This window comes from Trichomycterus rosablanca, chromosome 9, assembly GCF_030014385.1.
Source record: "Trichomycterus rosablanca isolate fTriRos1 chromosome 9, fTriRos1.hap1, whole genome shotgun sequence".
Classification (NCBI taxonomy): domain Eukaryota; kingdom Metazoa; phylum Chordata; class Actinopteri; order Siluriformes; family Trichomycteridae; genus Trichomycterus; species Trichomycterus rosablanca.
In genome coordinates this window covers 6859167-7002133 of record NC_085996.1, presented here as the reverse complement: position 1 = coordinate 7002133, position 142967 = coordinate 6859167, and the positions used below count along the sequence as shown (strand labels likewise).

Genomic DNA, 142967 nt, shown 5'->3' with positions numbered 1-142967 from the left:
CACAAGATCACAAGCCTCAAATCGTGCACAAGTGATGAATGCATTTCCCCCACAGGAAAGAGCAAATGACATCAAAGACCTTAACCTCTCTGTAAATGACCTACCTGTCCAAGGGAGCCTTGGGATAAACTGGAACATTATGTCGGACACCTTCACTTTCCATGTTCCTGAGATTCAAAAGCCATTCACACGTCAAGGCGTCCTGTCAACAGTGAACAGTGTGTTTGATCCATTAGGTTTCCTAGCCCCTGTCACTATTAAAGGCAGACTACTCCTTAGAGAGCTTTCAACTCAAGATACAGAGTGGGATACAGCTCTTCCTGAAGCCAAATTTGAAGAATGGAGAACATGGCATGAATCATTAACCGGGTTTCCATCCAAACGTTTCGCAAGTGTAATGCACATTTACGAAATATCGGCAGAAAAAAAAGTGGAAAATGTCGCGTTTCCATCAAGTTATGCGAAAAAACCTTTACATGGCGTGTCAACGCACTGCAGAGAAACGAGCAAGCTGGAGAGATTTAATTCGGTTTTTGCTGTAAGTAGAATTATATTTATTTTGTTTGCAGCTAAGAGACGTCGGGCAAAACGAGCAGTGGCCCATCTAATGTGGGCTCAAATCTCCGTGCCACGGCGACGTTCACCTCGCATCTGGGAATGTAAATGCACTAAACAATTTTGGGAGCACATTGTGCAGAACCATTTTTCAGACGAGCTTTGAATCAAGAATTTCAGAATGTCAAAATCAGCCTTTGATAAGCTATGCACCATGATCGGGTCATCTGTAGAGCCAAAAGTTTACAGTCACCGGCCACCCGTGCCAACTGAAAAGAGGATTGCTATTGCCATGTACAGGCTGGCCACTTGTGCGGAGTACAGGGTAGTGGGCGAGACGTTCGGCGTAAGCGTAACAACAGTTCACCGTAGTGTATACACTGTATGCCAAGCAATAACATCAAAACTAATGATCACGTGAAGCAAAATCATGTGACTTAGAGCTTGAAACGTCATCGTTTATTCGCAAAACTTGTTTCCATCCCCTTTTTTTGCATTTCGGCAATGCGATATTCTAACTTTTCCACCTTGTTCAAGCATGAAAACTTTTTTTGTGATATTTGGGTCTTTTTTCGAATTTTGAGCTTCTCCATCCAGGTTTTTTAATGCGCATTTTCAAAATTCGCAAAAAGTTGGTGGATGGAAAACCCTCTATTGTCAGCTTTGAAGGAGGTGCATATCCCACGCACGTATACGTCTATCTCTACGTCCAAAGCAAAACACATAGAACTGTGTGTTTTTTCTGATGCCTCTGTCAAAGCAATATCTGCAGTGGCCTACCTAAAGGTTACAAATGGGCATGGTCACGGTGAGGTAGGCTTTGTTTTTGGTAAGTCCAAGCTCACACCCCAGCTCGAGCTGACAATCCCCAGGTTAGAGTTGTGTGCAGCTGTATTGGCCGTTGAGATTATGGAGCTTGTCATCCGAGAGATTGATCTTAAAGTAAATGCAGTACTACTCTACACCGATAGCAGAGTCGTATTAGGATACATTCACAATAAGACGAGAAGATTTTACGTCTACGTGAGTAATCGTGTACAACGTATCCGACAGTCAACACAGCCAGAACAGTGGAGTTATGTTCCCTCTGAGCTAAACCCTGCAGATCATGGGTCCCGGTCTGTTCCAGCTGCTGAGCTTGCAAGCACTTCATGGCTGACTGGACCAACTTTCTTGACCAAGCCAACCAGATTCTCACACTGAGAATGAGATGACATATGACCTCATAGATCCAGATTCTGATGCTGACATTCGTCCTAAGGTAACCTGTTTCAACACGCAAATTAGGAAGGATAAGCTGGGAGATTTGAGCGTTTTTCCAATTGGAACTCACTTACTAAAGCTGTAGCCCGTCTCAGTCACATCGGTCAATGCTTCAGAATTCCATTAAGCAATCTTGGCTGTGTCGGATGGCACATGTGTAAGGATGGGTTGTCGGTCGCTGACATCACCAAAGCGGAGCAAGTCATCATAAAGTGTGTGCAATATGAAAGCTATTCAGAAGAGCTGAAATGCATCAAGTCAAACTGTGACCTTCCTAAAACAAGCCCTCTTCGACCAGTGGTTGACAACGAAGGCATGCTGAGAATAGGTGGACGCATCGACCAGGTACAACTTAAAATGTGTGAAGCCCATCCTCTCATTATACCAAGCCGTCACCAAGTAGCAACTGTGCTCGTCCACCACCATGAGTGTGTGAAACATCAGGGCAGACATTTCACTGAAGGAAATTTGCTCAAGAACCAATGGAAGAGAGTTCAGGCCTTGGCAGAGACCTGGGCTAGATGGCAACGAGAATATTTGATCACACTTCAGAGTCGGCAGAAGTGGCAATCACAAAAACCCAATCTCAAGGAAGGAGACATAGTTCTAATGAAAGACAGACAAGCAAAAAGAAATCAGTGGCCAATGGGAGTTATCGTGAAAGCCATTCCCAGCTGAGATGGACTGGTTCGGAAAGTGTAAGTCAAAGTGACAAGAAATCAGACCGTCAAGATTTCTGAGGTTGTCCTTCTTCTTTGTCAGGAGGACGAGCAAACCCAAGAGACCTCTCCTTTAACTCAACAGTCTCTCGCACATGAGTCAATAACAGAATAGCTGTGTTACGTGACTTGCTAGTAATGTAATTGTCATAGGCCTCGGCTTACAACTCAACTATTCTTCTGTAAAGACTCTATGGACTGTAGGTCATTATGTGTAGTGGCATATTTCCTAATATGCCAGGCAGGGAGTGCATTGGATTCAGTGTAGCGATTTTCATTGTTTGGTCTTTATTACCACCTAGTGGCGGTTGCCAGTAGCTGCTCTGAATAGAAAGTCTGTTGATAGAAATGATGTAGAAAGGAAACGGAGAGCAGCACAGAAACTCCTTTTCTCTTCAGGAGTTTGTAGAGTGAGCAGCTCCGTTAATCATCTTCTTTGCCTTAAAGTTCGCAGAACCCGGCTTTATCTGTGAGTTTTCTTTGTTTATAGTAATTGTACTATGGTTTGTTAATATTTCTAAGATTTCATTACTCACATTGATTTGTAATACTTACATGAGTATTTACTTAGACTTATTTATTTAGACTTCATTATTTTTATGTGGGGAAAAAAGCTTTTACACAAGTAGGTTGATCTTAAAAAAATGCTGGCAGATGTGGCACAGTTTGATGTTAGGGTATTTTACCTCAGCCAGCAAGTTCCAAAATTGTCCAGCAGAGGCCTCTACTTCATATAAATGTCAGGTTGTAGGTTAAAAATTTCTCTCTCAGCTTCTTCCACGTAGGAACGTTGCAGTGTGTTTGCAGTGTTCTTGTCCGAATTGAACCGTTTTTGGTTTATTTGTGCTTGGTTGTGCACTCATCTTCACAAACAGTGTAGGTAACAAAAGGAAAAATGCAACTGGCTACTGATGAATGAACTTGATTCACAGTGCTTTAGGCGGGCTGAAGCAGAGCCACTAATTAGAAAAACACAAACGAATTATTCATGGTTGTGAAAGACCGACTGATCATAATCTCGGCACCTTCATGCAAACAAAAAATGTGTAAAATAATATGATTTTTATGGTACAGTTCAAAGATCTGCATATAGTAACTTTTGCAAACCCCTATTTTAGAAAGGTTGGGACATTCTGTAAAAGTTTAAAGATTTACAGTGTTTTAATAATAAACAAGTAAACTGGTCACAGGTGAGGGAATCTTAAATGGTTGTGAGGATCCACCAGAGGATCAGTCTTTACCAGCACAGATGAGTTGTGGCTCAACAGTTTATACCAAACCTTGTGACAGAATTGTCAATCAGTTTAAATAAAACATTTCTTAATGCAAGATGATAAATAATTTAGGTCTTTCACCATCTACTGTACATAATATTGTGAAAAGATTCAGGGATCTAAAGAAATCTTAGTCAAGGCAGGAAGCCACTGTTCAATTAACCTCAGACAGCACTGAACAAGAAACAGCCACGTTACTGTGATGAATAGTGCTACAAGAGCTTGAAAGTACTTTGGAAACCCATTGTCACTTAACACAATCCACCACTGCATCAAGAAGTGCAATCTGAAACAAATCCATACATCATATATGTACAGAAATGCCACCAACTTCTCTTGGTCTGAGCTTACCTCAGATGGACCAACAGACAGAGGAAAGGTTGTTGTGGTCAGATGAGTCCACATTTCAGCTTATTTGTTGGAAATTTGGCATTGTTGGAAAAGCAGGACCATCCAGACTGTTATCAGTGAAAGGTCCAAAATCTAACATTTGTCATTGCATAGAGGGGCATCAGTGCATCTTGTATATGTCTGAAGGTACCATTAACACGGAGATGTATTTTTTGGATTTTAAAGCGACACATGCTGCTCCATCTTTTTCTAGGAGGTCCATGATTATTTCAGCAAGACGATGCCAGGCCTCATTCTGTTTGTGCTACAACAGCATGACTTCATAGAAGTATAGTGTAGAAACACACAGCATTCATACAGAAACAAGGGAATTTTATGACCAATCATCAATTTAGGTTTTTTGTTCCACCAGGGCATTACATCATATGTATTTGTCAGCAAATCAAACTTGGGGGCGTGATTCATTTCTAAAGTATAAAAATATCAGCAGCTCAGATCATACTTCATTTCATCATGAATTTTGTACTTACAGAACTTTATTTTGGTAAAAGCAGATATATAACTTATTTTTTTAAACTGTGTACACTGTTCTTAAATACTATCTTGATGAATCTTACAGAGCTGAATCAGTTGGATTACTGTCTCAACATCTCCTGTACAGAGAGACCTGGATCTCCTGCAGTTTATATTTTACTGTATGTTTCTGCTGCTATTGTGGTTCTACTAACACTGGGTGGAAATCTGCTGGTCATCATCTCTGTTTTTCACTTCAAAAAGCTTCATACACCGACCAACATGCTCGTGCTCTCTCTGGCCATATCAGATTTCCTCATCGGAGCTTTAGTGATGCCTCCATTATTAATCTGGACAATCGAGTCCTGCTGGATTTTAGGTCAAGGGTTTTGCATAATCTTTTCAATTAATTTAACCTTCCTGACATCCATATCCATATACAATGTTGTTCTGATTGCTGTTGATCGATATTTTGCCCTCTCAAACCCGTTTCTCTACATGAACAAAGTCTCAGTGATGAGGATTAATGTTGTGATTGTTATTAACTGGTGTGTGTGGATGGTATACAGCTTTGCACTGCTTTATTTTAATGGAAATGTAAGCAGTTGGACAAAATGTCCAGAAGTCTGTTCACTTTTTATAAATGAGGTTTGGTCTGTAATTGATCTTGTATTGACGTTTATTTTTCCAACTTCTGTAATAATCATTTTGTATTCTGGAGTTTTTGTGATTGCTAAGAAACATGCCACTGCTATCAGAGAGCTTAGTAAACAAACAAGATCTCAAACACACACCGAGTCCATGAAATCTGAGAGAAAAGCAGCTAAAGTTCTTGGTATTTTAGTTTCTTTGTTTATGGCCTGTTTATTACCATATTACATACAAAGATTTGTAGGTGAACTACAGTATGTACAGAAATCATTAATTATAATTTGTCTTAATTCCACCATTAATCCGGTGATTTATGCTCTATTTTACCCCTGGTTTCGAAAATGCATTAAAATAATAATAACACTACAAATATTTCAAACTGATTCTGGATTAATAAACGTTATTTCATGAATTAAACTATTTTAGACTTTAAAGCTCAGATTTTATCATTTTGTATTAAAAAAAAGCATGTTAAAAGATTGTACCAAAATGTCATGTACACCTTTAATAATGAGATAACATTTTATTGATGTGGTGCTCATCATTTGTTTGTTTCAATATAATTGTTTTAATTGCTGTATACTAGTTTTTATTTCCACTGTTAAGCACACACTGTTGAGCATATTGTGTCACACGCAGTATGGGTCCTGAGTTCAATATTTAACTCTTTTTATTGCTTTTGAGGAGTTTGAATGTTCTACCTGTGTCTTTTGGGGTTGTATTTTTATTTGAGTAATGAAAATAAGCTAATTACTTGCCCATTTGTATTGTTTAGCCCTATGAGACATGATGGCACCTGCTAAAGTTGTAGCTCTGTAACACTCAACACTCAAACTGTTATTAGCTTGAAGAGTTAAAAAATATTTGTTAATTTAAATGGGATTTACAAATAACACCCTTAAATTAGTCACCCAATATTAAAAGTGTTTCTTTTTTTAATTGTTTAATAACATCTTAATGCTTTATAATTAAGCTATTTCATCAGGGCCTAAAACTATTCTGTGTCCTCACACACTCATGAAAAATTATGAACAAACAAAAAACCTCATCTGACAACAAAAAAAAAAACAATTAATTTTAATATGTACTATCATTAAGAGTTTGGTAGATGAAGTAAAGTGCATTTAATAATTTTAACTCTACACATATTCCTAATTTTAATAAATAAAACACTATTTTAGAACTTAAATTTTATATTGTATTAAATCAACAAGTCAAACCACATTGAGATGAGGTCAGGGCCGTATTCAGTGACATAACATTTGTATCGTAAACATTAAAGTGTCCTAATTCCTCTGCTCACCATTGTTACCAGCTTTTGATCATTACTGAATTTGTTAAAGCGATCAAGCCACTAATTAGAAAAACACAAACTAATTAATAATGGTTGTGATAGACCAACTGAAGATAATTAAGGCTCCTTAATGCAAACAAAAAATGTGTAAAATTATATGATTTTTATGGTACAATTCAAATATTTGTAAATAGTAACTTTTTTTCAGAAAGGTTGGGACATTCTGTAAAATGCTATAATCTGTAAAACTCACAAAAGCAAAAAAAAATAAAGATTTCCAATGTTTTCACTGATCAATGTTGTACTTTGTAAATAAAAACACATTTAGAATTTAAGACCTACAACATACTCAAAAAGTTTGGATAACGCAAAAGATAAAAGTTTAAATATTTACAGTGTTTTAAAACATTCCACAGGTGAGGGAATCTTAAATGGTTGTGAGGATCCACCAGAGGATCAGTCTTTACCAGCACAGATGAGTTGTGGCTCAACACTTTATACCAAACCTTGTGACAGAATTGTCAATCAGTTTATATAAAACATTTCTCAATGCAAGATGATAAATAACTCATGTCTTTCACCATCTACTGTACATAATATTGTAAAAAGATTCAGGGATCTAAAGAAATCTCAGTCAAGGCAGGAAGCCACTGTAAAATTAACCTCAGACAGCACTGAACAAGAAACAGCCACGTTACTGTGATAAATAGTGCTACAAGAGCTTAAAATTACTTTGGAAACCCATTGTCACTTAACACAGTCCACCACTACATCAAGAAGTGCAATCTGAAACAAAGACAGATCCATACATCATTTATGTACAGAAATGCCACCAAATTCTCTCGGTCTGAGCTCACCTCAGATGGACAACAGACAGAGGAAAGGTTGTTGTGGTCAGATGAGTCACATTTCAGCTTATTTGTTGGAAATTTGGCATTGTTGGAAAAGCAGGACCATCCAGACTGTTATCAGTGAAAGGTATCAGTTTAAAGGTACCATTAACACAGAGGCGTATATTTGGATTTTAAAGTGACACATGCTGCTACATCTTTTCTAGAAGGTCCATGATTATTTCAGCAAGACGATGTCAGGCCTCATTCTGTATGTGCTACAACAGCATGACTTCATAGACACAGAATGCGTGTGCTTGATTGGCCTGCTCTGGAGCTCAGATCTTTCTCCTAATGGAAATGTTTGGTGCAGCATCAAGAGGAGAATCGGACGCTGGCGAGCACAGATTGTTGAGCAGCTAAAATGTAATATCAAACAAGAATTGATGAAAATTTCACCTGCAAAACTGCATCAATCAGTGTCCTTATGCCCCAAACCATTAAAAAGTCTCTTTAAAATGAATGGTGATGGAGTGTGTTCCAGGCCTCAGATTCTGAATGTGTTTACGTTTACAAAATACAATAAAGCTGATCAAGGAAAACATTGAAAATCTTTTCTTTCTTATTTTATCAGTTAAATAAAGACTTACGAGAATTAACAAATCACAGATTTGTTTCTATTGCATTTTACTAACCATCCCAACTTTTTTGCAAATGAGGTTTGTAAATAAGTAGATCAAAAGACTTTCCTGAATAAATAATAAATAGCCACCCAATACACACAAACAGTGCTGGAAACATGTGTCACCATTGTAGTGTAGAAACACACTCATACAGAAACAAGGGAATTTTATGACCATTCATTTATTTAGGCTTTTGTTGCACTGAGGCATTACGTATGTTTCATGTAGCAAATCAAACTTGGGGGCGTGATTCATTTCTAAAGTATAAAAATATCAGCAGCTCAGATCATACTTCATTTCATCATGAATTTTGTACTTACAGAACTTTATTGTAGTAAAAGCATAAATATAAGTTATTTTTTTAAACTGTGTACACTGTTTTTAAATACTATCTTGATGAATCTTACAGAGCTGAATCAGTTGGATTACTGTCTCAACATCTCCTGTACAGAGAGACCTGGATCTCCTGCAGTTTATATTTTACTGTATGTTTCTGCTGCTATTGTGGTTCTACTAACACTGGGTGGAAATCTGCTGGTCATCATCTCTGTTTTTCACTTCAAAAAGCTTCATACACCGACCAACATGCTCGTGCTCTCTCTGGCCATATCAGATTTCCTCATCGGAGCTTTAGTGATGCCGCCAATAATAATCTGGATAATCGAGTCCTGCTGGATTTTAGGTCAAAGGTTTTGCATAAGCTTTTCAATTAATTTAACCTTCCTGACATCCATATCCATATACAATGTTGTTCTGATTGCTGTTGATCGATATTTTGCCCTCTCAAACCCGTTTCTCTACATGAACAAAGTCTCAGTGATGAGGATTAATGTTGTAATTGTTATTAACTGGTGTGTGTGGGTGGTATACAGCTTTGCACTGCTTCATTTTAATGGAAATGTAAGCAGTTGGACAAAATGTCCAGAAACATGTTTGTTCTTTTTGAATGAGGTTTGGTTTGTTATTGATCTTGTATTTACGTTTATTTTTCCAACTTCTGTAATAATCATTTTGTATTCTGGAGTTTTTGTGATTGCTAAGAAACATGCCACTGCTATCAGAGAGCTTAGTAAACAAACAAGATCTCAAACACACACCGAGTCCATGAAATCTGAGAGAAAAGCAGCTAAAGTTCTTGGCATTTTAGTTTCCGTGTTTATGGCCTGTTTATTACCATATTACATACTAAGTTTTGTAGGTGAAGCACAGTATGTTCAGAAATCTGTTATAATATTTTATCTTAATTCCACCATTAATCCGGTGATTTATGCTCTGTTTTACCCCTGGTTTCGAAGGTGCCTTAAAATAATAATAACACTACAAATATTTCAAACTGATTCAGGATTAATAAACGTTATTTCATAAATGAAACTATTTTAGACCTTAAAGCTCAGATTCTATCATTTTGTATAAAAAATGCATGTCAAAATATTGAACCAAAATGCCATGTACACCTGTAATAATGAGATAACATTTAATTGATGTGGTGCTCGTCGAGAACACTGATCATTTTTATAAATTGCTGAATACTAGTTTATTTTTCCACTGTTAAGCACCATTAAGGATGTTTTACCTGTGTTTTTTAGGGGTTTTTTTGTTTTCATTTTTGAGTAATGAAAATAAGCTAGTTGCTTTCCTATTTGTATTCTTCCCTATGGAACATGATGGCACTCACTAAATTTGTAGCTCATAAGACTCAATTATCATTTATTTTAACTTTTAAGCTTATTGTTACCTTTTAAATGGAGAGTTAAGAAAAATGTGTTAAATCAAATGGGGTTTACAAATAACACCTTTAAATTAGTCACCCAATATTAAAAGTGTTTATTCCTTAAATCATTTAATAACATTTTAATGCTTTAAAATTAAGCTCTTTTATCAGGACTTGAAGCTATTCTGGGGTCCTCACTCACTTTTATAAACAAACAAAAAACCTCATCTGACAGCAAAATAACACAACAGATTTTAATATCTAATCATTTTCTTCTAACCCTTCTCACAATCATAACCATTATATACAGATTATTATCCTGATTGCTGCTGATAAATTTTTTGCTCTATCAAATCTGTTTCTCTATATGAACAAAGTCTCACTGAGGAAGATTAATGTTGTGATTGTTACTAACTGCTGTGTTTGGCTGTGTAACTTTGGAGTGGTTTATTTCAGTGGAAATGTTAGGTATTTACTGTCTAGAAATGTGTTTCTTTGTTCCGAATAAGGAGTTCCTAAACCTTGACCTTATATTTATTTTTCTATGTTCTATGAATAATCAGAGTTTTTGTTATTGCTAAGAAACATGCCACTGCTATCAGAGAGCTGAAAGAAAAAGAAAAGTGGAAAGAGTCTTCTGTATTTTATTTTCTGTTTTTTTGGTATGTACAGTGTATCACAAAAGTGAGTACACCCCTCACATTTCTGCAAATATTTCATTATATCTTTTCATGGGACAACACTATAGACATGAAACTTGGATATAACTTAGAGTAGTCAGTGTACAACTTGTATAGCAGTGTAGATTTACTGTCTTCTGAAAATAACTCAACACACAGCCATTAATGTCTAAATAGCTGGCAACATAAGTGAGTACACCCCACAGTGAACATGTCCAAATTGTGCCCAAATGTGTCGCTGTCCCTCCCTGGTGTCATGTGTCAAGGTCCCAGGTGTAAATGGGGAGCAGGGCTGTTAAATTTGGTGTTTTGGGTACAATTCTCTCATACTGGCCACTGGATATTCAACATGGCACCTCATGGCAAAGAACTCTCTGAGGATGTGAGAAATAGAATTGTTGCTCTCCACAAAGATGGCCTGGGCTATAAGAAGATTGCTAACACCCTGAAACTGAGCTACAGCATGGTGGCCAAGGTCATACAGCGGTTTTCCAGGACAGGTTCCACTCGGAACAGGCTTCGCCAGGGTCGACCAAAGAAGTTGAGTCCACGTGTTCGGCGTCATATCCAGAGGTTGGCTTTAAAAAATAGACACATGAGTGCTGCCAGCATTGCTGCAGAGGTTGAAGACGTGGGAGGTCAGCCTGTCAGTGCTCAGACCATACGCCGCACACTGCATCAACTCGGTCTGCATGGTCGTCATCCCAGAAGGAAGCTGACGCACAAGAAAGCCCGCAAACAGTTTGCTGAAGACAAGCAGTCCAAGAACATGGATTACTGGAATGCCCTGTGGTCTGACGAGACCAAGATAAACTTGTTTGGCTCAGATGGTGTCCAGCATGTGTGGCGGCGCCCTGGTGAGAAGTACCAAGACAACTGTATCTTGCCTACAGTCAAGCATGGTGGTGGTAGCATCATGGACTTGGGCTGCATGAGTGTTGCTGGCACTGGGGAGCTGCAGTTCATTGAGGGAAACATGAATTCCAACATGTACTGTGACATTCTGAAACAGAGCATGATCCCCTCCCTTCGAAAACTGGGCCTCATGGCAGTTTTCCAACAGGATAACGACCCCAAACACAACCTCCAAGATGACAACTGCCTTGCTGAGGAAGCTGAAGGTAAAGGTGATGGACTAAACCCAATTGAGCACCTGTGGCGCATCCTCAAGTGGAAGGTGGAGGAGTTCAAGGTGTCTAACATCCACCAGCTCCGTGATGTCATCATGGAGGAGTGGAAGAGGATTCCAGTAGCAACCTGTGCAGCTCTGGTGAATTCCATGCCCAGGAGGGTTAAGGCAGTGCTGGATAATAATGGTGGTCACACAAAATATTGACACTTTGGGCACAATTTGGACATGTTCACTGTGGGGTGTACTCACTTATGTTGCCAGCTATTTAGACATTAATGGCTGTGTGTTGAGTTATTTTCAGAAGACAGTAAATCTACACTGCTATACAAGCTGTACACTGACTACTCTAAGTTATATCCAAGTTTTATTTCTATAGTGTTGTCCCATGAAAAGATATAATAAAATATCTGCAGAAATGTGAGGGGTGTACTCACTTTTGTGATACACTGTATATTCTATATTTCATTCGTAGTTTTGTAGGTGAAAGGCAGTATAAAATTATTCTGAAATTAATTTGAATCCTATTTTTTCTTAACTCCAATATTAATCCAGTTATTTATGCTTTGTTTTACTTTTGGTTTACAAGGTGCATTTAACAACAGTTAGTTAAACAACAATTAGTGTCCTCAGCTCCCAAACCACGAAAAAGTCTCATTAAAAGGAATAGTGATGGAACACCTTGATGGAGTGTGTTGCGGGCATATAATTCTAAATGTGCTCATATTTACAAAATAACAAAAAGTTAATCAGTGAAAACATTGGAAATCTTTTCTTTCTAATTTAATCAGTTAAATAAAAATTTAGGAGAATTAACAAATCACAGATTGTTTTTATTGCGTTTTACAAACTGTCCCAACTTTTCTGAAAATGGGGTTTGTAAATAAGTACACCAAGAGTACAAAGACTTCCCTAAATAAACTATGCCACCCAAATGGCTAATTTAAGCAGTGCTGAGAACATGTGTCACCATTGTAGTGTAGAAACACACAACATTCATACAGAAACAAGGGAATTTTATGACCAATCAATAATTTAGGCTTTTGTTGCACTGAGGCATTACGTATGTTTCATGTAGCAAATCAAACTTGGGGGCGTGATTCATTTCTAAAGTATAAAAATATCAGCAGCTCAGATCATACTTCATTTCATCATGAATTTTGTACTTACAGAACTTTATTCTGGTAAAAGCAGATATATAAGTAATATTTTTTAAACGATGTACACTGTTTTTAAATACTATCTTGATGAATCTTACAGAGTTGAATCAGTTGGATTACTGTCTCAACATCTCCTGTACAGAGAGACCTGGATCTCCTGCAGTTTATATTTTACTGTATGTTTCTGCTGCTATTGTGGTTCTGCTAACACTGGGTGGAAATCTGCTGGTCATCATCTCTGTTTTTCACTTCAAAAAGCTTCATACACCGACCAACATGCTCATGCTCTCTCTGGCCATATCAGATTTCCTCATCGGAGCTTTAGTGATGCCTCCATTATTAATCTGGACAATCGAGTCCTGCTGGATTTTTGGTCAAAGGATTTTGCACCAGCTTTTTGATCATTTCAACCTTCCTGACATCCATATCCATATACAATGTTGTTCTGATTGCTGTTGATCGATATTTTGCCCTCTCAACAGGGCTCTCAACTCTGAACAGAGTCTCAATGAGAAACATTATTGTAGTGATCATTATTAACTGGTGTGTGTGGCTGGTATACAGCTCTGGAGTTTTTGTGATTGCTAAGAAACATGCCACTGCTATCAGAGAGCTTAGTAAACAAACAAGGTCTCAAACACACACCGAGTCCATGAAATCTGAGAGAAAAGCAGCTAAAGTTCTTGGCATTTTAGTTTCCTTGTTTATGGCCTGTTTATTACCATATTATATTTATAGCTTTGTAGGTGAAGTGGAGTTTATTCAGAAACTTGTAATTATATTCTATCTTAATTCCATGATTAATCCAGTTATTTACACTCTGTTTTACCCCTGGTTTAGAAAGTGTGTTAAAATAATTATCATTCTACAAATATTCCAAACTGATTCTGCATTTACAAATGTTTTTTATTAACTGAAACAATATTTTAGACCTTAAATCTCAGATTTAGGCATTTTGATAGAGACTACAGTTGCAGTCACAAATATTCAACCCTCTAACCTTAAAAGTTAATATTGGAATAAACTGAATACAAATATACACGGTCTCAGTAAACAGAGAAAGAACTTCAGTTGATAAATACACGCCATTTTAAGAACATTATTTGACATAATTTTGTAGTAAGTAAATCTAGTTTTCCTGACAAATGTCCATGTGAACTATTATTTAACCCTCCATCACTAATAAGCGATTTCAGGAAGTGACAGTAAGTGTGAAATCTTCACCCATTTGTCTCATGCCAAAGGATCCAGCTTGTTAAGGTTTAATAGCTTTTTGTGCTGCAACTGCTTTCTTTAAAAAACAGCAAATATTTTCTATAAGGATTTAAATATGGACTGAAAAGATCCACTTCAGGCTATTCCAGGACTGATTCCCTAACCAAGCTTTGGTTGACTTGGAAGTTGACTTATGCTTAGAGTCTTTGTCTTGCTGGAAAGTCCAAAAAACCTGCTCCGGAAAATTCAGTTCCCCCTGTTACCCCTTTAAGTGGTCAAAATCACTGCCCGTTGAGCAGTTTATGTGTGCTTTATGTGGAATAAGTTTATAGTGGTATGTTCTTTTTATCAGCCTACGGTAAATTTCACATTTAAACATTAATATTATAGTTTAAAGTACTAAGTGTACTTCTGTCAGAGGTTTTATTGCTCAACTGCAAGTCAGATCTGCTTTTACCCAGCTGTTGTCAGCCTCAATGTTAAACATATAGAATTGACGCATCAGATTTATGTGACTAATATATTTTAATATAGGACATGCTCATGTTTAAATGTTAATTTAGAATTAGATTTTATTTGATTGTTGTTTGATTTTCTGTCCCCTCATTCTTGTCACACAAGCTGAAGTGTGACAAGTGTGTCTTGCATGACAAGACACAAAGTAGTCTGTGTTGTTATTTTAGGTTACATCAGCATTAGCAGTGTGATGTGTATTTTCCTGGCTGTTAGATTTGGTCAAAATTATTAGTATTATTATTATTATATTAAATCTGCTGCTGATTTATAAAAGAGTAGCTCCACGCTTAGCTCTCATGGCACGGGGGAGAGGATGCTAGGCCAGGGAGCGAGAGCTGTAAGAAAAACAGATAACAAAGTAGTGTCTAGATGGGATTAATGCACTGTGTCAATAAAGAACTTTGAGTTGACCAGCAATAATGTGTGTGTGTGTGATAATGATAATAGGAGTTCTGTTGTTGTAGTTATATTACAACCCCAATTCCAATGAAGTTGGGAAGTTGTGTAAAACATGAATAAAAACAGAATACGATGATTTGCAAATACTTTTCAACCCATATTCAATTGAATACACTACAAAGACAAGATATTTAATGTTCAAACGGATAAACTTTATTGTTTTTTTGCAAATATTCACTGAATTTGATGCCTGCAACACGTTCCAAAGAAGTTGGGACAGGGGCAACAAGCCGCCAGCTTCTCTGGGCCCGAGCTCATCTGAGATGGACTCATGGAAATCATGGACGTCGTGTCCTCCGGGCCAAAGAGGAAAAGGACTGTCTGGACTGTTATCAGCGCTAAGTTCAAAAGCCAGCATCTCTGATGGTATGGGGGTGTGTTAGTGCCCATGGCATGGGTAACTTGCACATCTGTGAAGGCACCATTAATGCTGAAAGGTACATACAGGTTTTGGAGCAACATATGCTGCCATTCAAGCAACGTCTTTTTCAGGGAAGTCCCTGCTTATTTCAGCAAGACAATGCCAAGCCACATTCTGCACGTGTTACAACAGCGTGGCTTCGTAGTAAAAGAGTGCGGGTACTAGACTGGCCTGCCTGCAGTCCAGACCTGTCTCCCATTGAAAATGTGTGGCGTATTATGAAGCGCAAAATACGACAACGGAGACCCCAGACTGTTGAGCAACTGAAGTTGTACATCAAGCAAGAATGGGAAAGAATTCCACCTACAAAGCTTCAACAATTAGTGTCCTCAGTTCCCAAACGATTATTGAGTGTTGTTAAAAGGAAAGGTGATGTAACACAGTGGTAAACATGCCCCTGTCCCAACTTCTTTGGAACGTGTTGCAGGCATCAAATTCAAAATGAGTGAATATTTGCAAAAAACAATAAAGTTTTTTTGTTTAAACATTAAATATCTTGTCTTTGTAGTGTATTCAATTGAATATGGGTTGAAAAGGATTTGCAAATCATCGTATTCTGTTTTTATTCATGTTTTACACAACGTCCCAACTTCATTGGAATTGGGGTTGTATTATTACTATTGCTATTATTGGTAGCAGTAGTAGTGTACTTGTCCCCACCACTACCCTATGTAGGATAAAGCGGTGGTAAAGGAGACAATAAATGAATGAATATTAATTATTATTATTATTTATAATATAAAATAACAATAAAATAATAACAGTAATAAGTCAATCTCTCATTCATAGCACCACACAATGAAATGTAGTACAGCTGCGAGTTGAATTCATTTCAAGCTGAATTGTATTCAATTCTGACACAAATTCAGCATTTCATTCATTTAAATGCAAACTTAAATGTATTGTTTTTCTGTTAAGAGGTTGAGCAAAGTTAAATCAATGCAACAGATCTTTTACTTTTTATTTGACACGTATTATTTAGTATTCTGCATGTCACTATGGAAAAGCAAGGACGTGTGTATTGCATTTCACATTCCCCCATGTAGTGACTGCATTTCAGTTTGGCACTAAATTCCTCTCCATGCTTTATAAACAAAAAGAATAAATCCAATGAATTCAAATCGACTTCATGAACTTCTGAGATCGTGTTTTGCGACCCATTTAATTTAAACCGTTGCACATGTATTGAAACACGTATGTATTCAATGTATTAATGTATTAAAGCATTACCCTAAATACCCAATAAGGGGCAGCAGTACACTGCTGGTGACTGACAGTACAGGAGAAAGGGCCTCGGTTTAGTTAATTGCAGTAGAAAGAGTGCTGTGTGTAACATAGTAAAAGTTGTGTAACCTAGCTCATGTGTTTTTTGTTAAGCGTGTTCATTAAAGGTTAAAGGTGCAACTAAAGGTTCGTTCAGATGGTCAGCGACTGACTGTAAGTCATCAACAGTCAGAGCTGGTGATTTCTGGCAACCTGAAAAAGTTGAGCATATAGTATATGGATTATAAATAAAACTGAACTGTTTCTGTTCACATATTCGCCATCTTGACATATTTTCCCTCAATAAAGCAGAAAATGACGTGTGCACTTAAATGGAATCTACATTTATTACCTCTAAAGTTTAAAAGAACCTGAGGTCTCTTCGAAGGGGGAAGGCTTCATCTTCTACGAAGACATGGGGCTAGAGTCCCAGGTAATCTGCTCCTGGCAGTAGTTTGATTTCGGGGAGGTTGACAGTGCCATCACGAAGAGCCTGGCCAAAGGGGCCAGGATCCCACCATCACTGGTCCTTCCATAACCTCTAACATCTATGACACGGAAGCAATGCTTTGCATTGACAACTGCCAAGAAGACAATAAAGAATGTCTGTAGTTGTGAAAAAGTGATGCAGAATTATTAGGGGCCTTCATCACCACATGCTTCCCATCAATAGAACCAACACAGTTTGGCATGTTCCAGAGATGGTGGAAACTGGCATGTAGTCCTCTACCAGGGAATCCCAAATGGCCCCTGTGACTCCTACCACTAATACATTTAAAAACAACTACTGTAAATGGATTACTAGACGTTCATTTGGCTTGTCTGTAATTGGTATCAAGCTTTGCTTTTCAGGGTCCCATCTTAAGCAGACCTTCCCTTGTCCAGCCTGAAATACTGCTGGAACCTGACCTCATAAAGGGCCAAGATACTACAAACATGTCATCCAAATAATGTATTTAGTTACAGTTAGGTTTTATCAATCTTTAAATGGATAAATCCATTGAATTGACTACTTCATCTGTCATCCTAAATAATGATCAAAATCGAGTCGACTCCTTGTTTCGAAGCCTAGCAGTTTATGTGACTCTGAGGGTAATAACATTTCGTTTAAAAAGGTAAACTGTTTTCATGTAAAAAGAATATTCTCACACTAGCGTGATAGTTCATAATTCGATTTTTATTCCTTTCATAAATATAACATTACTTCGATGTCGATTGATTCACTAGCCACAGATTACTTTTTGGAGACCGGAATAAGAGTCGACTCCTTGTTTTGGAGAGTCACATAACATTAGTACCTGATTTGTTAAGTACTGAATTCACTTTAACTAAAAATTGTTTCGCCGTGATGTTCCAGTAAGCCTCGGCTTTCATGAACCTAAATTCGTACGACTGTTATACAGTCAGATCGAATCCGATTAAGCGTTTGATTTCGAGTCGACTCCTTGGGGTGACGTATCGAACAGCTATGGCGACACGTTGGTTCTGTCTTTGTGGACTTTAACTTTGAAAACAGAGGAACAACGTAGTTCTTGATCCGTCCAATCAGCGGCCTGCTCGTGAGAAGGGGCGGTATATATCAGCCAATGACAGCGCAAGGGCGGGGATATATTGCGCGAGGAGCTTTTTCTTTTTTCAACGGCTGTCAAACCTGAGGAGAAACTTTCGAAGTCTGACAGAAAGTTGATTTTTTTTTATGTAAAAAGACTTTTAAAAAGGTTGTTTTACGTGTTTTAGGTAGTTTTTAGAATTTTAAGTTATATATTTAAGTGTTTGACTACGTTGTTTTTGTATATTTTGTGTAAATACAGTATGTAAACGAATGAACTAAGTTACTGGCTAAACTCAAATGAATTAAGAAGCTACACAGTGAAACATCTGTGTGAAACATAATAGCGGCTGATTTGTGCAGCATATTTTTACCATTTAACAAAAAGAAAGTGAATAATTATGCATATTGGCAGTATTTAATGTCTAGCTTTATTTCTAAAAGATTATAAACAATTACTTTATCACACACATCAGACTGTATGTTGAATTTGACATTGTATTGGACATTATGGAAGAACAAAGAAGCTCAGGCGGAGAGGTAAACAATAAAAACTTTTCAAATAATCAAACACAAGTTCATGTAGACCATAATGCACCAGATGAGACTGAAGCAACTACTCATTTGTACAAAAGAAGATGGCTCATTGTGTGTCTGTTCAGCTCATATTCACTATGTAACTCCTATCAATGGATCCAGTACGGTATCATCAACAACATCTTCATGAAGTTCTACAACGTCGACTCATTCACCATCGACTGGATGTCCATGATTTACATGCTTACTTACATCCCACTCATCTTCCCCGTCACGTGGCTTCTGGACCTCAAGGGACTCCGAGTGGTGGCGCTGGCAGCCACGGCCCTCAACTGCGCTGGCACCTGGATTAAAGTGGCCAGCGCCAGACCTGACCTCTTTTTCGTCACCTTTCTGGGTCAGATCACATGTTCCATGGCTCAGGTGTTCATCCTGGGAATGCCGTCCCGTATCGCCTCTGTGTGGTTTGGATCCAACGAGGTGTCCACTGCCTGCTCCATTGGGGTCTTTGGAAATCAGGTGCGTAAAATGAGAATTAGCAAATACGATAAACAAGGTGTAGGCCTTAACTGAAAAGAGGCCGCCAATCAGAAGTGCTGAGTAGTGCTCATTGATTGATTAGAAGGATCTTGACCACTGCATTCAGTTTATGTACAGATGATGCTACAGTGTAGGCCCTACAATGGCCTTCTGGCATTTGCAAATTGTGTACTCTACAGTGAATAAGTTGTGCGTTTTGGGACACGTACTATTCTTTTTTTTTTTTTTTTTGGACCCACCTGTATGAATAAACCACCAAGTTAAGATGGACTGGTCTAGTGATCAGAAGGTTGCTGGTTGAAGTCCCACCACTGGCAAGTTCATATCGTTGAATTCCTCTTAACCTTTAATTGCTTGTTTTTGTTTACAACTGGACGTCAGTAAAACAATAAACGTGTTTTGTCAAACGCCAAAAGGGAAAATGTTTGTGCCGTACAGGCTGTTTAGAGTACATCATAAGCAGCTTTTTAACCACAACAGTTTTTTAGAGCTTGCATTTAAAAACATCAAGTGAGGGGCAGTTCAGCAGATGGAAACCCCTTGTAGATTAAATGAGTCAAAAGGAAATAGACCAAATGTGAAACACAGTGGACCTTGAGGCGGATGAAGTGGGGTTTGAATCCTGTCAGCCTGGAACAACAATCTAAGGCCACAATCAGTACTTAGAAGGAACTTATGTTCTGTAACCGCTGCAACTGTTTTATTGCTTTGACTTAATGACATCATGGTATTGTGAATTGTCTTATCTGTTTCTGGTCCTTCCTGTGATGGACTGGTGATTTGCCAGGGTGTTTTCTGCCTTTTGCCCAGTGAATCAGACCCATTGGGCAACCATCACCAGGATAAATTGATGGTTAAACAGATAATGAATGAATAAATGATTAGTATTTCTGTGTGAACTGTGGTGCTGTAGTCAGCATTATAGAAGTGGTACTGTTTATTTCAAGTTTCTAATGTTTTATTAATTCCATGAAATGGTGGAGTTATGTTATACAAACTGTAGTATCTGTGCTCTCAGGATGCCAGTGTATACTGCAGTACTAGCAGTCCTCTAACTGTGATTACTGTTCTGATCTGGGTGGAATGCCAGTGGGTTAATTGTTAACCATAACTGTACTGTTTGTGAATTTGGTATGTCTTGGCAAAGCTACTTAAAATGTTAAGTTTCACAAGAATGGGTTCTAATCAGTAATTGCAGTGCATGGCATGAGCTTTAAACCTCATTAGTGGGTCATTTGGAAAGCGAGGCACTTTGGGCCAAGTGTTGTGTTGAAACTCAGATTCCTTTAAGCAGGAGATTTGTGCAACAAGATCTTGAGTAATTCTTCTTATTCACAGTGGTCCAAATTGATATTGATAAAAGTATAGAATTATATAACTAAAATACACATACAAAGCTATATGATTTTCAAATAAACAATGTTTACTATTATATTTCACAACTCTGTTAGAATGCTGTGTTTTGAATGTCATATATTTAATAAGATGTACAGTGGGGGGTGTGCTGTTCTGGGTGTACATCATAATTTCAATACATTTTGTAAGACAAATACTGAAACGCATTTGTAAAAACTTTGAAACAGTAGGAAAAATATAGATAAAACAGACTGCAACGATTTTTTAAAATACTTTTTTGACTCTTTGATTTAATATATGAAGACCACAGTGTTGTAACCTGCAGAAGGTGGCTTGACAATGTCTTGCTGATAGAAGCAGGTTTGTACTCCTCAACATTAACAGTGCTTTTACAGAAGTGCAATTTACCCCCATCATTGGCTCTAACAACCCCCCCATCCCAATGCCATACCATGACAAATGCTGGTTTTTGAACTTTGCGTTGCTAAAAGTCTGAATAGTCCTTGTGTAGGGGTAGCCTAGTGGTTAAGGTATTAAACAAGTCAACAGAAGGTTTCTGGTTTAAGCCCCACAACCACCAAGTTACCAATTTTGGTTCGCTAAGAAAGGCTTGCGCTGTACCAGTCACAACTGTAAGCTGCTTTACATAAAGGCGTAAACATGATTTTGTTCAGTCGAAACTTATGAAAGAACTCGAATGTATCGGGGTTTTCTTGAACAAAGAAGTTTGTGTTCCAATCATTCCAATCTCTTCGGACAATATATGATTTATTTTTCTTATGTTTGTTTCCAGCTTGGAATTGCCATCGGGTTTTTGGTCCCTCCCCTCCTGGTTCCAAATGTTGAGAGCATGGATGAGCTGGCTAGTCATATTCGAGTTATGTTTTACATCACAGCAGGCATTGCAACATTCCTATTTATTATGGTGGTCATGGGTAAGGAACCCTGTTTAACTTTTGTGCATTTCATTTTAATATATTTTAATTTTTAATCTTGCTCACAGTTCACTTGTGTATGGTTAACATATGAGCCGTGACATTGGTGCATTGAATCAGTTGCACTGTATGTTTTAATGTATTCACTTAGAAGTTAATGTTTGGCTGCAGAAACCTTGTCATACCTTGTCTTTTTTTCTTTACTATAATATCACTTAAGCTGAACGGAAAAGATCTAGCTGGGCACGAGTTTAATAGATCATAGTACACATTCACCTAATCAAAATTAAGTAAATCAGCTTTCTTATGTACGGTTCATATACTGAATGCTTACATACACACTTACTAGCTACTGCTCCTAGAAACAGCAAGCTGGATAAGATTGTGTGTAATATGTCACTATTAAAACAGTCAGACGTGCTTATCCAGTGCGACTTGTGTCTCTCAGTTAACATTTCTCTACATGGTACAAAACACGTTTTTGTAAAACGGAACCAAATCTGCTACTACACATGCTCATGAAATCCAATGTGGCTAATCCTGATTTGTCATGTCAAACGCTAAACCAGTCATACCAATCACGGAACGCTTACCAAGCATCCTGGTCTGAACATTGTGTTCAGATTTCACTCGTGAGATATGATGGCACACGTTCCTTTTAGATGTAAACTACCATCTTATCAAGGTCCATGTTTGGATGCCTATTTACATGTGGACTCTCCTCTGGCATCAGACTTGAAGGAGCCAGATGAGACACAGACCAGCCCTGGAAAAGATAAGAAAGAAAAAACATGTTTTTCGGCCTTGCCCGTGACCTGATTAGGTTTTTACCCAGAAACAATGGACACATACAGTGTATCACAAAACTGAGTACACCCCTCACATTTCTGCAAATATTTCATTATATCTTTTCATGGGACAACACTATAGACATGAAACTTGGATATAACTTAGAGTAGTCAGTGTACAGCTTGTATAGCAGTGTAGATTTACTGTCTTCTGAAAATAACTCAACATACAGCCATTAATGTCTAAATAGCTGCAACATAAGTGAGTACACCCCACAGTGAACATGTCCAAATTGTGCCCAAATGTGTCGTTGTCCCTCCCTGGTGTCATGTGTCAAGGTCCCAGGTGTAAATGGGGAGCAGGGCTGTTAAATTTGGTGTTTTGGGTACAATTCTCTCATACTGGCCACTGGATATTCAACATGGCACCTCATGGCAAAGAACTCTCTGAGGATGTGAGAAATAGAATTGTTGCTCTCCACAAAGATGGCCTGGGCTATAAGAAGATTGCTAACACCCTGAAACTGAGCTACAGCATGGTGGCCAAGGTCATACAGCGGTTTTCCAGGACAGGTTCCACTCGGAACAGGCTTCGCCAGGGTCGACCAAAGAAGTTGAGTCCACGTGTTCGGCGTCATATCCAGAGGTTGGCTTTAAAAAATAGACACATGAGTGCTGCCAGCATCGCTGCAGAGGTTGAAGACGTGGGAGGTCAGCCTGTCAGTGCTCAGACCATACGCCGCACACTGCATCAACTCGGTCTGCATGGTCGTCATCCCAGAAGGAAGCTGACGCACAAGAAAGCCCGCAAACAGTTTGCTGAAGACAAGCAGTCCAAGAACATGGATTACTGGAATGCCCTGTGGTCTGACGAGACCAAGATAAACTTGTTTGGCTCAGATGGTGTCCAGCATGTGTGGCGGCGCCCTGGTGAGAAGTACCAAGACAACTGTATCTTGCCTACAGTCAAGCATGGTGGTGGTAGCATCATGGTCTTGGGCTGCATGAGTGTTGCTGGCACTGGGGAGCTGCAGTTCATTGAGGGAAACATGAATTCCAACATGTACTGTGACATTCTGAAACAGAGCATGATCCCCTCCCTTCGAAAACTGGGCCTCATGGCAGTTTTCCAACAGGATAACGACCCCAAACACAACCTCCAAGATGACAACTGCCTTGCTGAGGAAGCTGAAGGTAAAGGTGATGGACTAAACCCAATTGAGCACCTGTGGTGCATCCTCAAGTGGAAGGTGGAGGAGTTCAAGGTGTCTAACATCCACCAGCTCTGTGATGTCATCATGGAGGAGTGGAAGAGGATTCCAGTAGCAACCTGTGCAGCTCTGGTGAATTCCATGCCCAGGAGGGTTAAGGCAGTGCTGGATAATAATGGTGGTCACACAAAATATTGACACTTTGGGCACAATTTGGACATATTCACTGTGGGGTGTACTCACTTATGTTGCCAGCCATTTAGACATTAATGGCTGTGTGTTGAGTTATTTTCAGAAGACAGTAAATCTACACTGCTATACAAGCTGTACACTGACTACTCTAAGTTATATCCAAGTTTCATGTCTATAGTGTTGTCCCATGAAAAGATATAATGAAATATTTGCAGAAATGTGAGGGGTGTACTCATTTTTGTGATACACTGTATACTGATCATTCTAAAGATTTAATATACTCAGATTATTTAGGAATGGTGATCTATATAAATTGAATCATAATTAATCATCAAAAACTTCAGCTTGATCAATTACTGCTCCAGTACTTGTTTATATTTATACTAGTTAACAGGAGCATGAACTAGCTTTGTTTTTATTCCGTTTTTGCCTTTTGCCCCCATTTTTCCTTCTTAATCTAGTCATACTCAATCCCTCAGTTGGAACTTCCTCCTCTGCTGTACATCTGACATACGGGACATACGGGAGCTGCAGACTATCATACGTGCCCAACTGCTCCTTTTCACAACCTGGGCAGCTGCCCACCACTCCCGTCAGATGTGTTAGTTAGGTGTTGTGCCTACGTGGCCAGTCATGCCTGTGTGGCCACCTGACCGGTTTATAACACAGCTGAGATATCATTGTTGGTGGGCTAGTGCATTAGACCCTTGCACAACCTGAGCACCCCACATATACTTTTTTTAAGCACCTGTAAGCAGTGGGTGTGGCTGAAACACCTGAGCTCAATAATTAGAAGGGACATCCAAATACCTTTGGACACTTTCCGTTTTTGAGAGAAAATCGTATTTATTCTTGTTTTTCCAGGAATGGTTCTAAATCTGTTGTAAAGTTTATGGTTAATACGATCAGGTAGGATCAGCAGTTTGTATTTACCACACTGTGATTAAATGCTGCTGGCCTTAAATTGTGATTGTTCCTTGCTGTTTATCAAACAGATGATACTGTGCTCTAAGTCTGTTGTTGTTAAACCAGTTCTGGTGTTTTTTGTAAACCAGCTCTGGTGGTTGTCCAGTCCAACCCAATTGAAAATGGCCAATGAAATCAGTATAAACCTTTAAAACAATGATATCTCTTCTTTTTACCATCTTGGTATTGAGCTTGTGTGCAGCTGCTTGGCAGTGGGAACTGAATCCATAAAACTTCTGCTGAACAGTTCTTCTGCTGCTGTTGCTTTTTTAGCACACGTTTAGGAGATTGTGTAGAGATTATGAAACTGGTACATAAAACAAGCCAATCTGGATGATCTCTGGAAGAAACACTCATACACTAAGTACAATATATTACTATAGTATATACACTATAGTACAATATATTCACAGTAACTGTGTTTGTGTGGGTCAGTGTTTCAGGAGAGACCCGCTCTACCTCCGTCTCAGTCTCAGGCTGCAGCTCGTCTTATTCCTCAAGAGAGTTACTCATACTTCTCCTCCATCCTGCGTCTGATCCGTAACAAACCCTTCATCCTTCTCATCATCAGCTACGGTAAATCACACATTCAATACAGTCAGCCATAGAAATATTGACACTTTTGGTAAAGATTGAAAATAATGGTTGGAATTTGATCTTTAACTATTCCTAAATGAAAGTTAATTAATTTTAAGTAAATAATGTATATATTCGGCACTCGGGTAGAGAAGCAGTCTATTACGCTAGCCCACAACCTTTGAGTTTTGGGTTTGAATCTCTGTAGCTACACAGTTCTGGGTGTCCACACGTTGGCATTATTGGCTATGTGGCTGAAGGGTTGGGGGATTGCTGGTGCCCTGCCCTGGGTATTTCTGCTTTGCTCCCAGTGATCCCAGATAGAACAGGACCAACTGCAACCCTGACCAGAAAAAGCAGGCGGTGAAAATGATCTTTCTGCATTTAAACACACTGGGACACTCGGGTGGAACAGCAATAAACTACACTAGTCTGGTAGGCCAAACGGACTACCATTAAGAGGTGCACTTGTCAGTGTGCTCTCAGTGCCAGTCCCAAGCCTGTGGCACAAAACTATGTGGAGCGGAAAGATCTGCTCTGGTGACCCTGCATTCTGCTTTTAAACACACTCGGACATTTACGTTCTCTGATCGGCTTGTGGATTTGTGTTGTTTCTCTAGGACTGAATGTGGGATGTTTCTATGCTGTGGGTACACTGCTCAACCAAATGATCATCCAACACCATCCGGTAAGTATTCAACTGTTTTCAGTCAACTACTGTCCTGTTTAATACAACTCACTCACATTCATTCCTTTATGTTCAGGAACTGCTTTTAGGTTTTTTTATTTTTTTTTACTGGATTGTTTTAGGGTTGAGCTTCAGTTGAATTTCAATTCACCATCGGTCTTGTGGCTCTGGGTTTGGTCCTTACCTCCATTCACTGTCTGTGAAAACATTTTCCCAGTGTGTGCAGTTAATCTAGTTTATCACACCTTCAAAATACAGAGCAATCTCTAGGAATATCACTTTTTTTATCACAAAATTAAATCACCCAGTCCACCTTCTGCAGGATTCTACTTACAGTATGTATTTAAACATTGAGGCCATTGTTTCTGGCTGGCATTGGCTTCATTGTGATTAGATTTCAGCAGTAAGTGAAAATAAATAAATAAATAGTCGTAATTTTTTATTGGTTTGTTATTGGGGGGAGTAAATACTTTTTACAGCTGTGTAAACGTGTACATGTCTAGTGAGTTAAGATGTTCTTTCACTATCTGAAGTTAGAATTAGATCATGATTGGATTGGAGTTTGTTGTTCTACACTAACGTTCAAACTATTGTAAATGAGATCTGAAGTGAAATCAGCATGGTTACTCCACAGCTTTCCAAATTCGATTGCTGATGATACAGAACAGTCTTTAAGATCGCTGAGGGAACTGAGCCAAAGGGTTTTAGGAAGGGAAGCATTAAACATGATGACTAGGTTTGATTTGTGTGCTGTCAGTGCAGAAGTTCCTCATTTCATTTCACACAAAAACAGCTAATCAGCAGAAGTTAATAGCTAATAATACTAAAAAGTTGTAATGAAGTACTAATAATATGAAAACAAAGAAAATACTGAACAACAGTAGTGATGTTTGAAATGAATGTTGCGTATATAAATGTAAAGTCAGTTACAGTGGTACCTTGAAACTTAACGCCAATTGGTTCTGGGAGTCCAAATAATGTTTGGGAAACCTGTTAATGCGTTCCATGGTCCGGTGGAACTGCATATATTTTAGGCTAATATAAAATTATGTGGTTGTTTTTGAAACTTATACACTGAAAATAACACAAGTATATATTTACCTTTACTTCTTTATTCTTTCCTTTCGCTTCTTAATCGTGAAGATGCTGGATCTTGGAATACCGGATTTCTTTCAGTAAGGACGCATTCACATGAGAAGCAGCAAAATAGCTTTTTCGCTGGCTGTACTGCTATTTTTTATGGAGTGTGGCGGTGCACAAACATGAGAAATAAGTGAGACATTTTATTAGTTGCGAGAATTTATGAGCAGTAATAATTAAGAGAGAAAAAAAACTAAACACGTTGAGTTTAAGGGTACAATTTTCTCGACGAAGGGCGTTGAGTTTCAAAGATTTTCAGTTTAGGGGACGCGGAGTTACAAGGTACTACTGTATATATTTATTTTAGGTTAGGTGCGTGATTAGGCTGTAGAAGTGTTGAACCTGTGATAACCTGTGATAATGCTCTGGTGTTTCAGGGTGAAGAGGTGAATGCTGGAAGAATCGGCCTGACCATTGTCCTCGCCGGGATGGTTGGATCTCTAATCTGTGGACTCTGGCTCGACAAAACCAAAACCTACAAGTAAGAAAACACGTTCCATGTTTGTTCGATTTTCCTTCAATGCAAAATATGGAACAGGTAAACACCAACATGTTTAATTATACAAGTAACCAGACTCTCTCCACTGTGCACACACACTCTACACTGCACTACAATCCCAATTACTTATATTTAATTTACTGATTAAATATTACTATATCTAAACTACTAATATTTTTTTGAAAAGAGCAGTTACTTCTTAACACCATTGAATGCCATCCACTCACCTGAGTACTGTACTAGAAATGCAGTGGTTTTATTAGAGTTTTTGATCTGATAAGTGTATGTGTGTGTCGTCAGATAATCAACCTCAATGTCACTATGTTTGAATTGTTTATGTGGCAGCACGGTGACCTTTGACCTATTGGTATTTCTAATAGACTTGGTTTACTCCACCCTTAAAAATGTTTTACTTCCAGTCCAGAAAACATGTAAAATGTTAAAATCCTAAATCTATATATACACACCTACATCAATCAGCCATAACATTAAAACCACCTCCTTGCTTCTACACACACTGTCCATTTTATCAGCTCCACTTACCATATAGAAGCACTTTGTAGTTCTACAATTACTGACTGTAGTTCATCTGTTTCTCTGCATGCTTTGTTAGCCCACTTTCATGCTGTTCTTCAATGGTCAGGACCCCCACAGAGCAGGTATTATTTAGGTGGTGGATCATTCTCAGCACTGCAGTGACAATGACATGGTGGTGGTGTGTTAGTGTGTGTCGTGCTGGTATGAGTGGATCAGACACAGCAGCGCTGCTGGAGTTTTTAAACACCTCACTGTCACTGCTGGACTGAGAATAGTCCACCAACCAAATATATCCAGCCAACAGCCCCCCGTGTGCAGCGTCCTGTGACCACTGATGAAGGTCTTGAAGATGACCAACTCAAACAGCAGCAACAGATGAGCGATCGTCTCTGACTTTACATCTACAAGGTGGACCAACCAGGTAGGAGTGTCTAATAGAGTGGACAGTGAGTGGACACGGTATTTTTAAAACTCCAGCAGCGCTGCTGTGTCTGATCCACTCATACCATCACAACACACACTAACACACCACCACCATGTCAGTGTCACTGCAGTGCTGAGAATCATCCACCATCTAAATAATACCTACACTGTGGGGGTCCTGTGGGGGTCCTGACCATTGAAGAACAGGGTAAAAGGGGGTTAAAACAGTATGTAGAGAAACAGATGGACTACAGTCAGTAATTGTAGAACTAGAAAGTGCCCCTATGTGGTAAGTGGAGCTGGTAAAATGTACAGTGAGTGTAGAAACAAGGAGGTGGTTTTAATATTATGGTTGATCAGTGTATATGGTGTGTATAGGTATATGTGTATTTAATATTAGCGATTCTTAGCTAGCTGGTATGCTAAACTAATCACTACATTGTGTGCATTTAAAACTCAGACTGTGTACTACATTGGGTTGGAGTAATTGTGCACTTATTGTACATACTGTTGATTCAGTTGGATGTGGTTTGGAATGTAGTTGGTATACAATAAGCTGTTCTAGGATAGATATGAGTATGTTTGCAACTGTTTTGAATATTTTAATATTCTGGTATTTCTAATTTTCACTGATTTAGATTGTAATTTGTTCTGTTTGGGTTATTGTTTGTTGCAGACAGACAACGCTGGCCGTGTACTTGATGTCTCTGGTTGGTATGGTTGTTTATGCGTTCACTCTCGATTATCTCGATGATCTGTGGGTTGTCTTCATCACTGCCGGAGCTCTTGGGTAAAAAATACATTGTTCTTTCTGTTGTTTTTTTTCTTTTGTAATGTTGAGTTTGTATATTTAAATGTAATTATTTACTCTGTAAAACATTTAGTAACCAACTGATCATCTACGCCTACGAGCACACATGGGCCACGTGCACCTTGTGAGGCATGAAGTTGGGATCTACACTTTTGTACATTAGCCCTTTTATTGGAAGACAGTAGTGCATGTTTGTGGTCTCCAGAATCAGCCTTTGTCCTCTCTGCTGTCCTGTTGCCATCCAGTACTTGATACTAGCAGCTCTTGTTCCTGTGTAGGTTCTTCATGACCGGGTATCTTCCTCTGGGATTTGAGTTTGCGGTAGAGCTTACCTACCCTGAATCTGAGGGAACCTCCTCTGGTCTGCTCAACTGTTCTGCTCAGGTTTACTCATCCTTCTTTTCATTTAGAACCTAAACAAATGTATCTGCATTTTTATTTTAATGTTATCAGACAATGGGTGTGTTCGAAAAGCTAGTGTTCTCTCTACATAGACGGCATTTTACATCATCCTACGCGCGCTCCCGAGAATGAGGCTGTTCGAAATCCTAGATGCCTGAATATCCTCACTAGTAAGGTATCTTAACATTTCAATGTTATTTTGACTCAAGTTCTTAGTGATCAAGACAATCCCAGCATTCAGTGCGGCAGCTCTTCTCTCACAGAAATTGCTAAATGCGACTTATAAGTCATTGACTTATTAGAATCCTCTCTACTGAGGCAGCTGCCTATGTAGACAGTAAGACAGCAAGGCAGCTCCCTAGGTTTTCGAACACACCCAATGAAAGGTGCAAATAGTGCTGCAGATTTTTAACTTAATTTAATAATGTGCTAGCCCATTAGCGCTGAGATCCGAATCTCAGCTGAGCTATCATCTAACCGAGTATCCACACAGGCCTGTCTCTGGCAGGTGACTGACTGTGTCGGAAGGGGTGTGTGATATTTGTGGCTTTCTTAAATTTGTAATGAATAAGTTTTAGTGAAATAGTTTTAAACTTGTCTGTGTGTGTGTGTTTTAGGTGTTTGGGATCATTTTTACTATCTGTCAGGGGAAAATTATTAATAGATTTGGGACACTGGCTGGAAATCTCTTCCTGTGTGTGTTCCTGTTCACAGGAATGATTATAACAGGTAAAACCTATAAAAACAAACAAAGAAAACATGCCCTGAGAAGTAAGAGCTATTCTGTTCTTTTTTCATCCATTCTCTCCTCTTTTTCTTTGTGTTTTTACATTTCTCATTGTCATATTTTTCTTTTCACCTTTCTTCTCTTCGTATTCATTTGGTATCACCATCATAGTTTTAGCTTCTCTTTCACCTCCTCTTCTGGTGTGTGTGTGTGTGTGTGTGTGTGTGTGTGTGTGTGTGTGTGTGTTTTCAGCATTTATTAAGTCTGATCTTCGCAGGCAGGAGGCTAATCAATTAGCCAGAACATCCGTAAGTATTCAGCATGTAAACACCGGGTCGAATATTAACCTGATTAAGAAGATTTTATCGTCATTTCTAACAATTTATACAATAAACTGACATGTTTTGACTGGGGATAAGTAATTATTATGATAACTAATACTGCTCATACTACTGTGTGTGTGTGTGTCTGTGTGTGTGTGTGTGTGTGTGAGAGAGAGAGAGAGAGAGAGAGAGAGAGAGAGAGAGAGAGAGAAAATGAGAGAAAACTGTGATGCACCAATTTCTCAGCCAGTAAAAGTAAATAAATTGAATTGTTTGATGAAACATCTGCAATAAATCAGTGCTGATTGGCTCATTTCAATTGAAAGACCTGCTTAAGAATAATAAAATGGCCGCTCAGGTGGCGCAGTGGTGAAGTACGCTAGCTCACCAGAATTGGGTATCGTATCGAATCTCAGCTCTGCCTTTCCGGCTGTATGAACAACGATTGTTCAACTAGTGTGACTGCGGCCCCTGCTGGCTGACTGATGGCGCCTGCACAGGGCTGAGGAATAATGCTGATGGGGGTGTGGCCCTCCATGCACAGTGCCTGTCAGTGTATGAACTCGACTCGGTGAAAAATGCAGTCTGTACTGACTATGTACCGGAGGGGGCGCAAGTCAGTAGAGAGGCGTCCTCAGTCAGCGGTGAAGGGTCGAATCAGTATAGAGGACGCAATCAGGGTAATTGGATACGACTAGACTGGGGGATAAAAATGGGGGGGGGGGGGGGGGTCACTTATGTTGTAGGTCACTTATGTACATTACTTCTGCAGGTGGATGAGTGGGTAATGCTTTGAAATGGACAGGTGCCTTGTGCTGATTTTGGTGTGTGTTTGTGTGTGTGTGTGTGTGTGCGCGTGCGTGTGTGTGTGTACTGCATGCCAGTCTATGCATTCAGTCCCTATAGTCACCCCCTTGTTTTAAAATGTCTAATCCATCCTGTTAAAGCTTTTTCTGGCTTTCTCACATAGCAGTGATAAGTTGTGTTAACTTGATTTAAACACTGATAATCATGCTGATTGGTGACATTTTTGTTGATGTATGGATCATATCACCACCTGATTCCTTCACCAGGCTGCAGTTGCTCAGGATTACGGTGCCACGTGTCCTATTAACCCTGCACAGCTCTGATCAATCAAACAGAGCTCATTCTGCTTTCAGCAGCACATACAGGCTCAGGTAAATCACGCTAAGGCTTCCTCACGCATCACTCATGCTATCACGCTGTTGCTACATGCTGTAGGGCCTCATGCATCATTTTTTCACTTCCTCACGCTGCCACTCACTCATGCCAGAACACGCCGTTTTCATAAGCTTTTGCTTCTCTATGATCTCTGTAACTAGACCATCGTGCTACACAGCTGAACAGCCAGTACAGTTATGAAAAAACTGTGAAAGTGAAGCGAAGGCAAATCAATTTATTAATATTAGTCTGTGATCAATGGTATACTATAGTTACACATTATGCAGTACATATGATCGTGGGACACTGCAGGAAGCACTTATGTGTGCTGTATAAACAATTCCTGCCTATTATCAGAAAATACTCTGCATATCCAGTCAGTTTTGGTGTATCTGCATTTACAGGAAACAACGAATGGATCGGCTGTGAGTTCTGCTGTTGGACCTGCAACCAGGCTGTAAACGATGCATTTTCATTGTAGTCTGTATATATAATTGAGATTTTAGTTTTTTAGTTTAATTGATCAGATCTGAGTCCATTACCAAAAACAACTTTTTAATTAGAAGTCCAGTGTGTGTGTCCCAAACCACATGCTTGGTTTCCTTTATACTGCTTATATATACCACTATCAGTCCATTGTGTCTGTGTCCCAAGCCACACACCTTATTTACAATATAATGTAATATACACCTCTATAAATCCATTGGGGCTGTGTCACAAAATACACATCCCATTAGCAAATGCACATACAGTATATACCACTATAAATGCATTGTGTCTGTGTCCCGAAAAAAAATCCTATTATACAGTAAGTAATAGGTAAAGTTTGAATATGAGACTTGTTCTTGGTAGTGAACTCAGTTTGGACTGAAATTTTATATCATTTCATATCATGTGTACTTGTATTTAATCGATTTGCTTCTCATTTCTGTCTGATGAGAACGGAGCAGAAACGGGTTTAATTTCATTTTTCTATCCAAGTTGCACTTTAGCCCTTGTGGTAAATTCCAGAATCTGAGCCGAAGTATTAAGCAAATAATAAATCAAATTCAGTACATCTGTTCAGAAAATCTCAGGTTTAATGCTTGCATAAAATATGATCTTGGTTGGAACAACCATGTGAAGAATTTATCACTTTAACATACATTTTTTAAAGATTGTTATACATTTTCCCAGATTGTATTTGAGATTCTCTCATACAGAAGGCCTCTTAAAACCTAAATGACTTTGTGTGCATCAGCAAATTTACCTTCATTTAAATCGGACGTTAATTAAATGAATATTTCTCACTAATCAAAACTATTAATAAGCGATGATTAAATAAAAGGTGCCTTCAAATATAAAAAAGAACATGCACTTATATTACATTTACAGACTCAGGGTCGCTGTACATCACACACGTGGGATATTAAGATCGTGAACAGGAGGAAACAATGAGTAAGCAGATTAACTGAGACTGAGAATATGGGGGAGACAGGGGGTCACTGCAGCTGTTAAAGTATTAGGGAGACGTGTGAAGATTTTTAGTTTGTGTAAGTTGTCTAAGCACAGTTTTGAATACGCTACAGTTTTCTAAGGGATTTAAAAGGAAGCACTAAAGAAAGTGAGTTGCAATAATCAGGATGTGATAAAGGCATGAATCAGTATTTCTACATCATGAAAACAAAGAGAATCGAAGGTATGCAATATTGCGAGGGTGGAAAAAAAGCAGATTTGATAACAGAATTAATGTGTGACTGAAAGGAAAGTCAAGGGTGACTTCTAAATTCTGAACAGTAACAGGAGGGAGTTATTCTGCCATGTAAACTTATACCATCTAAGACTTTTATGATTCACTTTGACTTGACAAAAATAAAAACAAAATTAAATCAAGCTGGACTTAGATTAGTCCACTTTTTGATTTTTTTTAAGGCAGTTTACTGTGGTGGGAACGATAGCCGATCTAAAAGGCGTAAACAGATTATCAGTGCTCGTGTGCTCATAGTTGTCTTGCGACTACATTTTTCAGAAGCTTGGTAAGAAAGGGAAAGGTAAACATTGGGTTATAGTGGCCAACTAGAGTGGCATCTAGAGTAGGTTTCTTTTAACTATAGGGGTAATACTGGCTGTTTTCAGCAAGGTAGGAACCTGACCAGAGTGGTGAACAATTCACTCCAACAGAAGTACGGGTTGCAAACGCTGATAAACAGACTTTAAGTAATGATATTGGTGCAGGGTCAAAAGCACTGGTGGAAGTGCTGCATTCCATGATCAGTTTTCGAATGTCGGTGTAAACAAAGTTAGGAGATAAAATGCATTAGTCTATAGTGCAGTTAAATGGAGTTATTCATAAATGGTCAGAATTTGGTTTTGGAAGAATTGAAACTTTTTGCACAAGGTAGTAAAGCCTGTCCGTGTAAAAGAATAATGATGGAGGAGCTTACTGATGGTTTTAAGTGGATTATTGGACCTACTACTGCCATCATGTTTTATTCCAGATAGATTCGATTATCTGGCAGTATTAAGAGCTTAATGACAAAGCTTAATGTCTGGAACAGGCCAGTTGCTGAATAGAAGAGAGTCAGTAGGGCAGTTTCGGAATGACTGTTCCAGCATGGATGATACCACCCAGTAAAAGCACAATCCTAACATCCCCACTTCAGATGCTCAGCCAAATTAGACACATTGTCCTGCCAACTGGAGTTCAGCTGAGACCAGTGTTTAGCACTTTCACGTCACTAAAAGCCTTTGAACTTCTGTCTGTTCTCTAGCAGGGTGCTAATAATTCTGGACATGACTGGAAATCATTATTTTTTGTGTTTTGTATCAAACTGTTTTGTGTATGATGATTTTAGTAGGACAACAGAAAAAAGATAGACTGAAGATTTACTGATCAAATGTTTTGCTGTGAAGTGATTTTTTTATTATTAATTCATGAAATTAATGTTTTTGTAACAAATTAAAACTTTACATTTTTCTGTTTAGAAATAACAGATTTTTTTGCACAAAATTGTAAAGATCTAGCTTTAATGTTATTAAAATAACTAATTTAAAACATTTACTCTTGTTGCCTTTTTAATTAATGAAAAGACCTGCGTGTTTCATGGTGCATTAGACTGTAGTTAAATGCATAAATAATCTGAATAAATGCATAAATAATCTGAATAAAGATTTTTACAGGTTTTAACAAGTCAAACATTTATTATATGTATTCTGAATGTTTAATTCAGTAAATAAACAAATCTCGCATCAAAATGTGGAGTTTGTTCCTTGTAGAGAACATGCTCCCTTAATACAGACTACCATGTCGTTGCCATGTTAGTATGAGTGCAGTGCCAACAATGATCTGTCACCCCAGGAATATCTGGGTTTAAATGGTTTTAAAGAAATTGTAAGTGTACAGTGTAATAGATAGGTTACAGGCAGTAAATGTATACCCACAGCGTTTAACTATCTTATTCTTGCCAACTTATTCTTACGTATGAAATTAACAAAACATGGAACTGGACTAGATGTATATGTATAAATTCTTTATTCTCCATCACATCCACAACATGAATCCCAACAAAACGTGTGTAAATGAAATATTTATATTCATGTAAAAAAAGACTTATTATTCCTTTTATTTTACAACTCATGTAAGGAAAATAAATAAATACTATTCATCTATCATTCCTTCCTTTTATATCCAACACATTTCTTCTTTCTTTATTAAATGAACAAAAATCAGGTCCAAATCATGAGCCGGTCATGTGACATTATTAGGCCTTCTCATTGGACACTGAGTAAATCTTCAAAAATATAAATAGCTTCATATTTGGTCATAACAAAGGAAAAGCCATGTTGGCCCCTATTCATCAGACTTATAGAAACAAGTGCTCATTCATTCAATCATTTTCATATTTTACTTCTGCTTTACCCAGAATCACTGGGCAAATGCAGTAACAGGACAGGACGACCCCCCAACCAGCCAATAACATCGCTGAGGATTCTAGCAACCTTGGATCCTAGTGGTAGTGGGCTAGTGCAATACTACTGCTGTCCCACCTGAACACCCAACAAGTGCTAATAATATTATTAATCATACAGCTTCACCAAAGATGAAGGTGTTGCTTGCTGTCCTAAAGCTTGTTTTACAATCGACTGATGAATAAGGGCCTACTTTAATAATGGGAAGATCAATAATACATTAAAACAGGAGCAGAAATGCACCATAGATCACTATATCATGGCTTTAGATACTGCAAAGCTGCTTTTACATGTAATAAGTGCATTTTACCTTCTTTAAATTCATATTTCATCTGATTTTTAAAAAACCTCTAGACTTTTTTACAACCCGTTTAGAAAAGCAATGCTGTTTATATTTACAGAGAATGTTCCTCAGTTCCTTCAACTTAAACCAGGCTATCATCAGAACTGCAGGAATGTGGATCCAAATAAATATTTCATCTGAATTATAATATTAGAATTTGCTTTTACAGTGATTTCCTATCTATGATTGATTCCTCGCGCTGATTGGTTATTGATTCTCAAGTGATAAAAGCTCTCTGTGTGACAGTAGTAATCTACTGGCAATAAACTAGCACAAATATGATCGTTATATATACAGTCAGGTCTGAAAGTGCTTTTGATTCATTAGTGAAAATGTGTCGATATTAAATATTCACAGTACTGTAACCACTGGCACTCAAAAATACTAACACTGATAGTTCTCAAACTAGTTCCAAAAATGGCATTTGTTTGCCGAGAGGAGTGTGAATTATCATGCAAAGCAAACTGAGTGCAGAGGGACGTTTGGCCGCTGTAGAGACGGACGTTGTGATAAAATAAATCAGCGTTCATAATGTAGCTGTGAAATACAAACAAAAAAGTCAAAGAAAGATTTGTACATGTTAAGATAAACTGGTATCAAAAATTAGCTGTAACCCAAAAACAACCATAACAAGTCTGCCATAAGAAGCGACTGAAAAACAGGTGAAACTGCTCACAGTAAAGCAAGCTTCACATGGTCATAGACTTAAGATTCTGCCATGCAAGAAAGAAGCCCGTGCTCCTGCTTGGTCTTCGTTTGTGGGGTCGATGACAAACTGCAGTCGAGTTTTAAGGTGCTGAATTTGAAGCAGGAGTTTCTTTCTTGTGTGGAAGTCTTTAGACCCGTCATGATGGAGCAGATGTTAACTTTTGGCTTTAACTGCATATAGAGCTTTTTAGGAGAAGGATACACACAGGGTAGAAAATACAAATGTAATATATTACCAAAAATAATAAAATCATGTGGTTAAGAGTTGCTCAGCTTTACACAACATGTTGATTATTGTCCATGTAAATTTACACTCTGCTTAAACTACCTAATGACTTTGTAGTTTGCTAACAGATGAAGTAAAGAGGTTTCGGTGGCACAATCCACTTTCTGGACCCAACTGTACATAAAACATCCACTAATTATCATTACTGTTAATATAATCTGTTTCCTTACTAATTTGTTTCAGAATGAATCCAGTTTCACACCTTAGCACCGTCTGAGTCACAGCTTCAAGTTAATCCTAAAAAAATCTATTATTTTCTAAATAGAAATTTTGATAAATAAGAAAAGCTGCTTTAAAAAATCAGCTTCGCCTGAAAAAGGTTTGTAGACAAAAACGTTTCAGTAAAGCGTGTATAAAGGTTTGTTGTGAATATTAAAGATGGAGAAATTCTCTCAGCTGAACGATCTAAAAGGCTCAGGTATTAAAATGGATTTTAAGGCGACATCAATAATTTTCATTTTAGACTGAGTTGAAAAATGATTGTTCAGCAGAATCTCCTGCACAAAAGTCTCATATTTACAGTAAAGAAATCAAACCGGTCAAAAACTAAAAAAAAGAAAGAAAGAAAGACAGGCATCCATCTCATGTTCTCCGATTTGTGGAACCTTCTTTAAGTCTTTTAATCTCTGAATCAGCTCTTCATTTCAAACATGGTTCCACTCTTAATAGTAAGGCATTCATAGATCATGAAACAATGTCTGTTCTTGTATCAATAAAAAAATCAGCATCAAAAAATTCTGGCTCCACGTTAAAGATGGCTTCTTCTTCACCGATAGGACAAAAAGTCTCCGTCCAGCGGCGACTCCAAAAATGTTCCACACAGGCTCATCAAGGTGCTCTCGAAAGGGCGCATATGCAGAAGAGGTCGAGGATAACTGGGTAACAAACTGACTTTTCATCAGTGACCTCCACCAGGTCGGAACGCTTCCCTCACAAAGAGGAAGTTGTAAAGCCTCGTTGTTAAACGCCACCACATGGGCAGCTGGTCTCTCTGATACTGCACAAACTGTAAAATAAATACATAAATAAATGTTATTCCTCTGTAATAACAGAACTTTACAATTATTTGTAATCTTTCAGACTACATCAAAAAAATATACATTCATTTTACACACAAAAAATTAAAAAGTACAAATATTTAAACTATTAGTAATTTTTTCCATTTGTATAAATACACTTAATTTCTACAAAACAAATCAAAACAGTGGAAACAGTCAAATACTTTTAGGTTTTACTTTGGTAGTTTTAGTTTTAGATAAATACAACTAATCGTCTCAGCATTAGATGGCAATTTGGAATTCCTTCATGAACTTGTCGAAAAGACAAAGTTCAAACTACCTCTATTTGAAACATTCTATTATTATTATTATTAGTATTAGTATTAGTATTAGTATTAGTATTAGTAGTAGTAGTAGTAGTAGTAGTAGTAGTAGTAGTAGTAGTAGTAGTAGTAGTAGTAGTAGTAGTAGTAGTAGTAGTAGTAGTGGTGGGCGGCACAATGGCTCAGTGGGTAGCACTGTCGCCTTACAGCAAGAAGGTCCTGGGTTCGATTCCCAGATGGAGCGGTCCAGGTCCTTTCTGTTTGGAGTTTGCATGTTCTCCCCATGTCTGTGTGGGTTTACTCCAGGAGCTTTGGTTTCCTCACACAGTCCAAAGACGTGCAAGTGAGGTGAATTGGAGATACAAAAATGTTTCATGACTGTGTTTGACATTAAAATATTTGAACTAATGAATCTTGTGTAATGAGCAACTACCGTTTCTGTCATGAATGTAACCAAAGTGTAAAACATGACGTTAAAATCCTAATAAATAAATAAATAGCAGTAGTAAAAGTAGAGGTGTTGTAGTTTTAATGAACGTCCACTAGGTTGTGCTGCTGCTCTATTTCATACACGTTCTGCTGCAGCTACAGCTCAACCAGATTGGCCAAGCTGAGCTCGGTAATAGTCAGAACTGACCAATCATATGCAGGGTCACTGAGGTTTCCAAGGCAGTGAGTGGTTGGGTGATGAAGGAGGGGGCGGAGCAATAGAGTGTTGCAGGGTGTTGCGTAAGCCACACACACACACACACAACAAACTACCCCTAAAATACCCTTAAAACACAGAACAAGCACACACACACACATGTAGTGTAAATGCAATAACTCAATAACACATTAACTCATCTTTTTATAACCTAATCTGAATCTCTCACATCACTGTGGGGAGTTTTAGCTTCAATCTTCTGTATCAGAACTGTTTTAAATCATTTACATTTACATTTTCAGCATTTAGCAGACGCTCTTATCCAGAGCGACTTACAGAAGTGCTTCTATAGTGAACATTTCATTTCTCAAGTTTAGGTAAACAACAGTCGAAGAACACAAATCTGCTAGAACCTGTTAGAACCCAAGTTTTTTTTTTTTTTTTTTGGAAAAGGAAAAGAATGGAACAAAATGTTAGTAAATAAGTACAAGTCAGCCTAAGTGTTTAGTAAAAAGGTGGGTTTTTAATCGTTTTTTAAAGACCGCAAGAGACTCAGATGTTCGAACAGACAGAGGAAGTTCATTCCACCACTTCGGTGCTAGAACAGAGACACACTGCTGCGTATCAGACAGAGACTTCTGCTCCCAGGTCTCACCAGGTTACAGCGTCTCTACTGGGTTTCCACTGTCGCCTCACAGCAAGAAGGTCCTGGGTTCGATCCCCAGGTGGGGCGGTCCGGGTCCTTTCTTTGTGGAGTTTGCATGTTCTCCCCGTGTCCGCGTGGGTTTCTTCCGGGTGCTCCGGTTTCCTCCCACAGTCCAAAGACGTGCAAGTGAGGTGAATTGGCGATACAAAATTGTCCAAGACTGTGTTTGATATAACCTTGTGAACTGATGAATCGTGTGTAATGAGTAACTACCGTTCCTGTCATGAATGTAACCAAAGTGTAAAACATGACGTTAAAATCCTAATAAACAAACAAACAAACTCTACTGGGTTTCCTCTATTTGACGATAGTAGCTCTTGCTGTGGTTTATTGGGGTTCAAGAGACTTAGCTGTTGTTTTGTAACTTTTTGTTTATTTAGAAGAAGAAGAAGAAGATATACTTTATTTGTCATATATACATATACAGATGTACAGTACAATGAAATTCTCTCTTCGCATATCCCAGCTTGTTCGGAAGCTGGGGTCAGAGCTGGGGTCAGCCATCGTACGGCGCCCCTGGAGCAGAGAGGGTTAAGGGCCTTGCTCAAGGACCCAACAGTGGCTAGCAGAGCCTAAATTTGAACCACCAATCTTCCGTTTGGTAGCCCAAAGCTCTACCCACTAGGCTACCACTGGCCCAATTTCCCAGCCCTTCTGGAACTGGCTTAGATTGTGGTATGGTGTTCCTGTAGAAACTTTAAGATCATTGCTTAACTACAATGGTAAGGTTTGAAAGGAGTAAGATGTATCCACAAAGTTGAATCAGTTCATCTGGACACAAAGTTCTTTAGTCTGAGCTGGTGGTGACTTTGTGTCCGGATTCAACTGATTCGACTTTGTGGATTTGTGTACCTGGATGATTGAGCATGCATCAGGAAAGTAAGATTCATATTCTACAGGGCTGCTAAAATCAACCCTGGTTCAACTCTGTTTAATTAGCTCAATTACTATAATATATAATGTAATAGTCAGATATAATGTAATGTAATATAATATATAATATAATGTGATATATAATATATAATAAAATTAGATTAAATCAGTAATCAGGAAGACAATAACTTATTCATTAGGGTATGTTTATATGTGTTGGGTTACTTTGACATGAGTTTTTACAGTTACACCACATCCTTACTAGGGCGGTTAGGCTATAGAAGTCACGTTACTGCTGAGGTCATGGGTGACTCATTGTTCTAAATTTAGGCTGCAGTAGAATCATATTCGGTTCTCGTCATTAGTGTGTTTACAACAGTCTGCCACGCTGTCAGCAAACCAGTCAGCACCAACCTGAAAACCATCTCCGCCATCACACCCATGATGTAATCTTTTATTATTATTCTTTTATTACTAATGGTCCTAGTACTGACATAGTTTTATTTAAAGTACAAATAAATCCAACACCTTTATCACCCTTGTGATAATCTTACTGCCTCTTTGATTACTCATTGAACCAGATTAATTTCATGGTTTCAATATGTCTGGCAAAAAGATTGCGTAATGAGGTGGGGGTGCTTTGGTGTTTCAGGGTCTGGAGAACGTTGTTAAGGGTAGAGTGAATTCTACTTTCTGTCAGAAGATTCTTGAGGAGAATGGAAGGTCATTGGTCTGTGAGCCGAATCTGAGGTGTAACTAGGTTACACAGCAGAACAAAATATTTATCATCAACAAATCACGGCAAGGTATTTTTATACTAATGTGATCAAACTCTACTTTCATTAAAAAAAAATAAAAAAAATAAAAAAACTACAATTGTCTGTGTTTTATTTATGCACAGAAATGTATTTAAACGTGATGGGGTTACACCTTAATGATTTCCTACACTTTAGTTTGTAGATTATTTTATATATATATGACACTGTGTCTGTCAGAAAATGTTCAAAAGATGTCTACAATCATAGCCAGCACAGTTTCTTTCCTTTTCTTACCAGCTGCATGTGCTCCTCTTGAAACTGATCTCCAATCTGACGTAGTTTCCGTCCAATTTGCACTTCCACATTCATCCTTTCCTGATCTTCCTCTTCCTCCTCTTCCATTTTTCCTTCATCCTGCTGCTCTTCATCTCCCAAGTCCTCAGCTACAGCCGGACAGTGAGGAACGAACTCAGCATCACCGCCTGGGAGGAAATTTAAACCTGCATACACACACATACACACTGTCCAATCAGATCATTGTTATAATTAATAATATTTTATTACATTTATATCCTGAATGTGATGCTGTTTTAATATATAATGGATCACGTCAGAGTTTCCAGGCAAGATTATGTGGGTCGTCAATTACAGTGCCAATTAAATTGACCATTAATTGTGGTCATGACTTTGACAATAGCACAACCGCTCTGCTGTGCTGACCTCTGAAAGGTCGGTGCTTTCTAATAACACACAGCTGATGCAAAATCAGAGGCAGAGGTGTTGATATTAGTCAGGTCTGACTTAGATAGTATTTTCTCATTTATGGGGCTATGCAGTTCTATGTCATGTAAAATATCACCTAATATAGTGACACACTGTCGCTGTACCAGCTTACTAGCTCAGGATCAGTCTGGTGAAACAACAAACCCCGTCTCTATTTGGGTTTGTCACAGTCAACATCTGGCAACATATTCATTAAGCCAACTAAGCACTTTTGAACTCGGAAATTTTAAAAAACAACAGCATGATGTGAGGCAAAAATCAGTGCCAATGTGAACGTGTAGGATGACTTAGCAGTAATAATTTACAGTTTATCTTCAGCATGGAAGATCTTTGGTGTGTCCTAAATCACAAATTGCAGTCATAAATAATAGCCTAGTTAATACTTAAGTGGTGTTGGTGCCATGTAGATTGGAACGTATTTTTCCTAACCATAAGTTATCCATAACATGACAATGCAACACAGATCATGTTCCAAATTTCTACTAGAGGGTCTCGACTTCTGAAAATCAAGATATGAGCTTTTAAATAAAATTTTAAAATAGTGAATCTTAAGAATACCTTAATTTTTTCTCTCATACCATTTAATACATCACATAGATTAGCATTAGTGTCAGTATTGGCATGCTCACCATGCAGAATAGTTTGTGAATACTCTGCTGAATCAGATGGTATTGAGACAAATCCTAAACCCATAGCTCCGTGAAGTGAACCAACTGTGTTTGGGACGGAACCCGAGATCCGACAGCGCTGCCTTGTGTGAATTAGCGGTTTGTTCTCTCTACTGGCTGTGTCCTCAATCTCAAGCTGCTTACTCGATAAGGGTGAGTCCTCCTCGTCATCCTCCATCAGCGGAAATCACCCTAAAAATAACAAAGAAGATGTTATTCCTTAAACAGCTAGCTATTGTAGAGAGGTAATTAAGCTGGCTGGATACACTTGCAAAAAAAGGTTATGCCTCTTTAAACAGACCTGTATGTCCTCATACCTGCCTCAGGGAACAATGAATTTAAAAATTGTAAGTAAATAATTGTAAGTAGAACATTGGGTAATGATTTTTCACATAAAACTTAATAGACAATGGGACAAGACAACAAGCCAGAATACAAAAGATACACCAGAATAGTTTTAAGGGTCATGTTCCATTAGATTTTTAGATTAAGCTGGTTTGTGCTTCAACATGCCATTATCCATCCCTTATCCACATGAATGAGTGAATGCACCAAGAGTTTAGAGGATTAAATCTAATCTAAACAAGCCAATGACCTCAGTGAAACTGTGGACACAGAGTTTCACACTGCTCATATTCAAACGAGGTAAAGTTTCGGCGTTTCTCAGAAAGCTAAGCAACGCTGAGTCAATTCAAATCTGCTCTATTCATAAATCTGAACCAGGTGCTATAAGTGTAAACAGGAAGTGGTGTAAATGATCAGTACATCAGTACATCTCAGAGCACATTGCCAACACATAATTTAATAATACTAACTACTGTTAAACCTGCTAGCAAGCTAACACCACTTCTTAACTTTTACTTAAAAGGCATGTACATTACAGGACATGTCTGTTACATGTACATGTGCATTACAGGTGATACTGTTTTAACATACATGGTTTGGGACGCAGGACATGAATGTCTGTTTAACTTTATCAACAGAAGTTATTACAAGTTAAAGTTGAAGCGCTATCGCTGTAACAGTAATAACGTGAAACCTTCAGTTATGAATAACACTACCACACTTTTAAGCTAATCGTGATTATTTCAGATGACAGAAATGAGTCATTAGGTCTGACTCCAGTACCCCATGTGCACAACCAAACACATCTGCAGTACAACAAATAATACTCGATACTACAGCAAGGGTGTCTGAGTGGCACAGCGGTCTGTCATGCTCATCCACCACAGCTGAGATCCAGGTTCAGCTGGCTGGGTGTCTAAACTTACACGATTGTGTGTGGGTATTGAGATTGCTTACACATACATGTCCGTGTGGGAGTATTGGCCGAAGCCCTTCAATGGACCGGCACTCCTGACCAGGAATAAGCGGTCGAAGAAAAAATAAAATAGAAAAAAACAAAATACTACTACAGTAAATGTGAAACCAGTTCACCAAACGAAACAGGAAATATGAATATGTAAGAGAAAGAAGATGAATGATGCAATAATAGTGGATGTACGTGTAAATAAATGAATACAAGTGAAAGAAATTACTGTCACACACCAACACCTCAATCTCAGAATATATCAACTCAATATTTGGAATTCTATAAAACCTTTGTTGCTGATTACAAAATTATTGATTATGGCCTAAATAATTTACTGTTTGGCTGATGATGTAGAACGATATTTGTGTTCATCAGGCATATCTTCCATTTCACCAAATAACACCACGGGCAGGACGCCAATCTATCGAGGCGCCCGGTCAAGTCTGTATGTAGACGCCCAACTGGCCAATAGCACTGCTGGGGATTTGAACCCTGGATCCCAGTGGTAGTGGGCTACCATAATTCACCTATAGATCCCCACTCTTAAAACTGCAATATGTATCTTTCTGGCATTTGGTGACCTATCTGGTAAATATTGCAAGAAACATGCAAAATATAAAGTCTAAAAAACTCAGGCAAACTTAAACCAGACAGCGAATGCCTTCACAATATAATGTTTGGCTTTTCAGAGCAACACACCACAGCACAAAGACAACATGTTTTAATATATTTTGTTTAAGCAATGCTGTTTTTACAGCAGAAAGTTGCTAGCTGCAGCTTTAATAATAAATATAAGTGATGTGTTGATAAAGTAGTCAAGAAGTTACTCTGAGGGATCGAAATTTAGAATCAGATTTTGACAAAGAAAAATTTTATAATCCTCGTATTTCAATCATTTTGCTGCAGTTTTTTTTTTTTCTGTGACCGAATGACTGAAACACACATCTCTATCCGAAATGAAAACTTTCACTTTCATCATTAAGAATTTTGACAATCTGACAATCTTCTTGGTCAAAAGTATACACACAGCAACTTAGATGCTTAATGTTCAAGTGTTGAAAGTTCTACAATGTCATTCAACATTAATCTCAAACTTTGTGACACGGCCTCCTAATTTCTCATTGCTGATTATGATTGACTACAACTGGTCCCCCATTTTAAACAGGGGTAGGCTGACTACCGTCCTGAAAAAGTACATAAAACGTTGGCCTATTTGCCATAAATTACAAGCTGCAACAAATGGGTGACAATGTCTACAGTCAAGCAAATTTTTGAATAACAACAGCAATGACACAGAACAGTGCAAAAGCAAGTGACTACAATAAAAAAAACCTAAAGACACATCCAAGTGCACAGAATTGTACAATGAAATACGATAGACACATATCAAATCACAGATTGAAAAAAGTAGTGCAGAACATGCTATAACAGGTCCTGCTTTTACTTGATCATTTGAGATATACCTGTATAATCACGCCTTCACACATGAAATGGTTCACATGCATTGCTATGGTCTGCACACAAAGTTGTGTAGTTTTAGTTTAAAATCACCTGGGTGCCCATACTCTCTAACTCTTCTATGTTTGTATTTAGTTATGCCTTTACTGTTATTATTATTTGTTATTATTATTATTATTATTATTCCAATTTTGTTGTCCATTCATTTGTCCCATTCAAGTCCGTTTTATTCTGTCCATGACTGGCAACAAACTTTAGTTCAACTTCAAGATGACAATTTTGATCAAGACACCAGTCTTGTTTGGCATCACCTAAGCCCATGGTGATGATGACCTTACTTGACTGTTCACAGTGTCATCCTTGTTCCAGCAGCTCCTAAACCTTTCAGATGGTTCTGGAATGTTATTAATTAAATGAGTTACCTCTCAGGATGAAGTTAAAATGTAGGTGTTTTTTTTTCTCACCTTGGCAAAGAGACCACTGTTTCGTGTACTTTTTAATTGGTGGAGTCAAACTTACATTATTTATACAGACATAATCAAGACTTAAATGACACATTTGAACTTTTTAAACCACCAATGCTGTAATGCATTACACTGTAATGTAGTTCTAATTCTGCAGCATGTTGTTTTGTAAGTACTTTAACACATTTTCACTACAAATGTCATTTCATTTCTAAGTAAATCAACATGTGGCTTGGAACATCACCATGTTCATTATATGATGCACATGCATATAACTATTTTAAATGACAATTGCAGTACGTCATCAGGATAATAAAGCATCTATAATAAACAACATGCAGCATGTTGACTTACCGCCAGTTTCTCTTTTTTTATTATTATATTCGTTTATATACGTCTGGTGTGTAAATGGTGGTAGATATGAGTTGATAAATCCACAGTTTGCAGTGTAAATCCGGATAAATGAAACACTTTGGCTCTAACAGTGGATCTTCATGGATCTCAGTAGATCTCAGCGGTTCTGTAGCTGTTCAGATGAAAAGCCGCTTGTGTGTTTTGCCCGGACACGAGTTCAGAGCTAACCACGCCCATCGACGTGACGTCATGACTTATGCTAATATACTTAAAGGAGCAGTTTTGTTTTTGTCAGACACTTGATCACGCCTCTGCATTACGTCACTGAAGTTGGTGGTGGTGAGCTAGCGAAATGGACCACTGTGCCACCCAGGCGCCTCTTACACTGAACTCTTTGTAAAAAAGCTTGACCAAGGAGGACTAAAGGAGGTTCACAACTTAGCAGTGCTGTGTGTTTGTGTGTGTGTGTGTGTGTGTGCGTGTGTGTGTGTGTGTGTGCGTGTGTGTGTCTTCAAGTTAAGAAATTAATTCTGAGCAGAACTTAGGGTTTGGGTTATTAGTTTTTTAACTACCTAAATACGGGCGGCACGGTGGCTCAGTGGGCCTCACAGCAAAAAGGTCCTGAGTTCGATTCCCAGGTGGAGCGGTCCGGGTCCTTACCCCTCCACTATAAAAACACTAAACTATCAAACTTTACATCCTAGAAAGTAATGTGCAATTTATAGGGACTGTGCAAAAACCACACATTTTTTATATGTTTATTTGTAAATACATGTGTATATACATTATATACAGTATATACAGTATGTCTGTGTGTACATACATGTACCATCAAGGAGATGCTCAAAAATTTCGTTGTGCACTGTGCAATGACAATATAGGCATTCTATTCCATTCTATTCTATTTCTGTGTGGAGTTTGCATGTTCTCCCCATGTCTGCGTGGTTTTCCTCCGGGAGCTCCGGTTTCCTCCGAAAAACATGCAAGTGAGGCGAACTGGAGATACAAAAACGTTTCATGACTGTTTGACATTAAAACTTGTGAACTGATGAATCTTGTGTAATGAGTAACTACCAATCCTGTCATGAATGTAACCAAAGTGTAAAACATGACGTTCAAATCCTAATAAATAAATAAATAAATAAATAAATAAACTACCCAAATAAGCTTAAAAATAAATACCTGCTTGTATACATCATATTGGCAAGTTTGCTTGCTATCTTTGTGTGTTCTGCTTGCTATCTTTTCAGAGTTGGTTGCTAGTTTATTTGTTTTTTATTTGGTTTTAAACATCATGTTTTAAACCTGACACTTCATGACAGAACAGGTAGTTCATGATTATTCAGGTCAAGTTTAATGTCAACACAGTCACAGGCAATTTTTAAATCGTCAATTTGCCTAACTTGCACATCTTTGGACTGTGAGAGGAAACCGGAGCTGCCAGAGGAAACCCACATGGACACTGGGAGAATATGCAAACTCCACACAGAAAGGACCTGGACCGCTCCATCTGAAACTGGTTTCTAGAAAGATTACCAGTAACAACACAACAGTGCATGATAGGATGTAATTTATCTAGATCATTTAACAAGTGACTGTGTCTGAAATTCTTCTTTTATAATCAGTCAGGACATTTTATTTTAAATTTCAATTCTGCAAGTTAGAGTATGTGTCTGGGAAGTGGAAGGAAACTGGAGCGTCTTCTCACAGCTCCTCTGCCAATAGATGCCATCTATTGTACGTTTTTAAATAATTAAATTAGTTCTCATCCCTGTTAACTTCATCAGTTTCAATTTACTTTTGTTTATGTTTGTGTGAATTTGTAATTTTCTATCAGTTATATCTTTGGTTGTGTTTAATAAGTTTAAGGTGCAATGTATTTACTATCTCATGTAGAAATGTACATACCTAAGGCACAAAAGACATATAACTGAGTGTGCCATCCCAGTAACAAGTGAAGGGTTATTTTAGTGCTTACAATTTTAAGACTAGACTCTGTGTTCATCCTTCCAACACTTTTTAGATGACATCATCTTTTTGTTAGCCAGCATTCCTGAACACTGCCCCATTTTTTTCTTTCTCAGCTCAAGTGCAATGTTTCTCATCTTACCACCACTGTTAAAGGGGAACAGTCTATTTTGTTATTTTCTAAGCAGCTGGAACAAAAGACTGGAAAAGCCAGAAAATTTGTAAAATGTTTTCCTTAAAAATTATCATAAGAAAAAAGGCCAGAGAAAACTGGAACAGTTATGTCTAACAAGAGAAAATACAATTATATTTTCCACACTGTACTTTTGCTAATAAAACATGTATATGCTAGATTATTTAGCCAAATTGATCCTTGGAAGTGAAGTTGGGTTCTTCCCCAAGTTAATGTCACTGGCTCAGTTTTCTGGGTTGGACCTGATATCTTGAAATAATGTGACCCTAACTCTGGCATTACACAGCATTTTCTGCATATACATAATAAAACATATAAGTGTGACTGTTCACTTTTAACCTTCCATCACTTTCTTGTCTACCAGCAATGCATCATATGGGACATACATTGGATAAAGGAAATAGGATATATGAAAGGACCACATTAGTAATCAGAAAAATGTGAGAAAATAAAAAAAAAACAATTCTGACCCTGGACAGTGAGATCCACATTTGTAACTGATACTTTGTGCAGTTCTTTATAAGCCAGTGACGTTAGTTTTTATTTAGTTAAAGGAATGCAAGATTTTTTGCATAGTCACAAGCCACTTGTAATAGAACAACAAGAAACTGGCCAAATAAACAAAGTCAAATAGCAGGTAGTATATTAGTTTATACTATTTGCTTCATTCTTTTGTATAGCAATAGAGGTCTTGAGGTTGTGTGTTATCATGAATAACATCACTGCAATACAGGTGTTACAGCTGGAACAGGTGCCATCAGAACCACCTCAAAGACAGATAAAAGATAGTTAGATGTGTTATGAAAACAATTATACATTATAAGAAGACAGTTGTGCACAACATGAGACTGACTTATTTGGGGCAATTTTGCTAAAGGGAATATTTAGCAGTCTGATTGTGCATGCTTGTTAAAGATTGCTAAACTAAGGTATGCTAAGAACTTAGATTACAGAGTGGCTAGCATCTGACAGCATTTAAGACGATAGATATTGTTGATGTCCATGTAATTATCTCAAATCCGGTGCAAGTTAAGTAGGCATAATGAGGCGAATGCAGGTCAGAAGTGTCAGTCTGAATCAAAGTGCAGTTGTGTGATGATTTCAGTACAAAGAGGGAGAGAGGGATGGACCACCAAAGCTAGAGGAACGATTGAAATAGACTTGGTTGTGACTCTGTTTCTACGGTAACTGAGGATGAGTAGAAACAAGGGGCGAGAGAGTAGGCAAAAGCAAACTTTGGCACTGGGTACGTGGCAACAGCCTCATCATTGGCTCCTGAAAGGAGGTGAAAAAAGAAGAAAAGAAAACAAGCAGCCTGAGACTTGAGATGCCACCCAAACAACACCACCTCCCCACCCCCACCTAAACACGAGACATGTTGCATCAGATAGACTGAAAAAATTTAAGAGTATAAACAAGCAAGTGTAACGCACGGTTACATAGACAAGCAGTGTTTAAAATGGCATAGTATGCCAGACCTCACCTGAAAGCAATATGTAGCACTGGTTTTGTTCAAACAAAAATCTGTCTGGGTGTCAGATAAAACTAGATGACTATTGCTTTTTTAATGCTCAGGAGTCCAGCTTTTTTGTTTCTTAGACCAAGTTTTGCATCTTTGTGAATTATCCTAAGTACAAAAGGTTTCTGAATTGTGGCCCTGCCATGAGGTCCAGTTTTGTAAAGCTTACCACCTTAAATTCTATATATTTTTTTGTTGGTTTATTTATGTGAAACGTTGCAAATTTGCCATTCATCCATGTGCTAAGAAACTAAGAGTCTCCAGTTTATGTAATGTATACACCTGCAGTTCAGGCAGTCATTGTTCTGCATCATCTAATCTAAAAGGCGTTGATTTCTAATTTAAATGTAATTTTTTTGGGGGGGTTTTTTTACTTCTTTTTTGGTCCTAATGTTTTGTTTATGTAGTATATCTATAGCATTTAGTATAGAGTTAATGCTAGCAATGTGTTGGAAGATGTAAACTGATGTAGTATACATTAAATGCTAGGGCAATATATAATATGTATTATACACTAGTGCAGAATTTACACAATATGCAATAAACAGTAATACAACGCATAAAAAATCTTTAATTGTATAATTTGCAGTAAACTGTATATATTTATGTAATATATAGTTAATACTTGTGCAAGACAGTATGTACTGGAATAGTTTGTATACCAGTATACGTATACCAGTAAGACAGCAGTAACAGACTCCAGTCATTTGTGTTTTAACAGGTTTTCTCTCTGTTATTATTTACATTTTAAGATTAAATTATGTTATTAAATTATTAATATAATCACTAATTCATTGGTAATGTTGTATTATAAAGCTTTATTGACAAGAGACGATAAGCTGAAACTTTCCACCATCATGCATATAAATCCTGCCTAGATACCACTTCAAGCTTTGATTGGTCCACAACCCCAGCAACGGCTTTTGCTTACTCAGCCAATCACATGAGAGGCGCTCGTCACGATTCACCAATCACGGCCAGCTGAGGCAGAAAACTCTGACCCGGTAACGAAGAAACGCGATCTGATTTGTCAGGCTCCGTGCTCTCTTTTGATTGGTTGCCCATTACTATCTCCTGGTCATTCATATATTTTGCCGCTTTCATCTCCCTGAGGAAATACAGCTCAGCTAGAGAAAATATATAAATACAAATTCAATCCGTTTAGAAATGAACCATAACAGTTCATATCATGTAGGTAGTTTGGAACAGATTTAAAACTATCAAGAGCAGAGCTGAAACTTCCACCACCAACAACAACCAAATGAACAGATAAATACATGTCAATACAATGTCTGTACCTGATAAACCTCATATATATATATATATATATATATATATATATATATATATATATATATATATATATATATATATATATATATATACAGGGGTTGGACAAAATAACTGAAACACCTGGTTTTAGACCACAATAATTTATTAGTATGGTGTAGGGCCTCCTTTTGCAGCCAATACAGCGTCAATTCGTCTTGGAAATGACATATACAAGTCCTGCACAGTGGTCAGAGGGATTTTAAGCCATTCTTCTTGCAGGATAGTGGCCAGGTCACTACGTGATGCTGGTGGAGGAAAACGTTTCCTGACTCGCTTCTCCAAAACACCCCAAAGTGGCTCAATAATATTTAGATCTGGTGACTGTGCAGGCCATGGGAGATGTTCAACTTCACTTTCATGTTCATCAAACCAATCTTTCACCAGTCTTGCTGTGTGTATTGGTGCATTGTCATCCTGATACACGGCACCGCCATTGGATGCACATGGTCCTCCAGAATGGTTCGGTAGTCCTTGGCAGTGACGCGCCCATCTAGCACAAGTATTGGGCCAAGGGAATGCCATGATATGGCAGCCCAAACCATCACTGATCCACCCCCATGCTTCACTCTGGGCATGCAACAGTCTGGGTGGTACGCTTCTTTGGGGCTTCTCCACACCGTAACTCTCCCGGATGTGGGGAAAACAGTAAAGGTGGACTCATCAGAGAACAATACATGTTAAACATTGTCCACAGCCCAAGATTTGCCCTCCTTGCACCATTGAAACCGACGTTTGGCATTGGCACGAGTGACCAAATGTTTGGCTATAGCAGCCCGGCCGTGTATATTGACCCTGTGGAGCTCCCGACGGACAGTTCTGGTGGAAACAGGAGAGTCGAGGTGCACATTTAATTCTGCCGTGATTTGGGCAGCCGTGGTTTTATGTTTTTTGGATACAATCCGGGTTAGCACCCGAACATCCCTTTCAGACAGCTTCCTCTTGCGTCCACAGTTAATCCTGTTGGATGTGGTTTGTCCTTCTTGGTGGTATGCTGACATTACCCTAGATACCGTGGCTCTTGATACATCACAAAGCTTGCTGTCTTGGTCACAGATGCGCCAGCAAGACGTGCACCAACAATTTGTCCTCTTTTGAACTCTGGTATGTCACCCATAATGTTGTGTGCATTGCAATATTTTGAGCAAAACTGTGCTCTTACCCTGCTAATTGAACCTTCACACTCTGCTCTTACTGGTGCAATGTGCAATTAATGAAGATTGGCCACCAGACTGGTCCAATTTAGCCATGAAACCTACCACACTAAAATGACAGGTGTTTCAGTTATTTTGTCCAACCCCTGTATATATATATATATATATACACAGTATATATACAGTGTATCACAAAAGTGAGTACACCCCTCACATTTCTGCAAATATTTCATTATATCTTTTCATGGGACAACACTATAGACATGAAACTTGGATATAACTTAGAGTAGTCAGTGTACAGCTTGTATAGCAGTGTAGATTTACTGTCTTCTGAAAATAACTCAACACACAGCCATTAATGTCTAAATAGCTGGCAACATAAGTGAGTACACCCCACAGTGAACATGTCCAAATTGTGCCCAAATGTGTCGTTGTCCCTCCCTGGTGTCATGTGTCAAGGTCCCAGGTGTAAATGGGGAGCAGGGCTGTTAAATTTGGTGTTTTGGGTACAATTCTCTCATACTGGCCACTGGATATTCAACATGGCACCTCATGGCAAAGAACTCTCTGAGGATGTGAGAAATAGAATTGTTGCTCTCCACAAAGATGGCCTGGGCTATAAGAAGATTGCTAACACCCTGAAACTGAGCTACAGCATGGTGGCCAAGGTCATACAGCGGTTTTCCAGGACAGGTTCCACTCGGAACAGGCTTCGCCAGGGTCGACCAAAGAAGTCGAGTCTACGTGTTCGGCGTCATATCCAGAGGTTGGCTTTAAAAAATAGACACATGAGTGCTGCCAGCATCGCTGCAGAGGTTGAAGACGTGGGAGGTCAGCCTGTCAGTGCTCAGACCATACGCCGCACACTGCATCAACTCGGTCTGCATGGTCGTCATCCCAGAAGGAAGCTGACGCACAAGAAAGCCCGCAAACAGTTTGCTGAAGACAAGCAGTCCAAGAACATGGATTACTGGAATGCCCTGTGGTCTGACGAGACCAAGATAAACTTGTTTGGCTCAGATGGGGTCCAGCATGTGTGGCAGCGCCCTGGTGAGAAGTACCAAGACAACTGTATCTTGCCTACAGTCAAGCATGGTGGTGGTAGCATCATGGTCTTGGGCTGCATGAGTGTTGCTGGCACTGGGGAGCTGCAGTTCATTGAGGGAAACATGAATTCCAACATGTACTGTGACATTCTGAAACAGAGCATGATCCCCTCCCTTCGAAAACTGGGCCTCATGGCAGTTTTCCAACAGGATAACGACCCCAAACACAACCTCCAAGATGACAACTGCCTTGCTGAGGAAGCTGAAGGTAAAGGTGATGGACTAAACCCAATTGAGCACCTGTGGCGCATCCTCAAGTGGAAGGTGGAGGAGTTCAAGGTGTCTAACATCCACCAGCTCCGTGATGTCATCATGGAGGAGTGGAAGAGGATTCCAGTAGCAACCTGTGCAGCTCTGGTGAATTCCATGCCCAGGAGGGTTAAGGCAGTGCTGGATAATAATGGTGGTCACACAAAATATTGACACTTTGGGCACAATTTGGACATGTTCACTGTGGGGTGTACTCACTTATGTTGCCTGCCATTTAGACATTAATGGCTGTGTGTTGAGTTATTTTCAGAAGACAGTAAATCTACACTGCTATACAAGTTGTACACTGACTACTCTAACTTATATCCAAGTTTTATTTCTATAGTGTTGTCCCATGAAAAGATATAATAAAATATTTGCAGAAATGTGAGGGGTGTACTCACTTTTGTGATACACTATATATATATATATATATATATATATATATATATATATATATATATATATATATATATATATATATATATATACTGTATATACTGTATATATATTCTGCCATTTACATCTCACATTTCAAAACTGCAAGAAGGTCCTGGGTTCGATCCCCAGGTGGGGCGGTCCGGGTCCGTTCTGTGTGGAGTTTGCATGTTCTCCCCGTGTCTGTGTGGGTTTCCTTCGGGAGCTCCGGCTTCCTCCCACAGTCCAAAGACGTGCAAGTGAGGTAAACTGGAGATACTAAATTGTCCACGACTGTGTTCGATATAACCCTGTGAACTGATGAACCTTGTGTAATGAGTAACTACCGATCCTGTCATGAATGTTGTAAAACATGACGTTAAAATCCTAATAAACAAACCAAAACTGCATTTACATTTTGACATTAAACACTGAAATCTTTTTTTTGTCAAAAAATCAGCAGCATCTAAGCCCACAGCCATCTATGTAAAGCTTGCTTGGTTCTTAACAGTCTTGACTTGTTTGATTTTTTTACCTCAAAAGAACACACTTCAAAAAGGTGGGACAGAGAAATGTTTACCACTGTGTTATATCATCTTTCCTTTTAATTATACTTTTTATTGGTTAGGAAATGATTATACTAATTGTTGCAGTTTTACAAATGGAACAGTCCAGCTCAACATTGAACCAGTGGCCTTCTGATTACCAGTCCAGGGCCTGAACCACTGTGCTACCATTGCCCTATTTATCAGTAGTTTTTAGCCATATCAAAATTGGGATATCTCTGAATGTTTTAAATCTCTTTACAATATTGTTTAGGCGGCACGGTGGCTAAGTGGGTAGCACTGTCGCCTCACAGCAAGAAGGTTCTGGGTTCGATCCCCAGGTGGGGCGGTCCTGGTCCTTTCTGTGCAGAGTTTGCATGTTCTCCCCGTGTCTGTGTGGGTTTACTCCGGGTGCCCCGGTTTACTCCCACAGTCCAAAGACATGCAAGTGAGGTGAATTGGAGACACTAAATTGTCCAAGACTGTGTTTGATATAACCTTGTGTGACCTGATAAACCTTGTGTAATGAGTAACTACCGTTCCTGTCATGAATGTAACCAATGTGTAAAAATGTTAAAATCCTGATAAACAAACAATATTGTTTATGGTAGATGGCAAAAGACCTAAATTATTTGTAATTTTTTACTAAAATCAATATCAGTGCATAATACTATCACCACTATGTTTGACAACCTCAAAGTTAGATTTTACAAAACTCTTAAAGTCCATTTCTTTCTTGGACAGCTCATACTTTTAGTAAACCTACAACAAAGTTACAAAATAACTTCTTTGTTTTTTTAACATTTTTACATCATGTTTTAAGCTTTGGTACCATTCATTACAGGACAGGTAGTTACAGGTTCCGCACAATTCATCAGTTTATGTTCAATGTCAAACACCATTATTGCAATTTTGTATCATAAATTCACCCTGCATGTCTTTGGACTGTGGGAGGAAACCGGAGCTTCCGGAGGAAACCACACAGCCACAGGGAGAACATGCAAACTCAGGGCCCATACCCAAAGCCTTTTTGCTGTGAGGCGACAGTGATACCCACCGAGCCACTATGTCAATGGCAATAAAACATACATAAAACTGTGTGCAATAACATGGGTGAGTCATTTTAACTTTCCAGAAAGATTTACCGTTAACACCCCCCTCCACACACACACACACTTTTTCATCACACACACAAACACACACAATTACTCTCAAATATCAGTATATGGAAATTACATCATGATTTGAGACTGCATTGCATAATCTTTTGTCAATTTGCATGTCATTCAGAAAGCCAGTGTTTCATCTCACTGCTGCATAACACACTGCTGAGTCTGGGTGGACCCAGAGTTCAGTTCAACTTCACAGCACACCATAAAAATAATAATGTTTTACAGTGGTGAATGATATAATATGGTGAGTGGATAAAAATATGTATTTTTGATACATATGGAGCAAAGATTTTTAAGCACAAATTCCTACATTATATAAAATTAGCTAGCATATGCAATTTGTTTAGGCAAGATTTATTGCTATTAAGTGCAAAAAGATTTTTAAAATATTTTCCAATAATGTGTTACAAGGTGCTTAAAGTACAAACAACAACAAAAACACATAAAATGAATATATGAGCAAATAAAAATAATTTTATGAATTACATTTTAAAAATTAAAATAATATTTAAATGATTTAAATAAAATCTTCAAATTTTTGTTGTTAGATTGTATGATATTAGACTGTGTATTGGAAAAGGAATTTTCAAGAATTACAAACACTTTAATACAGTTGAGCTTGTAAACAGACTTGATCCTTTTACTGCTGTTAATGTGAAAATCAAACTACAACTAGTTTTTGTGGTGACCTTTAACAAGTCTTTGTCGCCTCATATTTTTTCCAGTCTTGCCACAAAATCCCATGCTGACTGTAACGGGTCCATCTGTCACAGAGATCGATAGTGGAGACAGGTTGCACCTATTATGCCATTATGACCAACAGGGGACATGTAGGTACAAAGGACTGTTAGCTGTGTTTCCTCTCTGTTTCACCACCTTTAATTCGCTGCAGCTGGAAGAGCCTTTTATATGCCGGCTTTGTTGGCCTTTTCACTGACAATATCAAACACAGTTCCAATGAGCCAGCCACGGGGAGGTCAACAAAGCCAGGATAGTCACAGAAAACGCTGACAGTCCTCTGCACCTCCATGTTCCCTGCTGGCCATAATGGTATAGCCACTTGGGCATGATTTTGTAACCCATGGCCCCGGTCACAGCATGTGTACCTGTTACAGGTAACAATGTACATTGGACCTAGTCTATATATATATAATATATACCTAGTCTATATATATAAATAATATATATATTATTTTTTTTCATTTATTCATTGAATAAAGGTTGGACAGGTTGCCAGGTCACAGGACATACATACATACATATAGGTGCAAGATTTATAATAGAAAACAAGTTTTTGTTTATATTACCATGATCTGCTTGGAGTTATGGGATTTTTTGTGCATGTACATATACTTATTAGAATTAGCACCTAATGGTGTCTTTTAACCTGCTGTAATTTGTCTTACCAAACCTGGTTAAGACTTTAATGAACTAAATCAAGTGTATTAGAAAATAAAAACTAAATACTCTCTAAACACACCCTCTTATTAGAATGTATGTACTGCATTTAGCTTTATGACGGCTTTAAAGGTCATGCTGGATATTTGCGGGCTTTCCAAAAGTTTGTGCTACACAATAGTGTAGTTTGTGCTACACTGTTGTTCTTGTTTTCCAGCATATACATATATTGTTCATTGCTTTCTTTATGCTATTTATTAAAATGCAATCTAATACACATTGAAAAAGAAAACACTGATCTCATCTGTGTGTTGTGGAAAAAGAGGGTGAGTAAGAGGAAGTCAGAGGCTTCAAAGAGTTTACAGAGTGAGTGGTGGTGGTTTTTCGTTCCTGTCACGAGAATGATGAGTTAATTTCCTGTTCAGAGGAAAATCTGACATCATTGTATAACATTCAGTACACAGTATAAACATCGAGATTTTTTCAACAAAAATGATCAGAAATATTAAACAGGGAATTACGAGTAATTGAACAGTAAACATACAGTAGCAAATATTGATATCTGGGACAAAATAATAATTTGATGATTGTTGATGTTAACTCCAGGCACAGCTAGTAGAGTAGGTGGTGCAGAGCAACATACACTATAAAGCCAAAAGTATTTGGACACCTGACCATGAGCTCGTGGACATCCCATTTTAAAAACAAATAGTATCAAATTAGAGTGACATCTATGTCATATGTGGGGAATTTGTGCCCATTTAACCAAAAGCGCATTGTATGAATGTGCACTGATGTTGGTTAGGAAAGTCTTAATTGATGTTACAGTTCATCCCAAAGCTGTTCAGTAAAGCTGAAGTCAGGGCTCTGTGTCGGCCAGTAGAGTTTCTTTATGTCTTTATATGTCTTTTATCTTGTTTTGTTGGCAATTCATTTCATAACAAATCAAACATTTTAACTGGAGTTAAGTTTAGGGCTCTGTGCAGGCCACTCTAGTTCCTCCACACAAAAAGTTGGGAGCATCTTATTTCCTTTATATCATTTATTTATAACACCTGTTAGCAACTGTTGTGGCTGAGACACAGGAATTCAAAAATTAGAAGGGATGTCCCAGTACTTTTGTCCGTATTCTGTTGGTACTGAAGACTTGGATTCACTTCTCATGCAACATGCAGAACAGGACTGGCTGCTTTAACTTGCTTTTAGTTAGTGCATTATGACCTACAGTGGATTGGTGTTGCCAGTCTTAGCAGCACTGTGCCCACCGGGACCATGACGAATAATATTATATTATATAAGTATATAAAAAAGCCCTGTAAAAATTTAAAGTAAAATGTAAATATATTCTAAATATATGTTTGATATTACTCGCCAATACCGTTTCTAGTGCACACAGATATTTAGACCCCAATTCAAAAATGCACCCAGTCACCACTGAGGTAGCTAAAAATAAGAGGGTTTGGTTGATTTTGGGTGTGTGTGAACCTCAGATCTTTTTATATGAGGTGAAACTTGCTGGTTCAGGAGAAAGTGGAAGATTTATCTGTGGTAGTAAATCCCAAAAATAGCAACATTGAGGTAAGAGGAGTGGAAAGAACTCAGGAACACACCTTAGATTTGTTTGGGGAGGTGAAGATTGAAGGAAACTCTTCTCGCTTCATTACCATTAACCACTTGGGAGCAACGGAGACTGGTGATGTCATCACTCTGGCATTCAATAGTGAGACTATGGGTTTTCCATTCTGAGTCCCATGCTTGCTTTGTGTGTGTGTGTGTTTGTGTGTTTATGTGTTTAAGCGCAGATGCTCCCACCAGACTTTGAAATCTTCTCAAGTCTATGATGCCATACATTCCAAAGGTGGGTAGTAAGCTTTCTATATTAGAACCCTATTTACAAACCATCAAAACACCCACACTATTACACAGTAACTCCTTTACCATACTTTATCATATGGCATTATGTATTAAGGCAGGAAGTGTTATCCTGGCATCACACCAGATGGTGCTATGTAAATGATCACTCCAGAGAATGTGTCTGCACTGCTTCAGAGTCCAGTAATGGTAGGCTTTACACCAGGGTTTCGCAACATCAGTCCAAGAGGCTAAATGCCCTGCAGTCCTCCATGAACAAGAAAAGCTTCAAATGCTGAAAGCCAGTGAGTCTTTAGTACTGGAGTTATGAAACCCTAAACTACAGGCCTTTAGTCCACACTTGGTACTGCAAAAATTCAATCATCAAGTTTGCAGATGACACCACTGTAATTGGACTAATACAAAATGGAGATGTACACTTTGTCACCCCCTGTCCCCCGTTTATCATCCGAAAGTGACCAGATTATGTTTGGACCATTCTCAGTGCAATGACATTAACATGGTTATAAGATGGTAGTGTGTGTTGTTCTGGTGTAAGTGTATCAGGTTAAGCAGTTTTGTTGGGATTTTTAAACCCCTCACTGTCAATGCTGAGAGGACAATAGTGCTCCAATCAAAAAATATAAAGCCACCAGCATTGTGTAATCAAAAAGTGTCAACAGATGAAAGTCTGGAGGAAGATAATTACACATTGTGTCTCTAAATGTCCACCTACAACCAGCACTAACAGGATATGTGTTACTAATAAGGAGGCCAGTACATTTAAACAGGATTTAAAATCCCAAGAACATTGCTGCAAAAGACCCGGAGGATTTGTAGTTTACACCAGGATGAAGTTAAGCTAGTTCCCAGTCTGCAGACTGAAACATTATTGAAGAGTTATACTATGTTTCAGCATGCAGACTGTTAAGTAGATCAGCCCCCTCATTCATATGTTAGCCGATTTTCTATTAATATGATGTTATATGTTACCATTATATGTGCTTTAGAAATAAACATCTACTGAGCTTCTCCAGTTAGATCATATAGTCTAGGGCACTGGTAGTGCTTTCTGTAGGAGACTGTTCAGCTTTTTTTCATGAACTGTAGCGTTATACCATGTGTTAGCGCCCTCCACTGGCCACAACTCACAACTTGTGTCCCACGTTTCTACACTACTGGGACCAGGGGTGTGCAAACCTATCCAAAAAGGTCATGTAGTTGCAGGCTTTAATACCAATCAGTCAGAAGCTACTGTATGCAACTAACCAGTCATTTGAGGTCAGATTAACTGTTTATATAGTCATACCAGCCTCTTCCAGTGGGTTGGACACCCACTACATACCCCCTTCACTTCTCTTTTATGCTGAACAATTTCTCCCTGAAGTTGCATTACATTTTAATTATTTTACTACTATTTGTCATGAAATGTTATACAGAAGCTCCAAAATGAGAAGAAAAATCATTTATAGATCAGAAATATAATCATCATGTTTGAAACAGTTTTATTGGTCACAACCATCTGAACATATTCATAAGGACGAAAAGCTCTTGTACAAAAGCATCCAATATCTGATCTCTGTCTGATTTCCTCTGTATAGCAAAATCAGATAACTATCCAGTAGAATCAGAATTCAATGAATGTATTACAGTGGTAATATGTGTGGGAAATATAGTCACACCATTTTTATTTACAATTGTTTTTGCATACCTGTCACACTAAAAGATTTCAGATAATGAAATTGATATGAAATGATATTATACAACACAAACCTGAGTAAGTCTATTTAACAACCCCATTATCCTAATAAATGCAGCACCTTTTGGCATGACTGCAACTAAACTTTTTCTATAACTGATCTAATTTGATCATTTTCTATAATCTGAATCTTTCTCTTCACATTGGAGGAATTTGAGCTATTACTCTTCTTTATCAAAACTGTTTAAATTCAGACACACTCGTGTTTCTCTCAGGTCTCATCAGGTCACAGCATTTCTACTGAAATCAAGTGAGAACAATCACCAGGTTGCCTCAAACTTTCCTTCTTTTTCTTGAAGCCACACAGATTCATCCATTCAGTAAATAATCCTACATTTTCTTTAAGAATTCAGTGTTTCCATACTGACAAATCTCCCAGGTCCCTGATGCAGCATGTTATGCAGTACATTGAACTGCTGTCACATGACAAAGAGTGTGCCACAGAATGGAAAAATGAAGGTCTATTTCTGTGTCTGGTAATTACCACCACGTTACGGATTATCCAAATAAAACTTGTCATATTTCAGAAACACTGCTGCTGATTTGCAAGCCAAACATGTTTACGCACAATGAGTTTCCACTACGATGCATCTACGCCAAAACACGGATATTTCTAGAATTACATGAACTGTATAATGCCTGATTCATACATATGCAGTCAAATGTTAATGTACTCTTGCCATTTTTTATTTTTTATTTAATTTAGTGGAAGGTTGGTGTACTGGGCTTTTTTGGTTATTTGCAAATACATGGCAACCTGATCAATATAAAAAACAAAAACTGAAGTACTGATATAATTTTATCTAGTCTGTATATCTTATTAACATGCCACCTTGGACCCTGTATTTATTAAAAATCAAACATGACCACGACTTGTGATAAATGTCCAACATTTACCGATGTTGTGTGGTCATGTACTAAACAATTTTTCCAGAGTTTTATATTCATTCAAAGTACCTTTATTTTTCATGCATTTGAAATTAGATATTCAAACCTGTGCCCATATAGTAAATTCTCAGTGAGGAACAAATGTGCCCATAATGATTTACAATTACAATTTCTGAAATTTGACAATAGGTCTATAATTCAATAGCTAAATAATTCACTAGCAGGATTGTGGTGTAACTGGTGGATGAAATCAAATTATCCACTAATATGTTCCAGCATTTTTGCTTTATTCATGCTTCACTAGATTACACTTTCTTTCATCAACATTTTTGATGACATTTAATGCTCCAGTACTTCAATGTGGATTTGGTGTTGTTAGAATCATGCGCAACCTTTCTTCAGACATGACATTTTTATATTTGTTTCTTCTGAACATTGTTCAGATTTGTCACATGTCTTTGAGCAAATCTGAGACGTCTTAGCATCTTTGTGCATCTTATTTTAACAGAGAAGCTTTGTGTGTCTGTAGAAACAAAGATGACTGCAGATGCTGGGGTTCTTTGCTTATTATTCTCTCTGTAATTGTTGTTTTTGCTGCTTTCTGGTTGTCCTGCAACACTTTTCAAATGGCCGCTGTTTTCTCTCTTTTCTTTAGCATTATTAGTCTGAGAGCATGTTATGAAACCTTGTTTCATGCTCCTGTCCAGGGACAGTTTGTGGCTCCATGGAACATTGTACTGACAGGGATGTTGAAGGTGTTGAGGGTGAAGCTTTTCATATTTAAGTCTTGCTTAAAACTTGAGGATGTTTTTTTTTCCCATGATTTTAAAATTAAAACATGTTTTATTTCATGTGTCCATAATAGCAGGAGCAATGTCATAATTATAATGACTATATAATGTTCTGTTGGTCTTTGTAACAAGTTTGAACTGCGTTAGTTTGTTTTGCATTCAGGGACATTTAAAAAAACAAATGGAGGACATTAATTTGTATAACTGATAATAATCAACTAAACTCAACAAAGAGACAGTGTGTGTGGGGGGGGGGGGGGGGTTTGTGTGTGTTGGGTTTATAAGATGTAAATGAGGCAGTGAAAGATGCTTTTAGAGTGAAGGAGGAGTTATTTGTTCAGTTTTCTGTGAGAGAATCAGAAGCTCTGCAGTACAGGTAAGTTTATCTTTTATTTTCTAAGATTTATTTGTCATATTTAATAAATAAATAATTTATGAAATAATTATTTTATTTATTTGTTTTACAATCTGATTATTTTACATTCTTTTGGAATCAGTGGTGTAACAAAGATTAAATTGAGAACCACAACAAATTGTGGCAAACTGCCGCTTAAGGATGATTTTGTCATTTTTTGTGAGACTGTTGTGGTGAAAATCCCAGCACATCAGCAGTTTCTAACCAATTCAAACCAGCCCGTCTGATACCAACAACCATGCCAAAGTTAAAATCCCTCAGATTAGATTTTTCTCTCCATTCCAATAAAAATAATTACATTAATAATAAGAACAACAATCGTGTTATTATAATAATAATAATAATAATAATAATTATTATTATTATTATTATTATTATTATTAACAATAATGACAACAGCAAAAATAACAATAAAAACAAGAATAATAAAAATCATAATAATATTAGTAATAAAAATAATAATACACTGACATTTGGAAAGAACAAAAACCTACAGTAGTAAAGCATTATTTAATTCACTTAGGGACGTTTAATGAACCAGTAGTTTGTGTCTGATAAGCAGCGCTGTGTCTGATAAGAAATACTAAAAAAAGGTCATAGGTCGAATTTATCCTCATGTGATATTAATGTAAAAGATTAATATCACATATTAATGTAGTGTTTAGTCCCAGTCTTTGTTAATAAAGATGCTAAAAGTAAAGGGGACATTTATTTGTTCCCAAGAATGATATCGGTGTTAAATAATTTTATTTCTTAAATGTATAAAATATATATATATTCTATTAAATATTCTATTTAAAATATAAAAAGTGAAGATTTGGGTGCTTGGGTGGCACAGTGGTCTAATGCTCTAACCCATCACTGCTGAGATCTCAAGCTCTCATGTCCGAGTACCTGTCTCCAAGGCAAGGAAAAGGTCAAATACAATTGCTGTCTGGTCTAATTGGGCAGTAACAGCAATTGCAGAGGCAATAATAACAGGGACAATCACAACTCTGTATAACACTGTTTCTACATAATGTTTATAATAAATCCAACAAGAATAAAAAACTGTGAACATTTATTTCAGTGTTCTGTACTTTGAATGTATGAAGATGGATTGGATGTTGAGAAGATCCAGTTCTGTACTGATCATCATGACAATCTTCTGGATGTCTACACATGGTAAAAAATCTGCACTACGTAGCCAAAAGGATGTGGACACTCCTCCTTAATATTGAGCTCAGATATTTCAGCCACACCAAAATCAGTTTTATGCTTTCCCCTTTGAGGCAACAGTGTGGGGAAGTGCCTTTCCTGTTTAAGCATGATGTGCCACTGTGCACAAAAGCAAGGTCTATAAAGACAATGTTTGATGAGCACAGAGCTCTGTCCTCAGCCTTATTGAAAAGATTTGGTATAAAATGGAAGATAAACTGTCAACCCGGCCTTCATCTCAGGAGTATTTCCAACAAAAATTAGGTTAACACAAAAATATGAATAATAATTTTTTGATGATGCCAATTTATTATGATTTTTTTACTACATATTTTATCAGAGTAATATAAGCATGGAATGCTGTTAATATTGTTGTGATATTGTATAACTAGGAACCGTTTTATATTTTTATTGTAATGATGCCCGCCAGAAGCTTAACTTACATCTTATGAGAAAAAAGATATACAAATATTATCTTAACAGCCACTAACAGCTTTTAGAAGGTTGGTGGCTAAAACATAATTCAATTTATATAGAAATGTAGCAGTGACACAACACTTAACCAATATTTCACAGAAACAGTTTTTGTCAGTATTTACATCTCATGTTTGGTTTGACAGCTTCTAAAAAAGGTGTGTAATGTTAACTGTGCATCTATTACAGAGTACTGATAACAAGGCCTAGCTCGTAATCGCTGTTCCAAATAGCTCTGTACATGCTGCGGGAGTTTGTTCACACCAAACTTGTCAAACCATGTCCTTATAGACCTCGCATTTTAAACAGAGGCACATTTATACTGATTGAATATCATGCCTTCCCCAAACTGTTGCCACACAGTTAGCAGCATATCATTTAATGCATAGAATAATTAGCACCTGTTAGGCATGGGAGTGGCTGAAACACCTGAACTCAATAATTAAGAGGGGTGACCACATACTTTCATATATCATATAGTATATTAGCACACTTAATACACTCATTTTTTTTAAAGAATGTTATTTAAAATAAAACTGCATAATTGAGACCAATGATAAACTGTTGTGTCTGAATGTTTCTGTACCCGCATCACAAACAGCAAACTGCACGTCAAGCAAAAATGGTGAGTTTAGGATTTATCTCTTTATTCAGTCTTATGCAAACATTTGGACACTCCTGGTTAAACACCATGTTTTGTTAATGTTCAAAGTAAAAATTAATCTACTTTTTTGCAAATTTGTATGCAGCATTATTTATTAATTAAACTTAACATTATTAACAGTCCCTATACTTTTGGTCATAGAAGTAATTACAGAAAGCTATAATAATTATCAATTACTACTATTAATGACAGAAACACCTATATCATGCTTGTCAAAACTAAGCGCTCCCTTAGCATAATCCCACCAGTGTGGGATTTCGAGCTTGCAAGTTTAAATCTCAGCTCTGCTATTGGCTATCGGCTGGGCTCCTACACAGATGACTGCCAGGTGGGATGGCTGAAGGGATTCCTCATCACTGCTGCAATTGTGGCCTCTTCTGGTTGGTTGATGGCACCTCCACAGAGACAGAGAATGATGGAAAGCAGTGCATTACTCTCCATACGCAATACTGATTATGTGTATATTATGTGAATACTGTGTAAACCCAGCTCCTGCAGGTGAAAAGAAGCGCACATCAGATAGGGTGGGTGTCAGGTACGGCCCCCTTGGTCAGGGTTGGTGGCTGAAGCGATGAAGGAAAGATTTAACTGGGTAATTGGATACAACAAGATTAGGAAAAAGAGTAAAATGCATAAATAGAATTTAAAAAAGGAACCTATCTATCCTTTTATCAGTGGACACTTTCTCAGCATAGGACACTGGAGGCTTTATATATTTGGTTAAAGCACTGTTCTTCTCCCAGCATTGACATTATAGGATTGACATTATGGGACCACTGCTGGACTTGCTACACTCATACCAGAACCGCAAACACTACCACATTTTTACCCTCTTAGTGTTATTAAAATTATTTATATGTATGTGTTGTGTAAAAGATAGAATATCCTTTACAGGTCACTGTAATGTAAGTGACGATTGCTGGTTGATCTTTATTGATGGTGGTTTTAATGGACAAATCCAAATACCCAACACTACTAATGGTATGTATTTTAAAATGATATCCTAAGTTCTGTAAAAACCTGACTACAAACCATGTGCTTGTATGTTCAGAACAATCACTGCTGTTAAAAAATATATATTTATTATTATTGTTGTTATATCATCATCATCATTATTAATATTATTATTATTATTACTATTATTATTACTATTATTATTACTACTACTACTACAATTTTTTATATATACATACTTATAAACTCAATCCCAAAACTGCAAAAAAAAAACAGCAGATATTTTGGAATTTTGTTCATTTTGTGTCCATTTTGCTTAAGTTTTATGCTAAACATTTAGATAATATCATAAATTTGTCTTGGTGTAAAAAAGAACTTTTGAAGTGAATTTCCCTTGAGCTTTATTCTCAGTAGTGCTGATCTAATGGTGGCGCAACTCTCAGGAGTGCATTTTCTGACCAAGATTTTTTGTTAGGACCATTAAAGGAATTTACTATTGCTTTTAAACTTTGCCTTGGTAATGGTAATGGCCTTTTTTTTATTTTAGCCTGGGGAACACAATGCTTGTAATTTCCAAAAATTACAGTGTTATGTACTGTATATGTCAAAATAACTCGTAATATGGTAAACTTTTATACCCAATCATGACAACATTACCTGTGGAAAGTTACAAAAGAGGTGTGTTTAATCATTCCACAAATGTCACAGTCCTCCTACACAGCCCCTGTCCCAGTATTTTTTAATGTGTTGCAGGCATCAGAATAGATGTTAGATAATTATCTGATTGTATATTTACCAAAAAACAGTAAGATTGATAAAGTAAAACCATTTACAAATCCCAACACTGTTTTATTCGCATTTACTTCCTTTACTAACTTTTTTTGAAATTGGAGTTGTGTATGTACAGGGGTTGGACAAAATAACTGAAACACCTGTCATTTTAGTGTGGGAGGTTTCATGGCTAAATTGGACCAGTCTGGTGGCCAATCTTCATTAATTGCACATTGCACCAGTAAGAGCAGAGTGTGAAGGTTCAATTAGCAGGGTAAGAGCACACTTTTGCTCAAAATATTGCAATGCACACAACATTATGGGTGACATACCAGAGTTCAAAAGAGGACAAATTGTTGGTGCACGTCTTGCTGGCGCATCTGTGACCAAGACAGCAAGTCTTTGTGATGTATCAAAAGCCACGGTATCCAGGGTAATGTCAGCATACCACCAAGAAGGACAAACCACATCCAACAGGATTAACTGTGGACGCAAGAGGAAGCTGTCTGAAAGGGATGTTCGGGTGCTAACCCGGATTGTATCCAAAAAACATAAAACCACGGCTGCCCAAATCACGGAAAAATTAAATGTGCACCTCAACTCTCCTGTTTCCACCAGAACTGTCCGTCGGGAGCTCCACAGGGTCAATATACACGGCCGGGCTGCTATAGCCAAACCTTTGGTCACTCGTGCCAATGCCAAACGTCGGTTTCAATGGTGCAAAGAGCGCAAATCTTGGGCTGTGGACAATGTGAAACATGTATTGTTCTCTGATGAGTCCACCTTTACTGTTTTCCCCACATCCGGGAGAGTTACGGTGTGGAGAAGCCCCAAAGAAGCGTACCACCCAGACTGTTGCATGCCCAGAGTGAAGCATGGGGGTGGATCAGTGATGGTTTGGGCTGCCATATCATGGCATTCCCTTGGCCCGATACTTGTGCTAGATGGGCGCGTCACTGCCAAGGACTACCGAACCATTCTGGAGGACCATGTGCATCCAATGGCGGTGCCGTGTATCAGGATGACAATGCACCAATACACACAGCAAGACTGGTGAAAGATTGGTTTGATGAACATGAAAGTGAAGTTGAACATCTCCCATGGCCTGCACAGTCACCAGATCTAAATATTATTGAGCCACTTTGGGGTGTTTTGGAGAAGCGAGTCAGGAAACGTTTTCCTCCACCAGCATCACGTAGTGACCTGGCCACTATCCTGCAAGAAGAATGGCTTAAAATCCCTCTGACCACTGTGCAGGACTTGTATATGTCATTTCCAAGACGAATTGACGCTGTATTGGCCGCAAAAGGAGGCCCTACACCATACTAATAAATTATTGTGGTCTAAAACCAGGTGTTTCAGTTATTTTGTCCAACCCCTGTATATACCCCATAACACCTTTTGTTTGCTTTTGCAGGATCACAACAATTCAATAAGTCAATCTGTCTTTTTTCATTCGACACAAATGACAGTAAGTCTGGACATAAATCATATATGGTTACTTTTATGTTTAAAATGTACAAACATTACAAACGTATTTCCAGGCAGAACACCATTTCTTTCTTCAACTGAAAAACTTAAACACAAACTTTTTGTCAAATAGTACCTCATTCATAATTTGTTATTTGTATTTTAACTTTGTGTCATGCTCTCCTAATTCCTTATTAAAGATAAGGATAGTTTACAGAAGGTGAGTTTTTAAATGATCATATTTTAGTGTCAAAACCAGTAGTGGAGGAACACACAGAGCGTAGTGTGGCGCTCTGTATGAGGTACAGCTCCTTGTGAGGACTGCTGTAAAGAAGCAGCTGGAGATTTCACACACTTTGCAGGAGGCGAGTGCTTGTCTGTGGCTCTCCTCGGACAGCATGGGCATGGTGCAGGTGGCAGAGGGGAAATGACTGAATGGGAGAAACGTAAAAAAAAAGCTTTTTAGAAGGACCCATATTGTTAATTTTAAGATATTACGTCCATATGATTGATTTTTTCTGAAAAACTTTTACATATAATCTAAAATACTATTTTTTTTCTCTCTGCAGCAGACTACAAAAAGAAAAAGTTAAATAAAGGTAATTTAAGTAATATATCCTATATGTCATTAAGACATGTACAAAGTGAGATCTAAATATTAGATTTTCTCCATTATAAACTGAGTTGTACATTATATGGCCAAAAGTATGTGGACATCCACAAATTCTCTTTTCGAAAGATTTTCCACAAGATTTTAAAGTGTTAGGAATTTGTGCCAACTCAGTCAAAATAGCATTTGTTACACTCTGATGTTAGATGTGAAAGTCTGGCTCAGAATTGATGCTCCAACTTGTCCTAAAGTGTTTAATATTGTTGAGGTTAAGGCTTTGTGCAGGCCAGTGGTTTCACTCAACAACCAAGTTCACGTTGTGCAAAAAGCACAATTGTCTCCTAACTCCTCATTAAAGATTAGGATTGTTTACAAAAAGAGGTTTTACTTAACAACCGAGTCACTTTGTGCAAAAGGCACAATTGTGCTAGACGAGGAAAATGCCCGCTCCAAACTGTTACCCAAAATAAATTCCATATTATTGAATGTTAAATTTTTTATTAGTTTCTTTTTATCCTGGTAAATCATTCCTTTGAGGCCAATAACAGATCTGCCATGTATTCTGTTTAGATCTATTTGGCTGCTCTTTTCAATCCAGTTTTGGCTCCACCAGTTTTAAACACTGAAAATAAAATGATGCTTTTAAATTGTTTGTTTGTTTTTGTAAATGCCATATTTATTATTATTTGTTTGTTGTCCTTTTTCCCTCTCAGATTGTGGCTTTACAGAACTTGGTGTTTGGCTGTTGAAGAATAATACAACTTATCAAATTCTTATCACCAAAAACAATACAATCAAACACCAGACACCCATCTGCTTTGTGCCAAGTACACAAAATTCTAATTGGACAAATGGTATGTTAAATTTTAATACATTTAATGTTCTATATACAAAAAGTATTTAGTAAATGTACTGGCTTTAATAGCAGCTTCAGGTTCCACTGTGTTTAAATAAGTGTGTATTTGGTTAATACATGCTTAAATATGATGGTATCAGATGCACCATTCAAAAGCTCAAAATCTGTATTTTTTATTTTCATTTATTTATTTATTCATTTTTCACTGAGCAATCCAGGGTTGCAGTGGGTCTGACATGCCCCAAAAATCGGGTGCAGGGTGAAAAAATTACCCAAAGAGAGCACCAATCTATCAAAGGCTATCACAAAAACACACATTCACTCACACACACTCACTCACACACACACACTCACACACACACTCACTCACACACTCACACACACACAGACACTCACTCACACATACACTCACTCACACACACACACTCACACACACACACTCACTCATTCACACACACACTCACTCACACACACTCACTCACACACTCACACACACTCACTCACACACTCACTCACTCACACACACACACTCACTCACACACTCACTCACACACACTCACTCACACACTCACTCACACACTCACACACACACACTCACTCACTCACACACACACACTCACTCACACACACTCACTCACACACTCACACACACACACACTCACACACACTCACTCACTCACTCACACACACTCACTCACACACTCACTCACACACACTCACTCACACACTCACACACACACACACATACACTCACTCACACACACTCACACACTCACTCACACACACACACTCACACACACTCACACACACTCACACACACTCACACACACACTCACTCATGAGGATTTGTTTGGGTAATTCCAGAAACTATCAGGTTGCAACTGTTGGGGCTCTAAGCAAATGCATTAACCTTTAATTGTTTGAATTATATTTACTCACCATTACATCACGATCTTTTCCTTTATTAAAATCTCTATCAAAGTTTATTTATATAGCAACTTTTATACACAGTGGCAATTCAAAATGTTTTACATAAAGATAGAAGCATTAAAACATATCATTAAAACAAGGGACATTGTTAGGGCTAAATTAGTAAAATGTGACTTTTTGATTTGTTTTGCTTATTTCTGTGATTTTTTACAGAAACGCTGAAAGACTGCATTTCGAAATGGCCGAATAAGGGTGTGTATAGTTTTATGATTATAAGTTAATACATAGAATACAGTGATGAGAAACAAAAAATTTAACCATGTAACAGTTTAGAACTGAATGAAAATCTCTGCATCTGCGACCACATCACAGCTCACATTTCTTTTGAGTTACTAAAGCTGTAGCTCATCACACAAAGTTTAACTGAACATTCTAGTAATTACATTCTAGGGCACAGTTCAAAATCTGATGTAAAATGGTAAAAACAATTAAACCACAGGGCGAGAAAATGCTTCAGATGAAATGCAGGTTCATGAACAAAAAATAAAACAGATTTAATAAATCCAAACAAAACAGTATTGTGCTACCAGACAACAATCTGAAGGTTCTGAAGTGGCATAAAGACCTTAAACAGAAAGTTAGTGCTCAAAACCATTTAATGTACAGTAGCTAAATAAAAGCAATTCCACAATGAAGAGTGGGCCAAAATTCCTTCACATGTCTTCTAATTTTTAGTGAATGATTCTGCATGTGTAAATGTGACCTGCTTGGACCCAGTACAGAAGTGTCAGAATGCCGAATCCACACCATCCACTTTACCGAGTAAGAATATTGAATTAAATGTAACTGGATCCCATCTAAATTTATTTGTGTTTTTTGTACGTTTAAAACTGTACATTTTGTTTTGGCCTTTTATTGCAGAGAACACAAGCATCATTTCTTTTAATGAAACATCGGTGCAATGCCAAAAGGCAGACTTTTATAGGCAACCAGATATAAAAATTACCAATCTCAAGAACACTGTGAAGTTACCTGATGGACAGTCAAACAATTCCAGCTATTCGTAAGTGTTCATATCAGATAAGTGCAAAGTAATTGTGCAATTTTTGTGGGGAATGTGTCTGTGGGGTGTGTTTTTAATGCAACAACCCTCTTTTCCAATGATGTACATAAATGAATCCAATTCTGTTTAAACATGTCATTCCTTTGTAAATAATAATTCTGAGGTTAGGGTGGCGCAGTAATACCAACTCACTATGGGCTATGTCCGTTACTGCATTGCACCCAGTAATTCTGGAGAAGCAAGAATGACCACAACCCTGACCAGGATAAACTAGTGATAAAACATGAAAATTATATAAATATATGAGTAAATAAATAAATCTCTGTTTTTCTTTCTTCCAAAGTCAAGCCATTAACAACATAATCACAGATGTTTTGGATGCAATGGAAAATACATCGTCAGCATCCCTGTCCATAGGAGACATTTCTGGAATTTTTGTGAAAGCTAACACCAGTGCACCAGAGCCCATCTCCCTGATGTATACCGCAAGCGCTAATTTTAATGTAAGTAAAACAAGAAAACTTGGCAAAACTGGTCACACACATAAAAACAACTACATTTATTAATAACCTTTCTGACCAGTTACATAAAACAGCCTAGTGGCAGGATCCTCATACTTTAATAAGAATAAGGTGTACACTGGGATCTCAAATACATCGTATTGAGTCTCAGCTCTGCCTGCTGGCTGGGCTGAGCAGCCACATGAACAACGATTGGCCTGTTGTTCATATAGAGGTGGGTTATTAAGCCAGATAGGGACTCTTTCATAACTACGACCTCTGCTGGCTGGTTGATTGAGACGAGGAAAGAGTGCGTTGATCAGGGTGTGTCTCTCTCTGTACACAGAGCTGATCCGCAGCTGATCTCGTCTGGTGTAGGTGACAAAATGCATATGGCTGCTGCCCACATGTCGGAGGGGGCGTGGGTTAGCTTTGTTCCCCTCGATCAGAGACGGGGCCGGCATTAGTGGAGAGGAAGCATGACGCATGAAAAAAAAAAAGAGAATAAGGTGGACAGGTCACATCTGTGATCACAATGATACAACACTTCATCCGTTGGAGAAAATACTGCCTCCTCAATGGGAGTGAATGTGTGCTTTACAAGTCATGTCCATGAGACATCAATCAAAATTAAATGCAGGTTTCCTGTAACAAGGCATCATTCAAAATCAGAGCAAGAACAAAGTGCAAGTTTAATTATGGATTTGTATCCTGACATAAAGTGAGGATGTATAGTATTCTTACTATACAAGAATTTACACAAACAAAATGCATGACGGTTAATGATTCAGTTCCTTTTTTAGATCATTGAAGGTGGAACACAGGAATCAAAGTTTTACAGAATGTTCTCCATACCAAAGGAGGCTTTTGAAAATGCAAAACGTCAAACCAATAAAACACTGTTTGCAGGACTGCTCCGACTTCCCAACATTGCCAAGGTAGGTTTTTAATTTATTGCCAATTATTAGAAAATAGATTGAATTTTAAATGTTGCCCACTGTATGATAAATAACCATTATTTAACTTTGTTTCTGCACCACTATCACCATCACCCTGCCCCCATTAGGATGACAAGAACAGCACTCTGCTGGATAATGAAGTTTTTTCCATTGACATGGGAGCAAACATTTCTGGACTTTCTGAGACTGTTAATCTAACCTTCAGTGATGTAACAACCATGGTAATAATAATAATAATAATAATAATAATAATAATAATAATAATAAAAATAAAAATAATAATAATAATAATAATAATAATAAAAAGAACAACAATAATAATAATAACAGCTTTTTAGAGAATTTTGGAAGTCTACTTTTTTCTTGTTATGTTTGTTTTGTACATTTTCTGTATGAGATGTCATAGAACCCCTGAAACGATTTCAGTAAGCCGGCCACTCCTGAGTTGATTCGTCAGTTTTCCAAGTTTCCGTTATTATGAGATAAGGGTTCTCACTGTTGTTTTTTAAAATGCCCGTCTTCGATAGATAGATGGCTTTAAAAAATATTCCAGACTGATATGTGTTAGCTTTGATTCCTCTCGCTTCTTCAATTTCCTCTTCACACTTCCAGGTGATTGTTTGACTGAAAATAAGTGACATTTCTATTCTACCTGCTGAAATCAAGCCAAGATTAAGTGTGTTAAGGTGGCATGTTAAGCAACCAAGGTGGCGTTACCTTTTATAAGGAGTGATATGAGTGTTGGATAACTTTGTTTCTTGAATGAAAGAAATTAAAACGTTTTCATTCTGTTTTCATGTTGGTTCCTCAAACATAAAAAAGTCTTTACAATAGTTGGAGGAACAGGATAAGAAGGCTGTACTGTGTTTTCAATATTTTGCCTATTCTGAAGATTTACATACTTGTAGATGTCATGGTACAATCTGATCTAATTTCTTTCTTTCCTTCTCTGCAGACAAAGCATGTTCCAGAGTGTCACTCTTGGGATGGAAACGGTTGTTCTATTTTACTGTATAAATTTACATCTGTGTAACGTTTTATCTATTGTAGCTGTAACAATATGCATATGTTATGTTGTGATCTGATACAGCTTGTGTGGCTAAATCATTTCCATAATTTGGCGAACACACACTGCATCACAGATTTGAATTAATAACACTATGCGATTATCACTTTGTTTTTGATATTTGTCTGTGAAAGTACCTGGAGTTAATTAATTTCACTTTCTTTGTTATGCCATACCTTCATTTATCCCATGATGTAAACATACACACATGAGAACATTGTCAGGTGCTGCATCTTTTTTTATAGCTGTTCTATCAACTGGCCAAGCTTCCACACAGGCATGATTGGCTGTGTCTGAGGGTGAGTGTGTGTGTGTGTGGGGTGGGGGGGGGAGTAAGGCGCCTGCACAAGACATTGTTGATGTCTGCTAGCAGTTTGTGACTCTCAGTACATAATACTGCTGGGTTTGATTCTCACCTCCAGTCACCGTCTGTGAGGAGTTTTACATTTTTCTCCTGTGTCCCTGGGTTTCCTATGGGAGTTCCAGTTTGTTATGGATACTTAATGTACCTGAAAGGAAGAAAAATAGCTTCTGCCAAAACTCTAATGTTTTCTCTAATGTAAGAACAGAACTGTAAATGTTTTATTTTATTGTATGATCAGGATCAAAGCCAAATTGGACGACGGATGGATGCAACACAACCAAAACAGACAGGGGCATAACCTGCAGATGTACACATTTAACCTTCTTTGCCGTGTTGATGGTGAGAGTTTCATTATTCCTAAGATACTGGCATTTGACCCAGAGAATATCACAACTTTGGCTTTATTGCTGCGCTGCTTTATTGAGCATCTGTTGCAGCAAAGGTGGCATTTTATGACAGTGCCATGTTGAAAATAACTGAGCTTATAGGTATGACCCCCTCTAGTGCCAAAGTTTCTCTACAGAGGTTACATGATGACATGTCAATAAAGTATGTTTGATTTAAACCTGTTAGCAGTAAAACTGCCCTAAATAGAAGAAGCCCACTAGTTAGAAGTGTTGTCCATAAACTTTGAACATGTAGTAACATGAAAAGTGTAAACATGTAAAGTTCTATCTTTGTGAATAATGATACAGCACATTGAATATCTTAAATAAATGTTTTGTGTTGAAAAACTGTGTTTCTGCAGTCCGAACCAAATCAAGTCGGAATGTCGCAAACTGATGTCAACAATCTCACCTACATCACCTTTATCGGGTGCGGATTGTCCATCTTTTTCCTAAGCTTGGCACTCATTATGCACTTCCTGTTAAGGTACAGTAAAAAGTTCACATGATTGTTTAAAGGTAGCTCTAAAACTAGCTCTATTTATTTGGGCACAAAGAAGTGTTGAAGAAATTCAAAATAACCCTTAAAGAACTGGAGTAAAAGCAAATAATCAATTTATTACTCAGCTGAGGACCCTCTCACCATGCAAATACACACAGGCCTTTACAGAAGAGAAGGGTGGATAACGTCTCCCCTGTCTCCTTATTTATACCCCCCTTTACTGCCTCTTCAGGCTAACTCTGCTCAGCGATCTAGTTCAAGGTTAACTGGTACGAAGAACTGTTTATTGTTAAATGTTTGCAACAGTGACTGGATTGTTAGACGTACATGCCTGATACACTGTGTGTGTGTGTGTGTGTGTGTGTGTGTGTGTGTGTGTGTGTGTGTGTGTGTGTGTGTGTGTGTGTGTGTCTGCCAAGGTCAGCAAATCTCTGGACTTCTGAAATCTTCACAAAGTCTCTTCTACCTTCTACCCTAATTGTTCTAAGAAAAAAAAAAAAGAGTTTAATGTAAAGAAGTATTAAAATATAAACTTTCCAGTCACAGAAGCTACCATCTGTAGTACCACCTTTCTTCACCTTAACCCCGACCACCTTATTTAAACTTTGTACCTACATTTGTTAATATATACTTTACCCCCCCCCCCCCCCACCCCCCCACCCCCCCCCCCCCATTTACATTTGATTTTATGGTGGTCATCTAAGTACCTTCAGTATCCATATTTGGAACTAAAATTCAAAAAATGGATACTGAAAATTCCTAAAATTCAAAGTTACAGAATGGCTGTAATAATGGCAAAGTCACTTGCAGCTTGTAGGTCGAATATGGCAAACCATAGTCCAGCACCTCACCTCAACTTCAACTGAGCAGAACTACTCATTTACCATCAGAGGACCATGCTGATAGACCAAAATCCTGCATTTTCCATTGTGTGTTCACTTATTTAATTATTTTGCAGGAGAGGAAGAACTGGAGCATCGTTGAAAATCCTCATCAACTTATTCCTGGCTTTGTTCCTGCTCAATTTTACCTTTCTAACCAACGAATCTGTGGCCAAAACCGAAAACCAAATTGGGTGTAAGCTCATGGCAGGTTCTATGCACTACTCCATGCTCTCCAGTTTCCAGTGGTTCTTTCTTGTAGCGCTGCACCTCTTTTTACAGCTTACCAAAAATGTAGCTGCCATCAAACACTATGTCACCGTGGTCCGCATTTCCGGGTGGGGTAAGTTTCAAAATCATGCAGGTTACAGTTGTGTGAAATGGGACGCTACTATCTGGTCATTAAAAAATAATTTTGGTAACCTGTAATTGTTCTTTTTTAGTGCCTCCTGCCATTGTGGTGACTGCCATTTTTGCTGCAGGAAAATATGACCTACTATACATAAGAACTGAAGGGAAAACTAACATAACCATGTAAGTTACAGAATTTTCCCAGAGGGCATTGCACCCTAAACCAGTGTTTCTACTGCCTGGCATTTCCTGGCCCCTATGTTATCAGAGCATTGTAATCACAAAGGTCTCTTTGTCCCTCTTTGTTCCTAAAGTCCCATGTTCTAGTGACTCATATTTTGTTATACCTGTTCCCAGAGTTTTTTCAAGGTCTTATATTTACAGTGTCCTTGACTCCTAGTTTTACAGAGTTCCCAGAGCTCAGAACCCTTTCCTATCCTTTTTCCAAATTCGAAAGAACCCTAAGCTTCCAAAACAGTATGTTCCTAGATTTCCCAAAGCCCTTTATTTCCCAAAACCCCAGGTTCCAATTGCCATATATTCCCAAAGCCTTGCACTTTTAATACCCTTTGTTTATGATTCCTTATGTTTCCGAAGCCCTATGTTCTCTTCTTTTTTAAGGTACTTAGTTTCTTAGCCCTTGTGATTCTACAGCCTGACTTTATTAGACCCCCATGTTTTTAGAGAACCAAGACCCTTGAGTTTCCAGAATAAAAAGCTCTTTAAAGCCATGTGTTCTTAGAGTTCCCAGAATCCCTGTGTTTTTAAAGTCCCTTGTTGTTCCAATATAACACCTGAGAACCATCTGATACTGAGAGCCTCTTCATGTTTTCAGAGATCACAGAGTTTTTAGGAGATCTCAGAGACCTTTAATGTCAGTGCAGCCGTGGAGTCGTTTCCATTTCATACATTGCCAAACATTCCCATGATCCTTAATTTCCAATGTTCCCAAGACATCATGGTTCCTGTTCCCATTGCCCCATATATTCTCTCTGTTATTTAAAACTCACTTATTCCCTCTTTATGTTTTTGTTCTTGAAGGTGCTGGATCACAGATACGACCGTCCACTACACAGTGAATATTGGCTACTATGCCATTGTATTTTTCTTCACCTTACTCATCTTTGTGGCGATGCTACGCTGGCTCTGCATGCTGAGGATAAAACAGCCAAAGTTGAATACCTTTTATAAGAGGCAGTCAGATGCCCTCACCATCATGGGCCTGTTCTTTTTGCTCGGACTCAGCTGGGGGTTTGCATTCTTTGCCTTTGGGGTGATGCGAATCCCAGCTATGTACATCTTCACAACTCTTAACTCCTTCCAAGGTTACAAAACTATTTTTTCTTGTAATTTAAAGGGTTTTTAAAGTACTTTCATTGTGAAATTAATTTATTTTCTAACTGAAAGGAAAGCATAAATATTTCTTAATCCATTTTCAGGTGGAAATTATGTAAGAATTTACTTATATAGCACTCTTCATTTTTATTTCAGAATATCAAAGTGCTTTACATAATCAGATTAAAACTGAGTAAGGATTACATGTGGTAAAGCATTTTAATACAATATAGAATAATAATAATAGTTCAGGTTAAACACATAGGTTATTAATCCAGATCTAAAAACAGTTCTAAAGATGGTGCTCCTCATATCCTCTGGTAAAGAATTATTCCAGAATGATACAAGTTATGAACAGAAGTCCTGTGTGGACTGAACAGTGTGATCAGGATGGGCTATATGGCTTTACAATATTAGCAATATACGCAGAAGCAAAATCTCTTAGGACTTTAATGATCATAAGCAAAAAAATTTAGACTGAGTGAATAAACTGAATAAAATAAATTTTATTTATATCTAAGAGACAATTCATTTATTCACTTGTTAATAAACATACACAGACATTTGTGCAATCAATGAAAAGAAAATATATTATTTATATAAAATATATATAGACGCTTAGACAATCTACTGTCACAGTACTGTAAGTCGCTTTGGATAAAAAAAAGCGTCTCCTAAATGCTGAAAATAAAATTTTAATTATTATATGATTATACTATTATAAGACAAGATAAGATAAGATAAGATAAGATAAGATAAGATAAGATAAGATAAGATAAGATAAGATAAGATAAGATAAGATAAGATAAGATAAGATAAGATAAGATAAGATAAGATAAGATAAGATAATCCTTTATTAGTCCCACAGTGGGGAAATTCAGTGTTGCAGCAGCGAAGGGACAGTAAAGCACTCAGTACAAAAAAATAGACAATAAAAAGTACAGTGTATAACAATAATAATAATAAAAAGTCAGAAAAGACTGAAAAAACCACAAAATATTTACAAATAATTACAAATAATAATTGCACATGGGAAAAAATATTGCACATATTGCACATTGCACATTGTAATAATTACACATGGGGGAAAAAGTTGCACATTGTTATGAATAATGAATAATTTAAAGTGTGTGTGTGTGTGTGATCTGTCTGGAATAGTGCTGGTTATACAGTCTAACAGCAGCAGGAAGGAAGGAAGGACCTGCGATACCGATATTATATCTTATTATTAATGCACTCTTCTCATTTTCATATTTTTAGTAAACTTAACACAGGCTTACATAATAAATCTGAAACATTTGTACAAATTTAAGAAAAATAAAATAATATAATGTAACTAGAAAAACTTAAATTATTTTTTCACTTTGAGTTTTAATTAAATCTTGTGCATACAGTATTCATACATCATTTCATTCAGATCAGTTTTTTCCAGTATTGTTGATCTCATTAATGGCTGATCGGTTGATTTTTCCTCAGGATTCTTCCTGTTCATTTATTACTACAAATCCAGCACACGTCTGGAGGAAAGCACCAAGCCTTCAGAACAAATCAGCTGCAGCATGGAGACGTCTGTGGAAAATCCATACAATCTACCGTCTTAAATTCAGCCTGATGGGATCAGTGGATGAAAATTTTTGGATCTTTTATTACTCGTTTTAATCTTGTGACAAGCAATTCAGTCAACTTTGCTTCTGTAGAACAGCTTTCTATATAAATGTAAGAATTTCAGAAATGTTTATATTGATGTTTATATAGTTTATGATGTCTGTGATGATCTCAAGGTATATTCCGAATTGAAGCTATCAGTGACACAGACTGTATAAATAAATGAATTTGTGTAAATTAGTTTCTGTTTGTTTAAATCTGATCTACTGAACTGTTAATATAACTGAGAAAATTTAGTTTTCTGATGATGCACTGCAAGTTTGTGCCTGTTGGCCATAAGGTAAAAATATTTTGGACCAAATATTTACCTAAACTATTAGAAAAAGAAATGTAATCAGGTAAAATGTGACTACATTAAAATGTTCATTAGTTTTACATCAGAACACAATCAAATTAGTTTCAGAAATTCTGACGTCATGCAGCACTATCAGAAAATAACTGTGGTACAGTGACCAAGTAAATGATCATATTACATTCATGGGAATGTTTGGATGATTGTATTGGTAATGCTTTAGTAAAATATGTACAGTATATTTAATAGAAAAAGTAAAATATGTTTTGCTTGTTTTATAATAAATATCGACTCATTCTCTCTGTGGGAAAAAAAAGCCTAAAACATTCCTACATTTAATAAATTATTACTGATATAAAATTTCATTTTAATTTTGGGTTACCAACAGTAGGTATATTTTAAGTGAAAATAAGTGAACACGTACTATAGAGAACAGCTAACTTTTGTACATACAATTATTTAAATATTATTACTAACTTCTATAACTTCTAATTTTCTAATCTTTTCTTCCATTTATAAAATATAAACTTTTATCTAAAACCCTTCTGCTTCGTGTGCAGCCTGATGCAGCAATTTTATGGAACATAATTATTCTCGTCTGTTTCATCCAGAGCTTACCAGATTTCTCACAGTGATGTATTGAATGTCCCCCCTTGTTCTTAAAGAACTTTAATATGTACTCCACAAACCTACATGTTTTCTGCAAGTTTTTCCCTCCACCCCTAAAAACATCCCAGTAGTTAAATTGGCTTCTTTAAAATGTTAATGAATGCACTTTGACCCTGATGAGGGCGGCACGGTGGCTAAGTGGGTAGCACTGTCGCGTCACAGCAAAAAGGTCCTGGGTTCGATGCCCAGGTGGGGCGGTCCAGGTCCTTTCTGTGTGGAGTTTGCATGTTCTCCCCGTGTCTGCGTGGGTTTCCTCTGGGTGCTCCGGTCTCCTCCCACAGTCCAAGGACGTGCAAGTGAGGTGAATTGGTGATACTAAATTGTCCAAGACTGTGTTTGATATAACCTTGTGAACTGATGAATCTTGTGTAATGAGTAACTACCGTTCCTGTCATGAATGTAACCAAAGTGTAAAACATGTTAAAATCCTAATAAACAAACGAAACAAAACAGACTTTGACCCTGATGCGGTTGAGGAATGAACTCTTAATTTGAAAGCTGTTGCTCGGTTGTTAGGACGTCAGCTCCCTTATTGCTGTGTGTTTCACTCGGGCATGGTTTTATCTGTCAGTGGAACTATCGCAGATCCGGACCGATTATTCTCATCAGTCGAAGTTAATTAAGCTCATTAATTAAAAATGCCGGGCGCGGATAAAGAGACGGACCTGTCGGAGCGGATTGAAGCGTTTTTAGCCAAGCTGAAGCGGAGTGGAAGCGGGGCGGGATGCGTGCGCGGATCCGCCGAGACTGCCCGAGAGACAGCCGCCCTGCTCCGGCGAATCACCGCGCAGTCCCGCTGGAGCAGCGCAGGTCATTATTAATGTTAAATATACACATAAATATATGAGTTTTATTTATTATTAAATTGTACCGCAGTGTTGATAATCATACATGCTGCTCTGGTCAGATGGAAGTGCTTTTATTGTGAAGAGAAAATGTCAAGTAGCAACAACAGCTCAGCTTTAGTTAAGCAGCCGTTTATACACTATATTGCCAAAAGTATTCGCTCACCTGCCTTCACACGTATATGAACTTGAGTGACTCCCATTCTTAATCCATAGGGTTTAATATGATGTCGGCCACCCTTTGCAGCTATAACAGCTTCAACTCCTCTGGGAAGGCTTTCCACAAGGTTTAGGAGTGTGTTTATGGGAGTTTTTGACCATTCTAAAAGAAGCGCATTTGTGAGGTCAGACGCTGATGTTGGACGTGAAGGCCTGGCTCGCAGTCTCCGCTCTAATTCATCCCAAAGGTGTTTAGTCGGTTTGAGGTCAGGACTTTTTGTGCACTGGTGCGCAGTCATGGTGGAACAGGAAGGGGCCATCCCCAAACTGTTCCCACAAAGTTGGGAGCATTAACTTGTCTGAAAATCTCTTGGTATGCTGAAGCATTAGGAGTTCCTTTCACTGGAACCAAGGGGCTGAGCCCGACTCCTGAAAAACAACCCCACACCATAATCCCCCCTCCACCACACTTTACTTTCGGCACAATGCAGTCAGACAGGTACCGTTCTCCTGGCAACCGTGAAACCCAGACTCGTCCATCGGATCGTCAGACGGAGGAGCGTGATTGGTCACTCCAGAGAACACGTCTCCACTGCTCTAGAGTCCAGTGGCGGCGTGCTTTACACCACTGCATCCGACGCTTTGCTTTGCAAGGCTTGGATGCAGCTGCTCGGCCATGGAAACCCGTTCCATGAAGCTCTCTACACAATGTTCTTGAGCTAATCTGAAGGCCACATGAAGTTTGGAAGTCTGTAGTGATTGACTCTACAGAAAGTTGGTGACCTCTGCGCACTATGTGCCTCAGCATCCGCTGACCCGCTCTGTCATTTTACGTGGCCTAACACTTGGTGGCTGAGTTGCTGTCGTTCCCAATCACTTCCACTTTGTTATAATACCACTGACAATCGACTGTGCAATATTTAGTAGCGAAGAAATTTCACGACTGGACTTGTTGCACAGGTGGCATCATATCACGGTACCACGCTGGAATTCACTGAGCTCCTGAGAGTGACCCATTCTTTCACTAATGTGTGTAGAAGCAGTCTGCATGCCGAGGTGCTTGGTTTTATACACCTGTGGCCATGGAAGTGATTGAAACACCTAAATTCAATTATTTTGATGGGTGAGTAAGTGCTTTTGGCAATATAGTGTATGTGCAGATACAGAAATATCAAATGTGTGTGTGCAGGTGATCTGATGGAGATCATAAGGAAGGAGGGCAGGAGGATGACAGCGGCTCAGCCTTCTGAGACCACGGTGGGGAACATGGTCCGTCGTATTCTCAAAATCATCCGGGAGGAGTACGCAAGGTATGTTAGGGTGTGTGCATATACAAAAGGAAACATCACCTGTCGTTGGGTACCCCAGTGCCAAGCTGGTACCACAGTTTTGGCACAGTTAAAGAATCTCTGTCCAATACAACTCAGTTCCCTTTTATTGCATTCAGGTCTGTAGTTTCCTTCTCTTTAGGTCTCAGATGATAAGGATTTAGGAGGAAGGTTCGCATGCTTAATTATTTGTGATCAACCATCCACCTAGTAGTTTTTAGGCAATAAAATCGATGCTGTGTCAGTATAGTTTGTACGAAGAAGTCTGTGATCCCAGCATTCAGTCACAGATTTTTATTATATTTAACTTAATGTTAACTGCACCTAGAAATCGTTGTTTGACACTTAGCATGACAGCTTTACTCTGATTGGCTGACTAGTAATTTCTAGCATTTTGTCAAACGTGCTATAAACCCATCACCAAGCGCTTCTCTGTTAATAAAAGATTACTCATTTTAATCCACCTCTGGGTTCAGGATTGAAAGCCACTCAGTATGATAACCTCTCCTTTAGGTCCACTTATCTTAGTGTCTACAACATGAGTATCAGTATTAGACTAAGTCTGTATGGATCTAATCGTTCTGTTGAATACAGAATTTAAAGGAAAGTCCAGCCTTGTTGCACTAGCACAGCCCTGGATGTGCCAGGTTTTTCCTGTAGTTATGCCTCCACCACATCAGAACTCAGATTTATCCAATTCATCAACAGTTCAAGACCTTAGATCTCTTCCTTTTCTTTCGTCTGGGTATGAATCACAGAGGATCTGGGACAGTTAATATATATGATTATAATTAAGGGTTGACGTGAGGTTCCTGTAGCTTTCTGATCAGATATTCACCAATGAGTGGAATTAACAAAGAGAAGAACTTTTTTATTAGCCTTAGATGAATATTTATTGCTGTTTACATCTTTGATTCAGATCTCGAGGGAGCAGCGAGGAGGCCGATCAGCAGGAATCTCTACACAAACTGCTCACATCTGGAGGTTCCAGTGAGGACAACTTTAGAACCCCCTTCAGTTCCCTCAAAGCCAACGTCATCGAAGCCATCAATGAACTGCTCATTGAACTCGGTCAGATTCACAAACACGCACGAGACCGAAAAACCTACAATGTAGTGTGTAAACCATAATTTCATTTATTTAAAGAACAAAGTTATCTAACACATATAATTTAGGAAATAATCTCTAATTTCCTTCGGGATCAATAAAGTATCCATCCATCCATCCCTCCCCATCCATCCATCCATCCATCCATGCAATGACTGCAACCAAACACTTAATGTAATGTGATCTGAATCTTTCACGTCACTGTGGAGGAAACATCAGAGCTTTACTCTTCTTTATCATAACTGCTTTAAATCAGAAACAAACTGTTGCCTTCATCCTGGTGTTCCTGGGATCCTATTCAGTCTAACAGGAATGATTGGCTGTGTCTGAGGGTGGATTGGTCAGAAAGGATCATCATTGCTGCTGTAATTGTGCCCTCTGCTGGCTGGTTGAGGCAACTGTGTAAGAGATTGTTCATTCATGGATAGCAGTGTGCTTTCTGTGCGACTCTGGCAGGTCAAAAGAAGCAGTCGAAGGCGGCTCCCTTTACTACGACTGGGATGGTGCAGTGATGAAGGAGTTACAATTAGATACAAATAGCAGATTTATGAATGAAGTATCTCAGACGCTCAGCCTTTTTAGCAATGATGATGGGGTTAGATTGATGTATTTCTCTTTTTGTTGGTTGTTTTGCAGAGGGAACTACAGATAACATTGCCATGCAAGCGTTAGAACACATTCACTCTAACGAGGTGATCATGACGATCGGACGTTCCCGCACCGTCGAGGCTTTTCTGAAAGACGCCGCCCGAAAGCGTAAATTCCACGTTATTGTGGCTGAGTGTGCACCTTTCTGCCAGGTGACCTATCCCATCATTCCATACTGCGTATTTGCTGTGTGCGTGTACCGTTTCTCATTCTCTGTGGCTGTGTGTTGTATTCTCCAGGGACATGAAATGGCTACCAGTTTATCAAAAGATGGCATTGAGACCACCGTGATTCCAGACGCCGCCATATTCGCTGTCATGTCTCGAGTTAATAAGGTGAGAGAGAGAGAGCTGCATGGGTGGGTTGGCAGGAAAAATACTTGTGTCCAGGCTTAATAAATAGTAGGGGTGTCCACATACTTTTAGCTGTGCAAGTCCTTCATATAACTGCTTTACAAACCCAAACACCGAATGTTGGGAAATTGCAAATAAAAACATGATTTAACAGCTTTATTCATTTTAGTAAATATACACATCAATTTTTAATTTTATACCTGTAAAGCATTCCAAAAAAGTTGGTATGGGGGCAAATTGAGTCATAAGTGGGTATAAAAGGAGCATTATCTTTGGCGCTATAATAACAAAAAAAAACGAGTGAATAAGCCACCTATCTAAAAAAAAAAAAAAACCTGGTGTTTATCTACAGTCCATAACATTATTAATAGATTTATAAGATATACTTAATTTGTCATATACATATACAGGTGTACAGTCCAATGAAATTCTTTCTTCGCATATCCCAGCTTGCTTTGAAAGCTGGGGTCAGAGCGCAGGGTCAGCCATTGTACGCGGCATTGTACCCCAGGAGCAGAGAGGGTTAAGTGCCTTGCCCAAGGACCCAACAGTGCATAGCAGAGCCTGGATTTGAACCGCCAATCTTCCGGTTGATAGCCCAAAGCACAAAGATTTAGAGAATTCATACATTTATCTGCACATAAAGAACAAGACTGAGAACAAATATTGACTTTTGATAGCGCTGCGTTAAAAGTGGAACCACGTGGACCTTTGAAAACCTGCGTCAGTCGACTACACAAAGCAGAAACCAAATATGAATAAAGCGCTGGCGGGTTTTCTGGGCTCACGCTCATCCAAGATGGACCGACGCAAAGTGGACACATGATCTGATCTAAAAAAAATGGCCACTTTACAGCTCAAAAAAGATTTTTAGATTTTATTGACACTGCTGTCCACACTTTTTTTAAGAATTGTTTTTTTTTTTTTTTCCTTCAGTAATAAAGACAATAAAAGAAAAGAACATATTTAAATGGAATAAAACATCAGGCTTGTAGATTAATACTTGAAATTCTGGTGTATTTAATGGAGATGAGTATGAGGATCACTCCCCCTCTTTCCTCTGTGCAGGTAATCATTGGAACCCAGACAGTTTTGGCTAACGGTGGACTGAGAGCCGTGAATGGAACCCATACCCTCGCCCTCGCCGCCAAACATCACTCCACCCCCCTTATCGTGTGTGCTGCCATGTTTAAACTCTCACCGCAGGTAACAAGAATGACACGGACACGCCTTTAATAACACGCAGCATGGGTCAAACCACAGATCATCATCACCATTGTTTATTCTTTTTCTTAGTTTCCCAATGAGGAGGACACATTTCACAAGTTCGTCTCTCCACACGAGGTGCTTCCCTTCACTGAAGGTACAATGTCACATTATTATTGTTTCACCACACTTCCAAAAATGATTGCTCTCTATGTAACTGTTGTTCATGCTGGTTTCATATCACTTTTCTGGGTTGGAGTGTTTCTGTTAGGAATTGTGCCAAGTCAGTCAAAAGAACATTTCTGAGGTCAGACACTGATGTTGGTCGAGAGGGTTTAGCTTGATTTCATGTTGTTGAGTTCAGGGCTCGGTGCAGAACATGGCTCCTCTACATCCCAATCATCAGACCATCCATGTCTTGTTTGGACCTGGTTTTGTACACAGGAACACGGTCTGGCTGGAACAGAAGGGGCTTCCACATGCTGTCAAGCAAATACATTATTTCACACACCTGAACTCAATATTTAGAATGGGTGTCCATGTACTTTTGCCATATAATGAATATTAGTGGGGACAATGGTGCAACTGTTGTCACCAGAATGGTTGCTGTACACGTTTTCATCCAGTAACTGTCAAGTTTGCCATGTTTTTTTTGGCTTAATTGAACAGCCTTCAGTAAAATGTTTTAATGTAAGATTTATGTGTGACCCAGGTGAGATCCTGTCCAAGGTGAATGCCCACTGCCCTGTATTTGACTACGTTCCACCAGAGCTCATCACTCTCTTCATCTCCAACATTGGAGGAAACGCTCCGTCTTACATCTACCGCCTGATGAGTGAGCTCTACCACCCTGAAGATCATGAGCTCTGAATAAACTCTGAATAAACTCTGAAAACTGCAAAGCAAAACACGTGTGCTGGGTTTTTTCATGTTGCCATTTAGACATTCAGGACTTTCTGACTCTAATCAGAAGCGTATAACATTAATCTTTAATAATTTCAGCATAAAAATGAAATTAGTCGCTGTAGTTCACACGTGATTTTTAATGCAAGATTGTTTCATTTTCTGCATTTTTCTACAAAAATCTGTTTCGTGTACATTAGAAAAACACACTGGAAATAGAACTGAATGAATTAAAATCATACAAGCATCAAAAACTGAAAATCAATAACACATTCTGCACTTCAGAGTAGTTCAGGCTCCTCACCGGACATTCTTCTTTCAGCTACAAGACAGAAACAACAATGAAGTGAGACATTGTGAAATCTTGTAGAATTATTACCAGATCATTAGATTTATTGCAAGTCCTACCTGGCCTGAGCTTTAATCCACTTCAGGGCATGTCGGGGTGGCACTGGTGCTGCTGGATGGTAGAAGGTGCAACCAGCACGCTTGCAATGCGCCGCAAACCGACACGGCTGAACACAAACGGAAAAATATTAAGTAAACACTAATTACAAAACACATTTTCACTAAAATTCTAAAAGCTGATTTCACAATATGGCCAAAGGTATTTGGACTCCTGCCCATGAGCTTGTTGAATTCATTTCAAAGCTGATTAGGGCTCTGTGCAGGCCATATATATATATATTAATGTATTTGATTTATTACACCTGGAAACAGTTGTGGCTGAAACACATTAACTCATTATTTAGAATTAGGGCAGTTGTAGCCTAGTGGTTAAGGTACTGGACTAAACTAAGTAATCAAAAGGTCACTGGTTCAAGCCCCACCACTGCCAGGTTGCTGCTGTTGGGCCCCTGAGCAAGACCCTTAATCCTTAATTGCTCAGACTGTATACTGTGACAGTACTGTAAATCGCTTTGGATAAAGGCGTCTGCTAAATGCCGAAAATGTAAACGACTTTTGTCCATATAGTGTAGCTCAATCACAACAATCATAAGAATAATACCGAGTTGCAGAAGTGAAGCAGCCCAGATCAGAAAATATCAGGTTCCATGTGATAAAAGAACAGATTCGGGTCACCTCAACCTGTACTCTGTAACTCTTCCAAAACCTTCTATCTTTTCCTGTGTAGGAATTATTTACTTTGGGCACATGTGGTACTTTGAGATGCCATCAAGGCCGATTCAGCTGATCGTGATGGAGTGAGTGAGTGAGTGAGAGTATGTGAGTGAAGCTTACTTTTGGATGGTAGAAGGTGCAGTCAGCCCTCTTACAGTCAGGAAAGAAACGGCACACACTGCTGGACTGAGACTGAACTGCAGTGACACAAACGATTCATTTTGATATTAAATGCTTACAGTGGTTTGATTCTGTGATTTGAAATATGCACTTATTTAAAGAACTGCACTCTGGAACAATAGCTTAACTGAGGAGCCAAAACATTAGGACCACCCCCATCCTCATAAAATGTGCACAGCAATGTCTATTCGGTCGCAATGGTGCATGTGAGGGTGAGAGATCTTAGTTGTTGTGATGATTGTAGTTCATGTGTTGAACGCAGCACATCTGATCAGCATAAAGACCTGAGGGACTTTGATAGGGACAAAATCATTATGCCCAGACGACTAGGTTGAAGTTTTTCCAAAACAGCAAGGGTTGTCACAGGCCAACAGTGGACCAACAGAAGATCTACTGTGGATCAAACTGCAGATGATTTTAATCCTGGTTATGAGGTGAATGTGTCACGACACATGGTGCATCAAACCCTTCTGTGTACAGAGCTGCAGAATCACACGAGGGTCAAACAGCTAACTCCTGTCCACTGTCAAAAGCACCTACAATGTTGCGCAGGCATCAGAAACAAGAAATCTGAGCAACTGGTCCAACAAGTCCCGTTTTCTCCGAGACCATGTGGATGGCAGGGTACGTGTGCATGGTTTGCCCACGGGAGACACAGAACCAGGATGTACTGTAGGTCAGTTAATATCGCAATGTACAAAAGCTCAAGGAGCTGCTGGTTACATCCAGGTACCAGATACGACAGGACACCTTCTTGGTGGGGTAGAGCATTTTCACAGCATGTTAGATGGCTGGTCCTGATGCTTTGGCTCTAACCCAATTCTATTCATATATTTCTATACGTAGACATACACAGACCTGGTTTGGGAGGCTGCTGCGGGGCTCTTCGGCTGACATGAGTGTACGGGCAGTCGGGTTTGGAACACTTGGCATCGTATTTACAGTTGGGATGGATGTACAGACACTTCTCCCCAAACACACAGTTAGGAAACATCCTGCATACAAAAACACAGTGATGAATTAGTTACACACACACACACACACACACACTAGCTTCTCATGTGTATAAAGAGCTAATGCCACTGTCTACCAAAACAGAGCCCAAAATATGTTAATGCTGCACGAGGTGGGCCCAAGTTTACTCAGCGATATGATTCATTCTGATATGATTATACTACAAAGGTATTCAGGTATTGTTGATGTTTAAGGCCTTGTTTTACATCAGTCCCTGACCTAAAGATTGCTCCTTTATTTGTGGAGGGGCACAGATTCCTACAGCCATGTTACAGTATTTTGTGTAAAACTGCCAAAAGAAGCTGTTATAGCCCATAATTTTGGAATGCCATGTCCCCATGCTAAGTCATTTAGTGGATGATTAATAACACTGTGACCAAAACATAGGCATATAGGCAAATAAGTTGGAGGTGTAGGTTATGATGCTTTGTGTGTGTAGCTATTATAATTATGATGGGATGTACCTGCACTGTGTTGTTGGATGATGATACACACACTGATCTCCACTCTTACACGCCGGCCAAAACCTGCATCGCTCCACCACCTTCTGTCTCTTTACTTGTAACGGTTCCTGCTCCATCTGCTCCTCTTCCTCCAACCCTTCATCATCTGCTTCTGAGAGAGAGTAGGGCAGAGAGAAACAGACAAGGAGAGAAAGAGAGATGAACATAAAAAGAGGGATGTGGGAGGAGAGAGAATTTAGAAGTGAAGTGCAGAAAAAAGCATCGATGAGGAAATGATAAAAGGAAAAGACAACCGATATTAAAAAGAAAACACATGAAAGTGGTGAAAGGATTTAAAACAGAGAAGGAAAGATGATGGGAAGAAAGAGAAAATAAAATAAAAGGTTATGAAGGATTAGAGGAGACAGACAGAACAGTGAAAACAGATAGAATAGTGCGTGTGTGTGTGTCCTCACCATCGTACTGGATTTCAGGTGTCAGGTTAAGATTCCCTACAGGTTTGGTTGTTTGCTGTACAGAAAGTTTAAGAGTGGTGTTGGTCATTGGAGCATCTTCTGTCTCCATGTCCTGATCAGTCAGACCAGCCATAGGACTCGGCACTCCGTCTAACGTCACAATGAACTTGGGACTGCAGTCTGATCTCTCTCTGAATGCGAGAACCAGAATAAGAGAACTGTTATCACTGCTTTTCTTATTCTACTGAACTGTGGTAAACACTACTGTGAAGCACCTACCTGGTCTGCACAGTGCGAGGGGTGGAGGATGGAGCCTCCTCTAGCACGACAGGTTCCAGCCTGCTCCTGACTGGTGGTGCCTGCTCAAGCTCAGGTTTTCTCATGATGAAGGAGCGAGTGTCCAGAGCTTTCAGTCTTGTTGCCTCCAAAAGATGAAGCTCTGGAGCGGAAACTAAAAACACGACATCGACATCGGGACCGGGCAATGGTAAATCACATCTGATTATGTAATTAAGAATCATCATTTACACTCTAGTTTTGTCTAATAAACGTTCCAACCATCAATCACATCTGAAGAGTAAAAAAAAAGGAATCAACAAGCATTGTGCTTGTGTTTCAGTCCGATAGGTGGCAACATGCACACGTTCTACAGAGGCACTCGGCGATGTGTGTTTTGAAAATAAAAAAATATATATATATATATTTCGGTTGAGTAATCTTACCGAACTCGCCCTGGTTTTCTCTGGTGTCAACGTCTGGAAACTCCTGCAGTCGCGAGGCTAAAGAACACGTCTGGACTGCGGACAACAGACAAAAAACAGAAATTGAGACAGAGCAGGTAAATATACTTAAAACATCTAACAAACTAGAGTGGACAGTGAATGAAAGTGAGTTTGTGAGAGATTTGTTGTGTATTGACTGTAAACACTGTCCCAACCTGCCATAAATAAATAAACTATATTTTATTAAAACGAACATCATTACCAGACCCAGCAAATTGCTGCAAACCGAAACATAGCCTGACTGTAAGATTTTTATATTTTGTCCTTCAGTTCCTCGTGTAGAAAGAGCTGATAAAGAAATGCAGGTTCAAGTGTCACATTGTACTTATGATGCTGAATTGATTTTTCTATTAAATTAAAAAGGGTTTTTTCTTTCCTTCTCATATAACTTGTTTAGTGGTTCTACTTAAAGACCAGAAATATGCACTATATGGTCTTCTTTTCTTTTTCTTCTGGATTTCTACGCTACCACAGTGGGTCTTACAGCAACAAGGAGGTAATTCCCTATTTCGAACAAGGCCACACTTGAGGTGTACTGGCCCTTTAAGAGTCTGACTCGGACCTCAGTTACATGGTGATACTTTCAATATATATAATGAAAGGCCTTACCATTCTGCCGGACGTGTCGTGGTTCCTGTGGGAAAATGTATGCAGTATGCAGGTGTTCCTGGACCAACCGAATAGCAGCTCTGTTCATTTCGTCACTTCCTGAGCGTGTCCTCGGTGCCACGGGGACGGTCTGTCTCTGTGGAACTAAGCAGTTAGCACACACACACACTTGGGTTAGCAAAGCAACGTTTAAGGTCATATCTGAACATTGACCCAGACTTTAAGACCTGTGTGTGTATGTGTGTGAGACTCACTTGTGTATGGAGCGGTGGTCTTGCTGATGGACTCCTGAGCTTCAGATATAGCCTTCAGGATCAGATTCTTGTTAGCTTGCTTGGCTGGAGGCAGAGTGGGTCTGCAAAAAGAAACAAACCCACTTACATCATCATTCAAACCCAAACACACTTGAAGGGATTTGTGGCTCTAGTGGTCGTGACGGATACACACCTGCGCTCTGGTTTCGCTGGAAGGGAAACTCGACTGGGCAGGCCGTAGTCCTCCTCGTCTTCATCGTCCTCATTCTCTGCACTTCCCATGAGCCGATCATAACCTTTCTGAACCCGAACTACAGAGCTTGCAACTGGTGCTTTCCGTTTCCGCGACAGCTCCTCCTGCAGAGACAGCAAATATTAAGCTCGCACACATTTCACTGAACCAAAACCTTTTTTTCCTGGATTTTCCTCCTTTCTCTCCCAATTCATCCATATCCAATGTCCCATTGTGAATCTGCTGCCACTTTCACAATCCCTGATCTGATGACCTTCCAGTACGTGTGGCTGCTTCTTATCACCTGCCAGTGTCGGGTTCCCACATAGAGACTTATCATGTAGGGAGAGCCACACTAAGTCCCTCCCCAACTCGTGCAGAAGCCCGGACCAGTCCTGGTGACTGCATAACTCAGTGGGAAGAGACCCCTGTCCAATCTTCCCTCTCTCAAACACAGTCCAAATTCGTGGCTCTGCTGAGATTCAACCTCACGAGACCAGACCTGGAGTTCCTTAGAAAAGTTTCTTCTCAGCAAGCGTTTCCTTTTTTTTTTTTATCCTGGCAAGAGACCACTGCTCCATGTAATAGGTGCAGTGACATGAGCCCAGTTATATGGGCGCAGAGAAGCCACCAGCTGTAGTCAGTTATAATCATAACCACCACAATGTCCATTCCCAGTAGTGCTTGTATATGTTCGACACAGAAGAGTGTTTCAGTCATTCAGTCACAGTGAAAGAACAGTCTCAGAAACCACAAGACTGGCGTGGCATGCATGTCTCCTACAAGTGTATGTAAACTTTTGAGCTCAGCTATAACAGAACTCCTCACCTTGCAGCTTCCCTCCCTGTAGCTACGTCCATATGCAGAACTTGACCTTTCATGTCCTCTCATGACCTCGGATGACCTGTTACTCTCCGTAGCTCGTCCTGAACCCTGAACGTTTGACCTGCTGGTTAGAGACTGAAGCCTCCCAGATGTCATGACTCCAGCGTCTTCGGTAATGAGATCATCATTTTCCAGATCAGGTTTGATGTCGATGACCGCTTCAGCTGAGAAAGGTTCAACCAGAGGTTTGACAGCGGAGGTAAGTCTGGAGGAGGAGCACCTGTCCGAGGAACCTCTCCTAACACACACAAACATATAAAAAAAATTCCAGTTCATTCCAAAGGAGTTCAATTGGGTTTAGGTCAGGGCCACCAGAGTCAGACCTTGTCTTTAGTGACCCCGCCTTGTGAACAAATTTTCTTGAATTTGATTCTGGAAACTCATTAGAAAGTTCTTTAAAGTTCACCTTTTCTCTTCCACACTAACAGTGATACTACTGAGTCCAGTTTTTATATACTGACCTGTCATGGTGCTCGTGGGCAGAGCTAGAAACCCTTCTTTCTAGCCTATCAGAGCGTGAGCTGGACACAGCGTGGGCTCGAGACTCCTCCCCTTTGCGCTTCTCTCTAGATGTGGTGGCATCAGAATGGTGGAGTTTCGGGCGAACAGAGGTGGGCTCTGAAGAAAAACACCACAAGTAACAAAATCTTTTCTACACTATATGAACTGAAGTATATGGATGCCATTCATTAATATTTGTACACAATTAATTATATGTAAAACCTAATATAGTTTGGGGAAGGCCGTGTCCGGTTCCAGAATGCCTGTGTCAATGTGTACAAGGCCAGGTTTATACAGACAAATATTGCTTTTGATTCTGTTACTACAGATCCATATACATGTAGATTTGTGCTTCAGGTAAGTGCCCTGTTGTATTACTCAACTGCACTTGAGCTTTAGATCACAGACTGATAGCCAGACATCATCCTTTACAAATGGAGATCAAAATGACTGGTCCTGTCAATTATGACAAGTTGCCCAGGCCCTTTTTAAGTGCTTGTGACGAGCATGCCCACAAAGTTTATTTGCCGATCAAAGGGGAACTTGGCCACCACCCCAAATCATGCAGTGTGGACTTGGTATGTAAGAGTGTGTGAGTGTGTGTGTGTGTGTTCATACCGACTGCAGCAGATCGGAGTTTATCCAGCACTCCGTGTAACCTGCAAGACAATCACATGCTCAGTTCTGTACTAAATACACAAACATAGATTTTTTTTGTTTCAGCTAAAGGTGTTTTTTTGCTTAAACCCTTTTGTGTTTGAACTAATTATATACTTACGTTTTGAAACCTACCAGATAAATTAAATCACTAAAGTACAACATTTATATCACATGTATATCACTGGCTGCCCTTTCTATTTTGCTTGTATTAAAAATGGATTCTGCATTTCTTTACAGTTGTATTGGGTGTGGAAGTGGATGGATGGAACTATATTATCATACCAGACAGTAAACTTGATGGTGTTATTGCCCAGGAACAGGGAGAGATCATCCGCCATCTGCTGTGCGTTCTTCTTATTAGCCACCATCACCATGATGTAATCAGGAAGCTCCTCATCTGAGAACAGTGATTTTCATTTATACAATCTGTAAAAGATTCTCTACAGCAATTCTACTGGTTTTCTGCTCAAAAATCACAAAGTGGAGTCTTTTTTTTGTACTATAATTTATTTGCCATTAGTTTGGGGTGGGTATGTATGCGGGTGATACCTCAACCTCGCTCAACGCCTTTGGAATCAAATAGTAAATGGTTATTAGATCAGGCTCAAATTCGCTTAGACACAATCACACAGACACACCAATCTTGTGAAAAGCCTGGATAAGTGCTTCAAGATGCAAAATTGCGGAGGGGCGTTCAACTTTTCAACTTCATAGAAATGCTTGTGGTTTTGGAGTAGGAGGTCTAACAAGTACATGGCCAGGTGTTCACTTATTTTGTTTTATGGTGTATTTGTGGCCTGGGGTCAAAACCATCACCTAAGTCGACAGGCAGAAAAAAAAAAACACATAGGACATGCACCGAAAGTGGATCGTTAGATCATTATGGGTGGGTTGTGGGCATGTAGGGAAGTGAGAAAACTAATTTAGGAGTTTAGCCTCTAATTGAAACTCTCACAATAAGAACTTCCGCCTCACACTTATCAGCACACATCTTATCTGTGGAGCAGTTACAATCCTGACAAGAATTTACTTTCATTTAGTCAGAGCAAAAGCACAAAAGAAACAGGTGTAAATGTGTTTCAAATGTAAGTTTTAGAGGAGATTATTACCAGCACTGTCATGTGTAAAACCTGGTTAAAGCTGCTAATGACAAAAAGTCAATACATTACTTGTATTAGGTGTTAAAACCCTGTGCTTACCAACATAGGCTCCCAGCTCCTGTAGCTTCCCTTTAATGGCAGCCTAAAACACATACACAAAACAAAGAGTTTATTATTACAGAAGCATGAGTAAATTGGGCAGTTCTTAATCATTTTATAGACTTTAATTCCACTACTTCTATGGGATAGGACTGTTATACATCATATCATATCATATCATGAGTACTTGGTTGTTTATGTGCGAAATGGAGGAACCTGGTACATTGTTTTGAGATGCATGTGTGAAAGACATCGATGCAAGTCTTTACTTATAAAGCAGCTGTATAGAAAACTGTGGTGTACGGAAAACTGTGACTTTACAGTAACTGAAACAAAACACATAAATAAATGCTATCAATTACTTTAAATTCACAGTGTTCCGTGCATTTGATTTGTTCAGACAGTCCAGTTGTATGGAATACTGTATGGCATGGATCACAGTGACCATATATTTGTTCGTTGGTATTAAAAAAGTGACTAAATAAATTACAATATTACTCATTTTTAAAAAGAAACCTTTAGCTCACACGGCTAACAACGCCACAGCTCTTATAGCTGACTGACTATGCTAAGCTAACCAGTTTAAATGATAATTAAATATCTGTACCCGTATTTTCTTGCTGATCTCTGTCCCGATTTCCATCTTTTGTAGTTTCCTGTACTTTTACACAGCTCGCAATGTTCACATTAACACATTAGTCAGAATAAATACAGTAGTATGTTTTAATAACACAATTCGAGACCGAGTCCTGGCGTAAAGGCCTTAGGGAAACGCGTAGACAATACTGCGCATGCGCTTGTTGGTAACCTCCACCGCGACAGGTGGTGCTCGTGAGTAGTCGGTTTGTGTCGGTTAAATGACGGCGTGATGCGGTTCTTTTCTGGCAGCGTTAAACCGAAACCGTGACAATAACGGTGTTTTTATTTGCGTGGGTTCATTTATTGTTCATAATTGATATTTGGTGTTTGGTTCGCATCGGTGAGCTCGTGAGCTGAACCGTTACAGATGCGCGCGCGAGCCGGCGCCTGTTGGCACGAGTTGTTTGTCACTCGCGCGACAGAGTGACGTCAGAACGTAAACGTAAAGGAATCGGCGATTTTAAATCGATAAAAGTCGATAAAGGTTTGATATTTATATACAAACAGTAGGTTACGATAATAACAAATTAACGTAGAGAGTTGTACCAGCAGACTGAACACATCAGCCGCGTGCAGCCTGTGTAATGTAAGTCATCATTTATTCACGTGCGTTCAGTGTGATGGTGTGCATTAAGGTCTGCATTTACAGTGTTATTGTGTGCACTATGGTGTGCATTTACAGTGTTATTGTGTGCACTATGGTGTGCATTTACAGTGTTAATGTGTGCACTATGGTGTGCATTTACAGTGTTAATGTGTGCACTATGGTGTGCATTTACAGTGTTATTGTGTGCACTATGGTGTGCATTTACAGTGTTAATGTGTGCACTATGGTGTGCATTTACAGTGTTAATGTGTGCACTATGGTGTGCATTTACAGTGTTATTGTGTGCACTATGGTGTGCATTTACAGTGTTATTGTGTGCACTATGGTGTGCATTTACAGTGTTAATGTGTGCACTATGGTGTGCATTTACAGTGTTATTGTGTGCACTATGGTGTGCATTTACAGTGTTAATGTGTGCACTATGGTGTGCATTTACAGTGTTAATGTGTGCACTATGGTGTGCATTTACAGTGTTATTGTGTGCGCTATGGTGTGCATTTACAGTGTTAATGTGTGCACTATGGTGTGCATTTACAGTGTTATTGTGTGCGCTATGGTGTGCATTTACAGTGTTAATGTGTGCACTATGGTGTGCATTTACAGTGTTATTGTGTGCACTATGGTGTGCATTTACAGTGTTAATGTGTGCACTATGGTGTGCATTTACAGTGTTAATGTGTGCACTATGGTGTGCATTTACAGTGTTAATGTGTGCACTATGGTGTGCATTTACAGTGTTATTGTGTGCACTATGGTGTGCATTTAGTGTTAATGTGTGCACTATGGTGTGCATTTACAGTGTTATTGTGTGCACTATGGTGTGCATTTACAGTGTTATTGTGTGCACTATGGTGTGCATTTACAGTGTTATTGTGTGCACTATGGTGTGCATTTACAGTGTTATTGTGTGCACTATGGTGTGCATTTACAGTGTTATTGTGTGCACTATGGTGTGCATTTACAGTGTTATTGTGTGCACTATGGTGTGCATTTAAGTGTTAATGTGTGCATTATGGTGTGCATTTACAGTGTTATTGTGTGCACTATGGTGTGCATTTACAGTGTTATTGTGTGCACTATGGTGTGCATTTAGTGTTAATGTGTGCACTATGGTGTGCATTTACAGTGTTAATGTGTGCACTATGGTGTGCATTTACAGTGTTAATGTGTGCACTATGGTGTGCATTTACAGTGTTAATGTGTGCACTATGGTGTGCATTTAGTGTTAATGTGTGCACTATGGTGTGCATTTACAGTGTTATTGTGTGCACTATGGTGTGCATTTACAGTGTTATTGTGTGCACTATGGTGTGCATTTACAGTGTTATTGTGTGCACTATGGTGTGCATTTACAGTGTTATTGTGTGCACTATGGTGTGCATTTACAGTGTTATTGTGTGCACTATGGTGTGCATTTACAGTGTTATTGTGTGCACTATGGTGTGCATTTACAGTGTTATTGTGTGCACTATGGTGTGCATTTAAGTGTTAATGTGTGCATTATGGTGTGCATTTACAGTGTTATTGTGTGCACTATGGTGTGCATTTACAGTGTTAATGTGTGCACTATGGTGTGCATTTAGTGTTAATGTGTGCACTATGGTGTGCATTTACAGTGTTAATGTGTGCACTATGGTATGCATTTACAGTGTTAATGTGTGCACTATGGTGTGCATTTACAGTGTTAATGTGTGCACTATGGTGTGCATTTAGTGTTAATGTGTGCACTATGGTGTGCATTTACAGTGTTATTGTGTGCACTATGGTGTGCATTTACAGTGTTATTGTGTGCACTATGGTGTGCATTTACAGTGTTATTGTGTGCACTATGGTGTGCATTTACAGTGTTATTGTGTGCACTATGGTGTGCATTTAAGTGTTAATGTGTGCATTATGGTGTGCATTTACAGTGTTATTGTGTGCACTATGGTGTGCATTTACAGTGTTAATGTGTGCACTATGGTGTGCATTTAGTGTTAATGTGTGCACTATGGTGTGCATTTACAGTGTTAATGTGTGCACTATGGTGTGCATTTACAGTGTTAATGTGTGCACTATGGTGTGCATTTACAGTGTTAATGTGTGCGCTATGGTGTGCATTTACAGTGTTAATGTGTGCACTATGGTGTGCATTTACAGTGTTATTGTGTGCACTATGGTGTGCATTTACAGTGTTATTGTGTGCACTATGGTGTGCATTTACAGTGTTAATGTGTGCACTATGGTGTGCATTTACAGTGTTATTGTGTGCACTATGGTGTGCATTTACAGTGTTAATGTGTGCACTATGGTGTGCATTTACAGTGTTAATGTGTGCACTATGGTGTGCATTTACAGTGTTATTGTGTGCACTATGGTGTGCATTTACAGTGTTATTGTGTGCACTATGGTGTGCATTTACAGTGTTATTGTGTGCGCTATGGTGTGCATTTACAGTGTTAATGTGTGCGCTATGGTGTGCATTTACAGTTATTGTGTGCGCTATGGTGTGCATTTACAGTGTTATTGTGTGCACTATGGTGTGCATTTACAGTGTTAATGTGTGCACTATGGTGTGCATTTACAGTGTTATTGTGTGCACTATGGTGTGCATTTACAGTGTTATTGTGTGCACTATGGTGTGCATTTACAGTGTTATTGTGTGCACTATGGTGTGCATTTACAGTGTTATTGTGTGCACTATGGTGTGCATTTACAGTGTTATTGTGTGCACTATGGTGTGCATTTACAGTGTTATTGTGTGCACTATGGTGTGCATTTACAGTGTTAATGTGTGCACTATGGTGTGCATTTAGTGTTAATGTGTGCACTATGGTGTGCATTTACAGTGTTATTGTGTGCGCTATGGTGTGCATTTACAGTGTGATGATGTGCATTTACAGTGTTAATGTGTGCTCTATGGTGTGCATTTACAGTGTGATGATGTGCATTTACAGTGTGATGGTGTGCATTTACAGTGTGATGGTGTGCATTTACAGTGTGATGATGTGCATTTACAGTGTTAATGTGTGCTCTATGGTGTGCATTTACAGTGTGATGGTGTGCATTTACAGTGTGATGATGTGCATTTACAGTGTTAATGTGTGCTCTATGGTGTGCATTTACAGTGTGATGGTGTGCATTTACAGTGTGATGATGTGCATTTACAGTGTTAATGTGTGCGCTATGGTGTGCATTTACAGTGTGATGATGTGCATTTACAGTGTGATGGTGTGCATTTACAGTGTGATGATGTGCATTTACAGTGTGATGGTGTGCATTTACAGTGTGATGATGTGCATTTACAGTGTTAATGTGTGCTCCATGGTGTGCATTTACAGTGTGATGGTGTGCATTTACAGTGTGATGATGTGCATTTACAATGTTATTGTGTGCACAGTGGTGTGTATTTACAATGCGATAGTGTGCAGTAAGGTCTACATGTACAGTGTGAGGGTGTGCGTTTACTGTGTGATGGTGTGCATTTACTGTGTGATGGTGTGCATTTACTGTGTGATGGTGTGCATTTACTGTGTGATGGTGTGCATTTACTGTGTGATGTGCACTATGCACAAGGTCCTCAATTGCATGTGTAGTATTTAGTCATAATTGTTAGTTTTTTAATAATAGTAATAGTAGTAGTAACAGACTAGTAATAGTCTGTTAAATGTAAATTTACATTGTGACTGTGTAATGTGATTGGTGAATATTAATGGTTGCTGTTGTAATTCCAGAGCTGTGATGAGTTCTCTGGGGAGAAACGGACTGATCGGCATGGGTGTCGGTGTTACAGTCAGCACCGGTTTAATCGCCTTCCTCATCATTAAAGAGGTCATCAGAAGAAGAAACCGGACCTTGTTGGTGGAAACGAGCGCTGGAGGGTTTGGCCTGGGTGCGGTCGTTGATGGGCCGATAAACCGGGCACAGGATGGGCGAGGTAAGGGCAAAGCTAATGCATGTAACGATAAGGGAGGTATCATAGTTTTAGTGATAAGGGTTGTCTGGGTTGATTAATGGCTGTGCTTTAGTGTATTAAGATATTAAGTGTGTTTTATTTATTACTAGCTGTACGCTGCCCTAGCTTTAGATGTTCTCCAACAATGCTTGTCTTTAACTTTGGTGAAAATAATTGTAAATAATAATCAGTTTGTAATCTGCCACACAAAACTTTTGTTAGGGTGGCACTAACCCACCACCACTGAGGTGGGGAGGGGTGCTTGCAAAAAGCCCAGGATGGATTGGCGTCCTGTCCGGGGTGTTTTCCTGCCTTGCAGCCAATGTTTCCTGTTGGATCTGGACTTGTTACAACCATGACCAGGATAAAGGGGTTGATGAAAATGAATTTTAAAAAAAACTCTGTGTGTGTGTATACGCAGAAGCAGCAGCATTAGCCACAGCGTTAAGTGGGTTAACAGCGGAGCAGCATGCTGAATTGAGGAACACTCTGGACGAGGTAATGCTGAGTGTATCTACACTGCGCTCTGAAGTAGCCGAGCTGAGGAGTGGCCTAAGAGAAATCGCTAGCACTATAATCGAGGACGTCAGGTCAGTTTTACCGCCAATCAATGAAGTGATATCCAACAAATACAGTTTTTTATAAATCCAAGTGATTTAGATGGTATATTTTGTGTTAATTTTTTAAGCACCTCTTTCTTTAAACAGAAAGGGGGTGGAGGAGAGCCAGAGGACGCGTCGGAGACGACACTTCTTGGCGAGGGAGCGTACAGACTCTATGAGCTCCAGCTCCATCTACTTTAATGCTAGTAACGGAGCCAGCAGTGAGGGCGGGTACGTGACTCCACGATTCTCCCATAGCTAAATCATACACTACACAAGTAAGCAATTTACAACTATGGTAATGCTTTACGCTCCAGTCTGTAGCCCATAAAGCCCCTTTTTCCCATAACAGCAGGACGATTTTTGGTTTAATCTGTCTTGACTCACCATGAGAGCTCAGTTAACTGCTCTGGTGTCAGAGGCAAACTTTCGATGAAACTTACTCAAAGATTATGCCGCTAGCTCTGTGTGTGTGTGTGTTTTACATTGATTGTGTTTGATTCTACAGATACACGACTGCGTATTCTACCGCCGAGTCGGACTACACAGACCGAGAGACTGACCGAGACGATGAGTGTGAAAACGATGATGATGACGACGGTAATGCACATTAAATAATCACGATTAATGCTTTCTTTATGGCTAGGTTCAAATCCACTATATTACTCTGGTACATAATGTGGACACACCCTTTATAACAGGTATATCAAATTAATTTATGCTTTCAGTATTGTAAGGTTTGGGGAAGGTTTATTTCCCTTCCAGGAATTTTTGGAAACTGGTATATCGTTTTCAGAGGGTTTTCCTGTGTGGCACTGTCCACATGCACAGTAAAATGGTTTGGTGAGTCTGGTATTTAAGAACTTGACTGGCCTTGACCTTAACCCAGTACAGCAGCTTTAGAATGAATTGGAACACTGACTGTCAGCCAGGGCTTATCAGTTCTCTACCTCATTAAATCTAGTTCAAAGCCACTTGTGGAGTAAAGGCTCACCAACTTGTAATAGTGGACGCTCTGAGTTTGTGTGGTTTAGGGTGTAGGCTTTACTGTTTGTATGATTTGGTGTTTCCAGATGAGGAAGAGGAGCGCAGCTGTTCTACAGTTCTCACACTGAGGCCTGATGAAGGACAGTCTGAGGAAGATTATGTGGACGGCGATGATGAAAAACTGATGATGAGTCCTGAACTTGCTTTACTGCTGACACAAAGCGACCTGCTGCATGCTGGGGATTCTGGGAAAAAAACTGAAGGATTTAATCTGCTCATAGAGAACAAACCACTGGTGAGGGTCAATGATGCTAGTAATACTAGCAACTACACAATATAGTCAGACAAAACATCAAAGCACATTCGATAACATAAAGCCATTATTAATGTTAGTGCTGTGTGATCTTACAAAAATATCCTGTTACGTAGGTGTTTCCCCATTTTTTGTGTTTTTGCATTGTCCCAGTTTGGATGTAGTTACTTACCATGTCAACTCGGTTGACCTCTAAAAATTCAATTCTAAAAACCCCCTTGCTGGTCGAAGCAGACCACAGACTAGCCCATACCTTTTCTGACCACTTCTCACCAGACAGCAGCAGATTCATACAGAGAGCTTTAACATGTATAGAGGAGCACACTACACTCTCTGTATTCCTCTGTACACCACCCCTACTCATACCTCAACCAGACAGTAGTACATGCTGTTTTTTAACTTTTTAGTTGTGTACCATTGACTGAGATAATGCAGATTGGTTCATGTTTATTCATTTGTTTATTGTGACGGATGGCATTCCAGTCTTTGCTTCAGATGTCACCACAGCAATAAATTACAGCATGTGTTCACGTAGTGGTGAAGTTGTGGAATTGCATGGGGTACATAAGTTTCAGAGATATATTTATACACACTGTCTTTTTTAAGTTGTTTCATGTTAATTGCATGATGATTAAATTAAAAGTGTGTGTGTGTATGCATGCAGTATGGTGATAACATAGAGTTTCTATGGCGACTGGCTCGAGCCTACAACGACATGTGTGAGAACGCAGAGGACGAGGAGGAGAGACGTAACTACGCTGAGCAAGGTAAACACAGACACACGAACGTTTTCATTAGTTGAGAAGATTCTACACAGCGAGTAGCGATCATCCTGACACTCAGTGAGCTCCCTAAAGTTCTCAGGAACAACAGCTACACAGTGACATATGCAATGAACTACACCTTCTGCATGCCCAAGAAAAAACAGAGATGCTAAAGCGTGTTAAATTTGCATAAAAACACCAAACCTACAGTAAAGTATGGAGGTGAGAGCATCATGGTGTGAAGATACTTTTGTGTAGTTAGTGAGGAGCGTTGAATTGTGGTGTCTCCTCACTGCACAGACCAATTATATCTTGTGGGATCAAATGAACATCTGGTCCTCTGATCCTGCAGGTCGTGATGAAGCAGAGGCTGCACTTCAGAGAAACGGCCTTAATGCTGACTGCCATAAGTGGTGAGACACACACACACACTCACACACACACACACACACACACACACACACACACACACACACACACACACACTGTAAGCAGTTTGCTTGTACACCAGAATAAACAAAGCATCTTTAATTATTTAACCTGAAGCTTAGTGCACACAATACAACTTTCAGTTCAGCCTGGGTGGCACAATGGTCAAATGAGCTAACACACCTGCCTCACCTGCTTAGATCTCAAGCTTAAGTTTAAATCTCAGCTGTAAAACTGATGTGGCCAGGCATCGGACACAAACAGGTTGGCCATGTCTAAGGAAGAAGGGTTGACATTGCTGACATTCCTCATTGCTGATTTTCTGTCCTCATTTGATGATTTCTGTCGACTTTACTCGCCTCAGCACAGTGCTGGTGTATTAAACAGCTAAACTTTCCTGCTCCCTGCACAGAGTTCTCATGTTTATTTTCAACAGACAATACTGGATTTGTCAGGAGTTGCACTGCGTCAGCAACTGATAACCTGGTAACCACGTTCTTATTGAGAACTAATGATGGGTTTTTCCAGTCAGGAGCTGTGTACTAGAGTCTAGTAATAGCATACAGGCAGTGTGAAAACTGTGTGTGTGTGTGTGCTGGCAGGTTTGCAGTACTGACGGGTCAGTCATCACAGTGTGACAGCATGCACAGTAAACTGAAGAGCAGCCACATTCTGAAGGTACGTGAAGCTAAATACTAAATGTTATCTTTCTAGTGCAAATAACACCTTCAGTCAGCAGTTACTTTACATTCTGTGCCAGGATTTTTAAAAAAATTGAAATTCTTGCATTATTTAGTCAGTTAGGTGGGTACATAACAGGCACATGACTGATCACCTTGGTGCCCATCTGTACTTGGAGTAAACTAAAGAATCAAACATGTTTAAATGTTCAGTATTGTACTGACCAAACCAGAACCCCTAAATATCCAGCTTACAAGTTCTCACATCACAGTTTTAAACTGTATACTGTAAAAATAGACAAAAACAAGCATTGATTGTATTTGTAGGAACACCTGGATCGAGCGATAGCACTCGGAGATGACGACCCCATGTGTTTCTACCTGCTGGGACGCTGGTGCTACGAGGTGTTTTTTTTATGTGCACACACACACACACACACACACACAAGGTTTTTTCCCATTATGCATAAAAACCAGTGTAAATGCAAGGTTACCATTAATGGTAATGACATGGCTTTGTTTCTTTCACATGTGCAGTTTCACAATGTCATTTACTAGATTAATCTTTTTTGTACCGGTCAACACCCCGTAATGTGACGTATTGCTTATAGAACCATCCCATATTTAGTATATCAGGTGGAATTCAAGTAAAAAACTGGTCGCTCATGGTCGATTCCTTATTTCAGACACGCCTGTCAGCTACTGACAGAACATCATTTCTGTATCACTCAATTTTGCAGATGTTTCCCCGCAGGGTTCTGTGTCTGGGATTATTAGCATCACAGTGTCTTATAAATCGAGCTATAACGATCGTTATCTTTTTTTTTTTAAGCATAGAGGCACTTTAACTCTCTGTACTGTGTAGTGTCTTCCCATAGTGTACACCCCAAAATATTACCTTCCCCAAACTAGATTTTATTATTTATTCCTGGTGTCTACATGTTAAAATCTCTAACTTTAGTATTTCTCCTCAAGCTAATTTACACAAACCAACCCTGAATTTACCCAGTAATTGTACGGATCATGTACGATTCTGGTAAACTGTTGTGTGAAAAAACCTTCATCTGTGATCTGTTCTTGTCTATTTATATTCCACTCATGTGTCTGTCTGCAGATAAGCAGGTTATCATGGATGGAGCAGAAAGCAGCAGCGGCTCTGTATGAAGTTTCTCCATCTTCTTCTGTTCACCTCGCTCTGGAGAACTTTCTTAAGGTCATACACGCCCATGCACACAAGGCCCTGTCCACATAAATATGGATATTTTTTTAATAATACTTTTTTTATCCCTGTTGCATCAATTTCTCTAGCCAAAATGCAGACAGGAGCATGCCAGCCCAGTAGGTGGTGCAGCTGAAGATCATTACAAGCATGCATATTGTTCAGGAATCAAACAGAGCACCACATGAACGTGCAGTTCAAAATTAAACAGTTAAAAGGTTCAATTAAATGTAAAATCCGCAACTGCACAACCAGAACTTGCTCGTCCTGCTCCCGGTCAAGGTTTTGCTTATTTTTCTAAATGAAAAGCTGTGAGCTTATTCTCCACAGGGAAAATATCTAAGCAATTGTGGCACATTAAAATGTGCTAGCAGTGTGACCATTGTTCTGTTAATCCATGTTCACAAACACATTTCGGTTTTTACATGGTGTTTAATTTATATTGTTTCTTACACATTTAATTCTGAAGAGGAATGTTGTCTTTGTGTTCAGGCCGAGGAGTTAAACCCTGGGTTCTCCAGACCAGTAAGACTCTACATCGCCAAGGTAAATTATAATCTTGTTATTATTGTTCTGGTGCATAAGTGTAGGTGCTGGCAGTTGGAATAAACATACCCATTGTAAAAGGAGAGAGGGGAAGGAAGGAGGGGGGTCAAATCATTAAATATATATACGTATATAACAATAACAGAATTATAACAATACATATATGAATAGAAATTTGAATTGTTATTTGTGCTGTGTGAATTTTTAGTGTCATAAAGAATTGGGGAATCATTCCGAGGCAAGAAATTGGGCACAGTTGGCACTGAATACACCTGCCCTTGCCAACCAGGTAATGATCACTGAATCTCTTTCCTCATTGTTGTGTACTTGGCAGTAACACAAACAAAATCTAGACTACTACATGGTTTTTTTTCATATATAAAATTAATCTAAGGATGTGTGTTTTGACCCACAGGAGGCGGGCATCTCAGGGTTAGAGGTGGAGCTACAGGCTTTGATTGACATCTCAGCTGAACACTGAGGCAGACAGGGCGTGGCGAAATCTTTGAACCTTTAATGAACAATTTTAAGGGAACAAAGTGACATTTATTTTACTGTGAATGCCCATTTGTGCTAACAGTTTTAGGATTGAATCATTCCAACCCTCATTAGAAACAACCAGAGATCAGTCATGTGACACTACCTAATAATTAGAAACAGCCAATAGAAAGTCATGGGGATGTTTTTTTTTTTATTGACATGATGATGAACGAATTAAACAACATAAATTTGGGTAGAATATCCTGAAGAAGGTACTCGGGTGGTAATGCACTAACACACCACTACAGTTGCTGAAAGTAGTGAGTTCCAATCAGTCCATGTCTGAGGAAGGGAAGGCTTGATTGTGTATCTTTCTGCTCCTGCTGTGATATATGATCTCCAGGACTGGTCCAGGTGCCTGCTTACATAAAGCTTAGCATGGTTTTTCATACATTACGACTCTGTGGGATTACGCACAGATGCAAAGTTGACACGAAGAAACCCGTTCGACAAGCCCGTTCAGACACAGCCAATTCTACAGGCTCTTGATACCAAATATTATCATAACCTGGTATGAAGTAGCACCTAATGCTTTGCACTGATGTTATATCATGTATGACCAATAAAAAGACAGGAGTTTATTTTTAACAAACAGTTTTTCTGCATCAGCTTGTTTTTATCTAGTTTAAAAGATTGAAGTGTAATGTAATTCTTCAGTACAGAATGGGTATTTCTCTTCATCGTTTTAACACTTTTAAATATATTTTAATGCTTTTTAATTTATGATCCTGTTTGATGTTTTACTTAGGCAACTGAAAACAATGAACAGTGCATGTTAAAATCATTTTTCCATGCTTGTGAAAAATGAAGGAATAAAAACGATACCACACATTGTAACTTTTTTTGTACTATTATCTGATTCTATACTGTCTTTTTATTCTACATCTAAATTACTGGAATAAACAAAAGGGGTCAAAAAATATACGTAGACATTTATGGCATTTTGCAAATTCTTTTATCTAAAGCAGCTTACCACTGTGAGTGGGAGCCTTGCTCAAGAGCCAAACAATGGCAACCAAGCAGAGGTGGGGCTTGAGCCACCAACCTTTAGATCAGGGCCAGTACCTTAACCACAGAGCTACCACTACTCAAACTACACAACACAAACTCTGTACTACACTTGATTCTGGCCTCTCAATTTCTCAATAATGATCATGATTGACTGACTACAGCTGGTGACTCATGTGCCCATATGAATAGGGCTAGTTTGATGGCACCTGTAAAAAAACTACACGTAACAAATGATCTGAACTAGGCAGCCGCCAGCTGTAGTCCGGGTGTGGCTTTTTCTGCTTAATTTTACGTCCATCTACCACATCACAGGAATCATGAAGTCGTCTCCCAAGCAGAGATGCACAACTAATCTCCATTAATAATAAGACATTTAATTCTTTTATGTACAGAAAGTATAGTTACATTACAAACAAAATATGAAAAAGGACAAGTACAAACAGAAATACAGAGCAAACTAAATCAAGCCTGGTATTCATCACCACCACCACCTCAAAAAGAGAGAACAGTAGTAAATTATACTCGCAGTACTCTTTATCCACCTAGAGGGGGCGCTGTACCCGCGGTCTTCGGCTGTTTACACTGCGCGAACACGACTCAGTTAAGTGTTCAGTCAGCCTGCAGGTGGCGCTAACCCCGAATTTTTCAACCAAAACAGATCATGAGCTGTCTTAAATCTTACAGTAACAGCCATGTAGCATTAGCTAACAAAAACAAACAAAAATCTAAGGTTTATGAGGTGGTTGACTTGGTTTGGACATTTCAGTTTGGTGTGTGTAATGGAGCAGGAGAAACAGAAACTTGGTTACTAGCGTCTCAGATCCTCCTGGGTACCTGGGACCATGAAAACAGGAACTGTCACAACTGGCTGTGTAATGTCGGATGACCAGGAAAAAGGGAGCGCACTTTTTTTTCCCCAAACTGTCCTTAAAAAGGCCAGAGGAACCTGGACCGATGATGTCATCGTGTCTGGATAAAACAAGAAGACCACTGTGTCTGGCATCTATTAAGTACAGCCATTAAGGATACTGGACTATTCATTAGAGGGTCTCTGGTTCAAAGCCCACCACCACCAGGCCCCTGAGCAAGGCCCTTTGAATAAAAACGTACACTGGACTCTGTCTTCTTGATGGACACAATGACATCACTAGTGCAGAAATCCGGCATTAATCAGAACTGTGATCAGATACAGTCCCAAACATCATCCATAGGCAATGCTAGGTTCGATTAACTGTCTCGTGTTTTGATTTCTATACTACACGGATGTAGAACAACTGTGAATGCATCCACAGATCTATCTGATCAAACATCTATCTGTAATATCAGCTGATCCACACACAGTGAGAGAGCGAGTGAGTGTTCCGAGCACAGCCTGTGTGTGTCATGAATACACACAGCAGTTTTTTTTCTCTCTCTCTCAGTCTTTGGCGTCGCCAACTCCGTCTGCGTTGATGGCGAACATGGCTTCTGCCTCTGGTAAGCACGGAGAGTCATAAATCTTACAGATCCTGGTCTCGCCCCTGCCCTTCCTCAGGTACAACCTAACAGAGAAAAAAGGTTGAGAACATAGCTTACACTTATGAGCACTTTATTATAAAAAGTGTGTGTGGTTTGGGACTAGGGGTGGGTTTATAAAATCGATTTTTCGATTCGAATCGATCTTTATTTGAACGATCCGATATCGATTCATATAAACGCGAGATCGATCTTTTAAATACGCCCCTTTTTACGGTGCACGCGGAAATCTGTTACCCCCTTTAATTTCGCGTGACCAGCCAGTGTTTTTTCATGCAACGAGATCTGACCTGCACATCAGTTCAGCATGGCAGAAGCTCAGGTTCTGACCACTACACAACTCTTTGCACTGATTTTCGCTCGGCGACGGGTCGGTGCTGGATTCGGGAGGAACTCGGTGTTCGCTCTGCGATCAAAACTCGGCTCTCGATCGATGTGAGAAACAGCGAGGGGAAACACAGGGGAGAGGTTGTAAACAGGTGGTGGAGCGCAATATAGTTTCTATCAGAATACATCAGCACACGCGAGTTTTACAGTATTTCTGACCTGATCGTTCTCTACAAAACAAAATATTTATTAACCTCCAACTCACTATAGAACAAGCCATGCTGCTCGTGTTGCCAAATCCACTCAGATTCATTTATTTCATCGGCGCACAAACTTTGATCGCTCGCTACTTGTTGATGTGCATGTTTGGACGTGGTATCATTAAACCTTTCATCACTTCTCACGTGTGTTTTCGTGACAGAACGTAGTTTTGGAGAGCAGAGAAGCTCGCCTGTGATTCCCCCCGGTGATAGATGGTGTAGTGTGAGACCCCCCATCGCCGATCAGTCGTGTAGTGTGAACATTACAGCGACCAGGTGTTAATCAGAGTGTCGTGTAGTGTAAACTTGGCATAAGCTGTTCAACAGCCAGGTGTATGTTTACATTACATTTACACTGTTGTAGCATGTCAGACATATAAAATAATAATAAAAAATGAATGTTACTGTTTTCTGTTTGGGATTAATTATTTATGTAAACAAAATACACAAATATTTTTAATAATGAGCGTTCTTTGTACAATTATCACATTCGTTCTCTGAACACCTTTATGAAATTGAATCGAAAATCGAATCGAATCGGGACCTTGTGAATCGGAATCGAATCGATCCAGGAAATTAGTGGCGATACCCAGCCCTATTTGGGACACAGCCTGAATGGAGTGGAAATTGTGTTAATGTCCACCTTATGTAGGGAATAGGGTGTGTGGGGTTTGGGACATGTCCACAACAAGCTGCGGTGGAGGTGTAGATCAGGAGGATCATGTCTCTTACCTGGTAGTAGAAGCGTGTGCCAGGATGTTTCCACCAATCGGCTTCTTAGGGTCTGCCGAAAACATGGCAGCACCGTCCACCTGAGCTACAACCTGATTGGTGATGACCACAGCGACACCAAACTACAAACAGACAAAAAATGACTTACACTCTGAGCTGTGAGAAACAAACTAAAAACAACCCGCTGATTAGTTACGACAGTGGGATGCGACACAGCTACCAAAAATACAGACAAATAAACGAATTCCATGTACATGCTTGTTTCCGGAAATGCGTATTCTGTAGCACTGGTGCATGTGAGGATGAGGGATCTATTAGATGTTAAGCTGATGGTAGTTCCTGAATGCAGCAGATCCGATTAGTATAAAGACCTGAGGGACTTTGATAAAGATAAGATCATTATAATCAGACAACTGGGTTGAAGTATTTCCAACAGTTGAGTCACAGGCAGCCGTAAGAAAAAAAGAAAAAAAAAAGATAGACAGATAGAATATATCTATCCTGTCTATCTATCATATCTATCCATCTTCTATGCCCTTTGCCATGAAGTCTGGTACAGACCAACAGATACACTATGGCTCAAACTGCAGATGTATACAAGGCAGCAAAGTCACAGAAGGGTCAAAGTGCCCATGCTAACTTCTGTCCAGGACACTGGAACTGTTAATCGGAGCAACAGAAGGTCAAGTGATCCAACAAATCCCACTTTCTTACGTGGAAGAGGTACACCAAGATGCACAGTAGAACGATCCACCTTACAACGTACAGAAATTGAAGGAGCTTTTAGTTACATTCTGGTTCCAGATACCACAGAACTCCTCCAGATGTCTGAGCAGGTCAGAGCTGTTTCCACAGCATGTTAGATGGGTGTTTTGGCTCACTGGTGTTTATCCCTTGAGATGTTTTGGTAGCAGCATGGTAACAACCTAATGATTGGCTAATAGGAGTCATTCATCTGCCTTAGGTTGTTTCTACAGACTTGTATTCCCATATGTATATAATAAAGAAACAGATATCCAATTTAAGGCACTAGCTAGCTGGGGGGAGTGTATATTTTATACCACCTGCTCACACATTGTGTTTCATCAGTGAGATTTCTATTTTAAGGAGGTACATCTAATCTTGGCACCATGTCTGGTTCTCACCTCATCAGCGAGGCGCAGCAGCATGCGGAGGAAACGTCCCAAATGGCACTGACGGGCTGAAAGTTCCCCTCTTCCCGAATAATCGGTCCTGTACAGTGCAGTGGCGCTGTCTACTATCAGCAGAGCATATCTGAGATAACCAGAGAGGGAATGTTACTTTATTACATTCTGGAATGTCTGCAGGACATCTGCAGCACACCAGCCATGGTTGAAAAGATAGAGTACATGTAAAGTAGAGCCACAAGGAACCACAGTGTTACCTGGACTCAGCCATCATAGCTGAAGCCTGGTAGAGCAGCTGAGTCTGGTGATCCGTGTTGAAAGCTCTAGCGTAAGCAACATTATCCAAAACATCACTGCCAACCAGTCCATACCTGCACACAAGCACACAGACACACTAGTAACAAACTTGCATCTTATGGCAGTCCAGGAGTTTTAATAATTTTAGCAACTGTTCATTTTATGTAACTGATTGATTGTAACACAAACAACTTTGCCCAAGAAAAACCTTCAATTCATTGTGGTGGTTCGGAAAGTCTCCTGGGTCAAAAAAACGAAGACAGCAGCTTTGATTCTATAAGGGTGAAGTTGTTGAACTTGGCATGGCCTCCTGATTCGACTTTTGTGCTTAGGTTAAGTTATGCCAAGTTCACACTACACGACTTTCTGATTTGCCGGGTCGCTGTACAGTTCACACTACACCATCTATCACCAACTGGAATCGCAGGCAGGCTTCTCAGCTCTCACAAATATCGTTTTGTTACGAAAACACACGCGAGATGTGACGAAAGGTTTAATGATACCACGTCCTAAAATGCACAAGTAGCGAGCGATCAAAGTTTGTGCACGTAAAAACAAAGAGAGAAAATAAATGAATCTTAGTGGATTTGGCTTGGGTTGTTGTGTAGTGAGTTGGAGGTTAATAAATATTTTTTGCAATGCAGCGTGGGTGTTTTGTAGAGAACAATAAGGTCAGAAATACTGTAAAACTTGTGTGTAACACCTGTGTATTATGATATAAACTATATTAAGCCCCTGCATTTCTTCTCACGCTGTATCTCGCGTTCTCATTGGCTGTTCGACATAGCACTCACTGCCAGTCAGGAAACACCCGTTCAGATATCTGACATGCTAGATATCTCGATCCGGTCGGATCGAGTTGTTGGGTAGTTCACACTTAGCGATCAAGAGCCGAGTTTTGATTGCCGAGCGAACGCCGAGTTGCTCCCGAGCCGGCAAATCTAGCGCCGATCTGTGACCGGGAATCTAAAACGTATCTTTAAATCTGAAAAACACATGTACTCCTGATGTGTGTAATGCAAGTTCTTGTACCTCTCAGCGACTGCAAGCAGTCTCTCAGGTCTGAACGTTCCCTCTGTATCGATGTACATTGCTTTCCCTTCTCCTCCCCCTTGGTCTATAGGCAGCTGGCACGTCACAGCCAGAGTGTGGCACAGCTGCGTCTTTCCTGTCCGGAACTCCCCAAACATCTCCGTGATGGAACCCGTCTCTACACCACCTATACAGAAAAAAACCACATAACTAAAACACTGCGGAAGCACCAGAGTTTCCAGTAAACGACCACCGTGTGCTCATTTCTCACCCTGCAACAGTTTGTCCAGCTCCTTAGAGCCAGTGGAGACCTGGATGATCTCCGCTCTGCGCTGATGGAACTCAGTGGCTGTGGTGAAGCCCATTGGAACCAGCTTTGCCGCCTCACCCTGCATCAAAGTGTGTATTTAATAGCTGCAGAAAATCAGCCAGAAAGCTCCAGCACAACAAGAAAGGTTTCTCACCAAGATCTTGTCGGCTTTAGCTTCACTGATGCCCTTGATATTCAGCAGCTCTTTTTTAGGAGCGTAAGCCACGGCCTCAATAGTGTGAAACCCAGCATCCTCCAGCTTCTTTAGGTCACTCGCACTGATCCCACACTGCTGCATGACAAAAATGCCACGGCATGGAACACTTTAGAAATGCAGTTCAACCACAAACTAACAATTGTACTGTGTAGAGCGTTTTGTTTCAGCGACAACAAAGACGTCAGATTTAGCACATGTATTACTCTACAGCCTGCACTGTGCAGCATCAGATAATCATTTTAGGAAGGATAAGAACTACATCAGACCTCCAGACGGTTCAGTGGTTGTGGACCGAAGCTCTCCTCCTCTTCAACATCTGCCTCCACCTCCACTCGGCTCACACTCATCGCCATCTTATTAACCTGGAAAGCATTACAGATATCATTGGTAAAAATGGGATAATTATAACCCGAAGGTCTGAGCATATTTGAAGCACTAGACAAATAACGAAAAAATCCACAATTACACAGAGCAGGTAAACAAACAAGCTGCCCAGTCAGTTGAAGACACCAAGGGAAAGTGGCATCCGGCATAAAATTGTGCCAAATCAAATATGCAGACAAATGATCCACTGTGGATCACCTAACGCAGGTAGCAAAAAGTTCTGTTGTGAGGGATTCTATACAATATTTAACAGACTTAAGCCCATTTTATTTCCTAAGTAAGCATGTTTACATTACAGTATTTAGCAAACGCTTATATCCTAAGTGACATCAAATGTGACCAAATACAATCCAAGCAATCGAGCAATTAAAACAGCTGCAACTTGGCCGTGGTGGGTCTTGAGCCAGCAACTGTCTGATTACCAGTCCAGTAACTAAACCTCTGAGTTACCCTTGCCCAAGAAAGAGAGAGCTAGTGTACCACTGTTCCATCACTTTACTTGTGAACATTGTTCTGTAATGGTTTAGGAACTGAAGATACCCACTGTTGCAGATGTGAAAATTGAATTTCAGCTGCTTAGTAGAACAAGTGTCCCTGTTGTCCAATATTAGTCTTTAAAATACCCCAGACGTAATCAATGACAATAAAATAAACATTTATTTATAGTGGTATAATGCTAATGTCTACCTTTAAACCTCTGAGTTTAACCAAGTTTTGCTGGTGGAGGAAAACGTTTCCTGACTCGCTTCTCCAAAACACCCCAAAGTGGCTCAATAATATTTAGATCTGGTGACTGTACAGGCCATGGGAGATGTTCAACTTCACTTTCATGTTCATCAAACCAATCTTTCACCAGTCTTGCTGTGTGTATTGGTGCATTGTCATCCTGATACACGGCACCGCCATTGGATGCACATGGTCCTCCAGAATGGTTCGGTAGTCCTTGGCAGTGACGCGCCCATCTAGCACAAGTGTTGGGCCAAGGGAATGCCATGATATGGCAGCCCAAACCATCACTGATCCACCCCCATGCTTCACTCTGGGCATGCAACAGTCTGGGTGGTACGCTTCTTTGAGGCTTCTCCACACCGTAACTCTCCCGGATGTGGGGAAAACAGTAAAGGTGGACTCATCAGAGAACAATACATGTTTCACATTGTCCACAGCTCAAGATTTGCGCTCCTTGCACCATTGAAACCGACGTTTGGCATCGGCACGAGTGACCAAAGGTTTGGCTATAGCAGCCCGGCCGTGTATATCGACCCTGTGGAGCTCCCGACGGACAGTTCTGGTGGAAACAGGAGAGTCGAGGTGCACATTTAATTCTGCCGTGATTTGGGCAGCCGTGGTTTTATGTTTTTTGGATACAATCCGGGTTAGCACCCGAGCATCCCTTTCAGACAGCTTCCTCTTGCGTCCACAGTTAATCCTGTTGGATGTGGTTTGTCCTTCTTGGTGGTTTGCTGACATTACCCTGGATACCGTGGCTCTTGATACATCACAAAGACTTGCTGTCTTGGTCACAGATGCGCCAGCAAGACGTGCACCAACAATTTGTCCTCTTTTGAACTCTGGTATGTCACCCATAATGTTGTGTGCATTGCAATATTTTGAGCAAAACTGTGCTCTTACCCTGCTAATTGAACCTTCACACTCTGCTCTTACTGGTGCAATGTGCAATTAATGAAGATTGGCCACCAGACTGGTCCAATTTAGCCATGAAACCTGCCACACTAAAATGACAGGTGTTTCAGTTTCATTGTCCAACCCCTGTATATGTTTACTGATATTCTCAGTTTTTTTTGCACAATGCTACTATGTGCACTTCTGGTAGATGCTAACTACACTTCGTTGCTTTGTACCTGTACTGAGCAATGACAACGTTCAATCAATCAATCTATCTAACTATCTATCCAATAATATATTGAACTTCATAGATCTTGTTCATACCAGTGCTATTTACCCACTGTAAATAATGTATATTATAGATACTGTATATCCTGCACTTCTGGTTAGATGCTAAACTGCATTTCGTTGCCTCGTACTTGTGTAATGACAATAAAGCTGAATCTATCTATCATTTCACTTATCTGTGTAACTGTGTATTATATGTATATAATCTCTATCTTGCACTTCTGGTTAGATGCTACTGCATTTCGTTGGCTTTGTACTTGTTTACTCTGCACAATGACAACAAAGTTGAATCTAATCTAATCTAATCTAAATGACAGAAATCCCCCTAATTTGCTACATTACGCAAGTGTGTTCCAAATGGATCTTTACGTAAAACGAAGTGCACTAGTTAGGGTATAAAAGATGCGCTTGTTCACTCTGAGTAGTGCCCTTTTAAAGGGTGCACGGGTTGATTTGGGATTCAAGCAGAAAGTACTCGCTGGTCTGCAAACCACGGATTCTTTTTAAATAATTTATTAAAATCGAGGTATCACACCACTTATCTAGCAGTTATGTTATTGTCTGTATTTCATAGTTATAATTATGTTTACTGTGTGAACAAACAGCGCTGTTACGTAAAAGAACAGTTTGTTGATGAGCGTTATGTAAGCAGAGAATCCAGCAGCTCCGGCTAACACCTAGCAGCGCAGCTTTTTAACTTATAATGTAAATAATGTCACAATTAAAGATCGACAATAGAAGATGAAGTGTACCGCTGGTTATTTATTCAAATGTTAGTCGATTTTGTACGTAGTTAATTAAGAATAAAATAAGAGCAGTCGGACACTCACCTCCTTCTATCCACCTCAGATCCGAATGAACTTTCCCGCTCGGTAGGCGACGTCGCCAAACGTAATGACGCAGGCGCCTTACGTAAGTACGTAAACACAGGGTCGCAGTGTGTCCGGAGATGTAATAAAATCCAGTGTGGCCAAATCACCCTCTGCATGTTTTACATTTTCGGCAGTGGCGGCTCCTGCCAAATCTCTCGGGGGGGGGAGACCAGCTTTACCATTAATCATAAAATTAAGTAAAGCCTTCACACTAACAATTTAATTCAGTCTTCATCAGATTGCATTTTATTTTAGGTGCAGCAGATCCAGAATATTGTTTTTATGCTGCAGGTTCCTTATAATTAGCCTGAGAACAGGTTAAAGTTTGTGGTTCCAAGAACTTCCACTTGTGGACGATGAAAATGGTTGTACCGACAGGGATGTTGAATGTGTCCGTCACATTCAAACCTGAATCTCAGTGGTGTTTGGTTAGCGTAATAAATTGCTGCACCATCTGACTGACCAAGAAACTGAATCTGTAATTCAAACATGAATCCAAAATAAATCGATTTTGTTTCCACGATCTCACCAAACTCCTAAAAATGTATTTGGTTAGTACCAGATTCACCACGACCCTGACCAGGGTGAACTGACTGGTAAAAAGATTTATTAAATGTGATTGATTGTTGATCACATGCTGATCAGATTTAACTGATTACATTTATATTTAAAGCATTTAGCAGACACCTCTATTTGAAGTGACTAAATACAATGCAAGCATTTAAGGGTTAAGGGCCTTACTCGGGGGCCCAACAGTGGCATCTTGGCAATGGTGATGCTTGAACCACCCACCTTCTGATTTCTAGTCCAGTACCTTAACCACTGAGTTACCACTGCCCAAACTACACAAAATAGACTAAATAAATAAAACATAAATTCAGGCTATGATCAGAGTTAACACATTTTGTTTCAGTGTGTAAAACTTTTATTAAAATTTCAAGAATTATCACTTAAGGACTGGATTTTGCTTTAATATTTTTGGACTTTCTATGTTTTCCAGAAGTCATATGAACCCGTTAGCAGCTTATGAGTTCATCACCAGGTGTAAAAGATAGTAAACCTGATAGTGGTTTACCTAACAAACTTTATTAAATGACAATTCAGTTCCCCAAAAATCACAAAACCAAAACTAAATAATTACAAATTATCCCCCCTCCCCAAACAAGCTCATTCTCCATAAACCAGCCAAAAATAAACAGTCACCATTTTATAATTATATTAAACATTAAATGAAATAAAACACCTTGTCATGAAGTAAACCTGTCCAGAGACGAGAAAAAAAACAAAATAATAAAGAAGCAGATCACTCTGACTGGTGCGCAACACCATGAATTAAATGACCAGTTTATAAAGGAGATGGATAAACATTCTCTCAGCCTACTGTTACTTTCAGGAATATCAGAGCAAGTACTAATGACACACTCGACCCAAGAGTATAGTGCCAACATATCACCATCTAAATGACCCCATCAGCCATCGTACAATCCAAGCCATCACGAAGACAAAATAAATTTCATACAGATTTAATAGCAATAAAATGGTGAAGAAATGGCTGGTTTTATTGTCTTAATAAAAACAAAATGATGGTCTAACAAAATAATGCACAATCTAAATATGGCCGTCAGATTCCAAGTAACAACATCTCCCATCAAACTAGCTTTGCCCTCATGATGAAGTAAATAATAGGATCGGTTTAAAAAAGGGCGGGGCTTGTCGGTCTCTGATTGGCAGGTCTGTTTTACTCGATGAGCTTCTTGGCCTTGAAGAAGCGGCGCAGGTAGAAGACCTGCCACGTGGCCAGTCCGATCAAACAGCACATGGAGAAGACGCTGAAGTACAGCACACGGGTGTTCGTCGACTCTGCAGACAAGATCAAAGCAAAACATCATTACCATCAAGATCTTTAAACTATTAACCTTCTGTAGATTTACAGCAATGTTTTGATAATTAAAACAGTTATAAGCTATATGGCCAAATTATAAGAACACCCAATTGCGAGCTTGACATCCCATCCCAAAACCATGACAAGTCCCTACCCCCTTTGCAGCTACAGCAGCCTCCACTCTACTGAGAAGGCTTTCCACCAGATTTTAAGGTGTCTTTTGGAATTTGTGCCTATTTAGTTTAAAAAGAGCATGTGTAAGGTCAGACACTGCTGTTGGTTCATAATAAACGTGCATCCCAAAGGTGTTCTTTGGTGTTAAGATGAAGGCTCAGTGCAGGCCAATAAACCAGCTTTTGATGGACATTGCTTTGTGCACAGGTATGCTGAAACTGGAAAACGCCCTCCCTAAACTTTCGCCACAAGTTGAAAGCACAAGATTTATTTGATATGCTGGTTAGCAATAGGTCATATACTTCTGGCCAACAGTGTATAGTGTATACAACATTGTTTAACATCAACTAAATTCATTACAAATATCTCAGTTTTGTTTAGACACAGTGACTTTGCCACCTCTTAGTCCCCAGTAATCGCGGATCTTTCCTAGGATAGAAGCCTTTACTCACACATTTAAGTATCGGTATTGGATTTAATCACATTTTTCTGTGTTAGGGGTGCAAAATATTACGGAAAGACTGTACTATGACAACCATCATAATGTTTTAAGCCTAGACCATAATGGATTTTGGCTGTAATGGATAGAATTAAAGCCTTAAAATCACGTTGTTTCATTTCAGCAGAGACATTCAGACACACCGACACCCTGCTAACAGCTTACCGTTGGTATCCCTCATCTCCTCCTCTCTCTTCTTCATGTAGGCAAAGTCATTAACTATCGACTCAGACAGATCCTCCAAACGCCTCAGTTCTACCTCCAGAGGCTTTAGCTTCTCCACCTTGGCAATCTGGAAAAGCATGAGAGAAAAACAACTTCAGAACAAGTGAAACATCTGATATAATAAAACATCACAACACTGAGGGTCCACAAGCGTACTAACTAAAAACTGCAGGGACTGCACTCACAATGCCCAGAAACTCACCAACAGACTTTATTCTAATGTTTATTAAAATCCCAACACTACTGCTGCACCTACTACAATCATGCCCCAAGAAAACACACCACCATGTCATTACCAAGGTGCTGTTGCATTGTAATTGTATTTAGTTATATTTGTAAGTCGTTTTAGATAAAAGCGTCGAATGAGAACAAAAACACGTCCATCTAAGAAAAAAACCTGAGGAATTTATGAGTTGGCTTCACATAAAACAACATGAACTGTACAAACCTCCTCGTAGTTCTTGGCCTCCACTCCATGCTTCATGTCCAGGTTGATCATCTGGTCAGGAACTCGTCCAAGTGCTGAACAACAAAGAGGCAAATTAGTTCTCACCATCACGAATGCATAACTATTTCTTATAAAAACACAACAGTGAGAGAATCAGGATCAGGAAACTGCTCTGCATTCTGCTACATCATTTGTTGTAGCACACCTTTACGGTTTACGGTTAGGGATGCTACCACCTCACAGCTGGATAATAAAGAAATAACTTTAACGCAGGCAGCCAAATGAAGAGAAATATGATTACTGACTCTGTTACCATCACTGCTGTGTTTGTATCTCTGAATTCACAGAGCCTGAGGAACGTACCCATCTGAGACTTGCTCTCAAAGCAAACCTCGAACATGTCGTAGTCGTCTGTAGTGAAGGCAAATTTGCCCTTTGTGGCATCATCTTTGGTGTACAGGATGTGGCCAGAGGAATCAGTGATCTAAAACCACAACAAAAACAGATTTAATTAGTCATGTAAGATTGCCAACGTTTTTGACAGCCCGAGTATTAATAAATACGGCATGTAATTAATGTCTTTTAAATAATTGTGTACTCTGAAAATGCTGCAACCTTTTGTGACCTGCCATTAGGAGGGTGCTGATTACAATTAAGTGCCTACCTCCCCATATGTGTCAAAAGAGACCATGGAGGAGCAGTGCCAGTTGGTTTAAACAATCTTTCAAAGGTAGTCTCTTAATTTTTACAATATTTATTGTAAATAATATCTTATTCTCATTATTATTTAATACTATATTCATAATTATTTTATTTTTATGGTATCATGGTATATCTATTATTATTTTATTATTAGAGTTGTATATTGTTTATTATTGTGCTTATCATAATTTACTACTTTATTATTATTTCAATTATTCTATTTATTATTTTTTATTATATTAACGATTAATATTTTGTGGATGTAAACAGATGGTGTATCTGGAGAAACCAGGAAGTGTTTCTGCAAAATAAACAGCTCATTCTAATTAAATAACTAGCATTTAGAAAGCTTATTCATTTAAATTAATAAACTTTGACTTTAATATTGTTTATTTAAAAAAACTATCTGTAAATAAATCATATTTTCAACATATGGCTGATATTACACATGCTAACAGAAATATAAATAAAACTACAATCAGTCATTGAGTAGAACTTACATAATCAATATAATCACTATAAAATGTAAAAAATAATAATAATAATAATAATTATAATAATTTTATAGAGTAAGGCAGCTGCCGTTTGAGCTGACGTCGCCTTGTAGTTAGCATTAGCAGTGTTAGCATTAGCACTACCTTCAAGTTGACTTTAGTGTTAGGCTGCTCGCTGATCTCGTACTCTCCGGTCACCAGAACATCTTTGTGTATCTCCTCCTTTAAACATTTTCGGTTTCTGACTGGTAAGAAGAAGGAGATGGAGAAGACGGAGTGGAAGAGGAGAGGAAACAGCACCAACACACCGAGCCGCGCCATCATCACCGCTGCACTGAAGCACGCCACTGCGCAGGCGCAAAACTTTACGGGTCGTTAACGTTAGCCAAGGAGCTGCGCGTGCGCAGTAAGCATTTTCACAGGTACTCTGTCGCCACTACAGTACAGGAGGTTCAGAGCTGGGCGAGAAGATTCCAGAACAAACATCACTGTACCGTGTTGACCATCATACAAACCACAATCTCACCATTCCTCTCATATCTCATACATTTTGTTTTATTTTACATACACAGGAACAACGAAATAGTTTAATTTAAATGAATTGTACAGAATGTTCTCATTTTGATTCTCATTTTGAGATCCAGAACCAAATTCATGTCCTGATTCTGAATTATAGATGCACTTGTTTATAGATCTAAAATTACAGTCCATTTTACTCAGTTATATTTGACATTTACTACAACTATACGTTGTCTAGTTTATAGGGAATAATTGTTTATGTTACAATTCAAGTTAAAATATGCCAAGAAAGCAATGAAGTGATAAATAAGGCAGTTGTAGCCTAGTGGTTAAGCTACTTGACTACATTTACATTTTCAGCATTTAACAGACGCTTTTATCCAAAGCGACTTACATTACAGTTACAGTATACAGTCTGAGCAACTGAGGGTTAAGGACCTTGCTCAAGGAGCAACCTAGTAATGGTGGGGCTTGAACCAGCAACCTTTGGATTACTAGACCTGTGCCTTAACCACTAGGCTATGGCTTGCCCTGTAATTGAAAGGTTGCTGGTTCAAGCCCCACCTCTGCCAGGTTACCACTGTTGGGCCCTTTAGCAAGGCCCTTAACCTTCAATTGCTTAGACAATATACTGTCACAGTTCTGTAAGTCACTTTGGATAAAAGCGTCCGCCAAATGTTGAAAATGTAAATGTAAATAGATGTATAAAGAAATGACACAAAGGTGTAAGATGAACGGAATACAGATACAATGTGTAATAATACAGTTGTGCATAAATAATAATATGCTAATAATAACACAGTAATAAGACAACTAACAGTAATTCTGATAACCGCAAGGCTATAGAGTAATACCAACCACAGTGCTGCTTAATCAGATCTACTATAAATAGAGCTGTAGTATATCAGACACGCTGCTTCTCCAACAGCTTTATTAAATAATAAAATCCCAGTTATGTAGAAAACACCAGAATACAGATTTATATAATAGCAAATAGCATGCTTGCTGGGTATTGGCTGTGTGTTCTTGGAAAGCATGGATGTAGATGTGGAAGTGGATGAAGGTAAGGATGAAAATAAGGATAAGGATGTAGATGTGGGGTGTTGAGAGCGTCCCCTCCCCTGAGCTGCTAAAGCGACGCAGGTTGGCGTCACACAGTGCTAATTTTACAGCTGATGCTGATGCTGCTGTTAAAACAGGAACATGCTATTTCTGCCCACTGCTGCATCTCCCCTGGGTTTAACCTGAAGTATTAACAGGGAATACAATTTTACGTCATCACGCACAGTTATGTTCTAGATTTACGCCAGCCATATCTCCAAATGATTTCTCTTTTATATCATTTTGTCTTTGTTTTCTTAAAAAAAAAAAAAAACATTTTTATTGTGAATAAAAAGCTTGAATATGTTTAACCAAACTGTCTTTAACCTCTTTAAGCTCCTCCAGATTTTTCTCTAGAAATTGTATTAGTAAAATCTTAGAAATTCTTTCTAATTAGACTGGTTATAAAAATAATTATTTGTTATGATTTGCTGTTATAGTAAATCCCTTTAAAGGTGAATAGATTAAAATGTATTGTTTTTGCTATTACAAATAAGGTAAAAATATCTAAAGATGTGATGAACCAGAACACAGTCGAGAAATTGCAATGTGGAATCAAATGTGTCTTAATTTGTCTTAAAAATGCGAAGTGTTTCATGTGTTTCCTGTTTATGACAAAAACTCCTCACATGATTTTATATCATAGTATAAAATGTAAACAAATATCATCATTTTAAATATGTGTGTGAAATCCACACACACTTTCTTTCATTTTTGCTTCTCTTGCTAACCATAAACTTTCTTTCTTTCTCTTTAGGTTGGTGAAAGTCCAGATTTTCCACCACATTACAATGACCTGAATGAAAGGTCATTATTTTTTATCTCTGTTTCTATTTGACTGTGTTTCTTGCTCTTTCATTTTTGTTTCAGATGAAGTTCAGAACTTAATAGAGAACCGTAACAAGATACAGAAGCTTCCAGACTTATTCTGCTTTACGTTCTGTGAGCTTGTGTCGATTCACAGCTGAGCTGTTGTTGCTCCTAGATGTTTCCATTTTGTAATAACAGCCCCCTCAGTGAGCCAAAATGCTCAGATTCTGCTCTTTAGGAGGGAAAATGTGTCACAGTTTAGTAAACAAAGAAACTGACTAATATGTAAAATTTTTAGAAATACTGTACTCATACTTTCCTTAGGAAAAAAGCTTTTTGCTTGATTAAACTTTCAGAAGATGGAATCATATTTCTTTGAAAATGAGGAGGACATGTCCCCACACTCTAAAAAGGTTCTTTTACAGAGTAACTCTATGAGCTTGATGGAGCATTTCATGCACATTTTAATGAAACTAGAACCAGTGCATTGTTAAGGCGAGAAAATTGAGTCCTTGTTTATTTACAAAGTAAGTAAAATGAATCAAATTAATCTGTAATCAACATTAAAAATTAATGCAAATTACCTGTTAGTTTACACATGAAGGCTTAGTAGTGACATATCGTTTTACCTGCAAAAGAATATTAAGGTTCTTTTGAGTTACAAGCCAGTTCCAAAAGGTGCCTCACATCTAAAAACAAGGTGTCGCCAAAGTGGATCATTCTGGTCTGTATACCTGATTTGACTGATTTTTTTTCCACTGTAGGCTCTCTTGATATAACCCTCCTTATTGTATCTAGGCTTGGGACTGGCACTGAGAACCACTGATAAGTGCACCTCCCGATGGCTTGGATTCAGGGAAGACTAAATGGGAATTTCGGATTTTTGCTTGTCCAACAGCTATGTGCAGGTACGAGCCGAGGAAGAACACGAAGTGTATAGTTGTATACGAAGAGTAGCGTGGTTGGTCCTTTATACATGTTGAGGCTCCTTAACCAACATGAGTGCCATACAACCAACAAAGTTTGCCATTGTGCACAGGTGAAATTGAGTAAATGCAAATGAGGACAAGAATTAATTATATAGGGTGAAGTGTTTCTTTTTTATTTGAGAGGACACAGTAAACTAGGCTGGGTTTTTTTTAACGAGAGAAGAGGGGGTCAGAGGTTTAAGAGTCACTGTTGTTGTGTTGATTTAAATATACAGTTTATCTACTGTCTTCTCTTTTCTTGCTGTCAGACTGAACTGATGTGTCGTGTTGTGAATATAAACACTCCATTCACCATTAAGCAGGAATAGTGGAGCATGATGGGATATGCTGGGATTGATTCAGTATAATGATGCAGATTCTCTGTTGTTAGGGTGTGAATAAGTGAATAAAGGAAGGAAGCAATAAAGGCATCAAGGCCGCTCAGCAAAGCGTCACTGTGCATATCTAGTGCGTGTGAGTGAACCATTTCCTGTGTGGTGTCATATTGGGTAATCAGTAACTGGTTCTGGCAAAAGAAGATGCAGCGCTGACTGGAAATGGACATGTTAGACCAAGACTAAAGCCTAAACCTATTAGGCTACGGTGTTTGTTAGTGAATTCAACAGTAATGCATGATCATTAACGTGCCATGTTACAAAACCAGCTGCGTAGGAGGGTGCTGTATTTTGGAGCCACTTAATTCACCATTAACAAACACAGCAAACAAAACTGAACATCAGCAAAACTCACTTTATTTGAACAGATCGTGTTGTTCAGATACTGATAAAACCTAAATGCTTTGTGCTTTAACTGCCAACTCGTACAACATTGATTTTAATTTCAGCATGACCGTAGCTCTGTTTTTACTCAGTTTGATCATTTCTTTATTTTCACTAGCTGCTACAAACTGGTTGGGGTCATAGTGGGTCTGACACCTCCCACAAACACTAACTCGCAGAAGACAACAGCAGACAATAAATCTGAAAGTAAACTCATATAACTCAGATAAAAGCAAAATTATCACAATGAACTTTATTAGAATGAACTTTAAAGTACTTGAATAACATTTTATAGAAGATTTTAGTTTTAATTAGTTTGCATACTTGGTTTGTGTTCTGGTTTGTATCAGTTTGTCTTTGCTCTAAAATAAATCAACAACATATGTGCATTTCCAAATCTGTTTGGTTAGGAAATTTCCTGAAAGATCTGCTTTCATCACTGATCATCAGCTGTGACGTAACGAAGGGATGGATGGATAGATGAATTGAGTAATAGGCTCATGATGAGTTTTTTTCTATGCCTGGTGGAGCCTGGGGGACCTTATTTACATGCTCATTTGTTAGACAAAGTAACTTCAGAGATGCAGGATCTAATTAAATACAAAACTGAACTGTAAACAAGAGTGGGATTTCTACTCACAACCTTCTGATGTCTTAACAGTCTTCACTGCCTGCTATAGTTTGCTTGCAGTAGCTGCCAACTCTGTGTAACCAGATTTCTGGGGCACGAAACAAAAATGGTTTAAGTTTGGTACCTTTAATAGTCATGTAAACTCAGTATAACACTTACAAAAGCAGCACAACTTAAAACACTGAATATATTCATATAAATTATTTGTAGTCATGTCTCATATTACTGAAATCAATCTCAATCTGACTTTTCCTCCAAACCATTCTACCTGCACGTTGGTTAATGAACCTGTTCCTAATCTTGTCCGTCCTCATCACTCCTGAGAATCTCAGCATTTTTATCACGGTCATCTCCAGCTCTTTGTCCTGTCTTTTTGTCAGTGCGACCACCTCCAAGCCTTACAAAATAGCAGGCATCATTACTGTCATGTAGAGTTTCTCTTTCACTCTGGCAGATACCCTTTTATTACAAATCTCCTCTGCCATTCTACATCACCCACTTCACCCAGGTTGCTCATTCTTTTTTTATCTCCCTAACAATCTCCATTCCAAGCATTTCAACTCATCCACCTTTATCACCTCAACTTCTCAGAGTTGCAATATACACACTTACTTACAGTACTGCCTTGGAGAAACACAGGGCCACAAATGAATTAATAAAGTGGTGTCACTGGCCATAATAACATGTATCTCTGGCAGACAAGATTTGGGATTTAAATTAATGACCATTTTTTCACTGCAGAGCTTTATTGTCAGCTAATCATGCACAAGCTTTGCAAAACCCAGAATCTTGCTTCAACGTGAGGTTACTACTACTACTCTTTGTGTTGAGAGTTTTAAGCAAATCATGACTGCACACACACACACACACACAATTATAGGTTAACAGTGATCCTTTTATTAGCTTTCCAAGCAACTCAATCTGCATTGGTTCACATTCCAGTACAAAAATAAAAATCAATAAATTAAGACGACGTTTTCACAGAAAACTTGGTTGCCCATTTAATAATAATAATATTAATAACCACTTTGTAATGGTTGATAAAGAAAATGCACAATTCACACAAGTATTGCTGATAGCACTACAGTTATCTAGCACCAGTAAACATCTTTTTCTAGACATATGCATAATGTAACATTTATTATCTATAATTTATAATCTCCATGTTGATGAACTCATGCTACATGTAGGAGGTAAATAATGGTTCAATAAATATGCAATGACAGGATTGCAAATATCACTCAGTAAAGTTTTGTAGCCCTGTTGAGTCTGAGAGTCAGTGCTGAAGTGAAATATGCTCTTTATTGTTATTAATCATTATAAAGTGAGCAGTGTGGGAGAGCTGAGCGAATCTGATGAATGCTCGTTGCTATTGTGGCGGTGCAGCTGGCCACAGCTGGAAAATGCATCACTGTCCGGGTACGAGAAGACTAGAGAAGGTGTGTAGGATGTGCATGTGGGTGTGCAGGTGACCACCGGTGTGCACAGAGGCTCCATGTCCAGTTGAGCAGGGGTGTAAAGAGGCTCCCAGTCCTGAGCAGCATAGAGTGAGCTGGACAGGTCAATATCAGGAACTGAGCGTGCCGTGTCCATCTCAGCTTTGGTCAGCAGGTCCAGGGAGACCTCCAGCGAAGGATCCAGGTCTGATATCTTTACAGTGGAGGGTGTAGTTGTGGTTGCAGTGGTCAAGGTTGCCATGGCTGGCATCTCCATCAGAGTGGAAGCTGCTGAGGTAACTGTGCTGCTTTCGGAAGATGCTGGAGAGACACAGGATTCAGGGAATGCAGAGCTCATCTGGGATGGAATCTTGCAGATAGGATGATGGGCAGCCAGGATGAACTCGAGACGCTCCTTCTCCTTCATAAGGTTTGCAATGTCATTCTGGAGGGTTGACTTTTCATCCTCAAGCTGGTCTGTTTCCTGAGAAGGTGGAAAAAACATAATTAGTTGGATTGCTTAGTCAATTTTGCTTCCTGTATCAATATAATAATGTTGTTACTCAACATTTTTCTTAAGAAATGATGGAATACTTACAGCTTGCAGAGTGTCTGTGATCTCGCGTCTTCGGTTGCGGCATTTGGCGGCTGCCATTTTGTTACGTTCGCGACGTAGACGCTTCTTCTCTTCCTCCGCTGGAGGCAGCTGTAATCAGAAACAAAAAGAAGTTAAACCCCTTGTTCAATCCGTATAGAACATTCATCATAGGAATCTCTTATGATGGTTTATATTCATAACCAAGATGCCTACCTGTTCGATTCTGCCCCTGCGGCTGGTGCTCTGAGACTTGATCGAGCAAGTCTTAACCATTTTTGCTCTAGAGAAGGTGGAGTCAGAGACTGCATCGTAGGGATGAACCCTGGCCTCAGATGAAGCAACGGAAGACACCACAGACTGGACCATCCACTGCAAATTTGGGGATGAGTTGATAGCAGTGACAGTGGGCACAAAAGAAGATCCTGACACTGTCAAGTCAGTGAAGTCCTGTAGGGAAAACAAATCGAAGATATATTGAGCTTGTGCAGTCTGGTTTAAAGGAACCAAGTTTAGTTTATACAAACACAGGACCTTCTTGCTGTTAAGTATTTTTCAGAAAGTGTTTGCAGTAACATTTATCTACCAAAGAGGTCTCCAAATCCCTAAATCCTAGAAACCTTCCACATTACTGCTTTAAATCTAAAACACTGTGCCTACTGTAAATCATAAACTGATAATGTCATTATTAATAACTCAATAGTAAGCATGAATAAATGCAAATAAGTTATAAAAGCATACCAGAATAAAAACTAACATTGTGTCAATTGGCCAAACTGTAGATCTATCTATATAACATACAAGTATATTAAAACTAATATATATGCGATATATTGGAATATTATATTTAATACACGTAAATAAGAATGTAAAAGCATGTCGGATGAGAAAGAATGAGCTGAAGCTTCTTACCTGAGCTGCACTAAGAGAAGAAGCCATGTTGTTGTAAGTCAGATCGGTACCCAGAGTGGAAAACATCACAATATCGCTAGCGGAAAAAGTTTCCAATTCGAAAAAAGTTGCAATTAAAATCCAAAATGTTCAATAAAAGATTGAACACCAATGTGTGTTTCCCTGTGAGTTGCTGAACGCTGCTCGCCTCGTATCACTCTCAACGGCTGAAGTTGATCTGTCGGCTACTCGGCTGGAGGACGGCTTATATAGCCCTGCAGCAGTGACGCAGGGAGAAATGGGGCGGAGACTTCTGGTACAGCGTTCACTCCAACGAAGGAAAATAACACAAACGAACAATGTAAAAGTGAAAAAACTCACACAAACGGCAATAACGACGCATATATTCAATCAAAACTACAAACACACAAATAAACTAGAGAGTTTTTATCCAAAGAAAGCCGTTTAGACTCTGCAGCGATGCGAATACGTGACGTTAGGCAGCAGGGTATCCCGTGGCGTCATTTACCATATAGGGTAATCGCATCCTGAGAGGTTGGGATGGGCGGGGCGCTGATGGGAAATCACTCAGTAACGATTGTGCGAGCCATGACGTCAGCACGAAGGCACTGTTCTGTTTTCAGCATGTTGGAGTTCCAGTTCTGTCACCAGGTTACAGTTTTATTACACAGCCACCTTTTTTCACACAAAATCCTCAATAACATCATCACAACAATCAACAATGACTTCATCAATAACAATAGCAATTCCCATAACATCAGCAGGTCTAAGATTCAGTACAAGATTATTTATTAATACATTATTAATACATTATTAATAATATAAATAACAACACGAAAGCAATAGGTGTCAAAACTATCCTGGATTTGCTAAATGTTTATTTATATAGATTCACACAAGAAAGCATGATGTCATTTATTTATGTATTTATTAGGATTTTAACATCATGTTTTACACACTTTGGTTACATTCATGACAGAAACGTTGCACAAGATTCATCAGTTCACAAGTTTAACTTCAAACACAGTCATGGACAATTTTGTATCTCCAATTCACCTCACTCGCATGTCTTTGGACTGTGGGAGGTTAGAGCTCCCAGAAAAAACCCATGCAGACATGAGGAGAACATTTACATTACATTTACATTTTCTGTATTTAGCAGACGCCTTTATCCAAAGCGACTTACACAATGAGCAATCGAGGGTTAAGGGTCTTGCTCAGGGACCCAACAGTGGCGACTTGGTGGTGGCGGGGCTTGAACCGGCAACCTTCTGTTTACTAGTCCAGTACCTTAACCACTGAGCTATCACTGAGCTATCGATCCCGGGACCTTCGTGCTGTGAGGTGACAGTGCTACACGCCGAGCCACCGTGCCGCCCGGAAAGCATGAAGTCATGGAGAGATGAGAACATGGTTGATGTAATGGTAGTTAAGCATTAACTAAGCATTAATATTAAGACACTTTTAATAGTAACACTAGTTAATAATTAGTGTCCAGTGCAGTTCAATACAAATCTAAAAAAGTATTATAATAATAAAAAACAACAGGTTAAACATTTAGTTACATTGTGCTCAGAAAAAAAAATCGTCTGGATAGTCATGGCCCTTGGTGCAGAGACAGTTATGGCCCCTCTCTCAATAGATATTTCCGGAACATGTTCAGAAAACGAATCACATTTCAATAGTTGAGGCTTAAGAGCCTTGCTCAAAGGCCCAGCAATGTCAGTCTGGCAGTGTGGGGGCTTGAACTAGTGACCTTTCTGTAACTAGTCTGGTACCTTAACATTTGAGCTACCACTGCAGTACAATCATTCAGTATTCATCTGAGGCAAAGTTCTATGGAGTGACAAATCAAAACTGGAACTGTTTGGTCACATGAATTAACGGTTTGTCTGGTGCAAAAAAGGCAAGGCTTATGACCAAAAGGTGGATCAGTGATCATATGGGGATGTTTTTCTGCTGCAGGTACAGGCATTTTGGCATCATGGATTTACAGAAATTGCAAGGAATTTTAGTATGGGTTGCTTTTTTTTTAAAATGGAACTAGTGGTTATTAGTAGGGGTTGGTGAAGGAATCAGTCTAGGAACATTCAGGATAAAATCTGTGTTTTTATTAGACACAGCACCCCTGCCCTGTTTTGTTAGTGTATATTTCACTGTGTATAGGAGTAAATTGATTAGAGATGATCAGATTTAATAAATAGATACAATTATTTGTGGGTAATTATTAGTGATTCCATGAGACACTGCACTCCTGCACTTAGTTGTTGTTGGTGCATTTTCCACTGTGTATAAGGGTTAATGTAATTATATCAGGTGTAATAAATAAATGACATTGTCCAGTTATATAAGAAACTGCGCGCTCACAGTTCACTCTGTTTAGTGTATATCTCAGTGTGAATAATGATCACGATGATTACAGATGATCAGATGTAATAAATAGATGGTTATTATTAGATGACGGTTATTATTAGATGATTATTATTATTAGTAATTCTGATACTCTGCGCTCATGGACTGTGTTTTGATTACCCTTGTTCTACGCTGTCATGGCAACGCCCCTCCCAGCAACGTCAACGGTCTCTGATTCGTCGGCTGGTTCATATTCTGAAAGCCGCCTCAAACCGGTCTGATCCGAGCGCGAGCGAGACGTCAGTGGTGTTAACCGCCGAGTGAGCCGAGTTCAGTTTCACCGATAGCATGTTAGCATGTTAGCATCCTGACAGAAACCTTTTACAGAAGGAATGTAAATATTACGCAATATATAATAATAAAAAGGAACGAAGACTGGTTAAAATGTTCACATTTGCTTATGACTAAACGTCCAAAACATAAAAACAACAGATTAAGCACCATGTATTTTGCAGGTTTAGATACACTTTAAATGGTCTTGTAATTTCACTGGAACACATACCACTTGGTCCAAAAAATACCAAGGAATTTTACTGTGGGTTGCTTATTTTTTTTAAACTGAACTGGTGGCTGTTAGTAAGGGTTGGTTAAGGAATCAGTCTAGAAATATTTAGGAGTGACCTTCTTGGTCTCCAGGTTTAAATTACATAGAAAATCTTTGGTGGAATTTGAAGAAAGCCTTAAAACATCAATGAGCTGGAAGCCTTTGCACAAATATTATATTTTGCACAATTATTAATAAATGAATATTACTAAATATTATTATAATTAGTGTTTTAATTTGACACAGCACCCCTGCCCTGTTTTGTTAGTGTGCAGTAATAGGGCAGTGATAGCTCAGTGGTTAAGGTACTGGACTAGTAAACAGAAGGCTGTCGGGTTCAAGCCCCACCACCACCAAGTTGCCACTGTTGGGTCCCTGAGCAAGGCCCTTAACACTCAATTGCTCATCGTGTTATGCTCATTGTGTAAGTCGCTTTGGATAAAAGCGTCTGCTAAATGCTGAAAATGTAAATGTATGATTTTCTAATAGTAATTTGATTTAAATACACAGACAGCACATCCTATATTATGTCACATGTCCCTCAGCTTCACCTTGATCGGCTTTTGAGAGCCTCCAACAATGTTCTGAAACAACTCTGCTGAGATGTGTGACCACTTTACTTGGCAGTTCAAACATTTATGGCACAGTAAAGCAACCATTGCTTGATGTATGTACTCTATGCTAACAAGAGTCGGCACGGTGGCTCAGTAAGTAGCACTGTCGCCTCACAGCAAGAAGGTTCTGGGTTCGATCACCAGGTGGGGTGGTCCGGGTCCTTTCTGTGTGGAGTTTGCATGTTCTCCCCGTGTCTGCGTGGGTTTCCTCCGGGAGCCCCGGTTTCCTCCCAAAGATGTGCAAGTGAGGTGAATTGGAGATACTGTGTTTGATATTAAACTTGTAAACTGATTAATCTTGTGTAAAGACTCTTGGTGTAAAATCTTTTTCAGCTGGCTTTTGGGTGACTCAGAACTGTGCCACATGTTTGGTGTTTTCCATGTTTGTAAATGTGTATTTTATCTATAATTTTGCTTAGATTTTCTTTATTTTTATTGTACAGTGTCCTTGGGTGTCATGAAAGGCGCTTTTCAAATTAAATCTTATTATTATTATTATTATTATTATTAAAGAGTAACTACCGTTTTAGTCATTTCTGTTTCTATCATGTATCATTTAAAGTGTGTAAAACATGACGTTAAAATCCTAATAAATAAACTATGCTAACAAACTGATTGTACAGCTAATCTTGGAACTGAAGTTGCTTTACATTCCTCTAAAAGTTGTTCATGAACTCTAAAAACCTGCTTTCTAGAATCTGTGCGAAGCTTTTCACATTTTTACCATCCTAGTGATTGTTACTCAGTGCAATGGGACAGTCATACTAGCCCCATCTGCCTTAACTGGTGATCAGATTTAATCCACAAACAAGTCACAGAGGTCTGGGCCATGTGCAGCTGTCTCTGTCCCAATATTTTAATACCTCACCAAATAATAAATTATTTACTAACTGACTTTTCTTGTGTACACCAGTGTATTGTGTTGTAGGGTTTGATTTTTTTCAATATTTATGGTAAAAGGGAGTCATCTGAACACTGGTGGTTTACCCTTGTTTCACCACTTAATGTAAACCCTGACTGTACCTAGTCTTTATTAATTATATTGTAAATTTTGTCCTGTACTTTATCTAAGTGCCAAACCAAACATTAGATACTTATATACTTGTACATTCTGATATTGCTTTCAAAACCACAATCTGATTACAGTTACACTTACATCATTTGGCTTATGTTATCATTAGGAACAACTTTCATAGGTGCTTCATTTAGAAGAAGATGGAGAAGATATACTTTATTTGTCATATATACATATACAGATGTACAGTACAATGAAATTCTTTCTTCGCATATCCCAGCTTGCTTGGAAGCTGGGGTCAGAGCGCAGGGTCAGCCAACTTACAGCACCCCTGGAGCAGACAGTGTTAAGGGCCTTGCTCGAGGACCCAACAGTGGCATAGTGCATAGTAGAGCCTGGATTTGAACCGCCAATCTTCCGGTTGATAGCCCAAAGCTCTACCCACTAAGCTACCACTGTCCCTAATTTGATATTTGTTCTTATACCAAAGAACAACCTAGGGGTAGTTTAAAGCGGCCAGTCTGCCTTCTAAATGTTTTTGGAAGATGGGAGGAAAACAGAGTATCTAAAGGAAACCTGCAGGGACACATGACAGGATTGATGTTGTTGTGCCATATCAGCTCTATCAGCTGTGCCACTGGGCTGCCCTGAAATTCTAATAATTATTGAAATCCTTTGCCCTAAACAACTTCCTTTTCTGCAAAACCTGAAAGCAAAGGCCAAGGAGAGCAACAAGAAGCACATAACAGTGCACTCTCACCCTGTCAGCCGCACAGTGTACAGATAATATGTTCAAAGACAAATGACACAGGATTCATTCTTTATTACACAAAAATGATGTGAGATGCATTAACTGCAGCAGGACTGCTCAGAAACAGAGGATGTTAAAACAAAGACATTGCTATAAAGAAGCCTAACAAAGGAATTCTGGGGCGGGTGGGTGAACTGACCGACACTCACGGGACCCAGAGCGGGCAGAGGGGCGTGACGGGGTCTGCCGGGAAATACTCAGAGCCTCCACACAAAGGGAGGTCCTGTTTCTCACACAATTACATCATCTAACTATTTCAGCTAAATATAACTCATTATCAAAGAGCCAATAAAAATTATTTCTTAATTAAATTGACCAGAACCACATATTTACACTGATCAGAGGAATTTCTCTCTAAATTCACATACATATTATTAATTACTTACTAAGAGCAAATAAACATATGAGCAGACAGTATACTGAAAATACATCATTTAATACATCAATTAATAAATATTAAAAAGGTATTATAAAGGTATTGTTTACTCAGCACTTTCACTCTTCTTCTCTTGTCTCTATTTGATTGTTGTTTTTTGACTGTAATCACTATGTGAAGCGTCCTTGGGTATTATGAAAGGCGCTATATAAGTCGAATGTATTATTATTATTATTATTATTATAAAGTAACACAATAAAAGGTAATTAGGAAAGAATATTAAATTTACAAAAATACATAGTGAAATGTATATGATTGGAATATATTGTCCTGTGGAAAAACTTTGACAAACCTGGTTGAATTCCTTTGCAAATATAAGAACAAAATGTAAAATACTTTTCGCAAAGAAACCAAATTAAATATTGCATTTCAGTGTAAAATATCTTTATATATTATGTGTATATTTCATAATATAGAAGAAGGTCCTTGGGTTGCATGTTTGTTTAGAGTGTAGGGAATAGGGTACAGTATGATCAGACTAGGGTGCTTTTTTTAGGGCGTAGTGCGCTGTCATGTAGGTTGCAGTGTGTAGGGAGCAGTGTACAGTGTGTAGGTTGCAGTGTGTAGGAAGCAGTGTACAGTGTGTAGGGTGCAGTGTGTAGGTGTAGGGTGCAGTTTGTAGAGTGCAGTGTACAGTGTGTAGGATGCAGTGTGTAGGTGTAGGTGCAGTGTACAGTGTGTAGGGTGCAGTTTGTAGGGTGTAGGTGTAGGGTGCAGTTTGTAGGTGTAGGGTGCAGTTTGTAGAGTGCAGTGTACAGTGTGTAGGGTGCAGTGTGTAGGTGTAGGTGCAGTGTACAGTGTGTAGGGTGCAGTGTGTAGGTGTAGGGTGCAGTTTGTAGGGTGCAGTGTACAGTGTGTAGGTGTAGGGTGCAGTGTGTAGGTGTAGGTGCAGTGTGTAGGGTGTAGGGTGCAGTGTGTAGGTGCAGTGTGTAGGGTGTAGGGTGCAATTTGTACATGGTACACTGCTTTAGTGAAATGTGTTTGGTATGCTGAACTAAAATATATGTATTTTCAGCAGTATGTAATTATAACGATTTCTAAAACATTTAGACTAACAAAATAATACACAATGTAAGTAAATATAAATAAATAAATATATATCGTGCTTCATTTTATTAATTATATCTGTGGAGCCAAAAATAACCACAGCTGCGCCGCTCTCTACGGAAATACCAAATAAGGTCACTGAGCGCTGGTTGGATCCATGCGTTCTGCGCGCTTATTGGCTGCCGCATGCACCGCGTCACGTCTTGTTGCTGCAGGACTTGTGTTTTTCACCATGCAGTGTGAATGAATATATAAAGAAAAAAATCCAAAATGCATCAATATTCTGTGTCTGTACTAAATCTCTACACTTGCCAAATAATTAATTATTGAAAGGATTTTATATTTATGAATATTTATTTTTAAATAACCCTATAATAACCTTATAATGCAACCATACATTCTAATTATAATGATGATGATCATACATGTAGGCTTTTAATGCATCTGTATACATGCTGAATCTGTCCAGTTTCTGTATTAAATGCATAATAACTTTATTACTTCTACATAACGTAGTTAAATTCAGAATCTACCCAGAACCAGAGTGTTTATTTGAAGTCATAAGTTTAGATGCCCTAAATGATTTGGGATTTTAGCTATTTTAGTGACTTTATCTTGGCTTACGGTGCACTGGCATTACAGTTAGGTGTGACAACATCTTTTAAGTGATCGTGTTTGTAAGTCCCTGGATAGGGTGCCAATCCATCCTGGGGTTCAACCATTCCCTCTTCTCAGTCATATCCAATAATGTCTGTGTTGACACTCGGCTGGCCATTAGCATGGACTAATGTAATACCCGAGTGCCACGAAAACCATTTGTACAGATTAAATAAATATGAGATGTATGGGGGATTTAGGAAGTAAAATCCTCATGGCTGTTTAATGCCCAGCATGATCAGGGCTGCAATGTAAAGGTCAGAGTATACAAACTGTCCAAAGAAAATTAATGCATAGAACGAGGAGGTTGTACAGAATCCATGTAACAACATAAAATAGTTTGGTAAAATATACAAAACTCAATGTATTTGGCTGTATCCCTGCCTATCAATCCACCCACAAAATTCAATATAGTATGCTCAAAATAGAGGCCTCGCCATTGGTCAAAATCAAATTTAGCCAACTGTTAAGTGAATAGGATAATATTGGGGACACATTAACTGTCCTCTGCTCTTTGTGGAGCCTGATACAGAGATTTATGCTTGTGTATGATGTGCATGTGATGATCCTGACCCATTTATTAGTTTTTCCAAGGTTTATTGCCAGGACTGTGGCAAATCTAGAGGAGGCTGCAGCCCCAACAGACTGCCCTAATGGACATAAATGATATCAGTTTGGGTTTTCTTTCTGACCTTGCCAGTCATAAAGAATTAGGGCCAGGCCACAAAGTTGAATGATGTTATAAAACATGGTACACCATAAAAATGCTGTCTGTATTTTTTACCCAGCATTTTTTCAGAAAATCCATAATAAAGTTATAACATCAAATTCAAGAAATGTTTTTTTTGTTTGACAAAGAAGTATGTTTTCTAATCATTCAGTTGCATATTGCTGCACATACATTTGTCTGGAAATATAAGGATGCATATCACTGCTGTTACACATCTAAGACAGGGGTGTCGTTCAAGAAGAAAAACTTGGAAGGTCTACAGATATTGCACAGATAATTAAAATGCCCATGCATATTTGTCCATGCATCTTTATTATGAACCCACACGCGCGCACACATTTTGCATAATGCAGCTTCTGCTTCTGGACCACACACATCACCGAACTGCACACAAACGTGACGGATTTCTTTCCCCACCTCCCATTTTCGTCTTGACCCATTGTGTGATCTGGTTCTCCCTGTGTTGTAGATGGTACATTCCGCTCTCACAGATTTCATTCATAAATTTCTCTCCTCACTATCAGAGCCGAGGAGCGTCCGGAGCGCGTCCAGAATCCTGCACTATAAATAACATTCAATTCATTTATAATAGAACAAAAACAACGCAATATTTACCAGCACTGCACAGTGCACTTGTTCAGGGGGCTTGCATAGCTGTTCCTTCATTTGGTTATTGGGTTTTACTTTTATTTGGTTTGTATTTCTTTTAAAGGAGATGCCTAAAACCGCGTCTTCGTCTCTGTGTCCGCTGTCTGCAAAGGAGTCGCTGGTCCAGGTACACATGACGTAGATGATCATAAATAAGATAATTGACTGCATCGTGCTTTTGACCATTCATCATTGAAGGTTGCATGTCATGCATTCGATGCCTCATTTCTAAAATTTAGTTCATGCACCATTCATTAATAACATTAATATTATATGATGTCATAAAATAATATAATTGTAATGTATAAAGTGTTGATGCATGTTGACCTGCACATGCATCAATACGCAGATATAATAATTCTACCATGTCATTATTAATTAGCACAGGAATTAATAAAATTAATATAAATGAAATATAATATAATATATTTAAAAAATAATATACTATATATTTGTGTGTGTGTGTGTGTATATGTGACGTGAATGTAATGTGTGTATAATGTGTGTATGCATGGCATGTGATATATGGTGTGTACACCTTCAGGACCAAAACTCCAACAGCAGTGCAGCTGATGACCGTCCCTTTGTCCCGACGGTCACTGCTATTGCCACAGCACCCAATCTAAAGTGGATGGTCCTGTCCACTGACATTTCATCAGTCGGTTCCTACAGTGGAGAAAAGACAAAGAAGACACATTCATCTCAAAAGAAGACACATACATCCCAGAAGAAGACACACACGCCTCAGAGCAAACAGCCAGGAACAGGCCCCGTGGCCCCTGGGAGCAAGAGGAAAGCATCGAAAGAGCAGGTATGTGACTAATTTAGAACCAACATGTTGCTTCTGATGTTGCTGGTTTGTATGAGAATGTGTGAGAGTGCTTTTGTATCATGGCTGTACAATATATTGTTTAGTAAACACAAACATGATGTTGGCTTTTGCCATTTTGATAAATGAGAAATGTGTTTATTGTAACTTTTCAGGCTGGGACAGTTTTTGCTCAATTGTCTGTTTATCATTAATAGTACCTGCATGTAGCTTTATTCTGAATCTTTTCACACCTCTTTCTGTTTATTTCCATCTATGGTTGCTTACAGAAACAAAGATAAATAGAACAGATGGCACCTGTTTCTTGACTGAATAATTGAAATGCAAATCTTTTTATAGTGGATTCTCTGAATATATGATCAAATCTGCTTGTTCAAAAATATTCAGTCATGTTCCTTAGTTTTTTACCATCATTGGTTGCTTTTAAAACCATTAACAATCTTCTGCCACAATTCTTTGTGGATTTTTGTCCCATTTTGCTCACCAAAAGTTAAAGTTTTTCAATGGTTTTCTTACATAGACCTAATTGTTCAGTACAGCCCACATACTATCAATAGGATTAATGATTGGACTTTATGAAAGTTATTACAAAAGCTTAAATGTACTCTGATTTAAACACCTCAACTGATGTGTGAATAATGAGAAGGGATGATGTGATATTTTTATATAATAATAAAATAATTTATACAATATAATATGTAATAATAAACATATATTTTATAGTACAGACATCAGACTGTGATGTAATCATAATGCTCATGTCCGTGTATAATGTAAATCTCTGTTTATATCAGCGGTTTCATTTCATTCAGTTTCTACTGTGATATTTGACTGTGTAGCTCTCACCAGAGGAAGAGGAGAGGAAGAGAGTTCGAAGAGAAAGAAACAAACTCACTGCTGCCAAATGCAGAAACCGCCGCCGCCAACTCACTGACAGTCTACAGGCTGTACGTATAAAATCAATCAATCCATCCATTCATCCATCTATATATCATTCATTCACACAATCTATCTATCTATCTATCTATCTATCTATCTATCTATCTATCTATCTATCTATCTATCTATCTATCTATCTATCTATCTATCTATCTATCTATCTATCTATCTATCTGTCTATAAATTAATTAGTCTATCTATCTATCTATCTATCTATCTATCTATCTATCTATCTATCTATCTATCTATCTATCTATCTATCTATCTATCTATCTATCTATCTATCCATCCATCCATCCATCCATCCATCCATCCATCCATCCATCCATCCATCCATCCATCCATCCATCCATCCATCCATCCATCCATCCATCTATCTATCTATCTATCTATCTATCTATCTATCTATCTATCTATCTATCTATCTATCTATCAGTCTATAAATTAATTAGTCTGTCTGTCTGTCTGTCTGTCTGTCTGTCTGTCTGTCTGTCTGTCTGTCTGTCTGTCTGTCTGTCTGTCTGTCTGTCTATCTATCTATCTATCTATCTATCTATCTATCTATCTATCTATCTATCTATAAATTAATTAGTCTATCTATCTATCTATCTATCTATCTATCTATCTATCTATCTATCTATCTATCTATCTATCTATCTATCTATCTATCTATCTATCTATCTATCTATCTATCAATCTATCTATGAATTAATCTGTCTGTCTGTCTGTCTGTCTGCCTGCCTGCCTGGCTGTCTGTCTGTCTGTCTGTCTGTCTGTCTGTCTGTCTGTCTGTCTGTCTGTCTATCTATCTATCTATCTATCTATCTATCTATCTATCTATCTATCTATCAGTCTATAAATCAGTTAGTTAATCAGTCTGTCTATCTGTCTGTCTGTCTATCAATCTAGTTACATAAAATGACTGACAGAATAAGGATCATAATAAGATGGATGCTTTTGGTGAAACTAAATTGTTCCAGTGGTGAAGCAAAACATAAGAGAATGAATTACACATACAGAGTTCATTTATATCAAATACTATTTATAACTGTAAAAGTTTGATGTTGCTGCTGCTAATTGACAAGGCACTGAAATGATGTGGTCAATTATAAACACGATCAGCGTCAGTCTTCAGAGATTTATGAGAACTATATAGAAACACGTGCTGTGATGATCCTGCAGGAGACAGACAGTCTGGAGGAAGAGAAAGCTGCTTTAGAAGCCGAGATCAACAACCTGATGAAGGAAAAAGAGCAACTTGGGCTGCTCCTCATGTCCCATAAACCCCACTGCAAGATCCCAGCTGAGCTGGAGGAAAAGGATGAGAAGAAAGATGAAGAGGTTGCAAATGAGAAGGAGGAGGAGGAGGAGGAGGAAGAGAACGTTAAAAAGGAAGCTTTAGAAGGTTCTTCTCCTAAGAAATCATCCACCATCCCAGACACATCAGTTTCGGTATGATTGGTTGTTTATGTGTTTTGTATAAGTGTAATAAAGTGATGATATATGAGGTGTGTAGCTTCAGTAGCTGCTTTGTTTAAAGCTTCTTAGCTAGCTAAAGTAACTTTAGCGGTAAGTCATTTGATGGCTAGCAATATAGTGGCTATCACATATACATGATACAAAAGTTTGGAGGCTAAACATCTAAAACTGATTTGATTTGTTCAAATGAAGCCTGTTAATTTGTGGTTATGTTGTAAGAGTTATGGACGATCTAAATCAGTGAGGGTAATACAGAATGGTTGGGAATTTCCATTGTAACTAAGTCATTACTGTTTAGCAATCTTCCATGGAATTCCTCATAATGAAACATGTTAACATTTCTCAGTTCACAAGATTATTTTACGATCTCATGGTAAATGTGTCTTTTTCAGCCTTCCTCCTCTGTGAATCTAGAAAAGATTCCCACCTCTCCTGTTCCCTTGGAGCCTATCATCTCTGGAGATTCAGATGTTTTGCTTTGCTCCAGTGCAGCGCTGGAGCCCTACATCGACATTAAGGATGTGCCCATGGAGGAACTGGGGCCTAAGCTGGAGTATGATGATGACATGGACCTGCTGGTACCTGACATAGACCTGAGCTCTTCTCTGGGTCTGACAGAGTGGGAGACGCTCTACATGACCATGGGTGGAAATCTGGAGCCCCTGATGTTCGATTTGGAAGAGCCTGACTTTGGAAAAGTAAAATCTGGAACGGACAACTCGATTCTGCTGACCTTATGAAAAGCTGAGGTGAAAAAAAGACTGGATTAATACAGTATGAGGAGCATGAGTTCCTTCCACATAACTAATATAATCTGCAGCCACTTTGGACACCCCTACCATAACCTCCACCCAAAAGGTCAAATATCATGCTAATTTATTTGGTTATAAATATCCACCCAAACTCACATAATCTATTCAATATTTTTATAACATTGGTCTAATCCTCACTTAGATCCAACTAACTCTTTAACCCAACAGAACAGCTGAAATGCTACATTATGCTCACATAATCCTATAATTCATCCATCACTGGT

At 38.9% G+C, this 142967-nt stretch overlaps 11 protein-coding genes and 1 pseudogene across 14 annotated transcripts; 7 read left to right on the top strand and 5 right to left on the bottom strand.

Moving 5' to 3' along the window:
- The first annotated feature begins 4768 nt into the window (after nt 1-4768).
- On the top strand, nt 4769-5737 carry LOC134319805 (trace amine-associated receptor 13c-like). Its single transcript, XM_063001058.1, has one exon. The coding sequence runs from the start codon at nt 4769-4771 to the stop codon at nt 5735-5737; it is 969 nt and encodes a 322-aa protein (XP_062857128.1).
- Nucleotides 5738-8529: 2792 nt separating this feature from the next.
- Nucleotides 8530-9498, top strand: LOC134319804 (trace amine-associated receptor 13c-like). The gene has a single exon (XM_063001057.1). The coding sequence runs from the start codon at nt 8530-8532 to the stop codon at nt 9496-9498; it is 969 nt and encodes a 322-aa protein (XP_062857127.1).
- Nucleotides 9499-12900: 3402 nt separating this feature from the next.
- Nucleotides 12901-13726, top strand: LOC134320504 (trace amine-associated receptor 6-like; annotated as a pseudogene).
- A 4956-nt stretch (nt 13727-18682) lies between these two features.
- Nucleotides 18683-35105, top strand: flvcr2b (FLVCR choline and putative heme transporter 2b). 2 transcript variants are annotated; one of them, XM_063001056.1, is made up of 11 exons: nt 18683-19292; nt 21463-21604; nt 25197-25337; nt 25958-26025; nt 27543-27646; nt 29301-29414; nt 29714-29819; nt 30455-30566; nt 30817-30872; nt 31961-32065; nt 32474-35105. In XM_063001056.1, exons 1-10 carry the CDS (start codon nt 18747-18749, stop codon nt 32015-32017), a joined length of 1446 nt encoding a protein of 481 aa, XP_062857126.1. In that variant the 5' UTR covers nt 18683-18746; the 3' UTR covers nt 32018-32065; nt 32474-35105. The 2 variants fall into 2 exon arrangements, with proteins under 2 accessions (XP_062857126.1, XP_062857125.1); XM_063001055.1 differs by lacking the exon at nt 31961-32065.
- A 2670-nt stretch (nt 35106-37775) lies between these two features.
- bmf2 (BCL2 modifying factor 2) lies at nt 37776-46863 on the bottom strand. Of its 2 annotated transcripts, none has more exons than XM_063001053.1 (4): nt 46698-46863; nt 43071-43301; nt 41953-42158; nt 37776-38360 (listed from the first exon to the last, which is right to left on the bottom strand). In XM_063001053.1, the coding sequence occupies exons 2-4, from the start codon at nt 43285-43287 to the stop codon at nt 38253-38255; spliced, it is 531 nt and encodes a 176-aa protein (XP_062857123.1). In that variant the 5' UTR covers nt 43288-43301; nt 46698-46863; the 3' UTR covers nt 37776-38252. The 2 variants fall into 2 exon arrangements, with proteins under 2 accessions (XP_062857123.1, XP_062857124.1); XM_063001054.1 differs by having other exon boundaries at nt 41953-42140; nt 43254-43301.
- Nucleotides 46864-81956: 35093 nt separating this feature from the next.
- Nucleotides 81957-87964, top strand: eif2b2 (eukaryotic translation initiation factor 2B, subunit 2 beta). Its single transcript, XM_063001051.1, has 8 exons — nt 81957-82220; nt 83604-83724; nt 84662-84813; nt 85486-85649; nt 85737-85832; nt 86919-87056; nt 87147-87213; nt 87769-87964. The coding sequence occupies exons 1-8, from the start codon at nt 82049-82051 to the stop codon at nt 87924-87926; spliced, it is 1068 nt and encodes a 355-aa protein (XP_062857121.1). The 5' UTR covers nt 81957-82048; the 3' UTR covers nt 87927-87964.
- A 117-nt stretch (nt 87965-88081) lies between these two features.
- On the bottom strand, nt 88082-97108 carry zc3h14 (zinc finger CCCH-type containing 14). The gene is made up of 17 exons (XM_063001771.1): nt 96924-97108; nt 96317-96359; nt 95400-95514; nt 95076-95116; nt 94418-94574; nt 93900-94194; nt 93033-93196; nt 92840-92940; nt 92586-92729; nt 91917-91991; nt 91474-91645; nt 91195-91385; nt 90740-90890; nt 90120-90256; nt 89202-89278; nt 88368-88474; nt 88082-88281 (listed from the first exon to the last, which is right to left on the bottom strand). The coding sequence occupies exons 1-17, from the start codon at nt 96957-96959 to the stop codon at nt 88278-88280; spliced, it is 2010 nt and encodes a 669-aa protein (XP_062857841.1). The 5' UTR covers nt 96960-97108; the 3' UTR covers nt 88082-88277.
- A 75-nt stretch (nt 97109-97183) lies between these two features.
- Nucleotides 97184-108394, top strand: rmdn3 (regulator of microtubule dynamics 3). 2 transcript variants are annotated; one of them, XM_063001773.1, is made up of 14 exons: nt 97184-97541; nt 101276-101478; nt 101918-102086; nt 102204-102329; nt 102607-102698; nt 103172-103380; nt 104063-104165; nt 104515-104575; nt 105194-105269; nt 105599-105676; nt 106386-106484; nt 106983-107036; nt 107245-107325; nt 107452-108394. In XM_063001773.1, the coding sequence occupies exons 2-14, from the start codon at nt 101283-101285 to the stop codon at nt 107515-107517; spliced, it is 1410 nt and encodes a 469-aa protein (XP_062857843.1). In that variant the 5' UTR covers nt 97184-97541; nt 101276-101282; the 3' UTR covers nt 107518-108394. The 2 variants fall into 2 exon arrangements, with proteins under 2 accessions (XP_062857843.1, XP_062857842.1); XM_063001772.1 differs by lacking the exons at nt 105599-105676; nt 106983-107036; nt 107245-107325; nt 107452-108394 and having other exon boundaries at nt 106386-106866.
- Nucleotides 108395-108945: 551 nt separating this feature from the next.
- rad51 (RAD51 recombinase) lies at nt 108946-117584 on the bottom strand. The gene is made up of 9 exons (XM_063001049.1): nt 117554-117584; nt 114692-114787; nt 114363-114500; nt 114170-114287; nt 113899-114085; nt 112827-112940; nt 112567-112696; nt 111422-111543; nt 108946-110128 (listed from the first exon to the last, which is right to left on the bottom strand). Exons 2-9 carry the CDS (start codon nt 114776-114778, stop codon nt 110005-110007), a joined length of 1020 nt encoding a protein of 339 aa, XP_062857119.1. The 5' UTR covers nt 114779-114787; nt 117554-117584; the 3' UTR covers nt 108946-110004.
- Nucleotides 117585-118640: 1056 nt separating this feature from the next.
- On the bottom strand, nt 118641-122357 carry tmed10 (transmembrane p24 trafficking protein 10). The gene is made up of 5 exons (XM_063001048.1): nt 122164-122357; nt 121187-121307; nt 120824-120897; nt 120316-120442; nt 118641-119455 (listed from the first exon to the last, which is right to left on the bottom strand). The coding sequence occupies exons 1-5, from the start codon at nt 122341-122343 to the stop codon at nt 119334-119336; spliced, it is 624 nt and encodes a 207-aa protein (XP_062857118.1). The 5' UTR covers nt 122344-122357; the 3' UTR covers nt 118641-119333.
- A 5344-nt stretch (nt 122358-127701) lies between these two features.
- Nucleotides 127702-129964, bottom strand: fosab (v-fos FBJ murine osteosarcoma viral oncogene homolog Ab). Its single transcript, XM_063001047.1, has 4 exons — nt 129771-129964; nt 129075-129308; nt 128862-128969; nt 127702-128747 (listed from the first exon to the last, which is right to left on the bottom strand). The coding sequence occupies exons 1-4, from the start codon at nt 129834-129836 to the stop codon at nt 128145-128147; spliced, it is 1011 nt and encodes a 336-aa protein (XP_062857117.1). The 5' UTR covers nt 129837-129964; the 3' UTR covers nt 127702-128144.
- Nucleotides 129965-138751: 8787 nt separating this feature from the next.
- On the top strand, nt 138752-142671 carry si:ch211-153j24.3 (protein c-Fos). Its single transcript, XM_063001911.1, has 5 exons — nt 138752-138811; nt 139229-139495; nt 140353-140460; nt 141635-141898; nt 142324-142671. Exons 1-5 carry the CDS (start codon nt 138752-138754, stop codon nt 142669-142671), a joined length of 1047 nt encoding a protein of 348 aa, XP_062857981.1.
- Nucleotides 142672-142967: the final 296 nt, after the last annotated feature.

What these genes read in the sequence shown, in the direction of transcription:
- flvcr2b (XM_063001055.1), top strand. Translation starts at nt 18,747, where the DNA reads ATGGAAGAACAAAGAAGCTCAGGCGGAGAGGTAAACAATAAAAACTTT. An exon ending in ATTTATTATGGTGGTCATGG is followed by an intron (nt 21,605 to 25,196) that starts GTAAGGAACCCT and finishes TGTGTGGGTCAG; the next exon opens with TGTTTCAGGAGAGACCCGCT. An exon ending in CCTTCTCATCATCAGCTACG is followed by an intron (nt 25,338 to 25,957) that starts GTAAATCACACA and finishes TTGTTTCTCTAG; the next exon opens with GACTGAATGTGGGATGTTTC.
- LOC134319805 (XM_063001058.1), top strand. Translation starts at nt 4,769, where the DNA reads ATGAATCTTACAGAGCTGAATCAGTTGGATTACTGTCTCAACATCTCC.
- si:ch211-153j24.3 (XM_063001911.1), top strand. Translation starts at nt 138,752, where the DNA reads ATGCCTAAAACCGCGTCTTCGTCTCTGTGTCCGCTGTCTGCAAAGGAG. An exon ending in CAAAGGAGTCGCTGGTCCAG is followed by an intron (nt 138,812 to 139,228) that starts GTACACATGACG and finishes GTACACCTTCAG; the next exon opens with GACCAAAACTCCAACAGCAG. An exon ending in GGAAAGCATCGAAAGAGCAG is followed by an intron (nt 139,496 to 140,352) that starts GTATGTGACTAA and finishes TTGACTGTGTAG; the next exon opens with CTCTCACCAGAGGAAGAGGA.
- rmdn3 (XM_063001773.1), top strand. Translation starts at nt 101,283, where the DNA reads ATGAGTTCTCTGGGGAGAAACGGACTGATCGGCATGGGTGTCGGTGTT. An exon ending in GGAGCCAGCAGTGAGGGCGG is followed by an intron (nt 102,330 to 102,606) that starts GTACGTGACTCC and finishes TTGATTCTACAG; the next exon opens with ATACACGACTGCGTATTCTA. An exon ending in AGAGCAGCCACATTCTGAAG is followed by an intron (nt 105,270 to 105,598) that starts GTACGTGAAGCT and finishes TTGTATTTGTAG; the next exon opens with GAACACCTGGATCGAGCGAT.
- LOC134319804 (XM_063001057.1), top strand. Translation starts at nt 8,530, where the DNA reads ATGAATCTTACAGAGCTGAATCAGTTGGATTACTGTCTCAACATCTCC.
- bmf2 (XM_063001053.1), bottom strand. Translation starts at nt 43,287, where the DNA reads ATGGAGGATGACGAGGAGGACTCACCCTTATCGAGTAAGCAGCTTGAG. An exon ending in TTCACAAACTATTCTGCATG is followed by an intron (nt 42,159 to 43,070) that starts GTGAGCATGCCA and finishes GTGTGTATGCAG; the next exon opens with GTTTAAATTTCCTCCCAGGC. An exon ending in AAGAGGAGCACATGCAGCTG is followed by an intron (nt 38,361 to 41,952) that starts GTAAGAAAAGGA and finishes TTTATTTTACAG; the next exon opens with TTTGTGCAGTATCAGAGAGA.
- tmed10 (XM_063001048.1), bottom strand. Translation starts at nt 122,343, where the DNA reads ATGATGGCGCGGCTCGGTGTGTTGGTGCTGTTTCCTCTCCTCTTCCAC. An exon ending in AGGCCAAGAACTACGAGGAG is followed by an intron (nt 120,443 to 120,823) that starts GTTTGTACAGTT and finishes ATGCTTTTCCAG; the next exon opens with ATTGCCAAGGTGGAGAAGCT. An exon ending in GGAGATGAGGGATACCAACG is followed by an intron (nt 119,456 to 120,315) that starts GTAAGCTGTTAG and finishes TCTTGTCTGCAG; the next exon opens with AGTCGACGAACACCCGTGTG.
- fosab (XM_063001047.1), bottom strand. Translation starts at nt 129,836, where the DNA reads ATGTTTTCCACTCTGGGTACCGATCTGACTTACAACAACATGGCTTCT. An exon ending in GCAGGGGCAGAATCGAACAG is followed by an intron (nt 128,970 to 129,074) that starts GTAGGCATCTTG and finishes TTCTGATTACAG; the next exon opens with CTGCCTCCAGCGGAGGAAGA. An exon ending in TCACAGACACTCTGCAAGCT is followed by an intron (nt 128,748 to 128,861) that starts GTAAGTATTCCA and finishes CCACCTTCTCAG; the next exon opens with GAAACAGACCAGCTTGAGGA.
- rad51 (XM_063001049.1), bottom strand. Translation starts at nt 114,778, where the DNA reads ATGGCGATGAGTGTGAGCCGAGTGGAGGTGGAGGCAGATGTTGAAGAG. An exon ending in AACCACTGAACCGTCTGGAG is followed by an intron (nt 114,501 to 114,691) that starts GTCTGATGTAGT and finishes TTTGTCATGCAG; the next exon opens with CAGTGTGGGATCAGTGCGAG. An exon ending in GCTATGATGGCTGAGTCCAG is followed by an intron (nt 112,697 to 112,826) that starts GTAACACTGTGG and finishes TGGTTATCTCAG; the next exon opens with ATATGCTCTGCTGATAGTAG.
- zc3h14 (XM_063001771.1), bottom strand. Translation starts at nt 96,959, where the DNA reads ATGGAAATCGGGACAGAGATCAGCAAGAAAATACGG. An exon ending in ACAGGGAGGGAAGCTGCAAG is followed by an intron (nt 93,197 to 93,899) that starts GTGAGGAGTTCT and finishes CTGTCTCTGCAG; the next exon opens with GAGGAGCTGTCGCGGAAACG. An exon ending in ACCTGAAATCCAGTACGATG is followed by an intron (nt 90,891 to 91,194) that starts GTGAGGACACAC and finishes ACTCTCTCTCAG; the next exon opens with AAGCAGATGATGAAGGGTTG.
- eif2b2 (XM_063001051.1), top strand. Translation starts at nt 82,049, where the DNA reads ATGCCGGGCGCGGATAAAGAGACGGACCTGTCGGAGCGGATTGAAGCG. An exon ending in GTCCCGCTGGAGCAGCGCAG is followed by an intron (nt 82,221 to 83,603) that starts GTCATTATTAAT and finishes GTGTGTGTGCAG; the next exon opens with GTGATCTGATGGAGATCATA. An exon ending in AGTGTGCACCTTTCTGCCAG is followed by an intron (nt 85,650 to 85,736) that starts GTGACCTATCCC and finishes TGTATTCTCCAG; the next exon opens with GGACATGAAATGGCTACCAG.